Source organism: Aquarana catesbeiana, linkage group LG13 (assembly GCF_042186555.1).
Source record: "Aquarana catesbeiana isolate 2022-GZ linkage group LG13, ASM4218655v1, whole genome shotgun sequence".
In the NCBI taxonomy this organism is placed as follows: Eukaryota; Metazoa; Chordata; class Amphibia; order Anura; family Ranidae; genus Aquarana; species Aquarana catesbeiana.
Window position 1 is genome coordinate 179,290,158 of NC_133336.1, and position 144,179 is coordinate 179,434,336.

A 144,179-nucleotide genomic window follows, 5' to 3' on the forward strand; every position below is an offset into this window, starting at 1 on the left:
TTAGCCCAATGTTTCTGCATAATGTGAAAGATGAAGTTACGCCGAGTAAATAGATACCTAACATGTCACCCTTCAAAATTGCACACGCTCGTGGAATGGCGCCAAACTTCGCTACTTAAAAAATCCCCATAGTCGACATTTTAAAATTTTTTACTGGTTACATGTTTTGAGTTACAGAGGAGGTCTTGGGCCAAAATTATTGCTCTCACTCACTGACGTTCGCAGCGATATCTCACATGTGTGGTTTGAACACCATTTTCATATGTGGGCAGGACTTACATATGCGTTCGCTTCTGCATGCGAGCACATGGGGACAGGGGCGCTTTAAAAAATGTTTTCATTTTTTATTTTCATTTTACTTTATTTATTTTAGTTTGACACTTTTTTCCAAAAAAATAATTTTTTGATCACTTTTATTCCTATTACAAGGAATGTAAACATCCCTTGTATAAAGAATATGGCATGACATGTCCTCTTTACAGTGAGATATGGGGTCAATAAGACTCCACATCTCACCTCTAGGCTGGGAAGCCTGAAATAATAAAAAAGAAAAATGATCCTGGCTTCGATCGTAGCGGTGAGTCGGTAGAAGCACCGGAGGGTGGTGGGAGGGGGGGACATCTCCTCTCGCCTCCCGTAAGAATGATCAAGCAGTGGAACAGCCGCTATGATCATTCTTATGGTGTAGGGAATCGCTGGCTGAAAAAGCTGATATCTGAATGATGCCTGTAGCTGCAGGCATCACTCAGATATTCCCGCACAAAGTCAAGGACGTCATATGACGGCGGGTGGGAAGTGGTTATTTTTTTTTTTAATACAAAGTTGTCCATTTATACAATATTTCTAACACATAGCATGTACATACCAAAAATTACTCCCAAAAATATATTCTCCTACTCCTCCTGAGTACGGGGATATCACGTGTGAGACTTCCACAGCCTGGCCACATACAGAGGCCGAGTACAGCCGAGTATGGCTGAGTATTGCTGAGTATGACTGGGTATGGCTGGGTATGGCAGAGTATGGCTGGGTATGGCAGAGTATTGCGGGTTATTTCAGAGTATTGCATAGTATTGCAGGGTATTGCAGAGTGTTGCAGGGTATTGCAGAGTATTGCAGGGTATTGCAGAGTATTGCAGAGTATTGCGGGGTATTGCAGAGCATTGCAGGGTATTGCAGGCTATTGCAGAGTATTGCAGGGTATTGCACTGCATTGCGGGGTATTGCAGAGCATTGCAGGGTATTGCAGGCTATTGCAGAGTATTGCAGGGTATTGCACAGGGTATTGCAGAGTATTGCACAGGGTATTGCCGAGTATTGCACAGGGTATTACCAAGTATTGCACAGGGTATTGCAGAGTATTGCACAGGGTATTGCACAGGGTATTGCAGAGTATTGCACAGGATATTGCAGAGTATTGCACAGGATATTGCAGAGTATTGCACAGGGTATTGCAGAGTATTACACAGGGTATTGCTAAGTATTGCACAGGGTATTGCAGGGTATTTCTGAGCATGTAGGGATGACTGAACATGGATGGATGGATTGTGGCTCTGTGTCACAGAGCAGCGCTGTGGGCACTACAGATGCAGCCCACAGCGCTGCTGCCATCCGATCCCTCCCCCTCTCCTCTCACACTGTACCGATCGGTACAGAGAGGGGAGGGAGGAACTGGCGTCATGGCATGACGCCGGTTTGTTTACATGTGATCGCTCCGTCATTTGACGGAGCGATCACATGGTAAACGGCCGCGATCAGCGCCTGTTTACCGTGATCCGTCGGGTCCTCTGTACCCGGCAGTCAGGGATGTTCTTGGGTGCGTGCCCCAGGGTGCACACGAGAGTGGAATTCTGGTAGGACGTCATAGTATGCCCTCCCAGAGTTATCCAACCGCCCTGCAGCTGTCATTCGGCTATGGGACGGTTGTTAGGTGGTTAATTTGTTGTTGGGCAGATTAACCACTCAATGACCAGGGCTTTTTCTGACATTAGTTGTTTACAAGTAAAAATCTGTATTTTTTGCTAGAAAATTACTTAGAACCCCCAAACATTATATATATATGTTTTTTAGAAGAGACCCTAGAGAATAAAATGGCAGTTGTTGCAATATTTTATGTCACACTGTATTTGCACAGCGGTCTTTTAATTGCATTTTTGAAAAAAAAAAAAAATTAATGAATAAAAATAAATAAATAAATAAACAATAAAGTTAGCCCAAATTTTTTCTATAATGTTAACCACTTAAGGACCAAGCCTCTTTCTGAATTTGTTGTTTACAAGTTAAAAACAGTTTTTTTGCTAGAAAATTACTTAAAACCCCCAAACATTATGCTTTTTTCTAACACCCTAGGGAATAAAATGGCAGTCGTTGCAATACTTTCTGTCACACCGTATTTGCGCAGCGGTCTTACAAGCGCACTTTTTTTCTTATTTATTTTACCTTTTATTTTTTATTTTTACACTGTTTTTTTAAAAAAAAAAAATTTGTGTCACTTTTATTCCTATTACAAGTAATGTAAACATCCCTTGTAATGGAAATAAGCAGGACAAATCCTCTTTATTGAGAGATCGAGGGTCAAAAAGACCCCCGATCCCTCATTTACCTTTAAAAGCAAAACAAAAACAAAAAAATTACATTTTGCCTTTAACCACTTGCTTACCGGGCACTTAAATCCCCCTCCTGCCCAGATCAATTTTTTGCTTTCAGCGCTGTCACACTTTGAATGACAATTGCGCGGTCATGCAACACTGTACTCAAATTTAATTTTTTTCACACAAATGGAGCTTTTTTTTGGTGGTATTTAATCACCATTTGGGTTTTTATTTTTTGCTAAACAAACAAAAAAATGAAATTTTTGAAAAAAAAAAAAACATGTTTCATAGTTTGCTAATGGTTAATTTTTCTTCTTCATTGATATTTGCTGATGAGGCTGCACTGATGGGCACTAATAGGCTGCATTGATGGGCACTGATGAGCTGCACTGATGGACTTGGATGGGCTGCACTGATAGGCATATATAAGACGGCACTGATGGTTGGCACTGTTGGGTGGCATTGATAGGTGACACTGATGGACACTGGTAGGTGGCACTGATGGGCACTGGTAGGTGGTACTGATAGGCAGCACTGGTGATGAGGCACTGATTGGTGACATCTATAGGTGGCACTGTGGGCACTGATAGGTGACACTGTGGGCACTGGTGGGTGGTACTGTGGGCACTGCTACTTACTCCGATCTGTGATCAGCTGAGTCTCATGGACTCGCTAATCACAGAGCACTCCTCGTGCGCCCTGCAGGGTCGCGGAGGCAGCTCAAGCACGGGAGAACGCCTATGGACGCCCTCCTGGCAAAGTAGGTCCGCGCTGTAGCCTTCTTTCAGCTATAGCATGGACAGGAAGTGGTTAAGAGGGAGAAAAAAAAATCCCTTTAAGGCTGGGAGGCAGAAATTATATCAGACATCGCCATAGTGCCGAGTGGGGGCTATCTTGCCCTCACTCAGCTTCCTGCCTGACGATCGGCCACACCGTATGGTTTACCGGGTTACCGACAGGTCTGGTGAGCTTGGAAACACTGGAAAGCAGCGGGAGGGTGGAGGGTACCTCTCCCAGGACCCTATAAAAGTGATCTTGCAGCGGACTCACTGCTGAGATTACTTTTATCTGAAAGCTGGCTGCCTGCTGTAAATAATGATAGCAGGTTTATGGAAGCTAAGAAAGTAATGACGTACATTTACAGTTAGGCGGTCGGCAAGTGATGAAAGAATGCAAATCGCAGTAAAATTGCATGTGCAAAAACGACTACATGTTTTTCTGCAGCTTCTTCATTGCAATCTATTAAACCAAAAAAGCACCGTTTTGCATTTAAAAATGTCCCTGACCTTTTCCAAAAAGGCAGTGGCTGAAAAAAAGCATACAGTGGATGTGAACATGTCCCATAGGAAACCATGTTAAGTGAACTGTGGTGCATATTTGCAAAAAGCACCATAAAACGCAAAGCAGTTTTCTTTTAATTTGTTTCTGCAGTGCTTTTTGTTGTACGCTTTTACAGCGATTTGCGCTTTGCATTTTTTTAATGCTTTTTTTTTGGGGCCAGTTTGTTGTTGGGCAGATTTAGGCTGGGTTTGCACTGCAGAAATTTCAGACATCGCATGTGATTCGCACCACATTGCTGTGCAGATCACATGCGATGTCTGTGCAATGCAATACAGATTTTTCGGACCAAACTCGTGCAGGACCCTTTTTTTTTGTGTCCGCACCAGAATCGGACTGCATAGATGTTCACACCTGTGCAATCTGATTCTTGATTAAATTGACAGTTTGCACTGCGATATGCGAACTGATCTGGGGGTGTCATTAACTATGTATTGACACTACAAAACTATATGTTACCCTCTACCTAAAGTGTAAAAGTAAATAGTGGCGCTGATATTGAAGTATGACAACCAATACTGTAACATCAACGAACATATATAGTAACACCCTGTGACAAGTGAAAGTCACTGTGAGCTTTAGTGACAAAAGTGACAAAAATTAAAGTCCATAGAATGATCCAAATTTTGACTCCGTGACTTCAAAAATATCTTTCTATAGCAGTTGTAACATTCCAGATTTTCCACCACACCGCATGTGAAAGTGCCTCCGCTCCACTTAAAGTGGTGTTCCGGCCGAAATTATACTTTTTAAATAAAAATACCCCTATAATACACAAGCTTCATGTATTCTAGTAAAGTTAGTCTGTAAACTAAGGTCTGTTTTGTTAGTTTATAGCAGTAGTTTGTTATTTTATAAACTTACAGCGGGCCGTGGCCATCTTAATTGTGGGCATCTGAAGCCAGACTGTAGTCTGTGTAGTCAGTGCAGCACAACCAGTGTAATAGGTTTCAGGTCAGGTTTCCATAGCAACGGCAGTGTCAGATGAAGTTGCCACCCCTTCCCAGAAGGCATTGCAAACAGGAAATGATGCGATGGGCCACGGCCAGGGAGGAGGAAGTAAAAAATGAATACAGCAGATATACAGTAGGTGCTGAGAAATTTCTTTTGAAATATCCAATTCGTTTACAGTGCGCAGTTTAGTGAGGGATGCTGAAGAGTTGTAAAAGTGGGTGGAACTCCACTTTAAGAAACGCACTCTCCGACTTTAGGTACCTTGCACTCTTCATGCTCGGCATATACACTTTTACCCTCAGCGGGTATCATCCACCGATATCCAACCATGCATGTGGTAAAAGATCTCTCCACATGAACACAAAATAAGTGATCCAATAGTGTGATAATGTTTAAAACAATTTAACCACTTGCCGCCCGCCCACCGTCAAATGATGGCTGGGCGGTGTGGCTCCCGTTCTGGATGGACGTCATATGACGGCCCTCCAGAACGACCGCTCTCGTGTGCCCGTGGGAGCGTGCATCGCGGCGATCGGTGGTGCGTTGTGTCAGTCTCACATACCGCTACACCGATCTCGGTAAAGAGCTTCTGACAGGAGCTCTTTACCACATGATCAGCCGTGTCCTGACAGATGCGAGTAGAGGAGAGCCGATCGGCTGCTCTCCTGACAGTGGGGTCTTTGCTGATTGTTTATCAGCGCAGTCCCCCTCGGATGCCCACCCAGGACCAGCAGGATGCCGCCAGGACCACCAGGGATTGGCACCACACTGGACCACCAGGTATGCCACCCTCGACCACCAGGGAAATGCCAATCAGTGCCCAGGCAGCTGCCAATCAGTGCCCATCCCCAATGCCTGCCAGTGCCAGTGCCATCAGTGATGCCTATCAATGCCATCTATCAGTGCCGCATATCAGTGCCCATCAGTGCCACATATCAGTGCCCAGCAATGCTGCCTATCAGTGCCCAGCAGTGCCGCCTATCAGTGCCACCCATAAGTACCCATCAGTGCAGCCTTTCAGTGCCCATCTGTGTCGCCTATCAGTGCCCATCAGTGCCCACCAGTGTCATCAAGCCAATATAAAGGAAGGTAAAAAAGCACATTTAACCAATCATTTTTTTTGTATGGGGCAGGGGTGTGGCAGGGGGTGTGTCCTATGCCTGCATACTTTTGCTAATAGGTGTCCCTCATTTCCATCTCAGAAAGCTGGGAGGTATGGATAGGGGATTTCGGAAATTATATGCATGGGGGTTCAAAGTAATTTTCTAACAAAAAGGTGAATTTTAACGTGTAGAAATTTTTAAAACTGCCCCGGTAGGCAAGAGGTTAAAGCGGGGCAAAAGGGGAGCAAATGATCATTGTCATGAAGTACACGTACCTAGAGTCGCACATGCCTGCCAAAGCCTTTTAACCACTTCAGCTCTAGAAGGTTTACCCCCCTTCATGACCAGGCCATTTTTTTGTGACAGCATTGCATTAACTTAACTGACATTTAGTTATATACTGTATAATATATAAGTTCTGTTATATATAATACCTCTAATGTGAGGGGGTTAAAGAGAACCTATACATGGCGTAAAGCTTAACCACTTGACCTCCGAAAAACTTACCATCCCTTTCTTATGAGCCTGGTATTTTTTGCGATACGGCACTGCATTACTTTAACTGACAATTGTGTGGTCGTACGACACTATAGCCAAATAAAATGTATTCCCATTTTCTCACAAATAGAGCTTTCTTTTGGTGGTATTTTATCACCTCTGCAGATTTTATTTTTTTGCGCTATAAACAAAAAAAACATATAAAACATATCCAATTAAAAAAATGTAAAACTCAAATTTCTTCATTAATTTATGCAAACTTGTATTCTGCTACATCTATCCCAATAAGCGTATATTGATTGGTTTGCACAAAAGTTATCGCATCTACAAACTATGGGGTGAAAGAGGTGGTTGAGAGCCCCCCTAATATATATTTATTGTTTTGGGTTATTACTGCTTTAAATAAATTATTCCTCTGAAGTCAGAAGTGTAGCACTGACCCCCGAAGGAGCTGCTGATTTATTTGGGCCTAGGACTCAGTCCTAAATTCTCTTGAATCTGCTTGTGGGACTATGGATCCCAGCAACTCTGTTTTGTGTAGACGGATGTAATAAAGTGCATCAAGAAACTTGTGAGCAACAGCCCTCTCACCCAACCAGGACAGTGTCGTAAGAAAACTCAGTTCTGGGGCATATGGTTCTGTCTCTGGCCGGCCAGCACTGCTGCGATGCTCCGCTCCACACCATGAGATGCTCCGGAACTCTGGCTCCTCTGGCTCCTTTCCAGTCTTGCCCCGCCATCAGTCCAGCTCTCTGGTGTGTCACAGTACTGCTGCTCGGATCGCTGTTCCGTGGACATAGGCCACGCTGTGCTGGAGACCTCACAAAGATCCTCCCAGGCTGGCCATGCGTGTCCAAGAGCCCTAAGATGGCCGCTCCCAGCCCTTTTATAATCTTCCCACAATGCAGTTCTGTTCCCTGAGGTTTGTGGGAGTTACTGAGCATTGTGGGTAGGTCAAGTTAATGTCCCAATGTAAACAAACAAAATACTTCCATGTCAAACTTCTGAACAATAAAAGAAATAAAGATGCAGTACTTTTATATCTTGGCCGCTAGATGGTGCCAGAGGATAAGATACAACATTACCTTAAGTTATACATATATTATGACCGCTACACACTCCCCCTGCTTGAACTCTTTGGTCCCCAAAGAGATGTAAGATCTTGTTCCTGTAACATGTTTTGGTTTTTATGCGATTATACAAAACTTACAGAGGAGCTTCCTACCAAATTTCACATGATGGGGAGCTGTCCTGTACATTTACAGCTGACATTCCAATGTCGTGTACAGCTGTGTCAGTGGACGAGACTGGGTTTTGGTGTTTTGGGTCAACAGCAGGAGTATCAGGCCTTTCAGGGTTTCTCCTGGCAGTAAAGTTAACTCCTTCAGAACACTCGCCCAATGTTTGATAAGTTAGTCTCTTTGTGGGACGAATTACTCTTTTGTCCTCTACGCTTTTGGCGTTACAGGTAAGTGCGTATGTTCCTCAACTCCATCTTCTTCTGGTGGTTCCAAATCAGCACTTAGATCCCGTAAAGTTATTTCGGGTAAAACAGCATGAGACTCCCCCGGATCTTCTCTTAACCTGTTTTTAGGTATAAATTCAGGAGCTTCCGGTCTAAGAATTCGTTGTGGTAGACCATAATGGACAAAGAACTTCTCTATCAAAACTTTCGCCACTGTAGAGGCCTGTTGGTCTTTAGTAGGGAATGCTTGAGCATAACGAGTAAAGTGATCAGTAACTATTAAAATGTTCCCTTTTCCACTTAAGTCAGACTCTACACACAGGAAATCTATACAGACCAACTCCATCGGTCCTAGGCTCTCTAAATGGCCCATTGGGGCAGCTTTCTGAGGCAAGGTCTTCCTCTGTATACATCGGAGACATGAGTGACAATAGCCCTCCACTTCAGTTCTCATATAGGGCCAGTAGAACCTGTCCTTCACCAGCTTGAAAGTCCTTTCTGCTCCCAAATGGCCGTGGTGGTCATGTAGAGCGATCAGTACCTTCTCTCGGTACTTCTCCGGTAAGAACAGTTGCCACTTTTCTTCGCCATTGTCAGAGGGGCCCCTTCGGTAGACCACCCCTTGTTTAAGCTGTAGCCGATCCCACTCTTTGTGTAGAACTCGAGCTTCCTTTTCAATGTTCTTGAGAAGTAGGTCGGGGTTTTCTCCCTCCAAAGCCTTCAGTGCCAGGCTACAAATTGGGTCTCCCTGTTGATCTAATCAAAGATCCCTCCTGGACAGCTTTGGTAAGCCTTCCTCCCCAATTTGGATGACATCACAGCAACACTTAGGCACTCCGGCAGCAGATACTCCAACTTCTTCTGCTCTAGCCCCACCTTTAGCTTGCTGTTGTGCTCCATCACAAAGGGCCCTCACTCCTTCTGGGGTGAGTTGAGTCCATTCTTCTTCTTTACTTTGGGAACAGTGAGGTCATCTTGATAATGCATCAGCATTTCTATTTCCTATTTCTGGTCTGTATTTTAAGCTGAATGTGAATGCTGAGAGTGCAGCCAACCACCTATGGCCAGTAGCATCCAACTTGGCTGTGGTAAGTAGGTAAATAAAAGGTTTATTGTCTGTCTTAACCACGAACTCTGCACCATACAAGTAATCCTTGAGTTTATCTACCACAGCCCATTTTAAGGCCAGGAATTCCAATTTGTGAGTGGGGTAGTTCCGCTCAGCGGGAACTAGACTTCTGCTCACGTAGGCTATGGGCCTTTGTTGTCCATCATGTTCCTGGTAGAGTACTCCACCTAGCCCGTCTCGGCTGGCATCCACATGTAATTCATAAGACTTAGAAGGGCCTGCATAGGCTAGAACCGGAGAAGTGGTAAGGTTCCATTTTAACTATCTGAAAGCTTCTTCACACTGTGTAGTCCATTCTTCTTGGATGGACTCTTTCTTCTTTCTGGGGCCTTCTTTTGGCTTCCCCAAACCTTCTGAATCTGAGCCAATTCCATCTTGATTCTTCAACAGCTCGGTGAGTGGGTGGGCTATCTTAGCAAACCCTTCCACAAACCGCCTGTAATAAGAACAGAATCTGAGAAAGGATCTAAGTTCAGGTAAGTTAGTTGGTTGAGGCCAGGAGGTAACGGCCTCCAATTTCTGCGGATCTGTTGCCACTCATTCAACTCATTCAACGGATACAATGTGGCCCAAGTAGTTCAACGAGGGTTGGTAGAAATGACATTTCTCCAAGAAGAGCTTCAGGCCTTCATCTTGAAGTCTCTTCAAGACCTTCTCCAGGCGCTCCTGTGCTCCTCCAGTGTTCTGCCAAACACTATGACATCGTCTAAATAGACCAACACCTCGATCAGGTTCATATCACCCACTGTCTTTTCCATTAATCACTGGAAGGTTGCTGGGGCTCCAGACAGACCTTGAGGCATTCGATTTAACTCGAAGAAACCCACAGGGGTGATAAAAGCGGTCTTCTCTCTATCTTCAGGGCACATGGGGATCTGATAGTACCCACTCTTGAGATCTAGCACACTGAACCACTTTGCTCCTGTTAAACTCTGTAGGGCATCCTCTACCCGAGGTGTGGTGTACTGATCTGGGATGGTCCTCTGATTTAGTGTCCTGTAATCAATACATAATCTCAGAGAGCCATTCTTTTTCCTTACGACCACTATGGGAGAGGCATATGGACTCTGGGACTCTCTAATAAGCTCAGCTAGGTCTTCCAGATCTCCCAACGGGATCCGCCTTACCCTCTCTCGGAAGGGTTTGTCTTCTTCTAGGCGGATTTTGTGTTCGCCACTCTTTGCAAGCCCCACATCGAACTCACTTTTTGAGAAGGCAGTCTTCCATCTCAGGAGCTGATTCTTCGCTCTCTCCATCCAGGCAAGGGTGAGAGGTGTGTTCTTTGGTAGAACTCTTCCACAGGAATCACTCCCTCCTGTTCTACCATGATGCCACACGTTGAGACTGGGGTTGCTTGGCTGACTTGCTCCAGCAGCAACCTGGCAGGTACCTTTACAGGTAAGGCTGTTGTGTCGCAAACACTGACCGAGTCTCTTCCTTTACTTCTCTTCAGCGTCTTGGTTGACAACACTTCAGGGATAACTTCCAGGCCCTTGCTTGCTTTCTGCCTGTCCGTCTCAAGGACGATGAAGGGACCGGGCTGTCTCCAACTTAGCTTGATAGATGCTTTTAGGCAAACTACTTCACCCGGTTGTACCAATTTTTCACTCTTGTCCAGACGCCAGACCTTTCCCACTCCTTCTGGGGGGGCCTTCTGTTCCTGTATAAGATCCTGGTACACCTGTGTTAACATGGGGTGTACACCCTTGGCTGGGGTGTTCTTCTCCTGCAATAGTGATATAAGCAGTCTTCGTACCAAATCAGTGTTGGTCCCGATAATAAGGGAACTTCTGTCAGCCCCTGGAGGGCGAGGACACACCACTGCCAAGGTATCAAAGGTTTCGGCCTTCCCTGCCATACTCGGATCGAAGGTGAGTTTGATAGGTAGGTAGCCATCATAGGGAAAGTTCTGGGTCCCTAGGCCCCATATCTCCAGCTCTTCCAGCTTTTGCAATGGGAGATGTTTGAGATATTTCTCGTAAAAGTCCCTGTATAACAGTCACCTGAGCTCCAGTGTCCAACAGGGCTTTCGTGTATATGCCGTCTATCTGGATTGAGACAATCGGAGATGATCCCACTAACTTGGGAGGAAATTCATTTGTTCTAGTACGTTTTCCCTGTTGAGTGGCTTGTACTTTCATGCCTTGCTTACGTGTAGCCTTTTTCCTCTGCTCTGATTTTACTGTGGCCGACTTAGCCTGATGAGTACAATGGAGTTTGGAGTTAACCCTTGTGACAGGGCGCCCAGTTGACTCTTGACCAGTCCAACACCAAAGTGTTCCTCTGAGTCTTCTCCCATCGAAACAGACAACAGGCAGTCCTTCAGCTCAATGGCTCTGAACACAAAGTTCTGAGGAGTCTCCTGACTACTCTGTGTTATATTTGTCAGTTGATGAAACAGTTCAGCAGCATCTTCCTCTTTATAATAACTCTTCAGAATTCTCCTGAGTTGAGTCAAAGTCAATTTTTCATCTCCAGCATTCCCTTAATGCCTAAGCCTGGACTAATGGCATTGATTACAGCCTCTACAATTTCAGACTCCAAGTATCCTCTCTGTAGGCCCAGTTCAATTTGGTGCAGTAGTTTTGTAAAATAGAGCATGTCCTCTCTCTCCTATCTGACCATCAATTTTGAAGTCTTTCCTGATAGTCACCTCTGGCAGACGGTTATGAGGACGCTTCTTCATTATTGACACCGGTCTAGGTATCACGCGATGGTCAACCAGGTCTCGACATGTTACAGTTAGTCCCTTAATGTGTTCTGCAATCTGTGAGGAGGTCTCCTGAAACCTCGCCTGTATTTGGTTGTATTTCTGTTGTAGCTCGGTTAACTGTTGCTCTGCCTTTGACTTCCTTTCAGGAACTCCAACTGTTTTAATAACTGCCCTTTTCTTCTTGAGAAGGGACCCTCTGCCACTTTCCCTTGAGGTAGACTGAAAACTGAACTCTTGCTGAGTGAGCTCTGTCTCCCCCTGCTTGGCAGGATGTGTCAAGGAGAGTTCAGTTCTATCAGACAGTCTCACACTGGTGCCTTGAAAATTATCAGGGACTCCCTTCCTTCATTCCAGTAAGGCATAAGTGTGGGAGGTCCCATGGTCTGGCCTCACAGTTTTACCCAGGCCTTCCTCTCTGAGTTCCTGCACCACTTCTTTCACCTGTTTCTCCTCCCATTCTTCCCCAGGGAGGTCAATCGCCACGCTCGCTTCGCACCAATGTACCACAGTGACGGGGTCCATTCTGGTGTCAAGAGGGTGGCTTTCTCTGCAAAGTAACAGGATCCCGGACGACCCCCGAAGGAGCTGCTGATTTATTTGGGCCTGTACTCTGCTTTGTTTCCCCTCTGAATATCTCAGTCCCCCTGACACAGCTGTGGTGTAATAGTGTGCAGTCAAAACAAAATTATAAAGCCAGTTGACAATACTCAATATAATATACCTGTCTGCAGTTACCTTACCCTCCTCTTGGCTGGTGATGAAGAGACAAACAACACTCACGCAGTTATACTTGAATAATAACCTTATTTACTGTAGTTGTATTAGAAAGGGTTAAACTACAATGATTGTACTGTCAGACTAACATAGTCTGACAGACAACTAAACTTTATATTACGAAGGTACAATACAGGTATAAAATGTCTGAAATAATATATGAGAAGTATAGCAAAGTAAATAGGATAACCGTCAGAGCGAATGTATCTCACTATGAGCACTGTCCTATTTCCTGAGCACTTACTGCTATACTAAAACAAATGTTGACTTAATTAAGTATAATACAACATTAGGGAGCTCCCTCCTTTAGTATCACACTACCCCAATATAGTAAAGGGACACAAGGCCTTCTGTTTTACTAAGCAGTCCTTATTTATCTTCTTTTCTTCTGCTAGCAAACAAAATAGATTTGTAATCCAAAGGGGTAGTGACTCCTGATCAAAGTAGACTGAAAATGTGACAGGGAGGTTCTGGTGCAGCCGCACTATAACTAACTTTGATGCCAGGGACTCAGTTCTAAATTCTCTTGAATCTGCTTGTGGGACTATGGGTCCCAGCAACTCTGTCTTGTGTGGACGGATGTAATAAAGTGCATCAAGAAACTTGTGGGTAACAGCCCTCTCACCCAACCAGGACAGTGTCATCAGAAAACTCAGTTCTGGGGCATATGGTTCTGTCTCCGGCCGGCCGGCACTGCTGCGATGCTCCGCTCCACATCACGAGACGCTCCAGAACTCCCAGATGACTCTGACAAGCTCCTCTGGCTCCTTTCCAGTCTTGCCCCGCCGTCAGTCCAGCTCTCTGGTGTGTCACAGTACTGCTGCTCGGATTGCTGTTCCGTGGAGGTAGGCCGCGCTGTGCTGGAGACCTCACACAGATCCTTCCAGGCTGGCCATGCGTGTCCAAGAGCCCTAAGATAGCCGCTCCCAGCCCTTTTATATTCTTCCCACAATGCAGTTCTGTTCCCTGAGGTTTGTGGGAGTTACTGAGCATTGTGGGTAGGTCAAGTTAATGTCCCAATGTAAACAAACAAAATACTTCCATGTCAAACTTCTGAACAATAAAAGAAATAAAGATGCAGTACTTTTATATTTTGGCCACTAGATGGTGCCAGAGGATAAAATACAACATTACCTTAAGTTATACATATATTATGACCGCTACAGAAGTAAAAGAGAGATGTTTCTATAGAGAAAATGGAAGTCTAGTTTAGGTTTGTGTTAACCACAAAACTAACGCCTGGGTTAAAGTGATGTGATAGCCTGTGTATTGTTATAAAAGCTGTTATAAGAACTGTCTGAACATTGACAGGGGAGAAATGCTATGAATAACTGTATGTACATGGGGGAGGTGTTTGGCATGGCTTGGATCGGTAATTTGGAAAATGAGGAAAAGCAAACTTACTGTTACTCTCTTATCTGTGCAAAATAATATAATTCAACAATTTATATAGGGTTGAACGTGGATTGATTCCTCAAACCACTATCCTTATTTTTTATATATATATATATATATATATATATATATATATATATATATATATATATATATATATATATATATATATATATAAATATATATATATATATATATATATATATATATATATATATTTATATATATATATATAAACTGTGCAGCGCTAATAATGTAAATATACAGATATTGGCAGAGCTATATATGATATAAAAATATCAAAATAAAACTAATAGTACACAGTGATAAACGCAGTGCGAAGAAAAGTCCATAGTCTATTGCAGTAAATTATTAGTGAAAATATCCAGTATAATATTAGGTCCTGCTTGCGGGATGATAAGCTGTGCAGCCTTTCAGTGCCCATCAGTGCCGCCTATCAATGCCCATCAGTGCTGCATATCAGTGCCACCCATCAGTGCCACCTACCAGTGCCGCCTAGCAGTGCCCATCATCAGTGCCCATCAGTGCCACCTCATTGGCGCCACCTCATCAATGCCGCCTTATCAGTGCCCATCAGTGTCATCTATCAGTGCCCATCAGTGCCCACCAGTGTCACCCAGCCGCTATATTTGGGGTGTAGAAAATGATGGGCACACAGCTAAGGCTGGCCATACATGGTCGAATTTCAAAAGAATTTTCTTTTGAAAATCAGAAAATTTGTGCGTTTTGTGATCCGATGGTGCCACCATTGATTTTGAAATTCGGCCAACCAAGCCTTCAATTTCACCTCATGTTGCTACAGAAAATAATTTTCGTGGCTGGGAATCTTCTTTTCTTTCCAGGAATTTTCTTTCTTGCACATGCGCATTTCTTTTTCGATTACATTTCTCACACGATTCTCTTATCGTTGATTGGAAAATCGTTTGTTTTTCAAAAAATTTCCAACATGTCTGATTACTCAAGTTCGATGGCCGCACAAAAATCGGCTGTTGCTGCAGCCCACTAATGGTACGAAATACGAACAAAAATTCTTTGATAAGATTTTCTAAAGAAAGTTCTTTTGAAATTTGACCCATGTATGGCCTGCCTAGGTCATGTTATGGTTTGACAGATCAGACCCACCTGGGACTGCTGATGGTGGCGCATGCCACCTCTGGATAAAGAATGGCAGGGTGGCAACCTGATCTAAGGCTCTTGTGGTTCCCTTATAGGGGGGAGCTGGAGTGTATTGGGGACATTCCAATCTCCCTATAATAGTAGTCAAAATTAAAGAAGACTCCATAGGACTCAAAGAGGGTAAGGGGGAAATGCAAGACAGGGAAATGATGGGGGAGGGGGTGGTTGGGGATGTTAGGAGAGTAAGGGGGAAGTACATTAAGGATGATTGAGGGGGAAGATAGGTATAGCTCCCAACTGTCCCTGATTTTGAGGGACTGTCCCTCATTTGGAGCAAAGTCCCTCTGTCCCTCTTTCCTCCTCATTTGTCCCTCATTTTGGTCTGATCTATATAGTTGTGTATAAAGTGCACTGAAAAGGGAAGACCCCCACTATGCCAACATCCTATTATTCAGAAAAAGGGATTGATTGAGTTGAAACACCTCAAACGAAAAAAACTGTGAATTTTGTGGGCACAACATGAGACCAAAAAATGTCTAAACTATATACAGTCTTTATTACCAAAAATCATTTTTTTTTTTTAAAAACATAAACATACATAGCACCTTACTGACAAACAAAATTAACAGTACCCAATAAGCAAGGGAATATCGATAGCAGTGAAGTCCATATGGACACAAATACTTATATAGATGTATCGTTAAACAGGGTCCATAAATTCCTCCATGTGCTTTTGTCTACGTGTTTCGCAGAGAATGCTTCTTCAGGACATTTACTGGGTAGATGCTGATGATTTCCAAAGTCAGATAGCGGCGGTACCTCATGTGGTGAATCTAGAAACCATAGAATGATTTCCATCCCTCCTTGTGGAGCCAGAAGATATTACAACAATCCTGCCACTTAAGAACAAGCGGCAGAAAAATAGAGAAAGTTCCACCTTGGATCTAATCAAAAATGATTGGTCATTATCAGCAGCTGAATCGTCTTAGTTAGCCATTGATCCCAGCTAACAAATTTAGCAGTCTTGGGTGTGTCAAAGGTAAACAATGTGTCTCCAGTCATCAGCTAAGTATACTGAGACGGCACCTGTATAGGGGCGCAACACAAAGAAACTCCTTCTCATATAAAAAGTGTACCGTTTATCTTTCAAAAAGTGTTCCCCAGTACTAAATCTTTCATCCAAATTCTAAATTGCTGCATTTGTAAATTTCAAAAGCCAATATAAAGGAATAGTAGTGGTAAAAAAAGCACTTGAGGATTTAACCAATCTTTTTTTTTATATGGGGCAGGGGAGTGGCAGGTGGTGTGTCCTATGCCTGCATACTTTTGCTAATAGGTGTCCCTCATTTCCATCTCAGAAAGTTGTGAGGTATGGATAGGGGATTATGCTTTCAGAAATTATATGCATGGGGGTTCAAAGTAATTTTCTAACAAAAAGGTGAATTTTAACGTGTGTGGAAATTTTTTAAACGGTAGGCAAGCGGTTAAAGCGGGGCAAAAGGGGAGCAAATGATCATTGTCATGAAGTTCAGGTACCTAGAGTTGCACATACCTGCCAAAGCCTTTTAACCACTTCAGCTCTAGAAGGTTTACTCCCCTTCACGACTAGGCCATTTTTTTGTGACACAGCATTGCATTAACTTAACTGACAATTAGTTATATACTGTATAATATATAAGTTCTGTTATATATAATACTTCTAATGTGAGGGGTTAAAGAGAACCTATACATGGCATAAAACTTACCATCCCTTTCTTATGACCCCGTTATTTTTTTGCGATAGGGCACTGCGTTACTTTAACTGACAATTGCGCGGTCGTACAACACTGTAGCCAAATAAAATGTATTCCCATTTTCCCACAAAAAGAGCTTTCTTGCCAAAATTTTCATTTACTTTTTCTACTTCGCTAATGTCTCTCTAGGTCCGTAGGTCATTAGTAAATGGAACCCATTCCGCTCTCCAGCACAGTGTGCTCCCATGAAGGGGTGCTGGTGGTGGAATGGGATAATTACCCAAGGCCCACCCATGATGGCCGCAATAACACGGATCCTGTAGGACCTGATATTAGATACTTCACAGCTAGTTGATGGTTTAACACTAGTGTATAAGTTGTTACAATGCAAAACATATTACTGTAGCTATGATATGTAATTCTCCTTTTATTTTAAGATGTGATATGCACCGGAAGCTTGTTCTTATAATTTGTTTTTCTGTCCAAATCCATTAAAAATCATTTAAAATGAACAAAAAGAGCTTTCTTTTGGTGGTATTTTATGACCTCTGCAGTTTTTATTTTTTGCGCTATAAACAAAAAAAAAACAACAATTTTGAAAAAAAACGGGAAAAAAAACTATATTTTTTACTTTGCTATAAAACATATCCAATAAAAAAAATGTAAAACTCAAATTTCTTCATCAATTTATGCAAACTTGTATTCTGTTACATCTATCCGAATAAGCGTACATTGATTGGTTTGCACATAAGTTATCGCATCTACAAACTATGGGGTGAAAGGGGTGGTTGAGAGCCCCCTAATATATATTTATTGTTTTGGGTTATTACTGTTTTAAATATATTGTTGCTCTGAAGTTAGAAGTAAGAGAGAGATGTTTCTATAGAGAAAATGGAAGTCTAGTTTAGGTTTGTGTTAACCACAAAACTAACGCCTGGGTTAAAGTGATGTGGTAGCCTGTGTATTGTTATAAAAGCTGTTATAAGAACTGTCTGAACATTGACAGGGGAGAAATGCTATGAATAACTGTATGTACATGGGGGAGGTGTTTGGTATGGCTTGGATCGGTAATTTGGAAAATGGGAAAAAAGCAAACTTACTGTTACTCTCTTATCTGTGCAAAATAATATAATTCAATGATTTATATAGGGTTGAACGTGGATTGATTCCTTAAACCAATATCCTTATAATATATATATATAAACTGTACAGCGCTAATAATGTAAATATACAGAGATTGTCAGAGCTATATATGATATAAAAATCTCAAAATAAAACTAATAGTACACAGTGATAAAAGCAGTGCGAAGAAAAGTTTATAGTCTATTGCAGTAAATTATTCGTGAAAATATCCAGGATAAGATTAGGTCCTGCTTGCGGGATAATAAGCTGTCACCAACACCACCACTCGTGATAAAGCAGGGGGGTACTCACTTCCCACTTGGTATTAAACTCTTACCAGATCAAAGATAGATATATGCAGAAAAGAAAATATATGTCTCTTTATGTCCAATCTCCTAATTTGAACTGCATCAGAAGGGGTAGGTCTCACTATGGCAGGCTCATTTCAAAACGCATGGAAAATAAAAAGATCCTCCATACCTCCAACCTCCATAGTGTAAACCAGTAAAAACGATTTATTGAAATCCACAATACACCCCCTTTAGGAATTGCACTTACAAATTATCACATATAAATATGCATAAAATCAAATGCAAGCTCCGTTTGCAGATCACAGCATGGATAGCACGGCATCCCCTACCACAGTCAGATGTCTCTCCAGCTGTAGCAGGCTCCATGTCTCCAAGCGGCGTTGCTTCCTGAACGTTGTTAAGCCACGCCCTGACGCGTTTCGTCATCAAGCGACATCATCTGAGAGCGTGGCTTCACGACATAGCTGCCCATCTTTTATACTGATGCTAGACACAGGTGAATTAACTAGTGGTGTCACGCAGCATTGCACAATCTATCCGGACATTGCTCTCCGGAAAGACAAGATGTGGACACAAACAGACTATGCTCAGCGCTACCGCAAACACACTAATGCAGTGTGCACGCCGAGGCAAGCCGAGCGCTGGACACATAGACCGACACAGAGACGGGATTTTTTGCTCTAATAACATTATTGCATACAAAGAGTTACTAACATGTCCATTCCTGTATCAGTGCCAAATTTTAACTAGCATCATCTTCCTATTACAATTAATATATAGTATGACAATATATATATATATATATATATATATATATATATATATATATATATATATATATATATATATATATATATATATATAGCATGTATACAGAATGTATTTTAAAACCAACAAATATAATTGTCAGAAATTAAAGCTGCAATAATAGCACTCTATAAAAACAGTACTAGCACTATATGAGGACAGAATGGTACTAATCTAGCATTGAATTATTGAATTAAAACATTATAAAAAATATTATAATAGGAGAATCACTATATGGAAGTAATCAAACCAAAAAAATGTATTAAATTCTATATATATCTGAATAAAATAAAAAAAGACATATATAGAATTTAATTATATAGAATTGCATTTTTGTATATACAACTCACATTTAAAATAAATAAAAATGCCTTTTAAAGTGCTATAGTGCTAAGGGGGTGTTAGAGTCACCTGTGAACCGGCTCTGCAGCCCCGGTTTTCACGGCGATCCCCCTGCCCTATGTCACCTCTCCTGCACTTCCTGGTATCTCTCTCGTTAACTGATCAAGCTCCTCCTACCGGTTTCGTCACTCTTGTGACTTCCTCTGAGAAACCCTATAAAATCATCAAATAATTTGGTAGAGCAGGACATTAGACTAATTACAACCAAGGTACAGCCCATTGTACACATCCATCCTATTTAGGAGATAGTAAACATCTCATGAATATCTTAAGAGACATCCCAATCAATGACAAAACATTGATTGTTACAATTGACGATGAGTCACTGTACACAAATTTGGGTCAACAGGTTATTATATACACCATTAGAAAGGCTTTAGTTCTTAAGTCTGACCTTAGGAGGGAACAAAAAGATTTTTTGGTGAAAGCTTTAAACCTGGCAATGTCAAATAATTATCTCTGGCACAAGGGCTCTCATTATAACCAGATCAGAGCAGTGGTCATGGAAGCGAAGTATGCTTTCATTGTGGCCAACATACTAATGAGCCAATGGGAGGAACAAAGTATTTTTGGTAAAAACATACCACAAATATCTTCATACAAAAGATATATTGATGACATAATTATATTATGGGATGGTACAGAAGAAAATTTAACAGCATTTCTAGGTAGCATCAACAATAACTGCTATGGTCTCAAGTTTACTGGTAGTTGGGACCTGCAAGAACTTAGCTTCTTGGACCTGGTTTTGATAAAATGTAGAGGGCAAATTACTACTAAAACCTTTTTCAAAGAAACTGACAGGAACAGCTACATCCCCACGGCCAGTTGTCATCCCAATTGGCTGGGGGCAATCCCAAAGGGTCAGCTGATGCACATTCAACGCAATTGTGATAGCCTAGGTGACTACCTACAACAGTCTGATATTGTTGTTAATAAGTTCAAAGAAAAGGGTTACGGTATCATGATCAGAGTTTGATACCTATACAAAAACAGGTCATGGAAATGGATAGAAAGAAATTATTGGAGGATAGACCAAAGAAGAAAAGATCCCAAGAGCACCTGGCTTTTCTAACGATCTTTAACCGAAATTTTAAAACATTGGAACGTATAGTCAACAAACGTTGGCCAATATTACTAAGGGACAAGACATTATCAAATGTATCCCTAGTCATCCCCAATTTATCTATAGCCGAGCGCCTAACCTAAGGAACAGACTAGCCCCCAACATTTATGACCCCCCCCCAAAAAAGAGAGTTACTTTCTTGGATCAAACTGGCTTCAATTATTGCCGAAAATGTAAAGCATGTAAGACCACAAGGAAAAATACAAGGAAAATAGATACATTCAAATCATTCAGTACAGGAAGGGAATTTAGTATTGAGAAGTTTATTACATGTAAATCAACTCATGTAACCTATTTGATCACCTGCTCTTGTGGGTTGCAATATGTCGGACGTACCACAAGGAATTTGGGAACCAGAATCAATGAGTTTCCCAATATTATAAGGAAAGGGTTCCAAAACACAGCCTTTCGAACCACTTTAGGGTACATCACAACAGGGACCCGAGTTTAGCCACTTTCTTTGGAATCAATAGGGTAGAACCCCACTGGAGAGGGAGTAACATGACCTAAAGAATATCAAAAAATGAAACAGAGTGGTTTTTTTAAATAAATACGCTCTATCCTGCAGGTATTAATGTTGACATAGATTTAAATAGTTTTTTTTATCTAACTATTAGGATGTTATTTCATTTATTTTAATTGTCAAATTGAGGTGTTCCAATTGGATTTAATCCATCTAAGGTATTCTAGGTATCATTTGAGTAATACCCTAAACCATCACAAGATGGGGTAATAACATCATTGGGAGTAGGCATTCCATACGCCTCCACTAGAAGCTGTGTCATAATATAGTTTCATTATAATTAATCTAAGACCTATTATCCAATTTCAATTATTTAGAATAATTTTATATTTAGTTAATATAGTATAATATAGTTAGACTTTAACCACTTAAGAGGACCAGGCCTAGTTTTCAGCCTTTGTGTTTACAAGTTGGGCGGCATAGTTGTGTAGTGGGTAGCACTTTCGCCTAGCAGTAAGAAGGGTCACTGGTTCGAATCCCAACCACAACACTACCTGCCTGGAGTTTGTATGTTCTCCCTGTGTCTGCGTGGGTTTCCTCCGTGTACTCCGGTTTCCTCCCACACTCCAAAGACATGCTGGTAGGTTAATTGGATCCTGTCTAAATTGTCCCTATTATGTATGAATGTGAGTTAGGGACCTTAGATTGTAAGCTCCTTGAGGGTAGGGACTGATGTGAATGTACAATGTATATGTAAAGCGCTGCGTAAATTGATGGCGCTATATAAGTACCTGAAATAAATAAATAAAAAAAATAAAAAATCATTTTTTTGCTGGAAAATTACTTAGAATCCCCAAACATTTTATATATATATATATATTTTTTTCCTTTAACACCCTAGAGAATAAAATGGCGGTTGTTGCAATACTTTATGTCACACCATATTTGCGTAGCGCTGTTATAAGCGCTTTTTTTTTGGAAAAAAAACACTTTTTTTTTGGAAAAAAAACACTTTTTTTACTTCAAAAGTAAAACAGTAAAGTTAGCCCATTTTTTTTTTAGATTGTGAAAGATAATGTTATGCTGAGTAAATTGATACCCAACATGCCACGCTTAAAAATTGCGCTAGCTTGTGGATGGGCGACAAACTTTTACCCATAAAAATATCCATAGGTGACTTTTAAAAATTTCTACAGGTTACATGTTTAGAGTTACAGAGGGTCTAGTGCTAGAATTATTGTCCTCGCTCTAACGATCACAGCGATACCTCACATGTGTGGTTTGAAGACCATTTTCATATGCGGGAGTGACTTACGTATGCACTCGCTTCTACATGCGAGCTCGGCGGGACGGGGCGCTTTACATTTTTTTTGTTTCTTATTTAACTTTTTTTTTATTTTTACACTGTCCCTTTAAAAAAAATGTTTGGGTCACTTTTATTCCTATTACAAGGAATGCAAACATCCCTTGTAATAGAAAAAAAGCATGACAGGACCTCTTAAATATGAGATCTGGTGTCAAAAAGACCTCAGATCTCATACTTCCATTAAAATACAATAAAAAAATTTTAAAAATTAAATGTCGTTTGTTTTTACAAAAAAAAAAATTTGTCTTTAAGAGCATTTGGTGGAAGGGACGTTTGACGTTGCTTCCGCCCTCCAATGCTATGGAGCCGAGCGGGGGCCATCTTTCCCTCACTCGGCATCCAGGCAGTGAGGGGAGAGGACTCAGCAGCGGAGACCACCGGAGCACGGCGGGAGGGGTGCCCTCTCCCGCCCCCGATAAAAGTGAATTTGCAGTGAATCCACCACTGAGACCACCTTTATCTGAAAGAGGACCGCTGGCCGTTTTAAAAAATACTCGGGTTAACAGCGGTATTTAACGTCAAAGTAGTGACGTATAACAACGGCGGGCGGTCCGTAATTAGTTAACTGCTTCTATACTGGGCCATAGTCAAATGACGCCTGCAGGAACACTTTCCCATTCTGGGCGGGCATCATATGACGTCCTCCCATTCTTGCTGCTCCTGCGAGCCCCCGGGGGACCGCAGCGCGGCGTTTGGGGATGAGGCGTGTCCCTCGGGGCACAGCCCATCCCAGATCAGTGTAAAGAGCCAATAAAAATGGCTCTTTAAAGAGGGAGTCCACCTAGAAAAAAATATTAAAAGCCAGCAGCTACAAACACTGCAGCTGCTGACTTTTAATAAATGGTCACTTACCTGTCCTGGAGTCCAGCGATGTCGGCAGCCGAGGCCGATCAATCGCTCGGCTCTCCGCTGCTGCCGCCGCCATTCCCTGTGAGGGAATCAGGAAGTGAAGCGTTGCAGCTTCACTTCCCGGTTCCCTACTGTGCATGCCCGAGTCGCACCTCGCTATCTCCTGGGACCTGTGTGTTTCCCAGGAGACAGCGGGGGGTGCTGGAGGGGGCGTGACTCCCACGGGAGTCTGTTCCCGGAAGTGGGTGCAGATACCTGTCTAATACAGGTATCTGCACCCCCCTCCCCCCTGAAAGGTGCCAATTGTGGCACCGGAGGGGGGAGAAATCAGATGAGCAGAAGTTCCACTTTTGGGTGAAACTCCGCTTTAACACGTGACTGGCTGTGTCCAATCCCAGCTGGTCACATGCAATGTCATCGTGCTCGGTGCTCGCGCGTGCCCCTAGGGGCGCAAAGAGCGGGGATCGGGGATAAGGCTTGTCACCCTGACAAAGCCCATCCCCGATCTTGGTAAAGAGCCAAGGAAGTTGTCTCTTTAGCACGTGACCATCTGTGTCCAATTACAGCCGGTCACAGAATGTAAACAAACCACTGTATCGAGCTGTTACCGGGTTCTCCTCTTCACACAACGATCATGCTTGAGAAGGAGATTGCGGTAACAGCTCGTTACCACTTACAGTGCACATCAACACACACTGATTGCCCCCCCCAGCAATAAAGAGGACCTGTCACCAGCCCATCAAAGTACCTGTCACCAGCCCATCTGAGTACCTGTTACCAACCCCTCAGATTACCCGAGTACCTGTCACCAGCCCATCAGAGTACCCGAGTACCTGTCACCAGGCCATCAGATTACCCGAGTACCTGTCACCAGCCCATCAGATTACCCAAGTACCTGTCACCAGCCAATCAGAGTACCCGAGTACCTGTCACCAGCCCATTAGAGTACCCGAGTACCTTTTACCAGCCAATCAGAGTACCCGAGTACCTGTCACCAGCCCATCAGAGTACCCGAGTACCTGTCACAAGCCCATCAGAGTACCCGGGTACCTGTCACTAGCCCATCAGAGTACCCGAGTACCTGTCACCAGTCCACCAGAGTACCCGATTACCTATCTGCATCCCATCAGAGTACCCGAGTACCTATCTGCAGCTCATGTCTCATAGAATATACCTTGGTGTGTATGCTTTCCAAAATCGGGTCATTTTGTGGGTAATTCCACTGTCCTGGTGCTTCAGGACCTTCAAAAGTGTGATAGGTAGGATTGAAATTAGATGTGTAACTGATGCTCCTAAAACGCCTTCAATTTCAATGTTGGACCGCTCTATGTGGCCAGGCTGTGTAAAAGTCTCACACATGTGGTATCGCCATACTCAGGAGGAATAGTAGAATGAATTTTGGGGTGTAAGTTTTGCTATGTCCATGCTGTGTGTTAGAAATATATAAATTGACAACTTTGTGTAAAAAAAAAAAATACGTTTTCATTTTCTATCCATGTTTTTCGAAGACTTGTGGGAAAAAAATTAACCATTCAAAATACTCATTATGCATGTATATATATTATATATTCATAGAATATACTTTAGGGTGTTTGCTTTCCAAAATGGGGTCATTTTGTAGGTAATTCATTTGTCCTGGTGCTGCAGGGCCTTCAAAAGTGTAATAGGTCATTAGGAAATTAGATGAATAATTTATGCTCCTAGAACGCCTGACGCTGCTCCTTGCATGTTGGACCTCTCTATGTGGCCAGGCTGTGTAAAAGTCTCACACATGTGTGTGGCAAGGTCTCGGACCTCCAAAGGCCTAATGGTGACCTCCAGAGTCAAGGACAACTAACATCCATCTTTGTAAATTGGGTTACACGGCATGGTGGGTGATGGGCGCCAGACATTTTTTGAATGCAAAAGAGATTTATTGTCTCTTAACAAAACTGTGGGAGAAAGGGTTGGGGCCAGGACACCCTTAAGTAGATGCAATAATTGGCAGACTCCTGGACATTTCCACTGCTGGTTTTTCAATGAACCCAGAGAAACTTTCAGTAGTCTTACAGTGGCCCTGACCCGTGGGTTTAGGTCCTCTGCAGCGTTTTCTTGGCTTTGCCAACTATTATCAGAAGTTTATTCGTAACTTCCTGTCTCTGGTCAAGCCCCTGACTGATATGACCAGAAAGGACGGTAACCCACAGAGTTGGTCTCCTGAGTCCATTAAGGCCTTTGAGAGTCTCAAGGCTGCCTTTGTTTCTGCTCCTGTGTTGGCACATCCTGATCCTACGTTACCTTTTATCCTTGAGGTTGATGCTTCTGAGACTGGAGTTGGCGCCCCTCTGTCTCAACGTCCTACCTGTGAGAGCGCTATGCATCCTTGTGGCTACTTTTCCAAGAAATTGTCACCTGCGGAGTGCAATTACGAGATTGGTGACAGAGAGATAATCATTTTAGCCCTGAAAGAATGGAGACATCTCCTCGAAGGTACCACTCTGCCAGTTCTCATTCTTACTGACCACAAGAATCTCACATTCTTGCCTGAGGCTAAATGCCCCTCTCCCAGAAGGGCGTGATGGGCTCTTTTCTTGTCTAGTTTTAATTACATTGTCTCATTCTTACCCGGTACTAAGAATGTAAGGGCTGACGCTTTGTCACGGCAATTTTCCTCCACTTCCAAGATGGAGTCGATTCCGGTTCCTGTGATTCCTCCTGATCGTATTCTGGCTACGGTTCGCACCAGTCTCACTTCTCCTTTGGGTGACAAAATTCTTGCCACTCAGGTCTATGCTCCTCTCGAGAAACCTTGTGACCGCTGCTTTGTCCCAGAGGGTCTCCGTACTGCCATGCTCCAGACTTACCATTCTCCCAAGGCTGCTGGCCACCCTGGGAAGAATCAACTCTTTTGGGCCATTTCCCAACAATTCTGGTGGCCTAGTCTACGTGCTATTGTAACCGTCTTCGTAGCTGCCTGTTCCGTGTGTGCTCAGAGTAAGACTCCACGACACCTTCCAGTGGGCCTCCTACAACCCATAACCAATGGAGAGAGGCCCTGGACCCACCTGTCTATGGATTTAATTGTGGAGTTACCCAACTCCCAGAGCAACACAGTTATCCTTATGGTGGTTGATCGGTTCTCCAAAATGTCCCATTGTATTCCACTTAAGAAGTTGTCCACTTCTAAGGAACTGGCTTCCATTTTTGATCAGGAGATCTTACGCTTACATGGGCTACCCAAGATGATTGTCTCGGACAGGGGTAGTCAGTTTGTGTCCCGTTTCTGGCGAGCCTTTTGTGCACAGTTGGGAATTCAGCTTGCTCTCTCCTCTGCGTATCATCCGCAGTCTAATGGGGCCGCAGAACGAGCCAATCAGTCCTTGGAGCAATTCCTACGTTGCTATATTTCTGACCATCATAACAACTGGTCAGACCTCTTACCATGGGCAGAGTTTGCTCACAATAGTGCCTTGAATTATGCTTCCAGATTGTCCCCGTTTATGGCAAACTATGGTTTCCAACCTTCCAGGTTGCCTGACTTTGTTTCGCAGAGTATTCCTGCATTAGAGGAGCATTTCCGTGGTCTTCATTCCACTTGGGCACAAGTCCAGGAGGCCTTGCGACATGCTAATGATAGGTACAGACTCTATGCTGACCACAGACACCTGCCTGCGCCTTCCTACCAGGTTGGGGACAGGGTCTGGCTGTCATCTCGCAACCTCCAACTTCATTTTCCCTCTCTGAAGTTCGCACCTCGGTTTATTGGGCGTTTCCGTATTCTTCGCAGGATTAACCCAGTGGCTTACGCATTAGACCTTCCTTCTAATATGCGTATCTCAAATGTATTTCATGTCTCCTTATTAAAACCTTTGGTCTGCAACCACTTTACCACCTCGGTGCCTCGTCCTCACCCTGTACAGGTTGAGAACTATGAGGAGTATGAAGTACAGTCCATTGTTGACTCCCATAGGTTCCATGGGCGCATACAGTACCTGGTGCATTGGAAAGGGTATCGTCCGCAGGAACGCTCTTGGGTCTCATCCTCAGATGTACATGCCCCTGTCCTCCTCCGTGATTTCCATAGAGGTTTTACCCTCAAGCCTGGTGGTCCTCCGAGGGGGAGGGGTCAATAAGGAGGGGGTACTATCAGGGCTGAGCTCAGCCCTTCCTTCTCAAAGCTGGCCGCTCAGCTGTCAGCTAATTGCCAGCTCCTTTCCCTCCGCAGTGACTCACCTGTTGATGATATCCTGTTTGTCAGTCCTGCCTACTTAAGCCGTCCAGACCAGATGATCTCTGACTTCACCTTGGTCACATCTCTAGAGACGCTCTCCTGTGTTCCTGTTAAAGACTTGCTTGGCTGACATCCCTTCTGGCTCCAGATCCTGCTTGCTGTTCTACTACGCTCATCTCTGGCTCCCTGATGTTTTGGCTTGTCTGACTATCCCTTACGGTTCCTGAACTCTGGCTATGTTTTGACTATGTTTACCATTTTAGTACTATTATTAAATAAGTGTGATTTAACTGTACTTCTGTTTCAGTCTGATTCATGGTTTCTGACACCCACTGATTGTCCGTCTGGTTCTTTAATTAAGAGCCTCTATTTTACTATTTTCAAATTAGTCTGCCAAAGACTATTACTTTAATGTACTTCCCAAAAGCATGGCAGTTTACAATTTTGCACTATACAAGGATGCGGCATTGTCAGAGGCAAGGCAAGAAGAACAGCGTCAACAAAGCAGACACAATTGACGCACCTCAGATGATCATCGCATTCCACACGTTGCCCCCAGTGACTGTAAGGGTTAAACCTGCTTAAACCTGGACAATCAGTGAGAAATTCTGTCAAAGCTCTGGAAGCATTCAATGCACAAGACAAAATAGCCATTTCAATGAATGCTTAGTTTAAAGAGAAAGGGGGGAGGAAGGACAAAGTTCATCACATGACACATAACATCTCAGACACAATTTAAATTATTTAATACTGACATTTTGACTTTGTCTGAAGACATCATTTCAAAACCAGTTCTTACCAGATCTTATCTATCCTGTGGTCATTGTGACAAACAGGACCCTAAAACAAAGATATTCCTCTGTCAGCTATTTTAAAGTTTTAGTCATGTTAACTCTTTGTCACCCTTCAGTCCTGAAATAGGTTCTGACATTGCGATCTACTGGTTTGCTGAGTCCCATTATAGGCAATAAATCTGCTTACTTAGGCTAGGAAATGAAAGCAATCACAGCAGCAATAACCAAAAAGCCAAATCACTGACTATAAAGAAGAATCACAGCATACCTAACAGCATCAACTACTCATACGTCAACATGCTCATCCAGCTTGCCACTACTCCAGTGCTACACATGTGCAAAATCCAGTCTCCCCAGTCACAGCTGTAGCCCTAGTTACTGGTTGTTACTGGTGGTGACAGACTATCAGGACTGGATTTTTCTCCACTTGCCAGCAGCCACTGTGGTTAGATGCACTGCAGTGGCAGTAGCTGATCCTGTGGCCAGCAGAACTTTGGGCATCCTAGAGGCAGTCTGGGACTGCCCTGTCTACCCCCCCTTCCCCTCCCCCTGCATTATAGATAGCAGTGGATGGCACAAAGGGGTCTTTTGTCATATACTTGTTACATGCCTACAATCAAAGGGTAGATCATGATTGAAGGGTTTCTGCCCCCCCTGGTTAAAGTGTATGTCCAGGCATTACCAATATAACCCTAAACCTCCCTCTTCCACAGTAATCATGTCACAGCATTATTTTCTCCTTCTCTTTGTTCCATTAGCAGGAAAAAGCTTTAATTGATTCCTAGGCAATATCACCATGCTTCTAAAATTCTTCAAGAGCAGCTGCTGAAAGCTCAGTTCCTACTGATGTGGGCACATTGGCAGAACTACATCTCCCGAGAGCCCTTTCCCTACACACACTGTGTGGGCAGGCACTTGAGAGTCATCACAATAGTATTGTATTGCTGGGGAAGAAATCAGTTCTATTCAATTCATATTGAGGGACAGAGAGAGCTGGGGAATAGGTGGAGTTCTGTAGTCCAGCTGACAATGCTGTTTGGGATTTTAGCACAGCAGAAGCACGATGCGGTCAGCCCAAATATGAGGTTAGGATTTCACTGGATTTTTGCCTGTTGTACGGACATACACTTCAATTTCCAAACCCTTGACTGATTGATCAGCCTTGTGCTACACTGAGGTTAAAGTTGAGCTCCAGATAATGAAAATATCAAGCTTTTTAGTCCTTACCCCCTTGAGTACAAGCCTGTAATACCCCTTCATTATCAGCCATTTTTCAGTTTTCAGCGCTGTGATAGTTAGTCTGACAATTAGAGCTTTTATTTGGTATTACGTAAAACCCACAGGTTTTTTTTATGTAGAAAAGAAAAAAGTCCAAAAGTTTTGGAATTTTTTCCCCCTTTCTGTTAAAATAAAGATGCCAGGGTAGCGGTACCCCCATAGGGGCTGCTGGTTGTTGTGGTCCATCCGTCACCCTGCCCAGCCAAGCACACAATCCTCAGACATTCAGGAGTCATGAAACAATCCAAGCACTTTGTTTTTTGTTTTATTGGGGGAGTTAAACTTGGCTAGGGATAGGGTAATTATGGGATGCCCAGGTAATTGAAAAGCAGACAATATAGGGACTGAGAACTATATACATCTCCTGTATATATCACTTCCTCTCTTCCTCCAGCACAAAACTTGCTTGCAGCTTATCTTTCCTGGGACCAGCTAGCACTGAATGCAGGCCTGACACTGGCTTAGCCAGGCATAAAGCAGATGCCCTTTGCAGGCAGTGACTGTGGGCCCATTTGGTGTAGCAAATATAAAGTTAGTCCCAATGCTAACTGTCTCACGTGGCTAGTGATCCCAGTACCACCTCTTCAGGCACTGCCAGCCATCCAGCTGCACCTGCCTCTCTCCACTGCCCGTGCCACCACAGTCCACTCCACTGGCTCTGCACTTATCCCAGACTAGAATTTCCCAGTCCTCTCAGGCATGCCTCCCCAGTCCTCCTGCTGTGTCACTCACCAGCCCTCCTGGCTGCAGCCTGTCGTTCCTCCCTGCAGACTTGCCTGGCAGTGCTCTCCTGCTGCCCTCTCCTTGCTCCCATGCATCCTGTCCAGGACACTTCCTTGTGTTGTGAAAAGGTCCTGTCCGGACCCAAGCCCAGGCCCAAGGTCACCCCCCCCCCCCAGACTGGGGAGCTCCCACCAAGGCCACGACAGCCTAGCACTCCATCTCCAGCTTCCACATGAACAACTCCTCCCCAGCTGGGCTGACCCTAAGTATTTAGGGCCTGCCCCCTGCCAATCCAGGCTGGGGATTGGTCAGGCTGCTCCACCTCCCCTCTCCTCCTTCCTTTCCAGAAGATTCCAGCATGTTCTGGAAAGTAGTGGGAGGTCTTAGTGATGCTTGCCTGTGAGTCACCCAGCTCTGCCTGAGACACTCCCAACCCAGATCAAAACAAACAAAGGCTTGGCTGCCAGCCAAACCTGAAATTTACCTACACTGCAGAAACCCTAACCATTGTAGCAACCTAACAACAATACTAGAGGGTGCTACACCAGAATACTATGGAAACCGTCCAAATGGCCCCTTTTTGAAAGTAGACATCTGATCTAATTTTTGGCAAAATTTTTGAGACATTAACCGATTCAATACTGGGCACTTTTACCCCCTTCCTACCCAGCCCAATTTTCAGCGCTGTAACACTTTGAATGACAATTGCGCAGCCATTCAACGCTTTACCCAAATGACATTTTTATAATTTTTTCACACAAATAAAGATTTCTTTTGGCAGTATTTAATCACAGCTGTTTTTTGTTTTGTTTTTTATATTTTGGTAAGGTAAGGCTGAAAATTTTGAAAAAAAAACATTTTTTGTAAATAAGTACTTTTTCTCTGTCACTGATGTGCGCTGATGAGGCTGCACTGATGGGCACTGATAGGCGGAACTTATGGGCGATGATAGGCGGCACTGATAAGCAAGCACTGATGGGCACAAATTGGACTCATTATTGGGTACAGATTGGCATCACTGATGGGCACCATTGGGGCTGCACTGATAATCAGTGCACTGATTATCTGTACAGGTCTCCCCTGTGAGGAGATGCTGCTGATCAGCTCTCCTCTCCTCACACTGTTAGTCTGAGGTGAGGAAAGCCGATAACCGGCATTTCCGTGTTTATATGTTATCAGCTGTGATTGGACACAGCTAATCACGTGGGTAAAGAGCCACGTCATCGGCTTTTTACCGAGATCAGGGTTGCACCATGTCCCAGCAACACAGCGTGCCCCCACGCAAGCGCAATAAGACTGGGGCAGCGTCATATGATGTAAAGTAAACACAAAGGGGTTGATTTACTAAAACTGGTTCACTCAGAATCTGGTGCAGCTCTGCATGGTAGCCAATGAGCTTCTAACTTCAGCTTGTTCAATTAAGCTTTGACAATAAAACCCGGAGGTTGATTGGTTTCTATGCAGATTTGCACCAAATTCTGCACTCTCCCGTTTTAGTAAATCAACCCCACAGAGTCCAGGTTAGGCAATAGCAATACACTGAAGTAAGGTCCAAAAACACAGTTAGACCTGACGGGCAGGCACGACTGTCCAGAGCCACTTACGAACTATAACAGTGCTCTGTAGACTTGAAAGATGCCGGCAACGTCTGCCACAAGAAGCGGAATGCAGCCTGGCCGACCCATACCCAAAGGGGAGGTTTCCTCAAGCAAGGTAGTCGTAGTCCCCTCACTATCTCTACTCCTCCAGAACCAATCCCTACCTTTATGTACTGTCGCTGTTAGATGGGGAACCTGTCCCTACACTAGCCACTCGCATAGAGTGTGACAAATTCAGGAGCTGGAGTCTTAGTAGACTTTTCCTGACCCAAGAAGGCCGCCAGAGTCATATGGGGGGGTCAGCGTCCAATCAGTTAGCTTTCTCCTGTGACTTCAGGAAAATCAAAGAGGAACCAAGTTGCTCACAACTTCCTTCCACAGTGGCGATTCAGTCGAGTGCCACTTGCAGTGGGGGGTACAGACTGCACCTGCCTACACTTAGGTCACATACAGTGGCAAAATGGAGATGAAGGGGTGAATGTTCAGATGTGCAGGTTAGGGAAGGTGAAAGAGTTAGTATACAGGTCACATGAAGATGGATAGTAGGGATGAGCTTCAAGTTCGAGTCGAACCCATGTTCGACTCGAACATCACCTGTTCGACCATTCGTCAAATTGCGAATGTTATGGGCCATTCGCGCCAAATTCGAGTGGTGCATCATGGCCCATAATTCACTGCGGCATTGCAGTGCATTGCTGGCTGATGATTGGCGAAGCATGCACTATGACACGCATGCTTGGCTAATCACAGCGCCGTCTGTACAGAGAGCCGTAACTGGCCAAAGCCACCCTGGCTTTGGCCAATTATGGCTCAGAGGGTTTAGTACACGCCCCACACTATATAATACTGCCTGTGTGGCGGCCTTGTGTAGTGTGTTGCGGCGGCGGAGATAGACAGAGACACAGTGTCATTTGATTTAAGTTAGATAGAGTAGGCAGGTGAGTCAGTTAGCTGCACTTACAGTGTATTGTGTATATATATGCATCCTAGGTGTTGTGTGTATATATATATATATATATATATATATATATATATATATATAAATACACTGTATTCAGTTTAGCTAGATCCGTTCCTGTTATTCTCTTCCTACTGACAGGCAGGCAGGTGTTTTTACAGTATTTACAGTTAGTGTACTGTGTCCTTTGCACAGTGTGCACCTAAAGCTACCTGAAGAAAATTGCTGGTGTTCTTCTGATCCTATTAGTACCACAGGCGGGCAGCTGCAATATTTACAGTTAGTGTACAGTGTCCTCTGCACAGTGTGCACCTAAAGCTACCTGAAGACAATTGCTGGTGTTCTTCTGATCCTATTAGTACCACAGGCAGGAAGCTGCAGTATTTACAGTTAGTGTACTGTGTCCTCTGCACAGTGTGAACCTAAAGCTACCTGAAGACAATTGCTGGTGTTCTGATCCTATTAATACCACAGGCAGGAAGCTGCAGTATTTACAGTTAGTGTACTGTGTCCTCTGCACAATGTGCACCTAAAGCTACCTGAAGACAATTGCTGGTGTTCTTCTGATCCTATTAGTACCACAGGCAGGCAGCTGCAGTATTTACAGTTAGTGTACTGTGTCCTCTGCACAGTGTGAACCTAAAGCTACCTGAAGACAATTGCTGTTGTTCTGATCCTAATAATACCACAGTTAGTGTACTGTGTCCTCTGCACAATGTGCACCTAAAGCTACCTGAAGCTACCTGAAGACAATTGCTGGTGTTCTTTTGATCCTATTAGTACCACAGGCAGGCAGCTGCAGTATTTACAGTTAGAGTACTGTGTCCTCTGCACACTGTGAACCATAAAGCTATCTGAAGACAATTGCTGTTGTTCTGATCGTATTAGTACCACAGGCAGGCAGCTGCAGTATTTACAGTTAGTGTACTGTGTCCTCTGCACAGTGTGCACCTAAAGCTACCTGAAGACAATTGCTGGTGTTCTGATCCTATTAATACCACAGGCAGGCAGCTGCAGTATTTACAGTTAGTGTACTGTGTTCTCTGCACAGTGTGCACCTAAAGCTACCTGAAGACAATTGCTGGTGTTCTGATCCTATTAATACCACAGGCAGGCAGCTGCATTATTTACAGTTAGTGTACTGTGTCCTCTGCACAGTGTGCACCTAAAGCTACCTGAAGAAAATTGCTGTTGTTCTTCTGATCCTATTAGTACCACAGGCGGGCAGCTGCAGTATTTACAGTTAGAGTACTGTGTCCTCTGCAAAGTGTGCATCTAAAGCTACCTGAAGACAATTGCTGGTGTTCTTCTGATCCTATTAGTACCACAGGCAGGCAGCTGCAGTATTTACAGTTAGTGTACTGTGTCATCTGCACAGTGTGAACCTAAAGCTACCTGAAGACAATTGCTGTTGTTCTGATCCTAATAATACCACAGGCAGGCAGCTGCAGTATTTACAGTTAGTGTACTGTGTCCTCTGCACAGTGTGCACCTAAAGCTACCTGAAGACAATTGCTGGTGTTCTGATCATATTAATACCACTGGCAGTCAGCTTCAGTATTTACAGTTAGTGTACTGTGTCCTCTGCACAGTGTGCACCTCAAGCTACCTGGAGACAATTGCTGGTGTTCTTCTGATCCTATTAATACCACAGGCAGGCAGCTGAAGTATTTACAGTGAGTGTACTGTGTCCTATGCACAGTGTGCACCTAAGGCTACCTGAAGACAATTGCTGGTGTTCTTCTGATCCTATTAGTACCACAGGCAAGCAGCTGCAGTATTTACAGTTAGTGTACTGTGTCATCTGCACAGTGTGAACCTAAAGCTACCTGAAGACAATTGCTGTTGTTCTGATCCTAATAATACCACAGGCAGGCAGCTGCAGTATTTACAGTTAGTGTACTGTGTCCTCTGCACAGTGTGCACCTAAAGCTACCTGAAGACAATTGCTAGTGTTCTGATCATATTAATACCACAGGCAGTCAGCTTCAGTATTTACAGTTAGTGTACTGTGTCCTCTGCACAGTGTGCACCTAAAGCTACCTGGAGACAATTGCTGGTGTTCTTCTGATCCTATTAGTACCACAGGCAGGCAGCTGAAGTATTTACAGTGAGTGTACTGTGTCCTATGCACAGTGTGCACCTAAGGCTACCTGAAGACAATTGCTGGTGTTCTTCTGATCCTATTAGTACCACAGGCAGGCAGCTGCAGTATTTACAGTTAGTGTACTGTGTCCTCTGCACAGTGTGCACCTAAAGTTACCTGAAGACAATTGCTGTGGTTCTGATCCTATTAATACCACAGGCAGGCGCTGCAGTAATTACAGTTAGTGTACTGTGTCCTCTGCTTCTGGCCCGCTCTACGCCCATCGCCGCGCACCACACTTGCTGTCTGAGTTGGTGAGTGTGTTTGATCCAACCATTTGAATATATCAAATATTTATTTATTTACATACTTATTTTTTATTCTTATATATGGACAACATAGTTCATTATCTTTATATGTATTTTCTAGAAATTTTGGGTTACATCAGCTCCTGATGAGTGGGGAATGCCCACGAAACGTGTCGAGCTTTGTTTTTGATGCCCCAGCTACATTCTATATGGAATTCTACTCATTTATACCATTGTTTTTTTCAACCACTTTATTCAGTAAATATACATATACCATGCGAATGCACCGATCTGTACCAGGCATGTGTCTGCCAAGAATACTATGCTTCTTTATTCTCAATATTAAACCATGTCCTGTATACGTGCATATATATTTTCTACTATGTTATGTGTATAATTCTTATATTTATATGAAATGAATACATTTGTTACTGTATATGAAACGAATACTCTTTTTATTGTTTGTTATTTATTATAACTAATAAACATTTCATAATGCAATCTAAATATGGTACTATTTATCTCCACTACCTAAGCGCTTCATATAAAGTCCCAAATCCCCTGTTTTATATATGTCCTCTGCACAGTGTGCACCTAAAGCTACCTGAAGACAATTGCTGGTGTTCTGATCCTATTAATATCACAGGCAGGCAGCTGCAGTATTTACAGTTAGTGTACTGTGTCCTCTGCACAGTGTGCACCTAAAGCTACCTGAAGACAATTGCTGGTGTTCTGATCCTATTAGTACCACAGGCAGGCAGCTGCAGTATTTACAGTTAGTGTATTGTGTCCTCTGCACAGTGTGCACCTAAAGCTAGACAATTGCTGGTGTTCTGATCATATTAATACCACAGGCAGGCAGCTGCAGTATTTACAGTTAGTGTACTGTGTCCTCTGCACAGTGTGCACCTAAAGCTACCTGAAGACAATTGCTGGTGTTCTTCTGATCCTATTAGTACCACAGGCAGGCAGCTGCATTATTTACAGTTAGTGTACTGTGTCCTCTGCACAGTGTGCACCTAAAGCTACCTGAAGACAATTGCTGGTGTTCTGATCCTATTAATACCACAGGCAGGCAGCTGCAATATTTACAGTTAGTGTACTGTGTTCTCTGCACAGTGTGCACCTAAAGCTACCTGAAGACAATTGCTGGTGTTCTGATCCTATTAATACCACAGGCAGGCAGCTGCATTATTTACAGTTAGTGTACTGTGTCCTCTGCACAGTGTGCACCTAAAGCTACCTGAAGAAAATTGCTGTTGTTCTTCTGATCCTATTAGTACCACAGGCGGGCAGCTGCAGTATTTACAGTTAGAGTACTGTGTCCTCTGCAAAGTGTGCATCTAAAGCTACCTGAAGACAATTGCTGGTGTTCTTCTGATCCTATTAGTACCACAGGCAGGCAGCTGCAGTATTTACAGTTAGTGTACTGTGTCATCTGCACAGTGTGAACCTAAAGCTACCTGAAGACAATTGCTGTTGTTCTGATCCTAATAATACCACAGGCAGGCAGCTGCAGTATTTACAGTTAGTGTACTGTGTCCTCTGCACAGTGTGCACCTAAAGCTACCTGAAGACAATTGCTGGTGTTCTGATCATATTAATACCACAGGCAGTCAGCTTCAGTATTTACAGTTAGTGTACTGTGTCCTCTGCACAGTGTGCACCTCAAGCTACCTGAAGACAATTGCTGGTGTTCTTCTGATCCTATTAGTACCACAGGCGGGCAGCTGCAGTATTTACAGTTAGAGTACTGTGTCCTCTGCACAGTGTGCACCTAAAGCTACCTGAAGACAATTGCTGGTGTTCTGATCCTATTAGTACCACAGGCAGGCAGCTGCAGTATTTACAGTTAGTGTATTGTGTCCTCTGCACAGTGTGCACCTAAAGCTAGACAATTGCTGGTGTTCTGATCATATTAATACCACAGGCAGGCAGCTGCAGTATTTACAGTTAGTGTACTGTGTCCTCTGCACAGTGTGCACCTAAAGCTACCTGAAGACAATTGCTGGTGTTCTTCTGATCCTATTAGTACCACAGGCAGGCAGCTGCATTATTTACAGTTAGTGTACTGTGTCCTCTGCACAGTGTGCACCTAAAGCTACCTGAAGACAATTGCTGGTGTTCTGATCCTATTAATACCACAGGCAGGCAGCTGCAATATTTACAGTTAGTGTACTGTGTTCTCTGCACAGTGTGCACCTAAAGCTACCTGAAGACAATTGCTGGTGTTCTGATCCTATTAATACCACAGGCAGGCAGCTGCATTATTTACAGTTAGTGTACTGTGTCCTCTGCACAGTGTGCACCTAAAGCTACCTGAAGAAAATTGCTGTTGTTCTTCTGATCCTATTAGTACCACAGGCGGGCAGCTGCAGTATTTACAGTTAGAGTACTGTGTCCTCTGCAAAGTGTGCATCTAAAGCTACCTGAAGACAATTGCTGGTGTTCTTCTGATCCTATTAGTACCACAGGCAGGCAGCTGCAGTATTTACAGTTAGTGTACTGTGTCATCTGCACAGTGTGAACCTAAAGCTACCTGAAGACAATTGCTGTTGTTCTGATCCTAATAATACCACAGGCAGGCAGCTGCAGTATTTACAGTTAGTGTACTGTGTCCTCTGCACAGTGTGCACCTAAAGCTACCTGAAGACAATTGCTGGTGTTCTGATCATATTAATACCACAGGCAGTCAGCTTCAGTATTTACAGTTAGTGTACTGTGTCCTCTGCACAGTGTGCACCTCAAGCTACCTGAAGACAATTGCTGGTGTTCTTCTGATCCTATTAATACCACAGGCAGGCAGCTGAAGTATTTACAGTGAGTGTACTGTGTCCTCTGCACAGTGTGCACCTAAAGCTACCTGAAGACAATTGCTGTGGTTCTGATCCTATTAATACCACAGACAGGCAGCTGCAGTAATTACAGTTAGTGTACTGTGTCCTCTGCTTCTGGCCCGCTCTACGCCCATCGCCGCGCAACGCACTTGCTGTCCAAGTCGGTGAGTGTGTTTGATCCAACCATTTGGATAAATCAAATATTTATTTATTTACATACTTATTTTTTATTCGTATATATGGACAACATGGTTCATTATCTTTATATGTATTTTCTAGAAAATTTGGGTTACATCAGCTCCTGATGGGTCGGGAATGCCCACAAAACGCGTCGAGCTTTGTTTTTGATGTCCCAGCTTCATTCTATATGGAATTCTACTCATTTATACCATTGTTTTTTTCAACCACTTTATTCGGAAAACATACATATACCATGCGAATGCACCGATCGGTACCAGGCATGTGTCTGCCAAGAATACTACGCTTCTTTATTCTCAATATTAAACCATGTGCTGTATACGTGCATATATATGTTATGTGTATAACTCTTATATTTATATGAAATGAATACATTTGTTACTGTATATGAAACGAATACTCTTTTTATTGTTTGTTATTTATTATAACTAATAAACATTTCATAATGCAATCTAAATATGGTACTATTTATCTCCACTACCTAAGCGCTTCATATAAAGTCCCAAATCCCCTGTTTTGTATATGTCCTCTGCACAGTGTGCACCTAAAGCTACCTGAAGACAATTGCTGGTGTTCTGATCCTATTAATACCACAGGCAGGCAGCTGCAGTAGTTACAGTTAGTGTACTGTGCCCTCTGCACAGTGTGCACCTAAAGCTACCTGAAGACAACTGCTGGTGTTCTGATCCTATTAAAACCACAGGCAGGCAGCTGCAGTATTTACAGTTAGTGTACTGTGTCCTCTGCACAGTGTGCACCTAAAGCTACCTGAAGACAATTGCTGGTGTTCTGATCCTATTAATACCACAGGCAGGCAGCTGCAGTATTTACAGTTAGTGTACTGTGTCCTCTGCACAGTGTGCACCTAAAGCTACCTGAAGACAATTGCTGGTGTTCTGATCCTATTAATACCACAGGCAGGCAGCTGCAGTATTTACAGTTAGTGTACTGTGTCCTCTGCACAGTGTGCACCTAAAGCTACCTGAAGACAATTGCTCTTTTTCTCATAGTAATAATACTACAGGCAGGCAGTTGATTCTGCTAACTGCAGTTTAAACAGTCTATATATACACATCCCAGCTTTGTGCAGCTACATCTCACTGCAGGTCATTAGTATGTTTGGAAGGCCAAAAAGGAGAGGCAGACAGTCACAAGCCAATAAAAGAGGGCGAGCAGGCTCTGTGTCTAGAGGCAAAAGTGCTGGTCGTGGACACGGTGCATCCTCATCAGCACGTGTCCGTGGGACACGCTTGTCCTTTTTTTCGCCAGCTGGCCGTGTTGAGCCACAACATGCCGAAGACTTGGTAAAGTGGATGACCAGGCCATCCTCATCCTCCTCATCCTCTCTCACCCAGGTTCAGGGTACTTTGTCTGGCAAAGCAACTGCCAATGCGGCCTCTTCCCTAGGCTCAGTGGCATCAATCACTCCTTCCCTAGCCCCACCATGTCCTCCTGAAGAGTCCTCCGAATTGTTTGACCACAGTGTTGGTTACATGCTCCAGGAGGATTCCCAGCGTTTTGAAGGCTCCGATGATGGTACCCAGCTAGAGGAAGGCAGTAACGTGAGCCCAGAGAGAGGGGGTGCCCAAGAAGGACAGCAATCTGGCAGTCATGTTCCCCCCAGCTGCAGCATACTGCCAGGTTTGCTCCAGTGATGAGGAGGGAGGGGATGATGAGGAAGTCACTGACTCCACGTGGGTGCCTGATAGGAGAGAGGAGGAGAAGGAGGAGGCACATCTCCAACGAGGCAGGATGCCCTCCAGGGGCCAGCTTAAGGGCAGCACACCGACTGTATCACACCGCAGAGCTCCGCATGTGCAGGGCGCTGCTGTCTCTGCGCGTTATTCCAAAAGTTCTTTGTTGTGGGCCTTTTTTAAGACGAGTGCATCAGATCGCACTGCTGCTATTTGCAACATATGTCTCAAGCGTATCTCATGTGGCCAAAACATCACCCGCTTGGGCACCACATGCTTGACCAGACATATATTGACCTGCCAAAGAACCTGGCAGGGATGCATGCACTGTCCTGTCGCCATTTGAGGAGGCCACGAGGATGGTGAGCAGTGACAGTGCATGCATCAGTGACACTGTCCCCCTTGTCCACCTGTTGGAGCACACGCTGCGTTGAATAATGGACAGGGCACTTGAGGCAGAACAGAGAGAGGAAGAGGAGGACTTCCTTACCTCTCAAGGCCCCATTTATCCAGACAGTGTTCCTGCGTGCCCGCCGATCAAACAGAGAGGACGAGGAGGAGGATTGTGGTGGAGCCTGGCACTCGGCATCAGCAGCAGTCTTCAAGGGATCATTTACAGTCCGAAGAAACCAATGGACTTGTACGTGGCTGGGAGGAGATGGCTGTGGATCATGTCGTCCTTAGTGACCCAGAGGACTCTGGACCGAATGCCTCAGCAAACCTACGCTGCATGGCCTCCCTGATCCTGCAAATCCTGCAGAAGGATCCTCGTATTTGTGGTATCAAGGGGAGGGATCATTACTGGCTGGCAACCCTCCTTGATCCACGTTACAAGGGTAAGGTTGTGGACCTTATCTTGCCATCGCAGAGGGAGCAGAGGCTGAAACATCTTCGGGAGGCCTTGCAGAAAGGTTTGTGCAATACGTTTCCAGAGCCTGGGAGGTTACAATTTCCTTGTCCTCCTGGACAATGTGTTGCTGAGGCTTCGGTCAGTCACAGAAGGAGCGTTGGAGAAGGTGGCCGTCCGACCGATGCGTTCAGACAATTTTTTAGTCCGCAGCCCCAAGGTATGATCGGTTCCAGCAACCATCGCCAGCGTCTGATTCACATGGTGCAGTAATACCTAGGGGCAAGATCAGACTTGGACACCTTTCCCACCGAAAATCCTCTGGGTTACTGGGTCTTGAGGATGGATCACTGGCCAGAGCTTGCACAGTACGCAATTGAGCTACTGGCCTGACCTGCATCCAGCGTTCATTCGGAACGCACATTCAGTGCTGCTGGAGGCTTTGTAACTGATCACAGGGTGCGCCTGTCCACCGAATCGGTTGATCGGCCGACCTTCATAAAAATGAATTAGTCTTGGATCACCAGCTACCAAGCACCTGATGCTGATGTAACCGAATAATTTTTTTTTAAATGTGAGATCCCTTCAAGACTGCCTATGCTGATGCTGAGTGACTATCCTGTTATGCTGAGTTACAATCCTCTTCCTCCTCAATTTTCATGCTGATAGCTTGTAAGAACATATTTGGTTCTGGGCACTGCCACCAGTGGATAAGGCCCAATGTTTCTGCCCCTGTTTAACAGGGGCGTATAATTACAATTTTTGATGCAATACTTTGCAGCAGGGCTCATTCCTGTGCTCCAACTATAGTATCTGGGAGGGGTTGCAGTGTTGTGGCAGCAGTGGTTAAGGCCCAATTTTTCTGCCCCTGTTTAACAGGGGCGTGTAATTACAATTTTTGATGCAATACTTTGCAGCAGGGCTCATTCATGCGCTCCAACTAGAGTATCTGTGAGGGGTTGCAGTGTTGTGGCACCAGCACCAGTGCCCAAAGCCCAATTTTTCTGCCCCTGTTTAAACAGGGGCGTATAATTACAATTTTTGATGCAATACTTTGCAGCAGGGCTCATTCCTGCGCTCCAACTATAGTATCTGTGAGGGGTTGCAGTATTGTGGCAGCAGTGGCTAAGGCCCAATTTTTCAGCCCCTGTTTAACAGGGGCGTGTAATTACAATTTTTGATGCAATACTTTGCAGCAGGGTTCATTCCTGCACTCCAACTAGAGTATCCGTGAGTAAGCGCTCTATGGTAGCGTGAAACGCGTCAGCGGTTATGCTGTATCACTTCAACAGAGCAATGTACGCATTTTATACCATGTCATTTTTTTAATAAAGAAGATTTTACCTTTATTATTCCAATCCGGAGTGCGGCAGTCCAGATTTTTCATTGCACCTATACCATTAGAGTATCTGTGAAGGGTTGCAGTGTTGTGGCACGAGCACCAGTGCCCAAGGCCCAATTTTTCAGCCCCTGTTTAACAGGGGCGTATTATTACAATTTGTGATGCAATACTTTGCAGCAGGGCTCATTCCTGCGCTCCAACTATAGCATCTGTGAGGGGTTGCAGTGTTGTGGCACCAGTGCCTAAGGCCCAATTTTTCTGCCCCTGTTCAACAGGTGCATGCAATTACATTTCTTGATATAATAGTTCACAGCAGGGCCCGTTCCAGCGCCCACCAAGAATAACTGTGAGAACTTACAGTGTTGTGGCACCAGCACCACCACCACCAAAGGCCCAATTTTTCTACCACTGTTCAACAATGGCATGTAATTACAATTCTTGATCTAATATTTCACATCAGGGCCCGTTCCTGCGCCCACCAAGAGTAACTGTGAGGGCTTACAGTGTTGTGGCAACACCAACACCTACGGCCCCAATTTCTGCAGAGTATATAGGGCAAGCCCCTACCTTTAAACATCCAACTTACAAATGACTCCTATTTGCAAACGGAAGGAGACAACAGGAAGTGAGATGAAATCTACCCCTAGGAAGGAAAATTCTCTCCTGTAAGAGTTAATATGGGAAAAATGTGTCTCCTCTCCACTGATGCTTTATCACCAATCCTTGTTTCACTAAAAACCCCAAATTTTCAAAAAAAAATTTGTCATTGGGACAGAAAGTGTGGTGAAATCATCTGAAGAGGAGCACGGACAGCAAAACAAATGTTACAGGGGTGATAACCCTTCCCTATGTTTTCCAAAAATAGATTTTTTGGCTGGAGCTACACTTTAAAAATGTACCAGTTCAAAATTACAAACAGATTCTACTTAACAACAAACCTACAGTCCCTGTCTTGTTTGCACCGCCTGTATACTGCTGTTCAGAGTATATAGGGCCTGGGGGCCCCACACCTTTCCTTTTTTTAATATTAAGGTTCCCCTTAATATCCATACAAGACCCAAATGGCCTGGTAAGGGACTGGGGAGGGGAGGTACCCATGCCGTTTGTCTCACTGATTTTCATCCATATTGCTGGGACCCGACATTACATTATAGCCGTAAGCAGTTTTAAATGACTTTTATTCCTTTACAAATGTCATTTTGTGCAGGGACTTTTCTAAGCACGGGAAACACGTGCCACTTTACAGGCATACTATAGACACCCGCCAGGTACGATATTTAAAGGAATATTTCACTTTTTTTTCACTTTAAGCATCATTAAAATCACTGCTCCTGAAAAAACGGCCGTTTTTAAAACTTTTTTTTGCATTGATACATGTCCCCTGGGGCAGGACCCGGGTCCCCAAACCCTTTTTAGGACAATAACTTGCATATTAGCCATTAAAATTAGCACTTTTGATTTCGAACGTTCGAGTCCCATAGACTTTAACGGGGTGCTAAAGTTAGCGCGAACTTTCGGTCCGTTCGCAGGTTCTGGTGCGAACCGGGGGGTGTTCGGCTCATCCCTAATGGATAGTAAGTATAGGAGAGGAGGTGGCATGAAAGGGTTAATAAAGGGTCCCTGTGTTGGCCCTTGGATCAGCTATTTGAGGTGTTTCCTTCTGACAGCTCGGTATGCAGCAATTATTGGGGCAGATCAGCAACTGGATGGCTATTTATCCAGTGATGTCTATGAACGGCACTGGGTAAATAAAGGACCACTTATCCGTCGTTTAAAGACGCGCCGCAAGAGCAAAGGGATTCCTCCCAATCGGTCTCAAGCAATCCCCTGTCCTCAAAATGGGAGAGGAAAGGTCAGCACTCCAATCAGGTTTTGGGTATTTATTTGGGGTGGCGTGGGGAAGGCTATGCTCCTCTATGGATTTTATTACAGTATTAGTGATAGTAGCAGCACTGGGGCACTTTCCCCTCATTCCCTGTCTTGGTGCCAACATTGTCACACAGACAGGAAGTGAAGAGAACTCGTCGATGGGATCAGGGATAACAATACAAGCTGATAGTAGTTTTAGCCTTCCTCTACAAAAAATATTGTCCAAATTAGAGAAATTTACCTTCAGTTTGTGTTCATACTGGGGCAGGAAATGAGGGAAATCTCTCCAATGGAGCCACAGACAGTATTAAATATATGACAACGGTTCTAATACTTTCCCAATCTGTCAAAAAGAATAAAGTTGGTGTGGAGCTCCACTTTCCTCATCTACCAAGATATCAGGGAAGAGACTGATTTCTTTAAATTGAGAGAAGGAAGGAGAGATTGAGGACTCAATGTGAAATTTGGGTGTGATTAAGGACTCTAAAGTGAAAGGGGGTGGGGGGGCAGTGGTGGAGTGAGGATTTTGATGTGAAAGAGGGGTACAAAGACATGGTGTGAATGTGGGGGGTTGAAGTCAGAACACTAATAATACTCCTATGTGAAAGGGGGCAGGGCAGTGCGTTTGAAATGGGAGGTGGGGAAAAGGAGGGCTTTAATGTAAAAAGATGGTGTTTGGGAGGAGGAGGAGTTGGGACTGAGGATTCTAATTTGAATGGAAGGGGGGATTTGAAGACTCGATGTGAAGTGGGAGGAGCATTGTAATATGTAATGTGAAAGAGGGAAGAGGGGGTAATCTAATGTGTGATGGGTGGGGGGAGGGCAATAGTGGAATGAGCACTTTGATGTGAAAATGGTGAGGGGGTTCAATTGAGGACTTTGATGTGAAAGGGGAGAGGGGAGTGAGAATGCTAATATGATAGGGCAGTGGCCTCCAAACTGCGGCCCTTTGCTAGCTTTTATCCAGCCCTTGGGGTACTATTCCATCCACTGACACCAACAAGTTTTACAAGATTGATTGTATCCTGTCGACACTTGAGCCATGGATGTTTGTAAATTGTAATACGCTAATAATTGTACTTTAATAAGTATTGTACTAAAGTACTAAAGTACTGATATGTGAAATGTGTTTGTAGAGTGGATTATGTGCAAAAATAATTAGAGAATAATGCAAAAAAATGTGCAAAAAAATCCCAAGAGAAATGGGATATAAGTGAATAATTGTGCAAAAAAATGGGATATAAGTGAATAATAGGAAATAACCAAATAATTAAGCCACACCCATATAAAAAGTGCTCTGATAACACTACAATGTAAATAAATCTAATAAAGAAATAGTGCGCTACAAATAACTTCCTATTGGAATATGAGAATAAACCATATCATATAGTATGAGAAATGCCGTGAATAAATCCAAAATAATATGTGAAACGCATGCCTTTTAGCAAATACCACAAATATAAATGAAATGTGAATATTCCATAACTGCCTTCATATGGTAAAAAACAAAAAGGTATCAGAAGAATATTAGATGATATATCTGGATCCTTCAAGAGATATAAGCAAGTATTCTATATACGCTCAGAGGAAAAACACACCGCAGATATTATTGCTGGTTGCTTCAGTCAACAGTTACTTTGGAACTTGAGTCTCTCCCCTGCACTTCTGATGCTCTTATCATTGCGCAATGAATCACCTCTATAGTGCTATCTTTGTTTAAGCATATGCATATTAACTCACATGCAGGGCCACAATTTTTTGTTAAATTAAATTAAAGAGAGAGAGGGGTGTGAGAGCGAGAGAGGGTGGGAAGAGGGGGATGAGAGGGAGGGGGAAAGAGAGAGAAAGGGGGTGAATGAGAGAGAGAGAGGGGGGTGAGAGAGAGGGGGAATAGAGAGAGGGTGAAAGAGAGAGAGGGTGGTAGGAAAGAGGGGGTTGAAGGGGGCGAGAGAGAGAATGGGAGATGAAGGGGGTGAGAGAGAGAACAGGGTGAAAGAGAGGGGATAAGAGAGAGGGGGTGAGGGAGTGAAAGAGAGAGAGGGGGGGGGTGAGAGTGAGTGGGTGAGTCTGTGGGGGGCACAGCATAGTACATTACACGGGGGGAAATAGCACAGTACATTACATGGTTGGCACAACACATTACATGGTGGATACATGAATACAGCACATTTAATGGTGGGAAAAGCACAACACATTACATGGCGGGCACAGCATATTACACGGTTGGCACTGCCCAATACAGCACATTACAAGGTTGCCACAGTACATTATATGGTGGGCACAGCACATGACATGGTTGGTACTGCACAACACAGCACATTGCATGCTGGGCACAACACAGCACATGCACACAATGGGCACAGGACCTTATATGGTGGGCACAGCACATGACATGGCTGGCAAGGCTGAGCACATTACATGGTGGGCACTGCACATTACAAGTGCGCACTGCACAGCACATTATATGGTGGGCACAGCATGTTATATGGTGGGTACTGCACATGGCATGGTGGGCACTGCACATGACAAGGTGGGCACTGCATGACACCACATGACATGGTGGGCACTGCACGACACAGCACAGCACATTAAATGGTGGACACCGCACATTACATGGTGTGCCCTGCACACGACATTCCATTGGGCACATTGGTGGGCACTGCACGACACAGAACAGCACATTACATTGTGAGCACAGCACATTAAATGGTGGACACTGCACATGACATGGTGAGCCCTGCACAGCACATTCCATTGTGGGTACGGCATGGCACATGCCATGGTGGACAATGTACAACACATTACATGGTGGGTATAGCACATTACATGGTTGGCGCTGCATGGCGCAGCACATGACATGGTGGGCACAACACAGCACATGACATGGTGGGCACAGCAATTTACATGGTGGGCACTGCACATGACATGATGGGCACTGCACATTACATAGTGAGCACTGCAATGCACAGAAAATGACATACTGGGCACAGCACATTACATGGGGGGCACTGCAATGCACAGCACATGACATAGTTGGCACAGCACATTACATGGGGGCACTGCAATGCACATGACATGACATGGTGGGCACAGCACATGACATGGTGGGCACTGCAAGACACAGCACAACATAGTGGTCAATGCACATTACATAGTGGGCACTGCAATGCACAGCACATGACATGGTGGGCACAGCACATTGCATGGTGGGTACTGCAATGCACAGCACATGACATGGTGGGCACAGCTCATTGCATGGTGGGCACTACAATGCACAGCACATGACATGGTGGGCACAGCACATTGCATGGTGGGCACTGCAAGACACAGCACGACATAGTGGTCACTGCACATTACATAGTGGGCACTGCAATGCACAGCACATGACATGGTGGGCACAGCACATTGCATGGTGGGTACTGCAATGCACAGCACATGACATGGTGGGCACAGCACATTGCATGGTGGGCACTGCAAGACACAGCACGACATAGTGGTCACTGCACATTACATAGTGGGCACTGCAATGCACAGCACATGACATGGTGGGCACAGCACATTGCATGGTGGGCACTGCAAGACACAGCACGACATAGTGGTCACTGCACATTACATAGTGGGCACTGCAATGTACAGCACATGACATGGTGGGCACTGGGCACAAGAGAGCACATTACATGGGGGGAGCAGCAGTCTGTCCCCTAGCACAATAATTACATAACACCTCCCTAACAAATGTACTAACCTTATCTCAACAGCATGGGAGATGTCCTTCCTCCCGGGCTCCTGCTGGTTAAGACAACATCAGCGCCCCTCCCCCAGACACTGAAGATCTGAGTGAGTGTAACAGATCCTGTGATAGGAGTCAGGCATTGGCAGAGACAGGACTCGGCTGCACTGACTCTTGTCTCCTCCATGTATGCAGAGCACAGGGGGCTCCTCTTCCTTCAGGAAGGCACACAGATATTGATAAGCCACTGGCATGGGCCTATATTGAGGGAGGGGCCTGGAGCTTCAGCTCCACTAGCCCCTATGTTAATCCGGACCTGCTCACATGGACTGGCAAGTAACAGCGCTTTTGTATCAATCAGAACTGATCGCGATCAGTTCTGATTGATTCAAAAGCGCTGTTACTTGCCAGTCCATGTGAGTTAATATGCATATCTTTAAACAAAGATAGCACTATAGAGGTGGTTCATTGCGCAATGATCATTTTTTTTCTAGTGGTTACATGAATATAACATACAATGGGAGGAAACTAAAACCACCAGCTGAGAGCATCAGAAGTGCAGGGGAGAGACTCACGTTCCAAAGTAACTGTTGACTGAAGCAACCAGCAATAATATCTGCGGTGTGTTTTTCCTCTGAGCGTATATAGAATAATTGTACTTTGACATCCCTAGAACAATTCAGTTATGAATCGGTTTTATTTCTACCTGGGTCTTTGAGTTCACACTAATAATTAGTGGTGTTCACAAGTGCAACAATTCCTGTGTCTGCAGACTTGGCACAAAGGTTGTTATAGTTCACACTGACGTAAATATGAATTGCTATCATTAATCAGGCGAAGGTCAACAAGTATCTTAAAGACTGCAGTAGCAGAAAACACAAACAGGAATCGAAGTAAGATTACATAGAAGATCAATTGATATATGCCTATTACTTAGAGAAAATGGACTTCTGGAACTAGACGGTGTCGAGGTAGCGAGATCACAGAAGGTGAAGAGGAGACTGAAAATAAGTTGAGGAATCCAAATTAGATCTTTTCACTGCAGTTTGTGGCCTCTATTTTTTGTAACTGTATTCTGAAGGTGAAACAAGCTTTTATTTTGGAAAAAAAAATTCTTACATTGCTAAAAAAATTGCCTTAAAGCTATCGGTTGAGTAGTGTTGGAGTTAACACAGTTAAATATACCCAATGATTCTAAGGAGGCAGTTCTGGGTGGCTGCCAGGATATGACACAGAGAAGGCCAGTTGTATCCTCTGTACAACTTAACTCATGGACACCATAGCAGGTAAGTCGTGAACTGAATGCAGTGGTATCTGTTCTTCCTTCTAGAAAGTTTGTCTCTTTCCTCTTCATTGTTCAAATGGAATAATCATGGGGGCATTAGTAGCTAGAAGATACTTCCATGTTCCCAAATTCTGTGAAAGATTTTGTGTGTGTCATTAGCACTTCTTTGAATGGAAAAAAACATTATTTTAGTGTGTCCATGAAAGTAGTTTTGATTATTATAGTTTGCTTGACATCTTAGATCTTTGTTGCCCCGTGTACACATGGCCAAGTGAGGCTCCTTATTAGGGTGCTATAATGGGTGCAACTGAGCCTCTCCTGCCTCTGGCTCACCTCAGAACATTCCTTCCAACATAAGACAGGATCATGAAACTGATAGGCCAGCCCTGCAGAATACACAGAGGGAGCAGAACTTCCAGGATAATCAATTGAACCTCACTGTCGGTGCAGTTTGAACCCCACTCTTTAACAGGAGTGCCAACAGAGTGCGGGAGGCTGGCTGTTTAAGTTGCAGCCTTCATTTTCTCTCTGCTCCTCCCAGGACCTTCTGCTTTTGAGCTCCCTCAACATCTTCTCCAGAGCTTCTCCCTTCTATTGGAACTCCCTACTCCACTCTGTCCGGCTATCTCCTACTTTGTCTGCCTTTAGGCGATCCCTGAAAACGTATCCCTTTGGGGAAGCCTAGCCAAATCTCCACCTAATGTGTGAGTTTTTTCATTCTTCATCAACTCATCCCTCATAGTTATTACCGTTGGTAACACTTGCCCCTCCCTTTAGATCGCAAGCTCTCATGAGCCCTCCAAACCCTCTTGTATTAAATTATATTTAACAATATGTATTGTATGTAACTTTACTGTTTCCCTATACATTGTAACAGAAACGTAAAGATATACTAGAAGTTTTGACATTAATGGCTGTGTGTTGAGTTATTTTGAGGGGACAGCAAATTTACACCATTATACAAGCTTCAGTATTGTCACATGAAAAGATATAATAAAATATTTACAAAAATGTGAGGGGTGTACTCACTTTTGTGAGACACTGTGTACTGACAGTCAGTAGAGCAGTAGACGGTGTCAGTCGGGTAGAGGTTGGTGTCAGTAGGGCAGTGGATGTGTCAGTAGTTTTTATTTGTATTATTTTATTTTTTATTATTTTTTTACAATTCTATTTATTTTACAATCTTTTAGGAACCCCGTTAGGGGCTTTGGTGAAATATCAGGGGTTTAAACAGGGGGAATCTGTGCCACACAGGGTGATTAGGGTGTGCCCAGGCACACCATGTGCACACGCCTATGTAATCGCCTGTTCCAGCCTCTTGCACAGATTTTTCTTATGCAAGTTAATGTCACACTTACCCCTAACACACGTGCTGTGGCACTATACAGTAGCAAGGTTATGCGTTCTTTACCTATAGCAGCCCCTTTCCCATAAGGCAAGTAGGCCTACCGGTACTCGGTTGCCCCCAGGATTTATACACAATGTTATAGTGCCTAGCCACCACGTTGGGGCGGGGCGAACTGAGCAAAGCAAACAGGTACTTGTGTTTGGCAGATAGGCAGAGTGGTTCAATGACAGTCTAGGTACAAGGAAGCCAAGGTTCAGGATAGTCAAGGTCAAATCCATAGTCAAAAGGCAGGCAAAGTTCAGAGAATAGTCGATCCAATCCGAGGTTGTCAACGAGGGAATTCAAAAAGCAGGGCAGACAAACAGAGAGCTTGGAGAATGTGTTACAAATGCAATACCACAAGCAAGGGACTGCTGGTTTGGCTGGCTTAAATCAGGTTTGGTTTCCAACCAGAGATTGGCTATGTTAATCACCTTGCAGGTGGACAGGCAGACATGGAAAATGCATCATGGCCATAACCAGGATACTGGACCAACAGCTATGTTGGAGCAGGAACACACTTGCTCCTGACAATTAGTAAGCATAAGTGTTGGGGAGGAAGGCAGCTTTAAGAGTAGTTATGGTAAAATTGGAAATCCACTTTAAGACCAGAGGTACTTACAGTATAAATAAAATATGCAAGCTCCTGGCTTGAGCCTTTCACACTTCTAGTGGACTGGTTATTTTTCCTATAGTAAATTTTTTTTTTCTTACAAAGAGTTCTTTGATGGAAGAGCAATTTGGCAAATAAAGTGGCAGTATACTACATGTAGCATCCTCTACCTTAGGTAGGTAGGTGCTAGTATAGGTTTTGTGTTGTCAGCACAGGTAAATTTCAGCAGGCCTATGCTGTGAGCTAGGCTTGTTTGTTTTGATCTATAACCACCTTCCAGTAGTGATGTAAAGTGTACAGTTAGTATGCAAAGATAGGCTGTTGTGCATTTTTGTTCTTTTAGGAACTCCAGAGATGGGATGGCAGTCCATCTCCACCGCTCCGGAGGACAAGAAATGTAGTGAGTATTCTTCCAGCGGGAACAATGCTCAGGCTCCAAAGTGTATGTGTCTAGCTGCAGGGACCTGTAGTTAGGGTTGTATGTTGAAGTGTACAGTGTATATATGTGACAAAAATGTAAATATCTATTTTTGTACATAATTTATTTGTACTGTATTCTGGTGGGGGGTGAGTGTAACACCCTCTACCTTAGGTAGTTAGGTGCTAGTATAGGTTTTTGTGTAAGCTGCCAGCGCAGGTAAACTTAAGCAGGCCTATCCTGTGAGCTAGGCCTGTTTGTTTTGATCTGGGGGCAGGGAAGTGGTTTAGTATAGCAGTAGGTGACTGACATGTACTTCAGCTCTTTGGTGCCTCCTCTGTTTCCAGGGAGAATTTTCTGGAAAAGGGGCAGGTCACAGAGCTGGAGGGACATCAAATAGTTCTCCATAGACTGGGGGATGACCTGGGGGATGACTTGGTGGGGAGATGACGTACATGGTTGGTTTCCTGCAGTCTTAACATTTCTCTGGTTGTGTCTATTATATAGGTGACAAGTGGAAGTTCCGTCAGCAGTTATCTGCATATGAGGATTGGGAGCTTGGTAAGATATATGAATACTTCAGAGATGACCTTAACTTCATTGTGGAATCATTGAACATTACCCAACTCCTTGCTGAACTGCAGTCTCGGACACCCCAAAATTGGGAGGTAGGTGGACACAACAGTTACAGCTGAACTACAGGCAAGTATAAAAGACACAAAGTAATGTAGTTCTGTATGCAATAATACATCATTAAATGTATTTTGGTAAATGCAAGCAGTGGAAGGCCCTGAAATGTACCTGGTATCAGACTCTTGCAGTCCCTGCACAACAGAGTTCAGACTATGGAAGAAAGAAGCAGAAGAAGGGGCCACTTAGTTCTGCTACACTGCTCTTGTGGTAACAAGAAACTTGCTGATTAGAGGACAACATAACATAAGTGCAGAGAGATGAGCTTATCAGTCTGCTACTTCTCCTTTCACTATCCAGTCGCAGGGTGAGGGAGGGGTATGACCTCTAAATGTTAATTAACTGCAGCAGCAAAAAAAATCAGATCTCCTGCTCTGCCAGACAATGCTATGCAATTGCAGCAAGATCACTTGGGAAGAGGAGACTGAGGAACTGCTTTTTCCTGCCTGCAGCAGACTAATGGCATCATCTCAGTCTACGCAAAGTCACTTGACTGGAGCTAAAGAACAATTGTTAGAGAACGGGGGTTAGGGGGGTTAGCTCCCCCTAGTTTAACGCCAAATCGTATTGTGTGCATTACTGCCAGTTTAACGCCATTTATTTCTGTGTGCGTTACTGCCAGTTTATTGCCATTTACTTCTCTGTGCGTTACTGCCAGTTTAACTCCATATAGTTTTGCGTGCATTACTGCCAGTTTAACGCCATATCGTTTTGTGCGTTACTGCCAGTTTAACACCATTTACTTTTCTGTGCGTTAATGCCAGTTTAACGCCATATAGTTCTGTGTGCGTTACTGCCAGTTTAACGCCATATAATTTTGTGTGCGTTACTGCCAGTTTGATGCCCTATAGTTTTGTATGAAAAATTACATAGATCGGCAGCCGACTGTATTGTTGTGCCACATCCAAAATTTAGACTAAACAACAAAAGGGATCCCTTAGTGGTGGACTTTTTAGGCACATACAAAAAAGCATAAAAAAGTATATATAGTACAAATATAATTTATTAAGCAGAAACAGAAAAAACATAGCAATAATATAGCATCTATTGTTTGGAATGCAAATCAGACAGTTTTACATTAGTATGTATACAGTGAAACAGTACTCTTGGACCCGACGCGTTTCGGAGTAAATTAGCCTCCTTCCTCAAGGGTGGGTGTAAATTAGAGACAATTCTATACTAGAAAAAATATATTGAAAAAACAAAAGTGGGCATTTAAGTATAAATATATGTGAGACATTTCATAGTGTACGCTTAATGTCTTTTACACTTACATTTACACTGCATTAGCTGACTTGGCATTCCACAAATCTTAAGTTAAAAACAGGGACAATGACACGGTCTGTCTACCAAGTATGTTCTTGATTCTGAGGGAAAAACATTGATTAAGGTATTTTGGAAAAATTATTATAAATCCATATATGGGTGGAAATGGGATTTCTTTCACGGAAGTATATGTGTAATTTACTCTTCTATTCCAAAGAGGGGAAATGGAGAGGGGAAGGAACCTCTCCTTTGGCCTTACAAAAAAAGGCCCATAGAGGGCGTATAAAAGGAAAACTTGAGGCTCCACAGGGGCCGAAAGGCAAGTCCTGCAAGAGAGTATAATAGTATAAATGTGTAATAAAGGGTCCTATTCATTATTGAAGATAGAAAATATGGGGTTAATTTGATATTAAGAGGACTTTTTAACAAAGTTTAAATCAAACCTGGAGGTAGTTCAACAAATGGTGTTGTGGATGTGTGGTTGATGGCTAAAATGGTAATAAATAAATAAATAATATATTTAATTGATTGAATGACTGAATCTAAATATTCGTTTTTCAAAACAAAAACAAAAAGTTGCATATAAAAGTGGTGAGGTTGCTATAATGCTATGGCATTTGGATGAGATAGTTATGCTTGTTAAAGATTATTTTTGTGTATAAAATGTGAGAAATGAGAGGTAGTAGTAAAAGGCATTTGTATGTAATACACTCAACTTAGTATTGAGTTTATCCATCAGATTTATTAAAAATACCAGAGAAACCCCATGCAAAGCCTTGGCATAGGTGTTAGAAAAGTATACTCAGCATATCTAAGTTGAAGCAGCAGCCACTGGAGAGTAATTGTTTACTTACATAACACAAGGGTAGATCAAAACATAAGACTGTTCAAGCCTGTGTCATCCCGCAAAGTGCACTGGATGTCCGGCAAATGTGTCTGGTATTGTTAAAAAGCCTCTCTCCCCCAATCAGCTGTTGATGTAAATTACAACAGCTGATGATGTGGGAGGCAGAGGAGGCAGGTATGAGCCATGTATGGCCCCCCCGGGAGGAGTTACGCTGCTCCATCCACAACGTGAATGCACGAGCATGTGCGTCAGAGCGTTGCTGTGCCCACTCCACCCGCTGACACAGTATGCTTCCCTGGCGGACTGCACATGTCTGCCGGGGTCGCAAGATGGAGGTCAGTCATAGATGGACTTGACTGTAACCTTACATAGCGCCGCCGCGGGTTGCATGACCTGGATGGCTTAGTGTTCCAGGCGAGCATCAAGTATAGTGTATGTAAAAATAACAAAGTAATATTTAAAGAGACACCTCCTTTTGTGTGGATTATATAAATACAAGTAGATATATGTATATTTACCATTGATGTTGATTGTACTTTTCCGGAAACAAGAAAATACTGGTGGCAGACATTGTCTCACAGGTTTGCATAACATTATGGGATAGGTTAACATAGATACACATGACATTCTGGGGTAAGGTATATAGAGCAAAAAAAGCATAGACAAAAAATCCTCTAATTCAAATGGGAAGGCTGGTTTACATGATATATATAGGAAAAGATAAGTGTTTATGGCAGAATCAACAAAGATGTATTTCATTCAGAAGCGATATAGTGTAATAATCAGAAAAGAAAACAGTATCATACATAATTTCATAGCAATTACTATTAGGTGAGGGAATTCCTAAGGATGTTCAAACATTAGGTCAAAGGCATACATGTAAATATTACAAGTGGCAAACTAAGAATATATACAAAGTCAAGTCGCATAAAATAATACACGCTTAGTGAAACTAACGTAGGGTATCTCATTTACATACACATAGACACATGCATTTGTATATTTGTTTATGTCCAGATATATGTTACTACTTGAACATAAGATGTTTTCTATTTCTATGCCACTAGAGGTGTATCAATAAAGTTAAACATATGTGTCGATAATTTATCATCAACCTATTTGTTCCAACTGTAGAATAAACTAGTTACATCCAAGTCTCAGAGGAAGAGACCGGAACAAGAAGGGGAGGGGGGGCGCCGTATTCAATCATTATTGTTCTCTACCCCCTGAGGAAAAACCCTCAAGAAACGCCTTGAACCAAATTGTTTCATTCAAGCCCGGAGGCTTAGTAGCTTTTAATCTATGGATCCATCGCGATTCCATTTGCAATAGGGTCTTATTCCAGTCTCCTCCTCTGAGACCCGGATGTATGCGGTCCAGAATAAGAAATCTTATTTTTGGGAACTTTCCATTATGCACTAATGTGGTATGTCTCCCAAGAGGGAGATCGGGGTCACAGGTTTTCATACATGTTATGTGTCTATACGCCCTTCTCCAAAATTCCACTTTTGTTTTGCCAACATAAAAACATGTGCATTCACGCAAAAGCATATATATCACCCCATGGGTTTTACAATTGGCAAAATGCTTTGGGTAGAAGGTCTGGCCGTTAGGAAGGGTAGGATTTTTTTGAGTGAGCATGAATTTTACAATAATTAGATGCCCCACATTTAAAGGTTCCCTTGTATTTGCAGTGAGATTTATTTAATTCTCCTTTGTATTCGCTAGTGATGATCCTATCCCTCAAGGATGTGGCCCGTTTAAAAGTAAAAAGAAGATTGGGAGGGACGAATGGTCCCAATGCCGGGTCGCATTGCATGTGCCAGTATTTCTCTATAATGCTTTTAATTTGTTTTTGTTGATTACTGTATTTTGTAATAATTCTAATGGCATTAATGTCATTTTTGTTCTTAGGTTTCTCAGAGTAAAGTAGCTCATTCCTTGATTGTAAGGAGGCTTTTTTAAAAGATCGCTTTAGCGAAGCGTAAGAGTAGCCTCATTGTAGCAACCTCTCACGTAATTTGTTTGCTTCTATTTTAAAGATGTTATCGTTCGAGCAGTTCCGTCTTACCCTGAGATACTGGCTGTAGGGGATAGAGTCCATAAGGGGTTTGGGGTGGAAGCTGGTGGCATGCAGAATTGCATTGCTCGCAGTGGGTTTCCTATAGAGCCTGCTCAAAATGGCTCCCCCCTCTCCTCTATAGGCTTCTACATCCAGGAATGTGACACAGTGTTTGTCAAAGGACATGGTAAAATTTAAATTGAAGACATTACGATTCATTCTCAAAAGACATTGTTGAAGTAGATCTGGTGGTCCGTCCCAGATGATGAATATGTCATCGATGTACCGGTACCACCCAAGAATGTGGTCCGTGTACATTGATAGAGTTTCATCACCCAGGAACATGGCTTTCCACTCCCCCAGGTACAGGTTGGCATACGATGGGGCACAACACATCCCCATCGCAACCCCCTGCACCTGGAGGTAGTGGGAGCCATTCAAAGTAAATACATTATGATTAAGGATGAATTCTAACAATGAGATAATGAACTCTCCGTATACAGGATCTACATTTTCAGCTTTTTGCATGATATGTTTTATGGCCGCTATGCCTTTTTAATGAGGAATTGAGCTGTACAGGGATTCGACGTCCACTGTTACTAATAGTGCACTCTCAGGGATCTTAAGTTTGTCAATAATTTGTAAAAAATGGAGTGTGTCCTTTACAAAGGAGGGCAGGGATAAGACAAATGGTTTTAGAACTTCATTCACTAGTTTACTAACATTTTCACTTATCGCCCCCACACCGGAGATGATTGGTCTTCCGGGTGGGTTATTAGTATCCTTGTAGATTTTTGGTAGTGCATAAAACACAGGGGTTCGAGGGAAGTTGTTCCTAATAAATTCCCAGAGTTGTTTGGTAATTATGGAGTAGGCAGTGTCTATTAGCAGATAGAAGTCATCATTGTATTTTTTGGCAATACTTGCCGGAATCCGGCGGTACCATTCCAGGCTGTTTAGTATTTTATTGCACATGTTGACGTACTTATCATTGTCAAACACAACGATATTTCCGCCTTTATCTGCGGCCTTTATAGTAATTTGGTTGTTACTAGATAATGTTCTTAATGCTGAGGTTTCTCTTTTTGTTAAATTGTTTAGATGTGTTGTATGGGTTTTTAACTTATCTAGTTCTTTATCAACTAATTTGAGAAAAGCCGCTGCATTTAGGTGGGTACTCGGTGCTGGACAGAAATCTGACTTTTTCTTTAATGTGGATTTATTCATCTTAGTGATCCCGCCCGATGTTTCAACTGATTCCAGAACTTGGGAAAGATTGATATTATCAAAAAGACTAGTTTGATTGTTCTCCTCAAGGAGAGAGACCAATTGATCTATTGCCTGGTTTTCCTGTAGGATGAAGTCCATCGACCCTCCTTGTTTGTGATAAAGTTTTTTTAGGATCAATTTCCGGACAAAGAGTTGGAGATCTTTGAATATTTCGAATTTATCTGCATCTTGATTTGGGCAGAAATTTAAGCCCTTCTTAAGGACAGCTATTTCATCTTGGGAAAGTTTGTACGACGATAAATTAATTATGTTGAGCTCAATTGCATTTTGTTCACTGGTAGATGCAATGGCGGCTATAGTGCTATCTGTGTGTATGTATTGAGGTTGGGTTGTGTGGGTTGGGCACCCATGAGGATCCTCTCTAAAAAAGAAGGATCGTTAGAAGTGGTGTCTAGTGAACCAGTGGTTTAAGGGTTAGGTTGAAAAGTGAATTCCCTTGTTTTAATTGGCTGTGCAGAGGGATTTTCACTGGTTAAAGTGTGAGTGTTAACATGTGTATTAGAAGTTTTAGTGATTTGCTCATGTGTTGGTGTGGAGAGATTTGATTTCCTGGGGATGTTCAGGGTTAATTTTTTAGCCTGTTGTTCCTCAGTGAGATCGCCGTGATATATACGTTTAGTTATTTGCCCTGTTTTTGGTTTGTGAGGGATTTGGGAGGGGGGTTGGGGCAGATTTGAGGTTTGTTGTGAAGAGGTAGATTGATGTCCTTGATGATAGTTGTTTTTATTTTGGTTAGATTTATTTTGGGTCCATTTATAGGCTTTGCCATCTTTAAAGGCATTTCTATCCCGGGTGAGTTTTTGTCCTTTCTTCATAAGTATGTCTTTATTAAATGCTTCTAAATGTGTTTTCAATCTGTCTTCCTTGTTTGTGGTGGGTCTCTGGGTTTTAAATTGCTGAAGCTTATTACATAGGTTTACAATGTCTATGTCCAGATTACTGTATCTTTTTCTATACTCGTCTATTAAAATTTCCATTAAACTCTGTGAGCAGCTCCGTGAGCAGCTACGTAGTGCTTTTTTCTATTCATCTTTAAATTCTGAGTCCAGACCATCAAGGGTAGGGAAGATCTGGACTCGCAATCCCATAGGGTTGATGTCCTCTTTGATGTAGTCCTGGAAGGATCTAACATGCCAATATAGCAAGGATTTCTTCTCCAGAATTTTAGAAAGTCTGGAGAATAAAGAGGAAATTTCTGAGTATATGCATTCCTTGTCTCCAAAATCTTCTAAATACCCCTCCATAAGGGTTTCCCAATCATCACCCGTGAACCCTGTCATATTGCTTTATATTAGAAGGACTTAATCCAAAACTTAGTATTTATACATCTAGTTATATTGATTGTTTAAAACATCTGTAATTGTTATACACAGAGAGTTGCCGATCATAAGCAGGAAGCGGTACCTACTACCAAATAATCTATGAAAAATGACATAGATCGGCAGCCAACTGTATTGTTGTGCCACATCCAAAATTTAGACTAAACAACAAAAGGGATCCCCTAGTGGTGGACTTTTTAGGCACATACAAAAAAGCATAAAAAAGTATATATAGTACAAATATAATTTATTAAGCAGAAACAGTAAAAACATAGCAATAATATAGCATCTATTGTTTGGAATGCAAATCAGACAGTTTTACATTAGTATGTATACAGTGTTTGAAACAGTACTCTTGCACTCGATGCGTTTCGGAGTAAATTAGCCTCCTTCCTCAAGGGTGGGTGTAAATTAGAGACAGTTCTATACTAGAAAAAATATATTGAAAAAACAAAAGTGAGCATTTAAGTATAAATATATGTGAGACATTTCATAGTGTACTCCTAATGTTTTTTACACTTACGTTTACACTGCATTAGCTGACTTGGCATTCCACAAATCTTAAGTTAAAAACAATGACACGGTCTGTCTACAAAGTATGTTCTTGATTCAGAGGGAGAAACATTGATTAAGGTATTTTGGAAAAATTATTATAAATCCATATATGGGTGGAAATGGGATTTCTTTCACGGAAGTATATGTGTAATTTACTCTTCTATTCCAAAGAGGGGAAATGGAAAGGGGAAGGAACCTCTCCTTTGGCCTTACAAAAAAAGGCCGTAGAGGGCGTATAAAAGGAAAACTTAGGGCTCCACTGCGGCCGAAAGGCAAGTCCTGCAAGAGAGTATAAGGCCTCATTCACACGAGGCGGACTCCGTTTCCACGGAGCCTGCCTCGGTCCGCCGGCTCAGCGGGAGATCTCTCCGTTGATCTCCGCTGATCCGGCGGATGACAGGTCCCTCTCTGCTCACTGAGCCGGGAGGGGCTTGTCAGGCGCCGCTGCTGCCTATGGAGGGATCGGATGAAAACGGACAGCATGTCCATTTTCATCAGATCTCACCCGATCCACCAGCGACAGATCCGGATGTAGGGCCATCCATCTGCTTTTTGCAGATCGGACGGGGTCGGATGTCAGCGGACATGTCTCCGCTGACATCCATCGCTCCATAGGCTAACATGGAGCACCTGTTCAGGTCTGCCATCAAAACTGACAGGCGGACCTGAACGGTCTGATCGTGTAAAAGGGGCCTAATAGTATAAATGTATAATAAAGGGTCCTATACGGATAGTTCATTATCTCATTGTTAGAATTCATCCTTAATCATAATGTATTTACTTTTAATGGCTCCCACTACCTCCAGGTGCAGGGGGTTGTGATGGGGATGTGTTGTGCCCCATCGTATGCCAACCTGTACCTGGGGGAGTGGGAAGCCATGTTCCTGGGTGATGAAACTCTATCGATGTACACGGACCACATTCTTGGGTGGTACCGATACATCGCTGACATATTCATCATCTGGGACGGACCACCAGATCTACTTCAACAATGTCTTTTGAGGATGAATCGTAATGAAAAAAAAATTAAAATTTACCATGTCCTTTGACAAACACTGTGTCACATTCCTGGATGTAGAAGCCTATAGAGGAGAGGGGGGGGGGGGGCATTTTGAGCAGGCTCTATAGGAAACCCACTGCGAGCAATGCAATTCTGCATGCCACCAGCTTCCACCCCAAACCCCTTATGGACTCTATCCCCTACAGCCAGTATCTCAGGGTAAGACGGAACTGCTCGAACGATAACATCTTTAAAATAGAAGCAAACAAATTACGTGAGAGGTTGCTACAACAAGGCTACTCTCACTCTTTGCTAAAGCGATCTTTTAAAAAAGCCTCCTTACAATCGAGGAATGAGCTACTTTACTCTGAGAAACCTAAGAACAAAAATAACATTAATGCCATTAGAATTATTACAAAATACAGTAATCAACAAAAACAAATTAAAAGCTTTATAGAGAAATACTGGCACATGCAATGCGACCCGGCATTGGGACCGTTCGTCCCTCCCAAGCCTCTTTTCACTTTTAAATGGGCCACATCCTTGAGGGATAGGATCGTCACTAGCGAATACAAAGGAGAATTGAATAAATCTCACTGCAAATACAAGGGAACCTTTAAATGTGGGGCATGTAATTATTGTAAATTCATGCTCACACAAAAAAATCCTACCCTTCCTAACGGCCAGACCTTCTACCCAAAGCATTTTGCCAATTGTAAAATCCATGGGGTGATATATATGCTTTTGCATGAATGCACATTTTTTTATGTTGGCAAAACAAAAGTGGAATTTTGGAGAAGGGCGTATAGACACATAACATGTATGAAAACCTGTGACCCTGATCTCTCTCTTGGGAGACATACCACATTAGTGCATAATGGAAAGTTCCCAAAAATAAGATTTGTTATTCTGGACCGCATACATCCGGGTCTCAGAGGAGGAGACTGGAATAAGACCCTATTGCAAATGGAATCGCGATGGATCCATAGATTAAAAGCTACTCAGCCTCCGGGCTTGAATGAAACAATTTGGTTTAAGCCATTTCTTGAGGGTTTTTCCTCAGGGGGTAGAGAACAATAATGATTGAATACGGCGCCCCCCCCCCCCTTCTTGTTCCGGTCTCTTCCTCTGAGACTTGGATGTAACTAGTTTATTCTACGGTTGGAATTAAATAGGTTGATGATGAATTCTCGACACATATGTTTAATTTTATTGATACACCTCTAGGGGCATAGAAATAGAAAACATCTTATGTTCAAGTAATAATATATATCTGGACATATACAAATATACAAATGCACGTGTCTATGTGTATGTAAATGAGATACTCTACGTTGGTTTCACTAAGAGCACTTTCACACTGGGGCGGGCAGAGGCGGCGGCGGTAAAGCGCCGCTGGGGTTTTACCGTCTGTATGCGGCCGCTAGCGGGGAGGTTTTACCCCCCGCTAGTGGCTGAGAAATGGTTAAAAACCACCGCAAATAGCCGCGCCGGTATAGCCGCGCCATCCCATTGATTTCAATGGGCAGGAGCGGTAAAGGAGCGGTATACACTCCGCTCCTTCACCGCTCCGAAGATGCTGCTAGCAGGACTTTTTTTACCGTCCTGCCAGCGCATCCCTCCAGTGTGAAAGCCCTCGGGGCTTTCACACTGGAATTAAGGCAGCGGCACTTTCGGGTCGGTTTGCAGGCGCTATTATTAGCTCAATAGCGCCTGCAAACCGCCCGAGTGTGAAAGGGCTCTGAGCGTGTATTATTTTATGCAACTTGAATTTGTATATACTCTTAGTTTGCCACTTGTAATATTTACATTTGCAAATTATGTATGCCTTTGACCTCATGTTTGAACATCCTTAGGAATTCCCTCACCTAATAGTAATTGCTTTGAAACTATGTATGATACTGTTGTCTTTCCTGATTATTACACTATATCGCTTCTGAATGAAATACATCTTTGTTGATTCTGCCATAAACACTTATCTTTTCCTATATATCATGTAAACCAGCCATCCCGTTTGAATTAGAGGATTTTTTGTCTATGCTTTTTTTGCTCTATATACCTTACCCCAGAATGTCATGTGTATCTATGTTAACCTATCCTATAAACTTATGCAAACCTGTGAGACAATGTCTGCCACCAGTATTTTCTTGTTCCCGGAAAAGTACAATCAACATCAATGGTAAATATATATCTACTTGTATTTATATAATCCACACAAAAGGAGGTGTCTCTTTAACCACTTGCCTACCAGGCACGAACACCCCCTTCCTGCCCAGGCCATTTTTCAGCTTTCAGCGCTGTCGCATTTTGAATGACAATTGCACGGTCATACTACACTGTACCCAAACAAATTTTTTATCATTTTCTTCACACAAATAGAGCTTTCTTTTGCTGGGATGTAATCACTGCTGGGTTTTTTATTTTTTACAAAAAAAAAAAAGACCAAAGATTTTGAAAAAAAATAGTTTTTTTTCTTTTTTACTGTCAGTAAATTTTGTACCCAAGTAATTTTTCACCTTCACTGATGTGTGCTGATGAGGGGCACTGATGGGCACTGATAGACTGAACAGGTGGGCATTGATGAGGTGGCACTGTAAGGCGGCACTTATGGGCACTGATGAGGTGACACTGATGAGGAGGCACTAATATGCCACACTTATGGGCACTGATAGGTGGCACTGATATGTGGCATTGATGAGCACTGATAGGCAGCACTGATGGGCACTGTTAGGTGGCACTGATGGGCACTAATAGGCGGCACTGGTGGGCACTGATAGGCGGCACTGGCGGGCACTGCGAGGCAGCACTGGTGGGCACGGATAGGCGGCATGGATAGGCGGTACGGATGGGCACTGATAGGCATTGATGGGTGGCACTGATGGGCATTGACGGAAAGCAGTGGTGGGCTCTGATCACTGGCATTGGTGGACACTGTATGCTGGCATTGGTGGGCATGGTATTTTGTTTATTTATGGCAGTTTTTTTATATATTGTAATCAGGGCACTGATGAACAGTGCCCTGATTACCTCCCTAGCTGTCTCCCTGTGAGGTGATGCCTCTGATCGGCTCTCCTCTCCTCGTACTCTGTCAGTGTGAGGCGAGGAGAGCCGATTACCGGCATCTCCGTGTTTAAATCTGACCGGTTGTGATTGGACACAGCCGATCACATGTTTAAAGAGCTGCTCTTTACACAGATCGGTGTCGCACTGTGTGCTAGCAACACGGTGCGGCCACGATCGCCGCGGTGTGCGCCCCCGCGGGCGCGCAAGAGTGGCCGTTCTGTGCTGCCGTCATATGACGGCGGCCCAGAACAAGAGCTGCACAGCCCCTCCGTCATATGACGGTGGGCGGGCAGCAACTGGTTAAATATTGCTCTCTTATTTTTACATACACTATACTTGATGCTTGCCCGGCACACTAAGCCGCCCGGACCATGCAACCCGCGGCGGCGCTATATGAGGTTACAGTCAAGTCCATCTATGACTTGTCTTGCGACCCCGGCGGACATGCGCAGTCCGCCAGGGAAGCATACTGTGTCGGTGGGTGGAGTGGGCGCGGCAACGCCCTGACGCACATGCTCGCACATGCGCGTTGTGGACGGAGCGGCGTACACTTCTCCCGGGGGGCCATACACGGCTCGTACCTGCCTCCTCTCCCTCCCACATCAGCTGTTGTAATTTACATCAACAGATGATTGGAGGCTTTTTAACAATACCAGACATGCGGGATGCCACAGGCTTGAACAGTCATATGTTTTGATCTACCCTCATGTTATGTAAGTAAACAATTACTCTCCAGTGGCTGCTGCTTCAACTTAAATATGCTGAGTATACTTTTCTAACACCTATGCCAAGGCTTTGCCTGGGCTTTCTCTGGTATTTTTAATAAATCTGATGGATAAACTCAGTACTAAGTTGAGTGTATTACATGCAAATGCATTTTACTACTACCTCTCATTTCTCACATTTTATACACAAAAATAATCTTTAACAAGCATAATTATCTCATTCAAATGCCATAGCATTATAGCAACCTCACCACTTTTATATGCAACTTTTTGTTTTTGTTTTGAAAAAGGAATATTTAGATTTAGTCATTCAATCAATTAAATATATTATTTATTTATTTATTACCATTTTAGCCATCAACCACACATCTGCAACACCATTTGTTGAACTACCTCCAGGTATGATTTAAACTTTGTTAAAAAGTCCTCTTAATATCAAATTAACCCAATATTTTCTATCTTCAGTAATGAATAGGACCCTTTATTACACATTTATACTACTATACTCTCTTGCAGGACTTGCCTTTCGGCCCCAGTGGAGCCCCAAGTTTTCCTTTTATACGCCCTCTATGGGCCTTTTTTTTATGGCCAAAGGAGAGGTTCTTTCCCCTCTCCATTTCCCCTCTTTGGAATAGAAGAGTAAATTACACATATACTTCCATGAAAGAAATCCCATTTCCACCCATATATGGATTAATAATAATTTTTCCAAAATACCTTAATCAATGTTTCTCCCTCGGAATCAAGAACATACTTGGTAGACAGACCGTGTCATTGTCGCTGTTTTTAACTTAAGATTTGTGGAATGCCAAGTCAGCTAACGCAGTGTAAACTTAAGTGTAAAAGACATTAAGAGTACACTATAAAATGTTTCACATATATTTATATTTAAATGCTCACTTTTGTTTTTTCAATATATTTTTTCAATATATTTTTTAACGCCATATCTTTTTGTGTGCGTTACTGCCAATTTAACGCCATATAGTTCTGTGTGCATTACTGACAGTTTAACGGCATATTGTTTTGTGTGCGTTACTGTCAGTTTATTGCCATATCGTTTTGTGTGCGTTACTGCCAGTTTAACGCCATATTGTTTTGTGTGCGTTACTGACAGTTTAACGCCATATAGTTCTGTATGCGTTACTCCCAGTTTAATGCCATTTACTTCTCTGTGCGTTACTGCCAGTTTAACGCCATATAGTTTTGCGTGCGTTACTGCCAGTTTAACCCCATATAGTTCTGTGTGCGTTACTGCCAGTTTAGGGACATTTACTTCTGTGTGCGTTACTGCCAGTTTAACGCCATTTACTTCACTGTGCGTTCCTGCCAGTGTAACGCTATTTCGTTTTGTGTGCGTTACTGCAAGTTTAACACCATATAGCTGTGTGCGTTACTGCCAGTTTACCACACAATTTACTTCTGTGTGTGTTACTGTCAGTTTAACGCCATATAGTGTTGTGTGCGTTACTGCCAGTTTAACGCCATATAGTTCTGTGTGCGTTACTGCCAGTTTAGCACCATTTACTTCTGTGTGCCTTACTGCCAGTTTAACACCATTTAGTTCTCTGTGCGTTCCTGCCAGTTTAACGCCATATCGTTTTGTGTGCGTTACTGCCAGTTTAACGCCATGTAGTTCTGTGCATCACTGTACGTTTGGCGCATTATATTGCAGTATATTATATTGTATCCGTGGAGTGTGTCTGTGTAGTGTGAGTACTCAAATTAACATGCACCAAACACCTCTTTACATTGATTAAAGTGCATCTATGTACAGATTTCTTCATTACATTTGCTTATAAGTGCTGCCTCCTCCCTCCCAATAATGTCTGGGAGGAAAACAAGGAGAGACAGACGTTCCCTTGGCACTGTATGGGGGCCAGCAACAAATGTGTCCACAGGCAAAGGTGGACGTGGTGGTCAGTCCTCAGGCAGGGCATCATTTCCTCTCTTTAGTGAGTTTGCCCATGATATCCAGCCACAGCTTGCAGAGGAGGTGGTGGCCTGGCTTACTAAACCTTCCTCATCCTCCTCATCCTCTGTCATGCAAGCAGAGACAAGTGTGCAGTCCCCTGCAGTTGCCAGAGTGGATAAACCTGCCTCCTTGTCCACATCTATTCCTGCCATAGCCCCAACATCAGCCATTTAGGAGTCAGCTGAGTTATTTGACCACAGCATCAGCCACTTGCTTCTTGATGATGCCCAGCCATTACTGGATTCAGATGTTGGTTCTGATGTTGAGGATGACAGGAACATGAGCCTAGAGAGAGGGAGGAACAGTGGTAGACAAATTGGCATTCATGTTCCCCAAGCCACAGCGTATTGCCAAGTTGTCTCCAGTGGTAATGATGAAGATGGTGGAGATGGAGATGATGATGATGATGAGGTCACTGATGCAACGTGGGTGCCAGATAGAGCAGAGGAGGAAACTAAAAATGAGGTGGCACAACCCGAAGGAGGCCAACATCAAGAAAGAGTAGAGAGCAGCTACCCTATTCCATCAAATTCTGCAGCTGTTATCTCCTGGCCCACTCCCCAAAGCTCAGCTGTCTGGGCCTTTTTTAGCACATCTGCAGCAGATCGCACTGTTGCTATCTGCAAACTGTGTCTCAGGCACATCAAATGTGGCAAAAACACCAACAATTTGGGCACCACATGCTTAACAAGGCATTTAACGTCCAACCACTCAGTCCGTTGGCACCTAAAAGGTGCACAAATCTGTCCCTCCTCCTCCTCCTTACCCACTTCAGTCTGCCCCTGCGATACCAAGTCATTACCTCTCAGCAGCCTCCACTGACAGGGATGATGGTATAGTACAGGGTGTCCAAGGTCTTAGCAGCACATTTGCCAGCACCACACCAACAGCTGTAGACTGTAGACAGCAAATTTCTCTGCCCCATCTGCTGCAAAAAAATACAGTCCCTGCCATCCACATGCCCAGCGTCTGAATGCAAGCTTGTCAAAGCTGTTGACTCTCCAACTTCTGCCTTTCAGCCTGGTGGATTCTGTCCCCTTTGCACATTTGCACAATGTGCTGTACCACAATGGCAGGTTCCCAGTCGCTACTACTTTTCACGTAAGGCCGTTCCATCTCTCTACCATCACGTAGAAGGGAATGTTCTGGCATCATTGGGCAAGCCAGTCAGCCATAATATCCAGTTACTGCTGACACGTGGTCCAGCAAGCATGAGCAGGGACGATATATTTAGTTCACAGCACACTGGGTAACACTGCTTGCAACTCGAAAGGATGCAGGACAGGGCTCGGTGCTGCAGCTTGTTGTGCCCCACATCTCCATACAGCTGGTGGTGATGCTGCCAGACCTGTGAGCTCTACCCCCGACTCCTCCTCCATGCCCTCCTCTGCAGAATTGTCCTATAAACATCAGGTACCCCCTAAGCATTCAAAGGGCTATTCCCAGAGTCAGGCTAAAAGGTGCCATGCAGTGCTTCAGCTGGTGTGTTTAGGTGACAGGAACCACACCGGATTAGAGATCCTTGCAGCTCTGCAGGGGCAGGCCCAGAATTGGTTCACACCACGCCAGCTGGAGTCAGGAATTGTGGTGTCCGATAATGGCTCAAACCTCCTGTCCACCCTTAGACAGGGAAAGTTGACACATGTGCCATGCCTGGCACATGTCCTCAATTTGGTGGTGCAGCCTTTCCTAGGTATGTACCCAGGGTTGCAAGATGTACTAAAGCAGGCCAGAAGAGTCTGTAGCCATTTCAGGTGGTCATACACAGCCAGTGCTCAGTTGGCTGAAATTCAGCGGGAATTCTACCTGCCCCTAAACCGCCTAATTTGTGACATGCCCACCAGGTGGAACTCAACTTTGGGAATGCTGCAGCGGCTATAAATGCAGCAGAGGCCCGTCAATGAGTACCTGTGCCAGTACGGCACGACGACAGGCTCAGGCCGCCTCGGCTTTTTTTCCCCACGCCAATGGCTGATCATTAAGGATGCATGCACTGTATTGTCACCATTTGTGGAGGCCGCAGGGATGGTGAGCAGTGACAGTGCATGCATCAGTGACACAATCTCTGTTGTGTTCCTGCTGGAGCATTATGGACAGGGCACTGGAGGCAGAGCAGCAGGAGGAAGAGGAGGACTTCCTTTCCTCTCAAGGCCCAAAGCCTCTGCAAATTTGAGGCGCATGGGCAACCTCATGCTTTAAGGCATGCAAAAGGACCCAAGAATACATGGCATAAAGGAGAAGGATGATTACTGGTTGGCATCCCTCCTTGACCACCGTTATAAGGGGAAGGTCTCAGAACTCATCCTGTCCCCACAGAGAGTGCAGAAGATACAATCTCTTGAGGACAAGTTAAAGAGGATTTTATTGAACATTTTTCCTGACTTCAGTAAGTTACAGTGTCGTGGAAAACGTAGTTTTGAGTCTTTTGTTGGTCAAGAGAGGAGCGTTGGAAAGTGGGGTCTGCCTAAGTGAGGCATTTTGGAATTTTTTTAGTCCTCGCCACCTAGGACTGTCAGCTTCTACATCCCATCGGCAGCATCTGCATCACATGGTGGACGATTACCTCTGGTCCAAAACAGAGATGGAGAGCTTTCCAGCTGACGATTCACTGACTTACTGGGTCATGAGAATAGACCACTGGCCAAAACTTGCCCAGTATGCTACTGAGTTGTTGGGGTGCCCTGCATCCAGTGTGCTTTCAGAACGAGCATTCAGTGCTGCAGGAGGTTTCATTACTGATCATTAGGGATGAGCCGAACACCCCCTGTTCGGTTCGCACCAGAACATGCGAACAGGCAAAAAATTTGTTCGAATGCGCGAACAACGTTAAAGTCTATGGAACTCGAACATAAATAATCAAAAGTGTTAATTTTAAAGGCTTATATGCAAGTTATTGTCATAAAAAGTGTTTGGGGACCTGGGTCCTGCCCCAGGGGACATGGATCAATGGAAAAAAAAGTTTTAAAGATGTCTGTTTTTTGGGAGCAGTGATTTTAATGATGCTTAAAGTGAAACAATAAAAGTGTAATATTCCTTTAAATTTCATACCTGGGGGGTGTCTATAGTATGCCTGTAAAGGGGTGCATGTTTCCCATGTTTAGAACAGCAAAATGACATTTCAAAGGAAAAAAAGTAATTTAAAAGTACTCGCGGCTATATGAATTGTCGGTCCGACAATACACATATAAGTTCATTGATAAAAAAACGGCATGGGATTTCCCCACAGGGGAACGCTGAACCAAAATTTAAAAAAAAAATGGCGTGGGGGTCCCCCTAAATTCTATACCAGGCCCTTCAGGTCTGGCCAGGATCTGGGGGTCCCCTTGTTAAAGGGGGCTTCCAGATTCCGATAAGCCCCACACCCGCAGACCCCCACAACCACCGGGCAAGGGTTGTGGGGATGAGGCCCTTGTCCTCATCAACATGGGGACAAGGTGCTTTGGGGGGGCCCAATACACCCTCCCAATGTTGAGGGCATGTGGCCTGGTACGGTTCAGGAGGGGGGCGCTCTCTCATACCCCCTCTTTTCCTGTGGCCTGCCAGGTTGCGTGCTCAGATAAGGGTCTGGTATGGATTTTTGGGGGGACCCCACGCCATTTTTTTTCAATTTTGACGTGGGGTTTCCCTTAAAATCCATACCAGACCCTTCAGGTCTGGTATGGATTTTGAGGGGGACTCCACGCCTTTTTTTTTTGTAAATTTGGCCCGGGGTTCCCCTTAATATCCATACCAAACCTGAAGGGCCTGGTGTGGAATTTAGGGGGACCCCCACGCCATTTTTTAAAAAATTTCCCTGTGGGGAAATCCCATGCCGTTTTTATCAATGAACTTATATGTGTATTGTCGGACCGACAATTCATATAGCGAGTACTTTTAAATTACTTTTTTTCCTTTGAAATGTCATTTTGCTGTCAGACTGTTCTAAACACGGGAAACATGCGCCCCTTTACCCCCCAGGTTCGAAATTTAAAGGAATATTACACTTTTATTGTTTCACTTTAAGTATTATTAAAATCACTGCTCCCGAAAAAAACTTTTTTTTTGCATTGGTCCATGTCCCCTGGGGCAGGACCCAGGTCCCCAAACAAAATTAGCACTTTTGATTTCTCCCATAGACTTTTAAAGGGTGTTTGAATTTGCCACGAACACCCCAAATTGTTCGCTGTTGAGCGAACTTGCGAACAGCCGATGTTCGAGTCGAACACGAGTTCGACTCGAACTCGAAGCTCATCCCTACTGATCATAGAACGCGTCTGTCCACAGACACCGTGGACCGTCTTTTATAAAAATGAATCAGTCCTGGATTACCAGATATGAAGCCCCTGATGCCGATGTCACTGATTGAGTCTTTTTGGGATGTGGAATCTCTGCAGGACTTCGAGGCTGCCTAGCTTTGAGGGTGTTCAATCATTTCATCTGGAAGAATGTTGTTGGTATAGGTTTCATGGGCACAATTAACACCAAAAGACCAATACCTCTATAGGATTACGGTGGGAAGGCGCCACCGACACCCAAAGGCCAATTTTTCTGCACCTGTTTGACAAGTGCATAACATTGCAATTTTTACAGCAAGGTCAATTCTTGCTTTCATCAAAAGTACCTCTATAGGGCTACGGTGGGAAGGCGCCACCGACACCCAAAGAGTAATTTTTCTGCACCTGTTTGGCAGGTGCATATCATTGCAATTTTTAACTGCAAGGCCAATTCTTGCTTTCATCAATAGTTCCTCTATAGGGTTACAATGGGAAGGTGCCACCGACACCCAAAGACCAATTTTTCTGCACCTGTTTGACAGATGCATATTATTGCAATTTTTTACAGCAAGGCCAATTCTTGCTTTCATCAAGAGTACCTCTACATATAGGGTTACAGTGGGAAGGCGCCGACACCCAAAGACTAATTTTTACGCACCCGTTACTTCTATCCAAAGTTAAAGTGACACCAGAATGTATCCAAAAAATCTCTAATCTTGTTCCCAGTGCACTACATTGTGGCCTCATCATACACACTGGCTCCCCAGCTGTTGCTGAGCAAAATAAAGGCAGCTTGTAGGAAAAATATCATTTTTTTGGCTTTATAAATGCAATTATTGCTTTAGCAGATTCTAGACATGGTACAGATCTGCCACTTTACAAGTAGACTAAGGGGACCCCCAGACACTATATTGGATGGATTTTTTCATGTTAATGCTTTCACTTTAAAAATAAAAAAATCACTGCTCATTTAAAAATGACGTTTTTCACAAACTTTTTTTTTATTGAGACATGGCCCCCAGGGCAGGACGCGGACCCCTATAACCATTGTATGCCCAATTACTTGCATTTAAGCCTTCAAAATGGGCACTTTTGATTTTTGACATTAGAGTCCCATTGACTTTAATGGGGTTCGTTATTCCGGTCTGAACTTTTGCGGTATTCGGAAGTTCTGGTGCTAACCGAACAGGGGTCCATTTGGCCCATCCCTAATTAACACAGAGAAACCCTTGAACTAATTTTCATGTGTCAGGGGAATCCCTGCTAATTGATTACATCTTTAGCTCACGGCACATTAGTGAGGTCAATATGTTGTAAATATACCTTTAAATTATACATAAAATAACAAATAATGTAGTGTATCTAACATATTTGATATCAAGAGCAGATAGTTGTTTTTTTTAACATTATGTTATATTTTTATAAGAAGAAAAATGTTTGTATAACAATCATTAAATGGAACAAATAATAATAATGGCAAAAGAAACACAAATGGTGACAATTGTAGTGCCTCTTACATTGACAGTCGGTATAAAAGTGCCTTCTTATATTGGCAGTTGGTGTAGTGGGCTCATACATTGGGGGCCAATGGGTGAGGGACTTATATAATTGGTCAGTGGGAGAAGAACACACAGCTAAGAAGATAATTGATAATTGACATGAGTGATTACAAGGAGCTAGAAACTCTTCATTGCTCAAGGAACCCCTATCAAGCTCTGGAGGAACCTCAGGGTTCCACAGAACCTTGGTTGAGAAACTCAGTATTTGAGACAAACACACTTGGGTCAGGCATGTCAACCAGTACAAAAACTTCAATGAGCCATTGAGTATTGATTGTGGTGTTCTGTACCGTGATAGACAGGTGTCTCTTAAGCTGGTGTATACCTTTCACCTGAGGACTCCAAGAAGTTTTTGGTTGCACCAAAACTGTTGCATATACCAACTTCCACACAGTGAAAAATAAATTCCTCCATGCCTCTAAAGCTGGTTACGCGTGTTACAACCTGATTGTATAAACTATCCAATCTTTTAGATTTAACCAAACTATGTGACGTGAGGCCCCTCACAAGCAGTCCATGCAATTTATATCCAATCAGTCAGGCCCTTGTATTACAAGATTGTTCAGTGATCTGAAGAAGATTTTACTATCAAGTTGTAACATTTATAAACATTTATGGGCAGCTAAAGTTGACTCTAAAGTACATTAACCTTTTTTACAGCCACTGACATAAGTTCTACGTCATAGCAGTAGCGGCATGTAAACAAACTCCTAATGCAAAGTGCAAATAGCAGCTGTAAGTTTTGTTCCTTTTTAGGACCAGAGTGCAAGATTTATTGTAGCAGCCAACTATAGGCTATACAGCTGCTGGGTTACTTCTGTGGTGCTTTTTTATATCCACAGCCTCTATCTGGGCACTCACGTCCCTGTGCTCACCTGCTCCTCCTGGGAGCCTGGGACTGAAAAAAGACACATCAGGATGGTCAGTGGGGATAGATGGAAGAATGTCAGTTCCTCCATCTTTCCTTTAAAATGTGAACTTCGAAGTGCTCAGCTCTGAGTACTTTTAGGTTCAGAGCCATCAGCTCCCGTCTAGGAGAGCCAGGTAGAACAGCTGACTGAGGATACTGTTTCTTCAAAGTTGCCTGGGTGTAGGGGATGCATCAGGGGTTCCAAAGACCCCTGATGTCTCAATAAAGAGTACCTGTCACTCAAAAAAGTGAGATCACATAGGGGATATTGTGATAGCAATAAAGATAAAGATAAATAAAAAGAAACAAAAAACTTGTACCCTTGCACACACACATAGGGGGTACAGGTGTACAAGTTTGCACAACACATGCTGTGAATCGCCTCTCACGCCAAAATGAAAGCAAAATTCTAGGGCCATCATTTGTGGTTGAAGTGATTCTAAAGCCAAAACATTTTTTACCTTAATGCATTCCTTGCATTAAGGTAAAAACTGTTTAGGCATCAGCACCCCCTCTCACCCCCCCTCCTTACTTACCTGAGCCCTCATTTGATCCAGAGCTGTGCACGTCTGCAGCTCTTCTCTCCCCTCACTTCCAAGTCTCATTGGTTTTGCTGGGGAACTGAGAGCCATTGTCTCCCAGTGCTGTCAATCAAAGCCAGTGACGAGGGAGAGGGGGGCGTCTATGTCAATGGACGCAACAGTGGGGGTTGGGAGCAAGCACGCTTGAGGTCCGTGGGGGAACTGAACAGAGTGGAGGAACCAGAAGGGCTGTTGGGGGACCTGAGAACTCAATTGCACAGAGCAGATAAGTATAGATATGTTTGTTTTTTTGTTTTGTTTTTATTTGACCTTTGCAATCGCTTTAACTCTAAGTAGGTGACCCCTAGGCTTTTAATCATCTTCTATGGACAATTATGGGTTTTTTGAATTTTCACATGTTTGTTACCTATTCATTCAAATCTGTCATTTCTTTTATATTTTACAGAAAAAATCTGAGATTTTGTGCTTGAGTTCACTAAAATTGATTTAAATAATTGTTTTACCAAAAATATATAAATTTGATAAAACAGTTGCACTGATATCATGCACTATAAAAATTGCAACCACCATATTTTTTATATATATTACATTATATATATTATTTACATATACTGTATACATATATGAGGTGTGACAATTTAATTCCCGGAATTGACTGTGAAAATAAGTTTGCTTACCTTTACACTTATGCCGTGTACACACGACCAGACTTTTCGACCAAACTGGTCCGACGGAACAAATCCGTCGGACAATTCGACCATGTGTGGGCTTCTTCAGACCTTTTCTGTCGAAAAATCTGTCGGACTTTAGAAATAGAACATGTTTCAAATCTTTCCGACGGACTCGAGTCCGATCAAAAAATCTGTTCGTCTGTATGCTAGTCCGACGGACAAAAAAGGACGCAAGGGCAACTATTGGCTACTGGCTATGAACTGCCTTATTCTAGTCCGGTCGTACATCATCACGTTCGAAACGATCGGACTCTGGTGTGATCGTGTGTAGGCAAGTCCGTTTCGTTGGAACTCTGTCGGAACTCCGTCGAAAAGTCCTTCGGGGTTCAGTCCAACGAAAAGTCCGGTCACGTGTACACAGCATAATAGCTGTTGTCTCCTTCAAAATAGTACTTGTGAGGCAAAGCACTTTTCTAGATGACTGTGCCATATTTGTGTCGGAATTTGTTTTCCAAAACGCTGCACAGTATCTTTGTTGTGGCATTCTGAATGTCCAGAATGTCATCAAATCTGTGTCCTTTTAAGGCATTTTTTCATTTTGGAAACAGCAAAAAGTAACAGGGTGCTAAGTCAGAGGAATAAGGTGGTTGGTCGAGTTTCGGAATGGATTTTCTGGGCCAGGAACTTGGTAATACTTGATGCATAATGTGCAGTAGCATTGTTGATGTGGAGAATCCAACTGGTCTGTGACCTAAGCGAGTGCAAGTTAGAACATGTTAGAACTCGCTCGAGTGTGAATGGCTGTGTGACTCACCACCATAGTGCTACGCTGTTAGGTATTCCGGGAATTATATTGTCACACTATATTTATATATATATATATATATATATATATATATATATATATATATATATATATATATATATATATATATATATATATATATATATATATGTATATATATATATATATATATATATATATATATGTATATATATATATATGTATATATATGTATATATATGTATATATATATATATATATATATAATATTCTATTTCATGGTCTACTATAACTCTTCTTTAGGATCATGTGAAAATTAAAGAAGATTTGGGAGCTTCTGAATTCTCAGTGAAGTTAATTCAGGACATTCTTCATGCAGGAAGAGAGGCTATACTGGCATTCTGGGAAAGTCTCCATGTACTATGCACTGACTCTCTATCCCCTAATCTATCCTCAGTACTGGATGAGATCATTAAGACAGGTAATGTAGACAGATCTTTGTCTTGGAGCAGCGTACATGTTTACTGTCTTAAAAATTCATGATTTATATAACAGCCTCTCTGACTTGACCAACTCCAACATTATTATTATTATACAGGATTTATATAGCACCAACAGTTAGCGCAGCACTTTACAACATTAGGGCAGACACTAGAATCACAATACAATTCAATCAGAGGGCCTTGCCCATTAGAGCTTACAATCTAAAAGGGAGGGTCAAGTGATACAAAAGGTAATAACTAGGGGAGGGGTGGGCTGATGGAGATAGTGGAAATAAAGTTGTTAGGTGGAGGCCGGACAGGGATCATCTAAAAGCAGAGTATGAGATAGTTGGACAGATTGGGGTAGGGAGTTCCATAGGGTGTGAGAGGCTTGGGAAAAGTCCTGCAGGTGAGCATTGTAGGAGGTGACAAAGGAACTAGAGAGCAGGAGGTCTTGGGAGGACCGAAGAGAGAGGCTTGCTTGGTATTTTGACACTAAGTTAATGATGTATCTGGGGCAGATTTGTGGATGGCTTTGTTAATTATTTTTAGTACTTTGAATTTTATTCGTTGGGTGAGTGGAAGCCAGTGGAGGGATCGGCAGATAGGGGTACTAGACACTGAACGGTTGGTAAGGTAGATGAGTCTGGCGGCAGCATTCATTATGGACTGAAGATGGGATAGTCTATGTAAAGGTAATCCAAAGAGGAGGGAGTTGTAGTAGTTGAGGCGAGAGATGACCAGGGAGTGGATTATGAGCTTTGTGATGTCATTGGTTAGGAAGGGGCTTATTTCGGAGATGTTACGGAGGTTGAGACGGCAAGTTTTGAACAGTGATTGGATGTGGTGACGAAAGGAGAGTTCAGAGTCCAACAAGAAGTATTTTTTTTAAAACAACTTTGGGATTTTTATTGCTGTCCCTAGGGAGATATCTGCTCTAACTTCCTGTTCCAGTCAACAGAGGTCTCAAAAACAGAATGTTGTAAGATATTTCTCTGACACCCAAACACTCATTTTTTGTCCTGGTGTCATCAGGAAGGTAATGGGAATTCTCCCCAATGAGAGCACAGACAACAAGAATACCCTGACAGAAGTTATAATATTTTTACCCACTCAATTAAAAACTGCAAAACAAATGTTTTTGTTGAAGTTAGACTTTATGCTATATGTCTCCAGCCAATCAGCAGTTTGGAAATATTTGCTTGGTATAACTTTGGTATGGTGGGGCAGAGTGAGGTCTGGATGGGTTTGGAGGCTTCTAACAACCTGCACTCATGGTTTAGAGTCAACACAACTTGCATTCCAATACTGAACCTTAGTGATGAACAGGTTTATCCCCATGAGATCAGATTCTGCAAATCGCACTGCGTTTTACAAACTGATTGTGGGGTGTCGTTAACTTAACATACACTCCACAATCGGTTTGCATGTACAGGATGCGATTTAGATGCGGTGCTGAATTAGCAGCGATTAAAACTAAAAAAACACCAATATCCTAAAGTAGTGTGCATGGACACATAGGATAACACTATTTAGGATGCGATTTAGATGCAGTGCTGAATCAGCAGCGATTAAAACTAAAAAAACACCAATATCCTAAAGTAGTGTGCATGGACACATAGGATAACACTATTTAGTTTGTAGAAGCAGAAACAAATGCTAATAACAGCTTCTAGAAGTTTTTTAAAAATGCTAGTGTGCATGTAGTCGAAATGTGGGTTAAAGTCAATATTTGTTCAAAATGTAAAACCATATATTAATTTCCACATTGTATTTTATTAATTTTTTGCCTACTCCTATTACTCTGAATGATCTTGATGTTTGTAAACTTACTTTATAAAGATCATCATACATTTACTTCCTTCAATTGTATGACACATATTCACTATACACTGTGAGTAGGCACTGTTGTGTCACACATTTCACAGAGCCCACCTGATAGGAGGAGTTTCAGGAGGCGGAGTCAGTACAGGAATCACTGTTTGCAGGGACAAGGTACCATGGGACATGTAGTGATGATTAAAAATCAGAGAGGCAACACTCACAACACGAAATGAGATTTATCATGTAAGCTTATATTGGAGTGTCCAATATAACCGATGTTTCTATTGCAATCACAATGCTGATATTAGATTTTATTCTGGAATATGATCAGGACTTTATGTTGTTTTTATAGTGTGTTGGTATGTTAATTATTATTTGGGATAATGTTACAGTAAGGGCTGTATATATTTGCATTCGGTAGATTGACTTTCTGTTATTTTAATTTGTGTTATTTATTCTATGTTGCATTTTAGCTGTATTGTTTTATTTTGGGCGGCACAGTGGTGTAGTGGGTAGCACTCTCGCCTAGCAGAAAGAAGGGTCGCTGGTTCGAATCCCAACCACGACACTACCTGCCTGGAGTTTGCATGTTCTCCCTGTGTCTGCGTGGGTTTCCTCCGGGTACTCTGGTTTCCTCCCACACTCCAAAGACATGCTGGTAGGTTAATTGGATCCTGTCTAAATTGTCCCTAGTATGTATGAATGTGAGTTAGGGACCTTAGATTGTAAGCTCCTTGAGGGTAGGGACTGATGTGAATGTACAATGTATATGTAAAAGTGCTGCGTAAATTGACGGCGCTATATAAGTACCTGAAATAAATAAATAATAATAAATAATTTAGTGCTAATGGTTGTTTTTGGCAATTTTGTTGTGTTTTTGTATCTTGTTCTGTTCATTGTTGTGATCTTGTGTTTGAGTGTGGCTGTGTCGCAACAATTTCCCAATTTCCCTTGGGATTAATAAAGCAGGGTGGATATAAATCAATGATTTTTTTTTAAATCAATAAAATCGGCTTTTTTAATTTAAATTGGATTTTTTTTTTTATTTAAACTGACTTTTTGGATTTTTATCACATTTATTTTAATAAAATGCTTTTGGAGTAAAAAGCTATCTTAAAATAGTTTTTTTATTTAAGATACATTAATCATTTAGTTTATTCAGCATGAAATGGAGCTTAGTTATGTAGCATGAGGCTGTATATTCTGCAATATTTACATTTTTGGTAAACTCATTCAATGAATCCAAGCTCTGCAAGCTGAGATAACATGCACTGCGTTGATGTATTCACACAATTTCACAGTAAACATGAGATAAAACAAAGTTCAGGAATATTCCTTTATCCTTTTGTTTTGCAAATCTATGTACACTACAAACTTCATGATTGAATTGGTTCTGATATCGCTGTTTTACTAACCTGACAGCTTATTATTCTAAATAGGAAACCTTCATTTTGTTTGCAAATATTAAAGATTCTAACTACCAGCAAGAATGAGTTCTTACATTTAAAGAGCACCTGTCATTTCAAATCCATCATAGCAGCACCTGTTAGCGGGCATCCACTCACCTGCTGCCACCACGTCCCTCACCTTGTTGTGTCACTGCCACATCACCAGCCGTCCCATTAAAGTGAATTGGACTGTCGGTGAGTCAACAGCGGGTCAGAGGAGGAGCTGCTGCGGGACAGAGATGACACTTGCTAATTATGATTTAAATCGAGTTGATTTAAATCAAGCTTTTTTACTAGTGATTTAAATCAGGATTTAAATCAGGATTTAAATCAAATCCACCCTTGTAAAAATGCATAGTAATATTTTCCTATCCTTAATATGTTCCTGAAAAAATATATGACATACACGTGAGTGCCACATAAATATATAATGAACTTAGCAACCACTAAAGTTAATGTTTTGCATCATGGATTGACATTTTGTGTTTAGGTGAAAATCTGGTACAGCAAATCTTATTGGATGAGTGTGGCCACTCGTTTATTCCGGAAGTTAGAGGTAAGTAGTTAACTGAATTTGTGCTTAAAGGTGTTGTAAAGGTTTGTTTGGGTTTTTTTTGTAAAATAACAAACATGTTATACTTACCTCCTCTGTGCAAGGGTTTTGCACAGAGTGGCCCTGATTCTCCTCTCCTGGGGTCCACCATCGACGCTCCTGGCTCCTCCCCACATTGAGTGCCTCCTCGGAGACCCACATTCCAAGGGGACACTTGTGCGGACACGCTCCCGAGTCCTGCTGCTGCTTCCATTAACAAAGACAGCAGAACGCTGCCTCGCCCCCACTTCCTGTGTCACTGGATTTGATTGAAAGCAGTGGGAGCCAATGGCAGTACTGCTTTCAATCTATCCAATGAGGACCCGAGACAGCGGCTGGTGCTCGTTCTTAACGCTGGAAAGATCGGGATCAGGTAAGTAAAAGGGGGGCTCTGGTGGGGATTCTGCACTACAGAAGGTTTTTCAACCTAATGCATAGAATGCATTACGGTGAAAAAACTTGAGGGTTTGCAAACCCTTTAATTGATTGCCTTCAATATTACACTAATTCTCTTAAACTGGCAAACAAAAGCACTAAAAAACTGAAAATGGGGGTGCGTATACCCACGCACCAATGGCCAATGAGAGAGTAGGAGACTTCACCTTTCTCAGGTTTTTAAATGAATGATGGGAAACAAGTGTGTGTTAGTGTGTATACTTTTAGGATAGGGGACACGTGCATGAAAGAAACAATAATTGATGAATAATTGTATCTCCGCTACTATAAGGATGGAGGTGGAGATCCAACCCAAAAGGTATCTATATGTTTGTCACAGGATACCAAATAAGAGTGTAATTTTAAACAAGAGAGTTCCTTCTCTGCAAAGTTACACAGTGGAAGTTACTACCACCATCCAACCATATACAATATGACCACCTACTATAAAGTTACAACATTTGATGGATAATGTGCTAGACTTTGACCAGGACATTTTATACAGTAAATAGACAACTCCTATTATCATGTTGATTAGTGGTTCCAAATTAATAATAACTACTGCAGTTTTTATACACATGATTACGTAGGTATCACATTAATATTACAATTGTACGTTTATGGTAACAAGGGGTGTTACATAGGCAGGCTAATTTTAATCAGGACTCAAAAGAATGCAAACATGTACTGAAAACATTATTAGTGCCGTGTGCACAGTGATGGCAGTGTGCAATACATATAAGATAGAATACAATTATATACAGAACTTACAAATTTCCATTACAACTTCTATATTCTTTCATTGATCCAAGTCTACAATGATACTGTAAGAGAGGAGGGGTAATTGAAAGGTAAATACAACATATATCCTAAATCTACCTTCCTACTGCAATTTGTAACTATCCAATTGACTGACCAGTCCCTATAATGTAAAGTTGTCTACCAGGTACCTCTTTTGTCTATGTCTACAAGGGTATGTTGCAGCCACCCTAACAGTATCAGTTTGACTGGCCAATTACTGTAGTATGGTGTCATGCATTTAAGCCACTCGTTGGTCTCATTCAAAAATGTATCAAATTAAACGCCAATATCTCCATTGCAAAATTCACACCGTGTGTTTTATATGTTAGCTAGTTTGATTTGGTGCGCAGATAGTCTTTTGTACTCCTGACAAAGCTCAGATGATAGCTGGACCATTGTTTCTAATTTTTATGAACAATTTACTGACTAGAATGGTACCAGCTGATTGGAGAAAAGACAACATGGTACCAATATTTAAAAAAGGGCAGAGATATATCCCTGGGAACTACAGGCCAGTCAGCCTAACATGAATAGTCTGTAAACTATTGGAGGGGATGATAAGGGACTATATCCAAGATTTTAGTAACGAAAACATTATCATTAGTAGTAATCAGCATGCATTCATGAAGGATCATTCCTGCCAGACCAATCTATTAACATTCTACAAGGAAGTGAGCTGCCATCTAGATAGAGAAAGGCCTGTAGATGTTGTATATATGGATTTCGCATAGGCATTGGATACAATTACCCACAAACGTTTACTTTACAAACTGAAGTCTTTTGGCATGGACCATAGAATATGTACCTGGATTGAAAACTGGCTACGGGGACAGGTCCAAAGGGTTATAATAAATAGCGAGCGCAGGATGTGGAAACCTTACAAGAAGACCTAAATAAAATAATGGGGTGGGCAACTAAATGGCAAATTAGGTTTAATGTTTTTTTTTTTTTTAAGCAAACAACAAATAAGACAAAATAACAGAAAAAGTCAATGTGCATGACTATTCACCCCCCTAAAGTTATTACTTTGTAGAGCCACCTTTTGTGGCTATCATAGCTCCAAGTCGCTTTGGATCTCTCTTTATGATCTTTCCACATCTTACCACTGGGATTTTTGCCCATTTCTCCTTGCAAAACTGCTCCAGCTCCTTCAAGTTGGATGGTTTGTGCTTGTGAACTGCAATCTTTAAGTCTGACCACAGATTTTCTATTGGATTGAGGTCTGGGCTTTGACTAGGCCATTCCAACACATTTACATGTTTCCCCTTTAACCACTCAAGTGTTGCTTTAGTAGTGTGTTTGGGGTCATTGTCCTGCTGGAAGGTGAACCTCCGTCCTAGCCTCAAATCACACACAGAGTGGTACAGGTTTTGCTCAAGAATATCCCTGTATTTAGCACCATTCATCTTTCCCTCAACTCTGACCAGTTTCCCAGTCCCGACTGCTGAAAAACATCCCCACAGCATGATGCTGCCACCACCATGACCAGAGCACCTTCCTCCATACATTTTGGGAGTCTCCCACATGCCTTTTCGCAAACTAAAAACGTGCCATTTTGTTTTTTGCTGAAAGTAATGGCTTTCTTCTAGCCACTCTACCATAAAGCCCAACTCTATGGAGCGTACGGCTTATTGTCCTCCTATGTACAGATACCCCAGTCTCTGCTGTGGAATTCTGCAGCTCCTCCAGGGTTACCTTAGGTCTCTGTGCTGCCTCTCTGTGCTGCCTCTCTGATTAATGCCCTCCTTGCCCGGTCCGTGAGTTTTGGTGTGCGGCCGTCTCTTGGCAGGTTTGCTGTTGTGCCATGTTCTTTCCATTTAGTTATGATAGATTTGATGGTGCTCCTAGGGATCATCAAAGATTTGGATATTTTTTTATAACCTAACCCTGACTTGTACTTCTCAACAACATTGTTCTTTACTTGTTTGGAGAGTTCCTTGGTCTTCATGGCAGTGTTTGGTTAGTGGTGCCTCTTGCTTTGGTGTTGCAGCCTCTGGGGCCTTTCAAAAAGGTGTGTATATGTAATGACAGATCACGTGACACTTAGATTGCACACAGGTGGACATCATTTCACTAATTATGTGACTTCTGAAGGTAATTGGTTGCACCAGAGCTTTTTATGGGCTTCATAAGAAAGGGGGTGAATACATATGCACATGCCAATTATCATTTTTTTATTTCTGAAAAATAGTTTTATGTATATATTTTTCTAATTTTACTTCACCAACTTAGGCTATTGTGTTCTGATCCATCACATATAATTCAGATTAAAAAAAACGTTGAACTAAAGGCTGTAATGTAACAAAATAGGTAAAAAGCCAAGGGGGTGAATACTTTTTCAAGGCACTGTATTATTTACTATTGACATAAACACATATGCAAACACACAACAGGTTGAACTGGATGAACTGGGGTCTTTTTTCAACCTTACCGACTACGTATGTAACAATGTTTTATGAGCGAAGCATGTACAGTTGAGTTAGTTCACTGCACCTTATTTATTTTATTTTCACTTTAATTTTGGGGTGAAGCGTGGTTTTACTAGGATGGGGACCGAGTAGTAGTTACAATGGAGGTATTGGAGTTTGATTTGATCAATTTTTGACAAGAGACTAACGAGTGGCTTGGATGCATGACACCATACCACAGTAATTGATCAGTCAATCGGATAGTTACAAATCGCAGTAGGGAGGTGGATTTAGGATATATTTTGTGTTTACCTTTCAATTCCCCCTCCTCTCTCTTACAGTATCATTGTAGACTTGGATCAATGAAAGGATATAAAAGTCTAGCACATTATTACAGGCCATTGCCAATCCATCCAAAGTTGTTACTTTATAGTAGGTGGTCACATTGTTTATGGTTGGACGTTGCTAGTAACTTCCAGTGTGTTTGTAACATTGTAGAGAGGGAATGCTCTACAATGTTACAAACACAGTGGAAGTTACTAGTTACACCCTTATTCGGTATCCTGTGACAAACATATAGATACCTTTTGGGTTGGATCTCCACCTCCAACCTTACAGTAGTGGAGATAAAATTATTCATCAATTATTGTGTCTTTAATCACATGTCCCCTATCCTAAAATTATACACACTAACACTGTGACAGACCTAGCTGGGAGAGAGACTTTTGGAGGGGACTGAATGCTAGCCTCTTGCCGATCGATCGTGGGCCCTGGCATTTGGGGGAACGGTGCTCTTTGTGAGCTGTATGCCTGGGGACCCTTGAGGTGGTATTACTGTGGATTCGGGTCCTGGGCCCCCAGGACACACAGACTCTGGGGACCCTGGATTTGCCATATTGGAATAGTGACTGATTCATACCGTTGGGACTCCTACTGTTAAATGCTAATGTCATCAATTCCAGCTACCTGTCTGTTGTCTGCTAAAATGTGTATTGTAAATAAGTCTCTAGTATGGGATCTAAGAGTCATTAGATCCCCATTGTTGTTTGTGTTTAATTAACTCTGCTATTGTGATAATGTTGATTGGGGGTTCTAAGGTACAAGACGGCCAGTCTGGCCTAAAGGTCATGTCTGAGTCATCTAGGCTGTCTAAAGGGATTAGTTAATTAGCCCATGCTAATTAGGTTAATTAGGTTACAGGTGTATTGTTAAAGTAATATGAGCAGGAGGTATGCACCTCCACTGTTAGTGTATAAAAGAGCCTGTATTTTTGAATAAAGGAGATTCCTGGTTGAACTTACATACAACCTGCCTGGTGTTTGTTCTGAGCTATCACAACTGGGTTAGAACGGCACATAGTTGTAGTTCTAATCCCGGAGCATTGGATGACTGAGCAATCAGATGGTGCGATCTGCAATCTGATTCTATAGCTGCAGAGTGTCGGGAGAGTGGAACCGAGCGAGCAAGGGGCTCGTTACAAACACACACTAGTTTCCCATCATTTATTTTAAAATAAGTCTTTTACTCCCTTTTTGGCCATTGGTGCATGGGTATACGCACCCCCATTTTCAGTTTTTTAGTGTTAACTGATTTTGGACTATTCCATAATAATCTATTTATATTTTGCCTTCCCTGACCCCCTCAACATGCTAATTAAATTTTTAAATAAAACCTTCCCTCTTTCGTTACATTTTTTTTTTATACCCAATGAACTCATCACTGGATCTCAGAGCCCTTCTTTGCAATGCAGGCAGATTATGGCTGGTGGGAGGGGCTGGCAGGGTGCTTTACATAGCTTCCTGAAAACATCACAGTGTGCTTCAGTACTCCTCTCAACAATCCTCTGTCCTGTCCAGCAGTGGCGGTTGGTGCTCAATATTTGGGGGGGCAGCAAACCAACTCCAACCCCCCTCCCACGGGAGACGGATGGTAAGGCATACATCAGAGGCCTTGGTACCTCAGGAGGCAGATGACAAGGATCCAGGGTAGGGCTGCTGCTCCTCGCTCCAGCTACTCCTCGCACCGGGGCCATTGCTTCTCCTCCCAGCCGAACAGGAAGTGAGTCCTGAGAGTCCTAAGACTCCCTGGTCAATCGGGTCTCAGGACCCACTTCCGGATTGGCCGGGAGGAGAATCAGGAGGACAATAATGAATATTAATAGGCTATTGTCACACAACTGGGTGGGCTCAGGGTGCAGTATTCTGCACCCTGAGCCCACCCTTTTTTGAAGCCAAATAGAGCCTCAGGCTCTAATCATGTGCTTAAAAGTAAAAAACTATTGAAATCCATGCGTTCGGTGCCTTGCATGTAGATTAGGGTCCTGGGCGCATGGATTAGGAAGGCTGCGCCCCGTATGGAACAGGCCACCACTACTGTAGAGCAAGCAACAGGCTGGTTCTTGGGAGGTGCTATGTAAATATCAAAATGCATTTATGGGTGGATATCAGCCTGGAGGGGTGGGCATTCCTGGACAGACTGCATTTGCATGTGGACTGCTCTTGGTAACACCCACATGTAATGCTGGTCCTCCATGATTGAAAGGACTGAAATTTAATGAGTGAAAGGGGTGGGCCAATGACAATCAGGTAGGGGAGGGAAGGGCTAGATGTTGTCGAATGTCCTCAAGCAAGGCTGGGCTCTATTTGACTGCATTTGCATGTGGCCTGCCCTTGGTAACGCCCACATGTAATGCTGGGCCTCCATGACTGAAAGAACTAAAACCTAATGAATGAAAGCGGTGGACCAGGGACAATAAGGTAGGGGAGGCAAGGGTTGTTGTTGTTGTTGTTGTATGTGCTCAAGCCAGGGTGGGCTCTATCTGACTTTGCTTCAGCTTCTAATGCACACTGTGAGAAGGTCACAGTGTACATTATAATCAGAGGATTCAAATTCAGTACAGGAGAGGAGCTTGTACAACTATGCAAGGCTGAAGGTATGGCTGGAGTTCAAATTTAATTATTAATTAAGCTATTAATTCATTTTTAGAGATTCAGGAATATCATAAGAATTGCTTACTGAGGACAAATCAGAACCTTGTGGAAAAGCAACCCCCCAGGTCTACTTTTGAGCAGCAAAGTTTCCAATTTTCAGAACGTTTTGTAAACCTAGTTGTGGTCTCCAGCAAACAGTTCAGACAACATTCCAAGAACGAGCTAATTGAGACAGGGATAAGGCATGAGAGATGTTTGTATACAGCATCAAGTAGATTAGAGCATATTTCTCCAAACAGACTCTTCCGCTGGTGTCATTTGTCAGGATGTGTGCCTCGTATGGTAATGATAAGCGGAGTACCGGGAGTAGGAAAGACCACACTGATGCAGAAATTTGTTTACGACTGGGTAAATGGAAAACACTACCAGAGGTTTTCTTTTGTCTTCTTTTTCAAATTCCGAGAGCTCAACAAAATTACTGAGATCAGCTTGGAGAGGCTGATCCTTTGGGAATATCCATATCTGCAACCACAGCTTGAGAACATCTTACAAAACCCAGAACATGTATTGTTTATCTTTGACGGGTTAGATGAGAGTGTCCACCAAATGGATTTCAGGTCAATTCCACTTTGCTCCAACATGAAACATGCCAGAAGTCTCGGAGTACTTGTGGTCAGCCTGGTAAGGCAGTCACTTCTCAAGGGTTGCTCTGTGTTAATGACTAGTCGGCCAACCAAACTGGCCTCAATAGATCTGGAGGCTTTTCAGCGAGTATCTGAGATCATGGGGTTCTTTTCCAAGGAAAGGCAATTGTACTTTGAACGTTTCTGTGAAGACAAGAATGTAGCCAATAAGATGTTCCAATACGTCAAGGAGAATGACAATCTATACACATTCTGTTACATTCCATCCTACTGCTGGATCATTTGCACAGTATTATCAGCTTGCTTTAAGAGCAATAAGCTGGCTACTAATGACCAGCTCATGTCCTCAATGCCCAGAACAGTGACACAACTCTTTGTAACGTATATTGCCAACATTCTGTTAAATCACAGCCAGGAGTGTAGTGGTGCTCGTCAACTCTTATCATCCATTGGATGGATGGCAGAATACGGTGTTATGAACCACATCGTCATTTTTGATGAAAGACATCTGAAGTCATTTTCTGTGGACATCCACTCAAAACTTTTATCAAGTTTTATGGCAGAAGCTGGTCAACCTCCAGCAGTGACATTTTCCTTCTTACATCTCACAATTCAGGAATTTTTTGCTGCTCTAGTTCATTATATTGACTATTCTCCTGAGAAGTTACAGAAATCCCTTAGAGAGGCCAAATCATTTGAGGACAACCGCGCTGACCTTTTTCTTCGTTTGCTCTGTGGTCTTTCGGACTTCTCCACTAGTAAGCTTTTCAAGTCATATCTGGGGGAACTATCTTCTGCAACTCCAAAGGTGATCATCAGCTGGCTCCAGAATTCCATTCGTGAGGTTTGGATGTTAGATGAGTACAAAGACGATAACCGACAACTTCTCACTGCTTTTGTGTATCTTTCTGAGACCCGGAATAGAGCTCTTGTGTTGGAATCTCTTGGATCAAACAAAAGTTTTGACTTTTCCTATGTCCCTCTTAGTCCTTTGGATTGTAGCCTGTTTCCATTCATTTTGGAATCCTGCAAAGAAACAAAAAGGCTTAATCTAGAGTCAAGTAGTATTCAGAAGGAGGGTTTGGAGAGACTTGTTCCAGGTCTACATACAGTGGAAGACCTCAGGTAAAAGCTATACCACAACCATGTTTTTTCATTATCAAAACTCACCCACCTTTTATGTTATCAACAGGGAACTCCAGGAGTTATATATATCTGGAAAGGACAGCATTGGGTAGGTGTAAATTGTTTATTACACCTAAGTTCCGTCCTTTCTGAGCTAAAGCCAAAACTGTTAGCTCATTGCTTGTGTGCACTCCAGTTTTGGTCCCTGTCAATGTGATTACTTATCTATGGAACTTTCAATGCAACAACTAATTTTATTTAGGTAGTAAACACGGGGTGGAGCTGCCGTTTTTTAAATGAACCTTAATAGTTTGTTGACAGAAAATATTACAAGTCCTAAATTCAACAGGTATTTGACTTTTTGCAAGATGCATGCTGATAGGAGGAGAGAGCAAAGTGACAGAATTATGAGCTTGTCACTGGGCTGGTCCTTTTTACTGCCCTGTCGGAGGGTGAGGGTGGAGAGGAGACCTGAGAGCAAAAGGGAAACTGCATCAGAGAAAAATCAGGTCCACTTTGTTGCTAGACAGGACTGTTCTGTTTGGCAAATCTGTAAACCTCAGAATTGGATGAACAATTATTTTTGGCAGGTAAAGCCAGACCTCATGTATGTATTTCATACCTAAACTTCAGCTTTAGCCCTGGTTCACACCAGTACAATTTGTTATGTGATTTGAAAGTTTAAAATCGCATGACAAGTCTAACCCCACTTGGAACCATTCAAATTGTTGGGACTTTGAAACAGGTTCCTGCACTATTTTTAATGTTCATTTCATTAAGTATCATACTTAAGTATGTTCACTTATGTTAAATTAAGTTGCAAACCGCAATGAAATCTTAGGTCCAAAGAGCATTGGTCCGCGGCTTTGAGATCACTCTGAAGTAGCACAATTTCTAAGCCGCACTAATGTGAATGTGGCTTAAGGTTTTTGAATCATTGTAGATTGCATTAGGGTTACAATAATACTTCCTTTAACATCTTATATTTGCAGCTTACGAGATAATAATTTGAAGGATGAGGGCATTAAGACAGTATGCACTGTTCTAAAACACCCTCGTTGCAGGATCCAGAAGTTATGGTAAGTAGCAGATTACTCAATGGATCTAGTTATTCAACAAAGCTTTTAGTACTGCACAGACTTATATGCAGTGCCTTGAAAAGTATTCATACACCTTGAAAATTTCCACATTTTGTCATGTTACAACCAAAAGCGTAAATGTATTTTATTGGGATTTTATGTGATAGACCAACACAAAGTGGCACATAATTGTGAAGTAAAAGGAAAATGATAAATGGTTTTCACATTTTTTTTACAAATAAATATCTGAAAAGTGTGCATTTGTATTCAACTCCTCTTGCGAATACTTCGTAGAACCACCTTTCACTGCAATTACAGCTGCAAGTCTTTTTGGATATGCCTCTACTGGCTTTGCACATCTAGAGATTCTTCTTTGCAAAATAGCTCAAGTGCTGTCAGATTGGATGGAGAGTGTCTGTGAACAACAATTTTCAAGTCTTGTCACAGATTCTCAATTGGATTTAGGTCTGGACTTTGACTGGGCCATTCTAACACATGAATATGCTTTGATCTAAACCATTCCATTGTAGCTCTGGCTGTATGTTTAGGGTTGTCCTGCTGAAAGGTGAACCTCCGCCCCAGTCTCAAGTCTTTTGCAGACTCTAACAGGTTTTCTTCTAAAGCCTCGAACACACGGTACGATTGTTGGCCAACCGAGCGTTTGATTTTTGTCAAAAGGGCGTGTGCCAGGATCTTGTCGTGCAACAAACACGAACGTAGTGACGTACTACAAGGAATTTCAGCTCTTGAGCACCACCCTTTGGGCCCCTTCTGCTAATTTCGTGTTTGGTGAGCATTGATTCTGGACATGCGTGTTTGTACTTTCGACTTTTGTGTTACGGATTTGTGTACTGACCATAAGAAAATTTAATGTCAAACCATTGTCCACTGAAAATTTACTAGCCTTAGCCTGCCATCCAACATTTGTTGGACAACAATTGTTCATACCAATGGTAAGATTTTAGGACAACAGTCTGTCAACAGACAATCCCCTGCCAACAATCGTACCGTGTGTCTGAGGCGTTAGATTACCCTGTATTTGGCTCCATCCATCTTCCCATCAACTCTGACCAGCTTCCCTGTACTGCTGAAGAAAAGCATATCCACAACATGATGCTCCCACCACCATGTTTCATGGTGGGGATGGTGTGTTTAGGTTGATGTGCAGTGTTAGTTTTTAGCCACACATAGCCTTTTGCATTTAGGCCAAAAAGTTCAATTTTGGTCTTATCTGATCAGAGCACCTTCTTCCACATGTTTGCTGTGTCCCCCACATAGCTTTTCGCAAACTGCAACTGGGGCTTTCTTTCAACAATGACTTTCTTCTTGCCACTCTTCCATAAAGGCCAGATTTGTGGAGTGCGCGACTAATAGTTGTCCTGTGGACAGATTCTCCCACCTGAGCTGTGGATCTCTGCAACTCCTCCAGAATTACCATGGGCCTCTTGGCTGCTTCTCTGATTAATGTTCTCTTTGGTTTAGGTGGACGGCCATGTCTTGGTAGGTTTGCAGTTGTGCCATACTCTTTCCATTTTCAGATAATGGATATTTTGGGATTTTTTTTATAACCTAACCCTGTTTTAAACTTCTCCACAACTTTATCCCTGACCTGTCTGGTGTGTTCCTTGTCCTTCATGATGCTGTTTGTTCACTAAGGTTCTCTAACAAACCTCTGAGTGCTTTACAGAACAGCTGTATTTATACTGAGATTAAATTACACACAGGTGGACTTTATTTACTAATTAGGTGACATCTGAAGGCAATTGGCTGCACTAGATTTTAATTAGGGGTATCACAGTAAAGGGGGCTGAATACAAATGCACGCCACTCTTTTCAGATATTTATTTGTAAAAAAAATGGAAAACCATTTACCATTTTCCTTCATCTTCACAATTATGTGCCACTTTGTGTTGATCTATCACGTAAAATCCCTATAAAATACATTTACGTTTTTTACTGTAACATGATAAAATGTGGAAAATTTCAAGGGGAAGGAATAATTTTCCAAGGCACTATATCTCGAGCCAAGTGTTTTCTAGTATTGGATAGAATAGCGAATACTTAAAACCCCTACTAGATGTTTATTGATATCTGGTGAGATTCACCGTCCTTATTTTTCCTGGAGAAAACTGATATTTTATATTTATTGCGAGCCCATGGTATCGTGCGCAAACAGTGGCGGCTGGTGCTCAAAATTTTTGGGGGGCGCAAACAAACTGAAAAATTCTGAAAAATACTGAAACAAAAACATCATATGCATCCACTGTGCCATCAATTGCAGCCACTGTGCCCATCATATGCAGCCACTCTGCCCAACATATGCAGCCACTGTGCCCCATCAAATGCAGCCACTGTGCCCATGAAATGCGGCCACTGTACCCATCATATGCAGCCTCTGTGCTCATCATATGCAGCCTCTATGCCCATGAAATGCAGCCTCTGTGCCCATCAATTGCAGCCACTGTGCCCATCATTTGCAGCTACTGTGCCCATCATATGCAGGCTGTGTGCCCATGAAATGCAGCCTCTGTGCCCCATCAATTGCAGCCTCTGTGCCCATCATATGCAGCCACTGTACCTCATCAATTTCAGCCTCTGTGCCCATCATATGCAGCTACTGTGTCCCCCCCACCTGCGCGCTCGCTGTCTGACCACCACTTACCCCATTTTGGTGGCAGGTCAGGCAGCCGGTGACAGCGGCAAGCTGTGGGACGGGTAGTGTGGGTCAGGCGATGGCTCCTGTGTCCTCTGTGCTTCTTCGCTTCTGCTAGCTGACCAATGGGATCGCTTGTGCCTTCAGCCAGGTGACCGGTATTAGACCCACGCCTCCTAATTGGCGGAGAGGCGGTTCAGTGTTAGAAAAGCAAATATTCATTTGCTTTTCTAATACGCCTGGGTGGACTGCGAGCGCAATGCTCTGCGCTCCAAGTCCACCTTTTTTGAAGCCTATTAGAGACTATGGCTCTAATCAGGTGCTTAAAAAAAACACCCCCATCCCTGGAATTCAGACGCCCGGTGCCCGAAAAGGGTCCGGACGCCTGAATAGGGGGTAGCAGTGGTGGCCATGGATAGATTCATGCTATGCAATGCAATGCATGAGTCTATCTATTTGTCATATAGGGGACGACGTGACAGAGTAGGCGGCGCCCGTTCACCCTTAATGTACAGGCCGCCCCTGTGCGCTAAAGCCAAACACCAAAAGTGAACAAAAAAGTGCATGTGAACACACAAAAAAGTGCACTCAGAGTATGTTTTTGGTTCCCTACTGAAGAGGAAGGACCCTTCCCTGACCCTCCAGGGCATAAGACTCCTGGGGGGGGGTAAGGCATACTAAGGTTCATCTATCCAAAAAGCCCGGAGGACCCAGCTCCTCATGGTCAGCCGAAGCTGGCCAATGAGTACTAGGTGAGAGGCTCTCCTGGAGAGAGACCCACACAAGGCAGGGAAGGAAGGAACCTGATGACCATACAACCTCCCTCTAAACTTCATGGTATGTTCAAAGACCCACTTTCTCCACCCTGCGTGAAGGAAAACATAAATAACTGCTGGATGACACGTGAAAAAAAAAACTAAATATGCAACGATAAAAAAATTGCCAGTTCAAGTGCATTATCTAGGCCTTGCAGCTTGTTAACAAAAGTAATGGGAAAACCGAAGACATATGGTTAACACCATATGGGAGGAAATCTTCTGATGGCCACAATTGTTCCCTCACACTAGAGACATTTCCTCTCACTTTCTGAAGTGTCTCTGGGCAAGGTAAGTATTTACGCAGAGCTTTCATGGCAAATTAATTTTCCAAATAGGGCTGCTTTAAAACAGGGTGAACATTCCAGACAACTACGAGCATTCTAAAAAAGGAAGCAAAACAGAAGCTGTTTACATTGAGACTCTCTTTGTGAACCTTTATACAGAGACATCTAAACAGGCAGGCACAGAGGGGAATGAACTCTGACTCATTCACCTGTCTATGTAAATTAGAGTTTGAGCTATTGTGTCCCGTTAACAGTATTTTTTTCAGCAAAGCAGTTCAGCCTGGAAAGCACACCAGAAGAATCTAAAGCCATTGATTTGACAGACAGGGAATATTTTCTGAAGGAACATTTTTTTCTTTATCCTGACACTGCTTTATATGTAAATATTGTATAATATTCTTTCTTCCACAGTCTGAGTAGCAATGGCCTAACACAGAATTCTTTTGACCATCTGGCACCTATAATCCATATTAATCAGTCCCTGAGGTCACTTGACCTGTCTTATAACAATATGGATGGACCTAAACTCAGTGACCTGATGACAGCCCTTTCCATCAAATCGTGCAGGATAGAAGAGTTACTGTAAGTATAAGAGGCCTTTCCTTCCATCTCACAATCTAACTGTCTACCCTGGCACAGTGTAAAATTTGCAAAGCGCAGGTGCTAGTTCAACAGTCTCCAGCATCCCACAGTAAACAATGCACATTACAGGTCCCCACTCAGCAATAACCCTGTACAACCGTCAATCCAGATTAGAAAATGGAACCACTGGAGCCGTATGCGCATGCGTGGCCATTTTATAACCTGGAGCAGAGGAATTGCGGATGTGTGCCCCTGCTATGTATAGTTTACTGTGGCTGCCAGGATACAGGGGGACAGACCCCTTTGAAACAGGGACTAACGGGGACAAATGGCATTCATGTGTTTCACTATTGACTGTATATCTATTTAAACCTCCATCGCAGTCTCCTCCTCGCTCTCCGATTAACCACAATAGCTTGGGTGGAGGCATACAGACCATTTCTTTATGCCCCTGTGGCCGATTGTATACCAAGAACCACAGTGCAGATACAACTTTATTTTTATTCAAAATTGTGTGCAGCTGTTTCAGGCTTGTTGGCTATCACCAGTGTAGTGCATGGAAGTGATGGTTTCTATGGAGTTTAGGTTATAAAACGTGTTCTTTGTTACAAATTTGTCGGTATTTCAAATCATTCATCTATATTTTATATAATGGGGGGATTTACTAAAACTGGTGCATGTATAAATGACACCGGCAAGGAAGGGGTTAACACTAAGGAGCGAGCAAAGGGTTAACTGTGTTCCCTGGGTGTGTTCTAACTGTGTGGGGGATGGGCTCACTGGGACAACACAGAGATCGCTGTTCCTGATCATTAGGAACAGATCTCCATGTTGTCTCCTGTCAGAATGGGGATCAGCCTTGTTTACATAGGCAGATCCCCATTCAGCCTCTCTGTGGAGCGAATGCGGGTGGCCGGCTGACATCGTGGCTGCCAGCCACCAGCATTGGCTCCGCTCCGTGCCATGCCCACAGTATCTATTACAGGTATGTCGTTTTGTGTAATAGAGCTGCACTGACGCAGTATATCTGCAGCTAGCGGTCCTTAAGTGGTTAAACAAGCTGAAGTTAGAAGCTGATTGGCTACCATGTACATCTGCACCAGATTCTGAGGCTCCAGTTTTAGTAAATCTCCTCCTATATGGTACATATGATCTAATAATGGCTTTGCTTCTTACAATATTTATCTCAATTGCATAGCACTAGCATTAGCAAATAGTGCACTTGCTATAACAATAAATAAATACCAAGTGAATAAACATAAATAGATAAAATTCATGAAAATTCATAATAAATGTGCTCCACAAAAATCATGTCTAGTAGGTATGAGTCCCAAAGAAATTCATATAAAGTGCTGTAGCACTGCCCTCTTGAGGGTTGAAGATAAATCAGTACCCCCATGGTTGCCCCGACTCTGTGAGTCCTCTGCCACCTCTGACACTCTGGGTTCATACATTTTTTTCCTTTCCTCTAAATGACAGCAAAAAAAGAAGTAAATACACCAGAATTGATTAAATTAGCAAAATTTACTTAATGAGATGGAAGGAAAAGAAACTAGAGAGTCAACTCAAGTTTACACTTTAAAATGTTATTTCCTACAGGAATGTTATCAATAACTAAATAACAATCACCTATCAGATTCAAACACTTAACAGTAAACACTATAATCTCTGTGCCAACCAAGCGCATATAATGCCTATGTGACCAGGCTACAGGAGAGCAGAGGAATGGCTCTTATGAGTGTCAAACCCCTCTCTACTGCTCTTTCACACATAAATGCAGAACCGTAAATAACAAGTACTACTTTTAGCAAAGAAAACTGTATTGCAATTCAACCTGCTCTTACAGAGAATTCTTGGTGAATTATAGCTTTATGGGCTTCAGTAAAACAAATCCCTAAAGTGGGGAGGGAGGTGAAAGTAGTCCTGTGTTGCTGTGTGGCAGTCTGGTTGATCTTCAGCTAGCCCTTTGATGTTTAATTGCATGCAAGGAAACTTTGGATGGTAAAGTAAAGTAACTGACTCAATAAGTTGTGAATGAATAGCAAAAAATCTTCATGTGTAAATTAAACTGTAACTGGATTCACAGTGATCACTGACTTAAAGATTTTACTTTCTGTGGAACTACAAGCAACAGCAGAACAATGGATGGCAAAGATGTCTGTATATAGTGTCTATGATGTTTGGTTTAGATCCTTGGAATTAAAGATGACAAGGAGTGCAGGAGACAATGGTGTCTATATACAGTGTCTATAAGATTGGGCTGCTGCCCGCTCACCACACTGGAACAAGAGATGATGATGATGGTGATGATGATCTCTCAGGAACATGGCTCAAGGGATGACATCTGACCTCTGCCGCACCGCACCACGGCTCACCCAAATCTGATACCACTGCAGGATGGATGGGATATGAACAGCCTCCAGGCTGCCGCCAGACAGCTAAGGGGAACTGTCCACAGGTTTCCCTCCAAATATCTGCTGGATAATTCTGCCGGAGTAGGCAACTGCAGCTCACACTATCACAGATTCCCTGCACACAAATCCACGCCGGGTCCCAAGACAGCGCTCCAGGCCTCAATCCATCCCTCTTATAGTCTCTCCCAGTGGTCTGCTCTTCCCCATCAGCCAAGCTTGTAGTTGTAGATCCACATAATTCAACCAGAGGGCGAATCCGATTCATACGGACTACATATCCCAAGATGCTTTGCTCTGCTTTGTCTCTGATTAAAAAGATAACAGGTCAGCATCACACTCAACACTAGAGGGAAATGGCTACCCCTGAAACAACGCCACACAGTGCCTCCTGATTTTAGGAATAGGTATATATCCAGCTCCTGGCTACAGTGCTATAAACAAAGTCCAAAACCAGGGAAGATAGTGTATGAATATGTCAGAAAGGACAGCCCAGATGGTCCCATAAATGAGCAGACTCTTCACCGCTTGAGAACACCAACAAACAGAAGCTGCTTACCAGATTTTCAGACCTCAAACTGAAGGAGGTTTGACCACACATTTAGGGAATAATACCCAAAATGGATGGATTATGGCTTCTTAGCACATCAGATGCTCATTGAAGGGATAAATAAGCAGATAGACAGTAACCCTCCTATTCAGTGGATAAATAGATAATAAGTGTACTCCCATTGTCTCCACCAATACACTCCACTCATCTCGCCAACAACACCAATCCCCCCCACAAACAAAGCCGCCAGTAATTAAGTCAATATACGACATTCAAGTAGAAGAAGAATGGTACAGTATTATAAAAAAAACACATTTTAATAAAATATGGCAAATACTCATCATTTTAAAGGATTAAAACAGCATCACTAGTATAACACGTTCAACGATCCACTAAATCATTGTTTACACTGCTTATTTATCCTTTCAGTAAGCATCTGATGTGCATCCATCAAACCATTTTGGGCATTATTCCTTAAAAGTGTTCTTAGACCTCCTTCAGTTTGAGATGTGAGAATCTGGTAAGCAGATTTTGGTTTTTGTTTTGTTTGTTGGTGTTCACAAGCAGAGTCTGTTTGTTTTGGGGACCATCTGGGCTATCCTTTCTGACATATTCATACACTATCTTCCCTGGGTTTGGGCATTGTTTTTTTTTTTTTTTGTTGTTAAGTAGAATCTGTTTGTAATTTTTTTTTTTTTTTAAATAGTTTTTATTCAAGTTTTGTCAGTTTACAAAGATATACACCATGCTGACATATAACAGTAGATATCGTACATCAAAATATAAACCATAGAGGCTAACAGTTACTTATATCTTTATAGTCTTAATACAATTCCCTAATATGTGAGGAATTAAACGAGGCAGGAGGGGCTGTATGCCCCCGCCAGCCACCCCATGTGGGAGCTAACTGTGGCTCGACTGGAGCCCAGCCTCCGCATGCCTCTGTGCTAACAGCAGTATTAACCAGTTTATATCCGTTAGCGGTTTTGTAACAAAAGCGTATAGTTAGAAACTAATAAAAGGAGCTAAAGTGTATATAATACAGGATCTTTTCAAAAGCCATATGGAAAGGGATATTCATGGGGTTTTTTTTTTTTTTTTTTTTTAAACAAAATAAAAAGCAATCATTTGTGATAATTATCATACCACTTTATCCAACCTTGCCAGCGTAGGAAAAATGCGTCATATTTTCCATTGATGGATGCTAGCATCTTTTCGTAAGTGTAATGCAAAGACAATGTAGTTATCGCCTCTTCTACGTGTGGAGGGTGTAGCGATCTCCATTTCCTTAGGTTTGGGCATTGTTTATAGCACTTTATATGAATTTCTTTTGGACTCATACCTATTCACATGATTTTTGTGGAGCACATTCATTATAAATTTTCATGAATTTGATCCATTTATGTATATTCACATTTATTTATTGTTATAGCACATGCACTTTTTTGTTAATGGTAGCACAACGCAACAGAGATAAATATTGTACGAAGGAAAGCCATTATTAGATCATATGCCCCACATAGGGGGAGATTTACTAAAACCGGAGCACTCAGAATCTGGTGCAGATGTACATGGTAGTCAATCAGCTTCTAACTTCAGCTTGTTGAAATAAGCTTTGGCAATTTGCATGCTCCAGTTTTCGTAAATCTGCCCCATGTACTTTTTTTTTAATGGTAGCGCCAAGCAACTGAGATAAATACTGTTCATATTTCATATGTGGAGATATAGTGAGTGTGGCTGCCATTTTGATATATATACATATTCACATGTTTTTTGATGACACTTTAGCTCAAAATCCTTGGTTCTAATATTTCCTTCTTACAGACTGAATTGTGCCAACCTAACGCACACTTCATGCTCTCAGCTGGCATCAGCAATAAAAGAAAGCCAATCATTGAGGAAACTTGACCTGACTGATAACAGATTGGAGGGTCCTCATTTCTCAGACCTGATGACAGCGCTGTCCAGTCCCACCTGCAGGATAGAAGATTTAGTGTAAGTATTATAGACATTCATCATGTTCCATTATGGATATACTTGAAGTTTAAGTTTAGATATGGCAATTTTTACACAATTACATTGGTCTATGCAAAGCTACTACTGTTATCTCCACTTGCTTCCAGGTCGCGGACCGAGTGGGCACCTTTCATAGAGCACTTTGCATTTTCTCAATGAATGCAAAGCCTTCTCTGACAGGATGAGGAGGAGAGTGTGACGTTACCACGCTGCCTCTCCACCTTTTCCAAACAGAGAACACTTTGCATTCATTGAGAAAATGCAAAGTGCTCTCTGAATGGCGCCCGGCACGTTATTATTTGTATCAGATTTTTGTTAGTGCCCATGTCCCCTTTTCTCTGACAACTTCCCAATAGAATCAGAAAAGAGCTGTAGAGTTTCAAGTCCCCGCTATGCTCCTCGGTCCTTCACTGCTGTAGGTGCTAGCTTTAAAAGTCCATCCTGCTCAGCATATGTAGCAAAATCAAGAGACAAAGTCACACTCCATAAAAGTCACACCGTAAGGTTTAATCAACTTAGTTGGCTTCCGACACAGTCCTCATCTAAGCCACACCCTGCTGACACATTTCATCCCAATTGGGCTTATAGAGGTATAAGAGCGATAAGTCTAGTAAGGGTGAAATGCGTCAGCGTGCATGGCTTGGGGTGGGGACTGAGTCAGAAGCCAACTATATTGATTAAACTTCATCAACTCTGGTTAAATGGAAAAAAGAATCTTCTGTGGGCTGCTTAAAACTCTAAAATGGCAAGGTGAGTTCATTTTCTTTTGCTGTACTGAATGGAAAGCATTTGTTGGGAAACTCTACTTTTGTTAGTGCTCTATTGAAGTTAGAGAAAGATAACCTGTGAAATAGACATTGATCTAACAACTTCTAACTTTAAAGTCTTATCTCCACTTATAAATATGACTTATAATTATGACTTTGCAGATCATAAAATAATAGACCGAACGTACTCAGTATTCAGCAATCATTAACTGGTCAGACACATCCTCTCTCTTGTATCTGCAGAGAGCAATGGAGTGGTAGTGCAGAAGGCGAAATTTAATATACTTAATGTAGAGTTAAATGCAATTGTTTGCATTTTGAATAGATAGGTCAGCACATTACAATGTACAGTATAGCGTGCAGCGATTATGTGTCATGGTGTCTCTTTTACCGCTGGTTAGCAGAAGGAAAAAATGTTTGGCTTCAGTGATCAGTGGAAGGAAAAATGCGTGGTGTCAGTGGTGAACTGGAGGAAAAAAACCTGTGGGATCAAAACATTTTTATAGTAGAAAGGTCAGCATGGTTTAATGTAAGACTCAATTTACCAGGCAGCACAGTGGCTAAGTTGTTAGTACTTCTGCCTGGTTCAAATCCCAACCACGGCACTATCTGCATAGAGTTTGCATGTTCTCCATGTGCCTGTGTGAGTTTTCTCCCACACTCCAAAGACATGCTGGTAGGTTTGGCTATTGTCTAAATTAGCCATAGTTTGTGCATGTATGAATGTAAGTTAGATACCTTGAGGGCAAGGACTGATGTGATTGTACAATATACTGTATATATATAAAGCACTGGGTAAATTGACGGTGCAATATAAGTACCTAAAGTATAGAGTGCAGCAGTCATAATGTCCCTTATACTGCTTGGTATGGGATGAAAATGCCTGGGATTAGTGGGGTACAAAACTGTTTGGCCTGAGTGGTCAGCAGGAGAAAAAAATACCTGGCTTCAGTGGTCAGCAGGAGGGAAAATGTCTGATGGCTGGGCATTGCAGCTCACTTTTCTCTCCACTGCATATATGCTTTATGCGGTCGGAAAGAGGTTAAAAGAGCCGTTTGCCCCTCCACCCCCCCCCCCCCCCCCAAAAAAAACACGGTGCTTGGTTTAAGATACTGTCAGAGGGGTGGATGACATTGCCGTTCCTCTAAACAGGGCTAGAAACTGAAATAAGCTTCCAGAAGGTGGACCGACTGAGGTATTTATTAAGGCAATGGTCTGTTTACTAGTGGTTTTTTTTCTTCTGTTGGGCAGGTAGGCAAGCAATAAAACAATCCTTATTTTGGCCATGGAAGATCTGCTATAAAGAGTTCAGGTGTTATATCTGGAAAATAATTTTCTGTTCACTGGACTGGTCAGGCAGTGTGCATTCTATTCCATGATATACTGTATAAGTCTAGTCTGGGTGCTGTAGATCAGGGTTTTTTCAACTAAGGTTCATCCAGAGGTTGCTAGGGGTTCCTTGAGCAATGAGTAATTTCTACCACTCAATTAAGTTCCCATTGACACTATTGGACTTTTTAGCTATCTGTAAGAGGGTAATTCTTCCCAATGACCACAAGTGTAAGGAGAATTCTTTCCACTGACTATCACACTAATGTATCATGAGTTGTAGCTATAGTAATTATTTGCAAGGGTTCCCTGAAGCCAGAAAGTTTTTTCAAGGGTTCCTCTGTGTTGAAAGGGTTGAGAAAGGTTGCTGTAGATCATGGTACACAGCTCAGGTATATAACAAACAGATGCAGCAGCTGAGATTTGCCTCTCTCTCCGGAGCTGCCTATACTGAGCCAAACTGGTGGACTCTACAGGACTTACATTGGCTGCATTCTCTGCTGAGAGCTTCTGCCAAGGGCTTCCACGGTAAGGAAAGGGGTAACTGTTTTCTTCCTCCAGGCACTGCTGTGGTCTCTGCAAACACTTCCCTAGGCCTCGCCCTCTTCTGGGTTCCAACATGACTGTCACCAGGTAAGGAAAGCCCCACGGCACCCAATGTCAATGTCAGTGCTAGCTAGATTTGGACCTCTTATTTGAGCCCCAGACTCCACCCAATGCCATGGGTCCTGCTGCTTGTTACTACAGAGAGAGGCAGAAGGATTTTAGGTAAAAATGTGTGACAGTCACGCAATGTTGGGAGGTATGTCTCACGCTGTGATCCTGAGAACTTAGCAAAAATCAGAACTGTCCAGCAAATCCAGGACCAGGAGAGTTAATAAATATGCTGTTACTGTACGTGGTAGAATGTTCTGCCACCTGAGGCAAATCTTTGAGATACTCCCACGCTGTTGAGAGGTATGCCTCACACTGTGTTCCTGGGACATACCTTTTGTGGGACAACGTAGCAAAAATTTGGACTCTCCTGGCAAATCCAGGACAGTAGGTAAATATGCTGTTATGTGGAAAACTTTTCTGATATTATAGACTAACCTGTTCTTAACAACTTGCCAACAATATTCTCCAGGCTACTGCAAAATGGCCACCACAATTTACCACTATGGGATAGCTACTAAAAAGAGAGACACATGTGGCAGCCTGTAGAGTGAGTGACATCCGAGGGAGGAATGTTCTTCAAGGAAGGAGATTGGTGGGAGAACTTTCTGGAAGAATACCACTGAAAGAGACGTCAGAGAGAGAACCTGTTGGAATCTCCAGTACGATTTCTGTTTGTTCGGTGCCTAGAGCCCAGCGCAGAGAAGCTGGAGCTGATTTCACCTGTTTTTCTGTGTGTCTAAGAGGACTCTGAGGAGAGCTGACTGCTGGATTGTAAGCGCTACATGGTTTTCAGAAGTTTCTTTTGCCACAGTGACTGTTTCTCATAATTCTAAAATTATATTATTTTGCTGCAATACAGTTCTGCCATATCTTGGGCTATCTGTTCTCCTTTCCAGGAGCAAGTGTGATAGACTGTATTGCATAGTCAAGGAAAGGTTGTGACCTTATCACAGATGATAAAATCAGACAATTGCTTTACAATGGTGTCTGCGGGATAATAGTGAACTGACAGAGAGATCTTGCTTCAAGCTGAATCATCCTAAAGGAGCCATACAACTGTTATTTGTTGTGTGTAGTATCGTAAAGAGATAGTACATTGGTTACAAGTCAACTTTGGTACCTTGAAAAGAAATCTATTACTGCGCGGTTGATCAGAGCCAGGGGTGGACTGACCATTCGGGCACTCGGGCACTGCCGAGGGCCTGGGGCCAGTGGGGGGCCCCATGAGTGATGCCTGTCCTAGACTTTACTCACTCCTACTTCATACGGAAAGGGTCAAGGTGAGGATGAGCTGGCTGACATGGGATGGGGGTGGTGCATACATAGAGGACACAGTCTGTACAGTCAGGGCCCAGAAATACACTTGTAAGCTCACCAACGGAGTTTGTGATTTATAGTATAGTAAGCTTAGCTAGCTGAAATTATGTATCACATTTTTTGATGACTGTGATCAATACTGTGATTCCTCTTTTAATTATTGAACGTATTGCTCTGTTTGCAGTAACCCTTTCTCCTATTTTCCACATGCTGCTGCATGCTGCTGCTGAATAAAGTTGCATATATTTTATATATTAATGGGTTAAAGTATAAGGAATTTGCATTGCCATTTGGCACTCAGTGAAAGTGCATGTACATTTTGCGTAAATGGAACACAAAAATGAAAAATTCCGCATTCAGCCACTAGAGAGAGACAAGTATTATAGGAATGTCTTAAAATACTTAACACCATCTAGTGGCCAAATGCGGAATTTTACATATAAAATCAATGGTTTACATTGAAACAGCACAGGATATAGCCTATTCACATGTTTTGTTTTTGGGTTTTCTTTGCCCCATTCGCACAAAAATGATTGTACATGTGTTTTCACTGGGTGAATAGCTAAGTAAATTCTTTATAATTCAGCCCCTTAGTGCCTGTTTCACTGTAACCACATACTTATAAAAGCCAACGCTGCGCTCCATGATGTTTGGGTCTTACATCAGTTCTTTATAATGTATAATAATGTTACTTTGCCCTGTGCAGCTAAGTTATGCTGATAAGCTAGGTGACAAAGGTCTGTGTTTGTCTAGTGTAAGACCATATTAGTAAATTATTAATAAAGTGTAAGTCTAGAAATACCACCTTTATAGTAATTTAGGATGGGAAGATTTAGAGTCCTTGTCAGGTTTTTACTGATATTTGGACCTCCATTGAAGAGATTTGCCTTCTCTTCCTTTTTAGGTGATAACAGTTTCACCATACAGGAAGTTTTGAAGAATCTGCAAATGGTAATCAGCAGAGGTTCTAGACTTCATGGACTGCTAAAAAAATTATTTTATTTTATTTTTTGTTGCTGTTGGAGAATTTCCTTCACTTTCTGTTTGGTAATACTATTGTCACTGGATCCTTAAGTGAGGATAATTCTAGATTAAGATTTTAACCCTTTCTTGATTTATCAAAAAACAGTTTTGTCTTAATATACTGTACGCATCAAGGCACTCTTCCTAACCTCACACCTTATAATTATTATGCATTTTTCCACAGTTTGAGCTGTGATAGCAGAAAGCTGGACAGTTCCTGCACCCAACTCGACTCTGCAATATGTTCCAGCCAATCGCTGAGGTCTCTGAACTTGTCAGGAAGCTGTCTGATTGGTCCTATGTTCACTTGCATAATAAAAGCTCTTTCCAGCCCATCATGTAAACTCCAAGAATTAATGTAAGTGCAAATTGCAGAGTTATTTTATATTATATAGGGGAAAAAGTTTGAACCTCAGTGGGTTTTTTTAATGGTGCCTGTGGCCCCACCTAGGGAGATTTCCTTTCACTTCCACTCCTGGTGACCACATTATCACAGCAACAGAAAGCAAGGAGAAATCACCCCCAGGTGATTGTGCATAGCATGATACAGTGTCTCTGGTTGCCACCTTTTCTTCAAGCCAAATCTGAACACTTTAGCGGCACAGGGCAAGACAAATAGATGTGAAACCAGTAAAACCTTTTTAAAAATTGTGCTGCACCAAAATGCATGGTATTTTGTTACCATGGGTTTTTCCACAGGTGAATGAGCGCAAAAGCATGGTGTGTGGTTGTGCCATTAAGACTTAATGGCACCATTGCACACCTGAAAAAGGGACTGTTTGTTTTTTTGTGCAATGCACAGATGCACGCAATTTTGCACAAATTCCTGCAACGCAAAAATATCTACTTAGGGCAGGGGTAATGGATTTAAATTCAAGGAGGTTGCTAAAATTTTCTTCCAGCCGAGGTCTGAAATGCTCTCTAATATAGTAACATAAAAGTAGGCCAATCACATCCATATTAAATATAAGTAAAAGAAAATAAAACCACCTAACATAAGGTGTCCCCATCAGAATCCCCCTATACATCTTCCCCTATACATCTAGTGTTCCCATCAGAATGCCCCCTTACATCTGTTATCCCCATCAGGGTCCCTGCTTACATCGGGTGCCCTCACCAGAGTCCCCTCTTACATATGGTGTCCCCATCAGATTCCCTCTATACTTCTGGTGTCCCCATCAGAGTCCCTCCTTCCATCTGGTGTCCCCAGTAGAGGGCCCCCTTACATCTGGTGTCCCCATCAGAGTACCTCCTTACATCAGGTGCCCCATCAAAGACCCTCTTACATCAGGTGCTCCATCAGAGACCCTCTTACATCATGTGCCCCCATCGGAGACCCTCTTACATCAGATGCCCCCATCAGAGACCCTCTTACATCAGGTACCCCCATCAGAGACCCTCTTACATCAAGTGCCCCCATCAGAGACTCTCTTACATCAAGTGCCCCATCAGAGACTCTCTTACATCAAGTGCCCCCATCAGAGACTCTCTTACATCAAGTGCCCCCATCAGAGACTCTCTTACATCAAGTGCCCCCATCAGAGAACCTCTCACATCAGGTGCCCCCATCAGAGACCCTCTTACATCAGGTTTCACCATCAGAGACCCTCTCACATCAGGTGCCCCCGTCAGAGACCCTCTTACATCATGTGCCCCCATCAGAGACCCTCTTACATCATGTGCCCCCATCAGAGAACCTCTCACATCAGGTGCCCCCATCAGAGACCCTCTCACATCAGGTGCCCCCATCAGAGACCCTCTTACATCAAGTGCCCCCATCAGAGACCCTCTCACATCAGGTGCCCCCTTATAGCTATAGTGTCTACAAAATAGGGAATAGATTTATGGCATTTTTATTATTTATTTATTTTTTACCAGTAATGGCGGCGATCTGCGATTTTTAGCAGGACTGCGACATTGCGGCAGACAGATCGGACACTTTTAACACTTTTTTGGGACCAGTCACATTTATTATACAGCGATCAGAGCTAAAAATAGCCACTGATTACTGTATAAATGTAACTGGCAGGGTAGGGGTTAACACTAGGGGGCAATCAAGGGGTTAAATGTGTTCCCTGGGAGGTGTTTCTAACTATGGGGTGATGGGACTGACTGGAGGAGGAGAGAGATTGTTGTTCCTAATCACTAGGAACAGCAGATCTCTCTCTCCTACCCTGTCAGAATGGGGATCTGTTTAAATTGACAGACCCCCGTTCTGGCTCTCCTTCCCACGATCATGGGTGGCTGGAGTACATCGCGGCCGCCAGCCACGCGCATTGGGTCCCCTGCCATACAGCGGACGATTTGTGGGAAAGAGCCGACCTGCCACAGTATAATGACGGCGGCTGGTCGGCAAGTGGTTAATGAAGGTACAATATTTAGCAACTCCACATGGTTGATGATTAAAACAGGTACATCTAAGTATGCAGGCATCCGGGGTAAGGCTGGCCATACACTATACAATTTTCTTGTTCAGCTTTCCTTTAGATTTACCAAAACCATATAATAGGAGGTCAAACCTAAACACTTTCAATTATGCAATCAGGCAGGCCTTTGCACTACATAGTTGAAGTTAAATCTAAAGGAAATTGAATAAGAAAATTGTATAGTGTATGGCTAGCCTAAAGCTGTCCTCATAGACCAACCTCCACACCACCATTGACGTCATCCCTTCCACGCTGCACTTCACGAGCGCTTCAATCGCTCTACTGCAGGGTAGTCTTCCCGTTTATGATTGCAGACTGACAGCGGTGAAAGTCAGCTGTGCAGGGGATGGTCTATGTGGACAGCTTTACCCTGGAGGCTTGTATACTTAGATCTGTCTGTTTTATTCATCAACCATGTGAGTTTCTAAATGTTGTACATTCATTAAATGTAACCATCTTGCTACACTTAGAGGCGCCTCTCTTTTCTTTTATACTCTGGAGCTCCTGCTGGATTTTGCTTCTAATCCCCTTGTGGAGGCTTCCAATTGTGGATGGACATTTTATATATGAGTGCTTCTTTATTACAAGCATGTTTCTGGAGCGAATTATGTTCGCAATCCAAGGTTTTACTGTATACAATAAGTAGTGTAAGCAGTGCAAGTCTAACTAATCTGTTTCTGCCATCTTGTGGACAGATATGAGTACTGCAGCTCATAACTCCCCTACCAGCACCAGGCTTAGGCCTCTGGTACACAGTACTGATGTTTGAACATCAGCTTATCTGGACATAATTTCAGGCATTTATGTTGGGTGTATTTCCATGCATTTGTACACATTCGTGCATATGGCAATGCAGATTTTTCTTTTTTTTTTTTTAAACTGATCAATACACAGTGCTTGATTACATGCCTGTGTGCACAATGAAAACAACGGGCTGCATTTTAGATTAATGAAAAAATGGTGTATGCCTGAAAACGTTTTCAGGCAGAAGTGCGCAAGACCTAACTCTCTCTCTCTCTCATTGAATCCCTGGGTGCCTCTGGGGTGTCGATAATGAAGTGTGGGGGGGGGGGGATGAGGGGAGCCAAACACGAAGACATGGATGGATGGGGGAGTTTGCTTTAAAAATTAAAAATGAATTACAGGTAAATAGCATTTTCAGTTTGTAGTGCTAAGATGCAGTTAAAGTGATTGTAGACTCAAAAAGGTTCTTTACTTTCTAAAACCCTTGACACCCCCCCCCCCCCCAGCCCCGCCCAAACAATTACCTGAGTAATGTGATCACTTATAAAAAGGGGAAAGGGAAAAAGGTGTGTATAATATATATATATATTTTTATATCATTACACAAATGTTTTGCCTTTCATGTTTATATTTAAATCAGATGTGTTGTTTTACAAGGTGAGGGTTTACTTTTACTTTAAGTTTCGCTTGAATGTAATGATTACAGTAGGTTTGTGATTCTAATTTTTTTTGCTGCCCTCTTGTGTTGAAATAATGGTATTGTCACTAATAACATCACTTCTTTCTTTCTTTCTTTCTTTCTTTCTTTCTTTCTTTCTTTCTTTCTTTCTTTCTTTCTTTCTTTCTTTCTTTCTTTCTTTCTTTCTTTCTTTCTTTCTTTCTTTCTTTCTTTCTTTTTTTCTTTCTCTCTTTTTTTTGTTCTTTCTTTTTCTTTCTCTCTTTTTTTTCTTTCTTTCCCACTTACATGGTCTTTACATTTTTCTTTTGCAGATTGAAGGATAGCAGATTAACAGACGGGTCCTCTTCACAGCTGGCATCCGCATTAAGTCAAAATCAGTCTCTCAGGAAACTTGACCTGTCTTATAACCACCTGGTTGGTCCTCACCTCAGAGACCTAATAACAGCTCTGTCCAGTCCGACATGCAGGATAGAGGAACTACAGTGAGTAATCTCAGAGTCATAGGGGTGATCTGGCTAGTAACACTCCTCCTGTATTAGAGCGCCCCCACTCTGGATGGAGGAGCACAGGGGGCACCTTTGGACAGCAGCATTTTCAGTCTGGGGGAAGGGAAGTATAAGATGTACTAGCAGATTTAAATACACTAACAGTGTGATGCCAGACTCAAGCTAATAAGCAGTTACAGAAAAGTTTTTTTTTCCTTTTGGGATAAAGATTTTACATGAATAAATAAAAGCTGATCATTGTTAGTGGCAAATGGTTTGTCTCATCCCTGTAACTGCAAGAGAGCTTGTTCTTATGAAAAACAACAGACTTACTGGCTGGATCACCAGAAGAAAATATAAGAATAAAAAATAAAACAAAACAAATGCAGCCATCACATCTAAGAATTAGAAAGCTACTATATAATACATGTTTGCTTTTGGGTTTAGTACTGCCTGAAAGACGAGGTAGTATCTGACTTTTGTGAATAAGGATTATTTGTGTTTCTCCGATAGGCTGGAGAAGGTTGGGATGACCAATGAACACGCCCCATTGCTTCTTTCACTGAAGAACAATAAGAGCCTCTCAGTCCTGAACGTAGGACGGAATTCTTTTGGGGACAATGCGCACAACATCACAGACCAGTTACTGGGGAACCTGAAAGAGCTTCGGTAGGTAGACCAACGCTAAAGTGGACCTATCACACCTGTTTAAGTGTACAGTTATAATAAATTACTTCACTTTGGTCTGGTTTTTTTTGGCACTTTTTTTTTGGGGGGGGGGGGGCATTTGGCTGATTTATTTGTAAATTGAAATCATATCCCCTCTCAAGCGTCTCTTCTCCAGAGAGAATAAGTTCAGTGCTCACAACCTTTCTTCATAACTAATATCCTCCAGTCCCTTTATTAGCTTTGTTGCCCTTCTTTGTACTCGCTCCATTTCCAGTACATCCTTCCTGAGGACTGGTGCCCAGAACTGGACAGCATACTCCAGGTGTGGCCGGACCAGAGTCTTATAGAGTGAGAGAATTATCGTTTTATCTCTGGAGTTAATCCCCTTTTTAATGCATGCCAATATTCTGTTTGCTTTGTTAGCAGCAGCTTGGCATTGCATGTCATTGCTGAGCCTATCATCTACTAGGACCCCCAGGTCCTTTTCCATCCTAGATTCCCCCAGAGGTTCTCCCCCCAGTGTATAGATTGCATTCATATTTTTGCCACCCAAATGCATTATTTTACATTTTTCTACAATAAACCTCATTTGCCATGTAGTCGCCCACCCCATTAATTTGTTCAGATCTTTTTGCAAGGTTTCCACATCCTGCGGAGAAGTTATTGCCCGGATACAATTTAGTATCCGTAGCCTTTGATGCTACAGAATGCCAGAAGCCATAATTCTTATTTACTTTGCTTCTAGCAAACCCTTCCATCTTGGTGCCAGGAAATTGGGATAGACCAGCTAAAATCAGGGCTGGAGACACGTATGAAGACATGGATGAACCTCGTTCTCCCAGCAAGTACAAACAATAACAATCTTTTTTTTTCTTTCTGTTTTAGAATTGCTTTCAGTACACTTTATGGAAAGAAAGCTGAGAGGCCACAAACTGGAACAGAAGATCTCATTTAACACTGACAGGCTGCCAGTTTTCTTTATTGCAGTCAATACATTAAAGCAGAACTCCAGCCAAAACTCACAGCAGCTTCAAGACACACGTGCTAAAAGATGGCTTGAGAAAAACACATATTTTTCTACCCTTTTTCGAAAAGAGGCAGTTGCCTGGCAGTGATGCTGACCCTTAAATTGGCTTTGAAGTGGTTCTAAAAGCTAGACATTTTTTTTTTACCTTAATTCCCTGCATTAAGGTAAAATATGTGCCAGTAGTATTATCGCCCTCTCACCCCTCTATAGTTACCTGAGTTCTATCTTGATCCAGTGCTGTGCCCATCTGCTGCCTAATGGCCACTGATTGCTGGCACTTGTGGGCACAGATTGGCACTGATTGCTGGCAGTGGTGGGCACACAGTTCTGACACTGGTGGGCACTTAATTGTAATCAGGGCACTGATGATCAGTGCCCTGATTACATCCCTAGCTGTCCCCTGTGAGGAGATGCCGCTGATCGGCTCTCCTCTCCTCACACTCTGTCAGTGTGAGGCGAGGAGCGCCGATTACCGACATCTCTTGGACACAGCCGATCACATGGTTAAAGAACGAATTTGGAACTAAACGAATTGCACATGTCTAGACCTAATGGAGCTCTGGATAGCAGTAAAAAACCCAACAGGAGTTCTAATCCTTCCCAACATTTTTGGCTTGACATTAAATTGAACTGCCATTTACAGCAAGAAAAGAGGCTTGTGCGTAATGCTTTAGCTACATGGTAGTTATAGTGATTTTCTGTTTTTTATACTGTAACTGACAGCATGCAGATAAGAATTTGTGATATTTCTCTGGCTCTCCTCATCTGCATCCCTGTTTCTAGGTAAGTGACTGGGAAAGAATTAAAGCTGTTGTAAAGGCTGAATTTTTTTGTTTTCAAATAACATATGTTACACTTACCTGTTCTGTGCAACGGTATTACACAAAGTGGCCCCCAAACCTCCTTTTCTGGGGTCCCCCACCCAGGCTCCCACTTCTGTGTCTGCTCCATAGCATACTGCTTGCTATGAGTGCAGATGTGCATGCTCGCTCCCGAGCTGAACTGTGTGAGTCCATAGACACACACAGCACAGCTTGGCCCCGCCCCCCAGGATTTGATTGACAGCAGCAGGAGCCAGTGGCTACATGCCTGTGAGGAGAGCAAGAGAGGAGAGCGCTGCAGCAGATGGCCGCGGCTCTTTACACAGATCGGGGTCACGCCGTGCGCGCGAGAGCGGTCGTTCTGGGAGGCTGTCATATGACGTCCACCCAAAACGAGAGCCGTCATTTGACAGCTGGCGGGCGGGAAGTGGTTAATGTCTGTAATGCAGATTTTCCCTCACTTCCTGTCTGGTGACCAGTGCAGTCCATCCCAGTGCTCTTCAGTTCCAGAAAAAAAGTACACCATGCTGCTTTTTTTCCTACACAGGACTGTACTGAAACGCAGAAAAAAGCATCAAAAAATGCATCAAAAAATGCATCAACTGGACCCCAGTACAGTAAAAAAAGACAGGAAGAAAGCATTTGGAATGCATCCAGAAACGCATCAAAAATACAACAATCATTCACCAGAACGCATCAAAAATGTGTTAAACATGCGCATGCGGAAACGCATCGGGACTGGATCTGGAGGATGTTTTTGTGGTGTGAACGGGCACTATATTATGCTTTCAGAATTGCAAGTGGGAATGCTCATTGCCGCAATGTGATATCTGAATGGGGACCTAATCAGACATGTGCACTGCAGAAAAATTTGTTTTTCATTTTCGTTTCATTTGTTTGTTTGTTTTCCTTTTCGTTTTTGGGTCATTCGTTATGATCTCAATTCGTTAATTCGAAAATTCATGAATTCGAAAAATCTAAAAATAAGAAAAAAAATCCGAAAATTCGAAAGAACGAAAATCTGAAAATTCTAAATAATAACTAACTATTAAATTATAGGTATTGGAATTTCCTTTCAAATTTGGATGTTAGTCAACGTAACGAAGTTACAAATATCCAAAATAACAAATGCCACATCTAAACAAATGGAACGGAATAAATAAATAATAAATAACTGATAATAAAAAGTTTATTATTATTATTGTTATTTATTACTATTAATTTGTTATGTTCCGTTCGTTTAAATGCGGCATTCGTTATTTCGGATAATTCGTAACTTCGGATAAATTCGTATTCGTTACGTTCACTAACAGCCCAATTTGAAAGGAAATTCCAATACCTATAATTTAATAGTTAGTTATTATTTCAGATTTTCTCATTTTCAGATGTTCGAATTTACAATTTACGAATTTACGAATTTTTGAATTTACGAATATTCGTTAAGCGGGTTTTCGTTAAATCGCTTGTTTCCAAATGAAAGAATTTGTCGAAATCCGTTAAAAAAACTAGCAAGATAACAATAACCCATTAAAACCAGCTTTTGTTACGATTTTCAATCCAGAGATTTCCCCTGCAATACTTTTTGTCTGCCACTAGATGTCCTCAGTCTGATGGCCAAAATCATCCAACCTTCTTCCTCTGAGCCAAGGTCATCCTGGATTCGCCTCCACCCTGTGACTGGACAGTGAAAGGAGAAAAAGTGACGAGCTCATCTCTCAATTGAGCACAATTGAGCTCAATTACCCTGCTTCTCCTCCTATCAGCATGCTTTTTGTCAGCACATGAACTGATTGGCTCTTTGTTCTGCATCTTTCTATCACACTCCAGCCTGCAAGAGGTCAAATTCAGATACTTACAATGCATACTGTATATTCACAAATTACATTTAAGATGCCTTAATGTGAACAGCATTAATTTGTGTCTTTTTTTATTTGCCTGAAGTTCAGCTCTAAGTGAAAATGTCATTGGTAAACATAGGGGTTGCCATTGCTGACCTTCCTGTAAATATTCTAGTTGTCTGGCCGCTATGCTGACTCTGTGGTATATTTTATGTACATATTTGCAAATGTTCCAATACCCCATAGCTTACTACATGTAGTATCATTTTTTTCTGAGTGACAGAATCAAAAGCAACAGGAAAGTCTTACAGAAGTCAGAAGAACTTACTGTATCTACATTGTTCTGGGTTAGCAACTTTAACCATTTGCTGACCACCCTATAGCAGTTTTACTGCTACAGGGCAGCAGCTGCGCAGTGGATCACATATGAATACATGATCCATGGCGCATGCAGAAGCCAATCTTCGGGTGCCGGGCACTCAGTGTCCGCTGGCATATGTCTAATCGTCGGGGCAGAGACTCAGAATGGAGCTCTGCCTATGCAACGTCTGAGTTCTGTTCTGACGGGGGGGGGGGATGGATTTTGTGTTCCTGCAAAGCTGAGAATAAAATCCATCTCTTCCCTTAGTAAAAGCAGCACATACAGTAAACAAAAACACTGGCTAGGCACACAGTTAACCCTTTGATCGCCCTAGATGTTTAACCCCTTCCCAGCCAGTGTCGTTAGTAAAGTGACAGTGCATATTTTTAGCACTTATCACTGTATTAGTGTCACTGGTTCCCACAAAGTGTCAAAAGTCTCAGTTAGCGTGCGATTGTCCGCCAAATATGGGAGCCCCGCTATAAGTCACTGATCACTGCCATTACTAGTATAAAAAAATAACTAAATGCAGTATTTTCCTTCTAAAGACTTTTGCACAGGTAGCAGTTACTGTTTTAATTTTATGTTCTACAATAGTTAAGTCCATAGACTTTCAAGTACTTGTGCATTGAGAGTGACACCTCCACTCTCTATAGATAACAGCATCCTAGTCAGAGAACAGATTGGATGTACTGAGATTCTAATTCTGTATAACACTCTCAATGCTTGTTAATGTTCACTTTCTTTTTCCTGTAATTGTCTTTATTACTTCAATAAAAACTTTGTCAAAAAAAACAAACAAAAAAATACTAAATAAATTAAAAAAATTCCAGTATACTGTATATCCCATAGTTTGCAGACGCTATAATGTTTGCGTAAAACAATCAATATATGCTTATTGGGACTTTTTTTTACCAAAGGCATGCAGCAGAATACATATTGGCCCAAATTTATGAAGAAATTAGATGTTTTACATTTTTTATTGGATATGTTTTATAGTAGAAAGTAAAATATATATATATATATTTTTTCAACATTGTTGGTCTTTTTTTAGTTTATAGCGCAAAAAATAAAAAAAAACGCAGAGGTGATCAAATACCCCCAAAAGAAAGCTCTATTTGTTGGAAAAAAATGACATACATTATTTTTGGGTACAGCGCCGCACGACCGCTCAATTGTCATTTAAAGTAACTCAGTGCAGTATCACAAAAAGTGGCCTTATTATAAAGGGTAAATGAAGGGTCAATTTTCCAGAGAGCAAGTGGTTAAAAATGGATACAAGAAGACTAGCGTGACAACCAGGCAACTAGTATACTCAGAAGAAGTTAGTAGTGGTAAGTTCTATGGTTTATTTTCACATCATGTTTCCTTGAATAAACCAAAGTCAGGAATTACTGTGGTATGTGGTGATCACTTTGAGAACTGCAGTTAAACAAATTGTGGTATTTTTTAGTTGACCTGGTGCAGCAATGATGTACAACGTTTATATATATATATATGTGCTTTGTACATGGAGGGCAAAAGCAATAGGTTTACTTTAATTCCTCCTTCCCTGGCAGCACATAGTAACCTTTCCTTAATCCCCTCTACAGTAGGTCCAGCCTATGTTGGCAACTTAAAAAAAAATTGCAGATAAAAGCACAAAAATATTACTTATGGTAAATGCTTACTTGCAGCATTTCTTACTTTCCATAAACAAATGTTATTGCAATATGCCTCTGAACTTTCTAGAGAACTGATATTCCGGGAAGGGTCAATTCCCTAGCACAGCCCCCTCTTTCCTTTGCATGACATAGCCCTCTCCTTTTCTGGGAGTGTCTAATTACTGTGTCAGGACCAGGATCTGAGCCCACAACCTCATCGACGTCTAGAAGTAGCTCTTCTTGCTGAGCCACCTGAGATGCTGGACAGCTCCCTGTCTGATCCCTTAGGACAATATTGCCTTGTCTCTTGTTTCTGGTGATCCTTGAACTTTTTGCTCCCTCCTTGAACTTCCTGATTTAAGCCATGTATCTGCATGTCCTGTTGCCAGATTATTGTGCTTTCTGTAGCTGATATCTTGCTCCCTTTTGTACCTACAGCTGTCTTTATCTCCACCACCATTTATTACTGACCTTTGACTTCTTCCTCGATTATGCTTCCGCTTGATCCCAACCTGCAACCACTTGTTACTGACCTTTGACTTGTATACTGACTATGCTTCTGCTTGATCCCTACCTGCTACTTGACCCCGGCTTGCTCACCTCCTGGTGAGGAGATCCCGAGGACCACAATCTGGTACTAACACACAGGAAAACCCATCCCTGCATGTTCCATCAGGAGCTCTGGTAAATATCAGTTGGCGTTTAGACTCTGCAAATCAGGTGAGCCCGTGTCATCCATAAGGGTGACATGCTTGTGTACTTATCCAGCTGGTCAATGGGAGCCTCTCTACTGCTATAGCTACTGGTCTCCGATCCTGACCCTTGACTGTGACATTCTACCGTGCTGGCCCAGTTTTCTCTGTCATTCTCTTCTACATAAACTTTTATGTAGCTGTTGGTGAAAGCACAAAGTGGAATACAAAGTATTGTCACTTGAGTGAGAGTTCTGAGTGGGGATTTCTTCTGAAAATGCCAATGTCACATCCAAGAAGGCGGCACCCAGCAGCAGTCTCAGGGCTTTTGGATGTCTACACAAGGGAGGCTTTTACAGGTAGGTGTAAATTACATGCATGACATACATAAATGCACATATAATTATATGATAAGACTCTTGTTGAAATGAATGGTCTAGCAATAAGGTCTTTTAAAATTGAAGCCCCATCAGCAGCACATACTCAAAAAAGGAAAAGAAAGGCGCCTCTAAGTGCAGTATGCAAAATTTAATAAAGTGCACAAAGGGTCAAAAGCACTTACAAGATCATTGAGTGTTAAAAGACATGATAAAGTCAGGAGTCATGTGTCCATCCTCAGCATGGTGGTAGAGAGCAGTGTAGAGCCGTCCAGCAGCTGTAAAGGTTCTCATACGTGTTGGAGAGAGGAGGCAGCAGGGAAGCCTATGTTGGTGTCAGTGGAGAGAAGGGGGTGGTAATGTGTTTTGGAGCATATGCAGCTCCTTCATCAGACCTACGCCCATATTCCTCAAGCTGGCTTATGAATGGTGAGTATTGCTACAGGCATAATCTGTACTATTTGCATAAGCATCCACCACCTCCTATTACCCTTCTGTAGTTTATAGACACCCAGCCGCCCCTATAACACTTCTATATACTAATTCACAGTTGAGTAATACCTCTCACCGTGAGATTATTGCTACAGGCATAATCTGCACAATTCGTACAATTTGTATAAGCATCCACTATTTTGCTCTACCTGTCTTTAGTGTATAGACGCCTGGCCGCCCTTGTAACACACCTATACACCTATTCATAGTCAGCATTGTTTTATCATTGTTAAGCCTCATACATACGATCAGACTTTGTACAAACTTTCCTGTGGATTTTTGTACGAAGGGCGTTGGCCGTAAACTAATTAAGCATACACACGGCAGGACTTTTTCGGCAACAAACACAAATGTAATGACGTTTCAACGTACTAACGACACTTCAAAAAGAGGACGTTCAATTCTCTGGCGCCACCCTTTGGTCAACTTCTGTATTGTTGTCTGATCTTTTGCATTGGTTCTGAGTTTGTACAAAAGTCCGATGATTTTGTGTACACACGATCGGACTTTGCTCCATCAGACTTTTGTTGCCGGAAAGATTGTCCGTTCGCACAGCCAACGAAAGTCCGATGAAAACGGAAAAAGTTTGTCCGATGAAGTGCACACACGGTTGGATGTTGCCTTAAAACAGCTAATTTGCATGTTTGTTGTCAAAAAGTCTGATCGTGTGTACGGGCCTTTACAGGCTCAATCAGTACAATTCACACTACATCCACTATATACTATCGCTTATTCCTATTTTTAAAATCCCCTTTCAACAGATTTATTACTTCATTTGCATGTGTATAGACGCCTGGCCGCCCCTGTAACACAGGTGTATAGCTGCCCGGCTGCCCTTGTAACACGGCTGCATATTTATTCATTGTCAATTCAACATTAGACTTACAACCTTTTTTGCATGTGTACAAATGCCCGGCTGCCTTTGTAACACATGCATATAGACGCCTGGCCTCCCCTGTAATACATGTGTATAAACACCTGGCCGCCCTTGCTGTATATTTATTCATTGCCAACTCAACATTAGATTTACGACCCTATTTGCATGTGTGCAAAACACCCGGCCACCTTTGTAACACATGCATATAGACACCCGGCCGACCATGTAACACACCTGTATACTAATTCAATGTCAACCTTATGTTTGTATACTTATTTATTATTGTTAATTTAACCACTGCCATCTGTGCCCTGTACCCCTGTGTCAAATCTGCTTCAGGACTTCATTTTATATAGCACTGATGTTAATGACCCAATTTGCACGTGCACAGTCGTCTTGGCCGTCCTCGTAATACACCTGTCACTTCCCTTATCATTGTGTATTCAAATCTGCCCACACTCTTCCCCTTACTCCTCCCCCTCACCATTCATAAGCCAGCTTGAGGAGTGTGGGCGTAGGTCTGACGAAGGAGCCGCACATGCTCCGAAACCCGTTACCACCCCCTTCTCTACACTGACACCATCGGCCTTGTGTGTCCCGCAGTGAATACAGGCTTCCCTGCTGCCTCCTCTCTCCAACACGTATGAGAACGCTTTACAGCTGCTGGACGGCTCTACACTGCTCTCTACCACCGTGCTGAGGATGGACACTGCCACAGATGAGGGCTCCTGATTTTATCATGTCTTTTAACACTCAACGATCTTCTAAGTGCTTTTAACCCTTTGTGCACTTTATTACATTTTGCATACTGCACTTAGAAGCGCCTTTCTTTTCCTTTTTTCTATCTTCAGAGTTGCTTCTCCTCTAACCCAAGTGCTGCCAGAAGTGCCATCTCATCACTATCATCCCTCTGATCAGCTATCCACTTCCACCAGAGCGCCCTTATCTCCTCTCTGTTTTTTAGCAGCACATACTCACCTTTCCTTCACTCCCCACTGCTCCATTCAGTACAGAAAATACTTTGGGTTATGGACGAGCATGTGACTCACTTTATCTCAAGTGATGGCTCTGGGGCTTGGTGATTGGCCCAGTGCTGTCAACAGAGAGCAGAGAAATATTACTCAGCCTTGTCTAGGTTCTGATTACAATGTCATGGAACTTACAGAAGACTTCCACTCCATTGCTTCTGTTGGCTGAATAGAGCAATGGTGAAATGAAGGAAAGGTGAGTATTCCCTGCTGGGTCAGGGGGGCTTCACACTGAACTTTTTGCTTTGTTTTGCATTGGAATAGCACAGGTTCAGTTGACAACTACTAAAATAAAATATGATGCAGTGGAGGCCTCTTGGGCAAAATGTTGTTATTGCTGATGACTTCTTACAAACAGGCTCCGGTTCACATGGTTGATTAAGGAATTCCATACAGAGAGGCGTACTCGCACTAACATTTCTGAAAATGTTTTCATCAAGTTGTGTTCCTCCCAAATGCAATTGACCCGACATTATAGTTCAAAGTACAACCTTTCATAGGTGTTTCCCCATACTTACTACTAAGATGATATGTTGCTAAATTATGGCAAACGCAAATGGAAGCTAGATATTTTGAGTTATTATTCTAAAGATGACTTGTAAAATTTGGGGTTATTATTGTAAAGATTATATAAGAAAAACATTTTGTGATCTTTATGTATTTGCTGCTCATTATTTTTATGACCTGTAGTGTGATTACAGACACCGAATCCTTGTTGCATAAATGTGAATGAGATGTGTAAAAGATTCAGCTCCTGTTCTCCACCTCTACAATTAAGCCCAGAAAATGGCAAAACATGTCTGAGGAGTTCTCTAGTCCTCTACAGGTGGAGAACAGCTGAGGCCATCTTTATCAAATCTCATTCACATTTATGCAACAGGGAATTGGTATTTGTGTGCAGATGGCCACCATTTTGCTGCAGTCTACTAGAGCGTGACAAGCTGATCCTGTCTGTTTTGCAGTAGTCTTGCTAATCTGACTGAGAGAGGTTTGGGGCCTTCAAGCTGTACTATTTTCATGGTTTTGGGCTACATCTGTATTATGATTAGTTAATGGTCTTCTACTGCATTTACAATATCTCACAAAAGTGAGTACACCCCTCACATTTTTGCAAATATTTTTTAGTGAGTGTACAGCTTGTATAACAGTGTACATTTTAGGTCCCCCCAAAATAACTCAACACACAGCCCTGTGTCTGAACTGCTGGCAACAAAAGTGAGTACACCCCAAAGTGAAAATGTCCAAATTGGGCCCAAAGTGTCAATATTTTGTGTGGCCACCATTATTTTCCAGCACTGCCTTAACCCTCTTGGGCATGGAGTTCACCACATCTTCACAGGTTGCCACTGGAGTCCTCTTCCACTCCTCCATGATGACTTCACGGAGCTGGTGGATGTTAGAGACCTTGCGCTCCTCCATCTTCTGTTTGAGGATGCCCCACAGATGCTAAATAGGGTTTAGGTCTGGAGACTTTGGCCAGTCCATCACTTTTACCCTCAGCTTCTTTAGCAAGGCAGTGGTCGTCTTGGAGGTGTGTTTGGAATACAGCCCTTCGGCACAGTCTCCGAAGGGAGAGGATCATGCTCTGCTTCAGTATGTCACAGTACATGTCGGCATTCATGGTTCCCTCAATGAACTGTAACTCCCAAGTTCCGGCAGCACTCATGCAGCCCCAGACCATGACACTCCCACCACCATGCTTGACTGTAGGCAAGACACACTTGTCTTTGTACTCCTCACCTGGTTGCCGCCATACACGCTTGACACCATCTGAACCAAATAAATTTATCTTGGTCTCATCAGACCACAGGACATGTTTCCAGTAATCCATGTTCTTAGTCTGCTTTTCTCCCACAAACTGTTTGCGGGCTTTCTTGTGCATCATCTTTAGAAGAGGCTTCCTTCTGGGTCGACAGCCATGCAGACCAATTTGATTTAGTATGCGACGTATGGTCTGAGCACTGTTAGGCTGACCCTCCACCCCTTCAACCTCTGCAGCAATGCTGGCAGCACTCATATATCTATTTCCCAAAGACAACCTCTGGATATGACGCTGAGCACGTGCACTCAACTTCTTTGGTCGACCATGGCAAAACCTGTTCTGAGTGGAACCTGTCCTGGTAAACCGCTGTATGGTCTTGGCCACCATGCTGCAGCTCAGTTTCAGGGTCTTGGCAATCTTCTTATAGCCTAGGCCATCTTTATGTAGAGCAACAATTCTTTTTTTCAGACCCTCAGAGAGTTCTTTGCCACGAGGTTCCATGATGAACTTTCAGTGACCAGTATGAGAGATTGAGAGTGATAACACCAAATTTAACACACCTGCTCCCCATTCACACCTTATACCTTGTAACACATTAAACCGGGGAGGTAAAATGGCTAATTGGGCCCAATTTGGACATTTTCACTTAGGGGTGTACTCACTTTTGTTGCCAGCGGTTTAGACATTAATGGCTGTGTGTTGAGTTATTTTAAGGGTACGGAAAATTTACACTGTTATACAAGTTGTACACTCAATACTTTACATTGTAGCAAAGTGTCATTTCCTCAGTGTTGTCACATGAGAAGATATAATAACATTTTTACAAAAATGTAAAGGGTTGTAGTCATTATTGTGAGATACTGTAGCTGTCCATTGGGGCCACTGGCAAGCCTGCCAGATTTACAGAAAGTTCTTCCATCGAGGAAGATTGATCATTCTATAAACGATTACATCTTATTCCTCCTGGGTTTGGATTTTTTCTTTTAGGTATCCTATCCAACCCCCCCCCCCCTCCGCCAAAGAACAGGGACATGGTTAGATTAGTTTTCACCCAAAATAGCACCAGTGTGTTCATGGCTGTATCTGTATGGCAATGGTAGTAAATATAAATTCCAACTGCCATATTTTTAGACCCCATTCCCTCTGTCCTTTTTTCATAGCTGGGCAGAAGTGATGCATAGACCTGTATCAAAAATATACTGCTTACCTCCCTGTATTATTGTTGCTTATTTTCAGTCACTTAGCTTCCTGGACCCAGACTCCCCCAGTGATCATCTAACATGCAGATTTCCCCAGTGATCAGTTCCTGTGTGATAGCACACTTTACCAAATAGGACATGTCCTTAACTCCCAACTGTCTCTGATTTCGAGGGACTGTCCCTGATTTGGAACAACGTCCTCCTGTCCATCTTTCCTCCTTATTTGTCCCTCATGTTGGTCTGATCTATATAATTGTATATAAAATTTGCACTATTTATCTTTCAAAAAGTGTTTCACAGTGCTAAACCTTTCATCCAGTTTCTAAATCGCTGTTTGTAAATTTTAAAAGCCAATATAAAGGCCAATATTAAAAAAAAACACTTAATACTTTTTCTTGTATAATTCTCCTTTAAGGGGGTGTGTCCTATGCCTACATACTTTTGTTAATAGATGTCCCTCATTCTCATCTCAAAAAGTTGGGAGGCATGCATGTCTAGTTCAAGAAACACCATGACCTTGTCCATTCCCTAACTCTAATGGCGTGTACACACGAGCAGACTTTCGACGGACTGAACTCTGAAGGACATTTTGACGGACTTTCGACGGACTTTCGACGGACATTCGACGGACATTCGACGGACATTCGACGCAATGGACTTGCCTACACACGATCACACCAAAGTCTGACTGATTCGAACGTGATGACGTACGACCAGACTAGAATAAGGAAGTTCATAGCCAGTAGCCAATAGCTGCCCTTGCGTCGTTGTTAGTCCATTGGACTAGCATACAGACAAACGGATTTTTCGACTGGACTCAAGTCCGTTGGAAAGATTTGAAACATGTTCTATTTCTAAAGTCCATCTGATTTTTCGACAGCAAAGGTTCGATGAAGCCCACACACGCTCGAATTGTCCGGCGGATTCCTTCCCGTCGGACCTTTGCTGTCGAAAAGTCCGGTCGTGTGTACACGGCATTAGTATTGTCCCTGAAAGACGGGTGTTCTGTCCCTACACTAGCCACTCACAAAAATGCATGCCAAGCCCAGGAGCCAGAGCCTTAAATAGTTTCTGCCCTACTAGAGATGTAAAATTTCCAGGAATTTTGAAGGCATGGAAAAAAAAATTCCATGTTTTTTACTGGAAAAAATAGAATTTTTTGAAAAATGTATAAAAAAATTCAGTGTGGAGTAGCTTTACAAATTGAAAGTCATCTTGTTACGCTGGGAATATCAAATGCAGTGTACTGCATATAAAAGTATTAAGCTTGAAATGAAAGCACAGCTTATTCAGTAAATAAATTAAAGTTGCTTTTTAAAATTTAGTTTTTTATTACAAATGGAATAACAAGAACTGTATATGTTAAGAACATTTCAACCATGCATGAGAACAGGTAACGACCCCCTTCCCCTCTGTGTTGGCAATGTTTATACCATGCAGGAAGCAGGTTTCAAATACACTTGGGGGACACACAGATTGCTAGGGACATTAACATACCTTAGCCTAAGGCAAAGAGCAGAGCTGGAACAGCCAGGCATGGCTGGGCATGTAACTAATTACAATAACAGCAGGGGGGGTTGAAGCAGTCTTAAACACAAGTCTTGTGAGATAACATGTAATAGCCGACCCTTAACAGTTAAATCCATGGAACTACAAGTATCAACGTGGCTAATCAGTGGAGCAAAGAAACTTGTTCATACCAGAGCTTCATTCATGTTAGATCAGAACATACCACACATACCCAAGTTAGTCCAACCATAGCCAAACGGACTGAAACGACAGCACCAACTAAATAATGGTGATGAAAACCTAAAACTCCGACAACCCAGGAAAAAGAAAAACATTGTCTATGGAGGTTGTGAGGCTGTGTTTCCCTTTTGTTCTGAAAGCCAAGAAACCCAATTATCGAATCTGAGGGATAAAACACCAATAAAAATTAGTAATAAACATTCCATTTTCCCCTAGAAACAACAGACCAATGGTTATATACCTGTAGTAACAAGACATTAGCATATGAAACACAAATATACATTACATTAACAGTGCACTTTTTTAAAATACCAAAAATTTTTGAGTTCAACCTATTATTAATATGTATTACTTAATACATATTAATATCACGTGGATTTTTGTTTTATGGTATACCAATAATTCCCCAAAAAAATGTATTCACCATGGTGAGAAAAAAAATTAGCAACTTGTAATAAACCTTTTAACGGTACCATTTCCTCTCGCAGAACTGTCTTCTCTGGAAAACAAACACAATTTAGTAAATGCATCTTTCAATTCATTATTAGATAATTACCTTGGCTCAGTTAATTTGCATGTCAATATAGTTCGCTTTACACTTTCACTGACCTGGTCAGAAAGAAGGGGGGTCATTTGGGTGGGCTGTCGGCAGCTGAGACAACAGACCAGTAGGCTTCAGAGTTAGACAACACAACATATATTCCATATTCCACACACACACTCATACAATTAGCTAGGTTAAAGTGGGGTTCCACCCAAAAAACAAAAATACCTGGAAAAATTCTAAAAAAAAAAACAAAAAAACATTTGGATATTTTTTTTTTTTTCACTCACCTCTAAATGCCTGTTGCTAGGTGGTCCCTCGTAGTCTGCCTGTTCCTTTGCCTGGGCTGGTGACATCACTTCCCCCCCAGGCACAGGAAGGGCTCCGCTCTGCTCCCTCCCTCCTGTCAATCATCTGGGACCCATTACAGGTCCCAGGTGATTGAGCGGCCAATCACGGCGCGCGGCACCGCTCGCGCGTGCGCAGTGGGTGCCAGGCTGTGAAGCCACAGCCCGGCGCCCACAGTTGAAATGCCGACGAGCGGAGGGGGGGACGAGCGGGGCTTCGATCCCCCGCATCGCTGGACCCAGGGACAGGTGAGTGCCCAATTAAAAGTCAGCAGCTACAGTATTTGTAGCTGCTGACTTTTATTTATTTATTTTTTTTTTTTTGACGGCCCCCCTGGGTGGAACTTCTCTTTAAAGACAACCTCACACATCACACATAGCATGTTTTCTATAATAACCTGTGCTTCTTCTTAAACCCACAACATCTGTTTGGTAAGGTTGAAATTCTGTATTCAGAGATCCATCCCATTTCGTTAGCCCCTTCCCAGCCTGTATGGACGCATTCTCAGGATTTTGGAATGGGACCCATGATGTAGGCGGTTCATACGTCGTACTCCTAGCCCACTTTGCAAAGTGCACTTCATAATCACGTCTTGTGGTCCTGTATGGATTATGCTTACCTACTTTTTGACTGGAACTGGATAGACAGAATCTCACGATGTGGTCTAATAAACCACATAAGTGACATTTTATCTTATCTAAAGTGGTACAACATCTCTTAACAAAAGGCTTTGTTTTAGATGACTGAGAATGTGGGATGGCTTTTTCTGGATTAGTAGTTTTAACCTGCGGCTTACAAAATATAGGGGCAATTTTTAAAGAGCTCTTACCTTCCTGGGATTTATTCTTGTTGGTACATACCTTAGGTGTGGAGGACGTCCCCCTGAATTCAGACCTACCCAAACCAGTTACCCTGTTATCTTCTTCATCTGAAAACTGAGCCAATGGCTCCTGGCAGCTGACAGATAATGGTTTCACTTCTCTTTCTGCATCCTCCAGTCTTTCTCCCAACAGATGATCGTCTTCCTGTAATCTTTGGTTTTCTAGTACTAATTGCTGGTGGATAGCCTCAGACTATAACATAGAAGCTTCTAAAGTATGGATGTTACCTTTGGTTATTTCTAGCGCTTCTTTTAGGGATGTGTTTTGCACTTTCAAATGTTCATACTGTTTCGCTAACCACCTGGCCACAAAGATTAGCGGCGTTTTTTCCGTGTGCTTACTACAGCTTCTTTCAGTGAAATGTAATTTCACATCCTCTCCCATCAGCGGGACAGAAAGAGTCCCTTCTGCCTGGAGACCTTCCTCCCTTAATGTCCATGTCCTGCTACTGTGCCTTCCTCTTCCTGTACCTCACAATTCCCCTGTAATCCACATTTTACTGGGGTATCAGACTTGTGTTGTGACTCTCCCTTTTTGTCCACCACTGAAAGGTGACAATTCATGTCAGCCCATGAGCACTCTGCTGACAAGGGCTGGGCAACTGCATAAGGCCCAAGTCCTGACAACTGCTCCTTGTCTCCCTGAAAATCACTGTCATCACTTGTTGGGGGTTGTGATGGTTTCTGCCTGTCCCTACTTTCAAGCATTGTTTTGAATGATTTCTCCTTAAATCCCATAGTAATAACATTAATTTCCTCTGTTTTATTCGCTGACTCCAGCATCCATATAAATAAAGTATCTTTTTCATATGGCCGTGTTATCTTTTTGTGGTGAGCAGTACAGATCTTCCCATATTTTAAGTTTAAATGTACCTTTCTTAGAAAAACTTGTTTTCGTCCACCTATCCCACTGACGCATATATTTTACCACCCAGGGCTCATGTTTATCTATCATCTCTTCCCTTGGGGTCATTTCATAGAGTTTACCCCATTCAGACCCCCTCTTTGAAGCGATTCTATTACCCATCCTTACTGACGCTTGGACCCTGACCTGATTTCCCAACCTTTTATAGGTTTCTCCTCCAGAGGTAGCTACTCTCTGGACCGTGATTGGGTTGACAGGTACCGCCCCTGTCACCGTTGATGCTTTTCACTACTTGTCAGAACATTATTTTCCCTGTTCGTGACGATAGTCCTTCAAGTCAGCCTGGAGATTTTCCCGAACTCTTTAGTTCAATCACCCCTGTGGACTTTTCCGAAATATTCTAAAAGAAATGCTTAACGAAAGGCTATTACTTCTGTTATCTCAAGAATGATTAGCACAAACTTGGATAATCAGGACCCTATGCGTGCTTGTAGTACAGGAGGCAGTTAACTGATGCACACCTAATTGCGATATGATTTGTAGGAGTTACAACATAGCTAGTGCCAGTGCTCATATACATCAAGAACATTCAGTGTGACTTAGGCCCACAGGTGCAATTCAATCTCAAAGATCGGGAAGCGTCTTGACCTAGGCTCGTGCAAGGGTCAACCAGAAGCGCTTGTTGGCAGAAAGGCCCAAATCCTAATTCTTTTCACTGCCTTCAATTAGAGTCCCTTATCATTAACGCTGACACCCTCCTGCAGTTTTAGCCCAACCGAGCAGGATGTCTTCTCATACACTCAGTACAATTTTATTTCACTTATACTGTTCATATCAGTCCCATCAAAGTATTAGTACAGACAAAAGGTTATATATATATATATATATATATATATATATATATATATATATATATATAAACAATGTTCAAAGAAGCTTGCTAGTTTGGGTGTTCAGACAGGGGAGACAGACATACAAACAAGGACATAAAAATGCTTAAAAGGAAGCAAAAGGAAGCAAAAGGAAGACAGGCTGACCAGGCTGAGGGTCCAGAGGATGAGGAGAGGCGGGAGCGAGCACCTCATTATAATACTCTGGATGTGTAAAGGTGAACCATTGGAGGCCACTATTTTCCCCCTTCTGTGTGGGATAAAGCTTTAAAGCCTAACACGAGAGTGTGAGGCAAGGGGAGCTGGTGAGTTTATTTACCTAAGGGGAGTGGATTCACAGTCACAGGGGTGCGGTGGAATATTGATTGCGTGAAGATCTACACTGTATCACATCACGGATTAACATTATTGGATATTGATTTATCACATATCTTTGGACTTTTTTATATTTGTTTATTTAAGTCTTTATTTTTTTAGTTTGCACAGATTTTTTATTCACTTAATTGTTTATGCTCACATTTTTGTGGATTTAGTTCACATTGTTTTGATGCACTGGATTGTGAAATATTATTTTTCAATTTCTAATATTTTCACTAGTTTATTGAGTTAAATTGATTTAGCGCTGCTATTGAATTCACTATTGGTTGGGGCTAGTTTTTGGTGAATCAAATTTTTTTGCACATAAAGTATTAGTACAGACAAAAGATTATATATATATATATATATATATATATATATATATATATAAACAATGTTCAAAGAAGCTTGCTAGTTTGGGTGTTCAGACAGGGGAGACAGACATACAAACAAGGACATAAAAATGCTTACCGTTTTTGGACTTGTCTTTCACACACAAAACCACAAACGTCTAGCTTCCTCACATGGGGCACCATACTGTATGTGTTGGCAATGTTTATACCTCACTTAAATGAAGGGCTCTTTGTAAAACAAAAGTAATTCAATTAACACCTGGGGACATTGTCCCCAGGTGTTAATTGAATTACTTTTATGTGTTGGCAATGTTTATACCTCACTTAAATGAAGGGCTCTTTGTAAAACAAAAGTAATTCAATTAACACCTGGGGACATTCTACAGTTCCCACGAGACAGGAGCAACTGTATTTCTAAAAAGGTGAGCTGGGCCCTTATTCACCATCATGATATTAAAAATATCTACATACATACATACATATATGCCCGCATACCTACATATATATATATATATACATATATCCAACGGGGCATGGCAATTTAATCAGAGTCCTTGCAATGGTTCCCTTGGATCTCCTTGATATAAATATGGCATTCAAAATCTCCATCACACCTCATAATAATGTAAAAGCTTCTTGCCAATATGCAATTTCAATTATTGACAATGTTGATCTAAAAGTATATATTGCTCTTGCAGGAGCTTGATCAATGTTGTCCTGATTTTCACATGTTATTTTCTCTATAAATGAAGACATTGTATATTTTTGGAAGGCAGTGGTTTGTAACACTTCCCTACTTGAAGATTAGGGATGAGCCGAACACCCCCCTGTTCAGTTCGCACCAAAACATGCGAACAGGCAAAAAATTTGTTCGAACACGCGAACACCGTTAAAGTCTATGGGACTCGAACATGAATAATTAAAAGTGCTAATTTTAAAGGCTTATATGCAAGTTATTGTCATAAAAAGTGTTTGGGGACCTGGGTCCTGCCCCAGGGGACATGGATCAATGCAAAAAAAGTTTTAAAAAAGGCCGTTTTTTCAGGAGCAGTGATTTTAATAATGCTTAAAGTGAAATAAAAGTGTAATATTCCTTTAAGTTTCATACCTGGGGGGTGTCTATAGTATGCCTGTAAAGGGGCGCGTGTTTCCCGTGTTTAGAACAGTCTGACAGCAAAATGATATTTCAAAGGTAAAAAAGTCATTTAAAACTACTTGTGGCTATTAATGAATTGTCGGTCCGACAATACACATAAAAGTTCATTGATAAAAACGGCATGGGATTTCCCCACAGGGGAACCCCGAACCAAAATTAAAAAAAAAAAAAAAATGGCGTGGGGGTTCCCCTCAAAATCCATACCAGACCCTTATCCGTGCACGCAACCTGGTAGGCCGCAGGAAAAGAGGGGGGACGAGAGAGCGCCCCCACTCCTGAACCATACCAGGCCACATGCCCTCAACATTGGGAGGGTGCTTTTGGGGTCCCCCCCAAAGCACCTTGTCCCCATGTTGATGGGGACAAGGGCTTCATCCCCACAACCCTTGCCCGGTGGTTGTGGGGGTTTGCGGGCGGGGGGCTTATCGGAATCTGGAAGCCCCCTTTAACAAGGGGATCCCCAGATCCCGGCCCCCCCTGTGTGAAATGGTAAGGGGGTACCCCTACCATTTCACAAAAAAGTGCCAAAAATGTTAAAAATGACAAGAGACAGTTTTTGACAATTCCTTTATTTCAAGTCTTCTTCTTTCTTCTATCTTCTTTCTTCTATCTTCTTTCTTCTATCTTCCTTCGGTTTCCATCTTCTTCTTCCTCTGGTTCTTCCTCCGATCCTCTGCTTCTTGCTCCGGTGTTCTCGTCCAGCATCTTCCTCCGTGGCGTCTTCTTCCCTTCTTTGTTCTTGGGCTGCTCCGCATCCATGATGGGAGGCTCCCGCTGTGTGATGCTTCTTGTCTTCTGACACTTCTTAAATAACGGAAGGCGGGGCCACCCGGTGACCCCGCCCCGTCTGATGCACGGGGACTTGACAGGGACTTCCCTGTGGCATTCCCTGTGACATCAGAGGGGGGCGGGTTCACCCGTTACGTAAGCCATTTATTTTCAATCAACTGTGTTTACTCTTTTTAAATCATAATGACAACAGAAACTACCCAAATGACTCTGATCAAACGTTTACATACTCTGGTGATTTTGGCCTGATAACATGCACACAAGTTGACACAAAGGGGTTTGAATGGCTATTAAAGGTAACCTTTCTCACCTGTGATCTGTTTGCTTGTAATTAGTGTGTGTGTGTGTATAAAAGGTCAGTGAGTTTCTGTACTCCTGACAGACCCATGCATCTTTCATCCAGTGCCACACTGTCATTTCTGGATTCTGAATCATGGGGAAAAGCAAAAGAATTGTCAAAAGATCTGCGGGAAAAGGTAGTTGAACTGTATAAAACAGGAAACGGATATAAAAAGATATCCAAGGAATTGAGAATGCCAATCAGCAGTGTTCAAACTCTAATCAAGAAGTGGAAAATGAGGGGTTCTGTTGAAACCAAACCACGGTCAGGTAGACCAACTAAAATTTCAGCCACAACTGCCAGGAAAATTATTTGGGATGCAAAGAAAAAAACATACAAATAACTTCAGGTGAAATACAGGACTCTCTGAAAAGTTACCAGAAGTAAGCCACTACTACGCAAATGCCACAAAGTATCCCACTTACAATACACCAAACAGCACAGAGACAAGCCTCAAACCTTCTGGCACAAAGTCATTTGGAGTGATGAGACCAAAATTTTGCTTTTTGGCCACAACCATAAACACCAAATTTGGAGAGGAGTCAACAAGGCCTATGATGAAAGGTACAACATTCCTACTGTGAAACACGGAGGTAGATCGCTGATGTTTTGGGGATGTGTGAGCTACAAAGGCACAGGAAATTTGGTCAAAATTAATGGCCAGATGAATGCAGTATGTTATCAAAAAATACTGGAGGAACATTTGCATTCATCAGCCAGGAAGCTGCGCATGGGACAAACTTGGACATTCCAACATGACAATGAGCCAAAACACAAGACCAAATCGACCTGTCATTGGCTACAGCAGAATAAAGTGAAGGTTCTGGAGTGGCCATCTCAGTCTCCTGATGTCAGGTTCCACACTTACCAGACAGGTGAGTCCACTTGGGAAGAGGGTAGGCTCCCTTACGTATCCGACTCGGGAGCCCGCGAGTACGGAGTGGTATGAGGGCCTGGTATATGGATCCTGGAGAAAAGGTGGTCTTTCTTGCAGCAGGTAGAACTCAGGAACACTGGAACTGATGCTGAGCAGGAGCTTACTAGGCTGGTCACACACAGGCAGAGGTCGGCAACGGGCTGGCAGCAGAAGTACAAAAGGAGCAGGCAAAAGCGGGGACAAAACAAGCCGGGGTCGGGTTCAGGCAGCAGTCAGGGAGGTCCAAAAGGCAAGCCGGGTCGTAATAGGTCAGAACTTCAGAGATACGGAACACAGAGAGGATCACGGAACTTTGGCACAGAGCTGTTGATCAGGCAGCACCGATCAGGGATTGAGGCAGACCTAAATAGGCAGATTGGCGGCAAACGCCTCACTCGTGCGCGCGCCGATACGCTGGGCCATCTTCGAGGCATGAGAAGCTTTAAATGACTGTAGGAGCTCCCTGGCGTGCAAGTTGCTTTCTGGTTCCCAAGAGTTGTCTTCGGGCCCATAGCCCTTCCACTTTACGAGGTATTGGACTTGGTTGCGTCTTCTTCTGCAATCTAAAATTGCCTCCACCTCAAACTCCTCTTTGCCGTTAACTAGGATAGACTTGGGTGGACCGATACTGCGGCCAACAAAGGAATTGGGAGTGACCGGCTTCAAAAGGGACACATGGAAGACTGGATGTATCTTCAGGGCGTTAGGTAGGTCAAGTTCATAGGCCACGTTGTTAATTTTCCTTTTAACCAAGAAAGGACCCAAGTATTTAGGGCCTAGTTTTCTGGACGGACAGGCCAACTTTAGGCTAGTGGTGGATAACCAGACTGGGTTGCCAGGTTCCAGGACGAGCTCTCTGCGTCTCTCCCTGTCAAACAATCTCTTGTAATCTTCCTGAGCTTTGGCCATGGTATTCTGCAGTAATTTGTTGTTTGTTGAAAAAAAGTCCAAGGTTTCGGACACTGCAGGGATGGAGCACTCGGGTATTGACCCAGGCAGAAAGGATGGATGGAAGCCGTAATTAGCATAGAATGGTGATTGGTTGGTAGCTGAGTGCAGTGAGTTATTGTAGGAGAACTCTGCGATGGGAAGCAGGGAGGCCCAGTCGTCCTGGGAGAATGCAGAGAAACAGCGGAGGTATTGCTCCAAGGTCTGATTTGTCCTTTCAGTTTGTCCAATTGACTGGGGATGATAGGCCGAAGAGAATGCCAATTCGATCTCCAAGGAGCTGCAGAGGGCTTTCCAAAATCTGGAGGTGAATTGGACACCTCGGTCCGAAACTATGTTGGTTGGTACTCCATGCAATCTGATAATTTCCTTGATAAAGATGTTAGCAGTTTCCATAGCCGAGGGGGTGCCCTTCATGTGGAGGAAGTGGGCCATCTTAGACAGCCTGTCTACTACAACGGAGATGGAAGAGAAACCTTCTGATGGGGGGGAGTTCAACGATGAAGTCCATTGAAATCATGGTACATGGCCTCTCTGGGACCGGCAAAGGTTTTAACAGACCCCATGCCCTTGCCCAGCTATTCTTGCTTCTGGCACAAGTATTACAAGACTCAACATATTCCTTGCAGTCCTTAACAAGGTGAGGCCACCAGAAGGTACGTTGTACTAGATCGATTGTGTTTCGTGCGCCAAAGTGACCGGTCAATTTGTGGTCATGGCACAAGTTTAACACTCGTAATTTTAGCTCCTCAGGGACCACAATTTTGTTTTTGTACCAGAACAGCTCGTCTTTGGTACAAGCTTCAGCAGGTAATGTCATTCCCATAGAGGCCCGTCTAATCTGAGAGACCAGATCTTCTTGTAACAGCAGGAAATTCCCAGAAGGGAATATGGTGTCTGGAGGTAGGGTTTTTTCTGAATCAAGGAACATGCGGGAGAGAGCATCAGATTTGACATTCTTGGATCCGGGTCTGTAGGTAATGTGGAATAGGCATCGGGGAAAAAAAAGTGCCCATCTGGCTTGCCGGGGTTTTAGTCTCTTAGCCGCTCTCAGATATTCTAAATTTTTATGGTCTGTGTAGACCAAAATGGGGTGAGCAGCACCCTCCAAAAGATAGCGCCATTCTTGCAAAGCTGTTTTAATGGCTAGAAGTTCCCGATCTCCCACATCATAGTTTCTTTCAGAAGACGAAAGTTTACGTGAAAAGAACCCCACAGGGTACAGGAGCGCCTTGGCGCCTTGTCTTTGTGAGAGCACGGCTCCTACCGCAACTTCGGAAGCATCGACTTCTAATACGAAGGGTAAGGCTGGATTGGGATGCTTAAGAATGGTGGCTGAAGTAAACAAAGCCTTGAGTTTGTCAAAGGGAAAATCCTTTAATGAACTTCCGATAAAAATTGGCGAAGCCAATAAAGCGCTGTGCTCCTTTTTTGTCTACAGGTGCAGGCCAATCCAAGATAGCAGATACTTTTTGTGGGTACATCTTGATACCCTTGGGAGAGATAACCAGGCCTAGGAACTGAATAGATTGGAGCTCGAACTTACATTTTTCGAGTTTAGCATAAAGCCCATGTTGTCTGAGTCGGGTAAGTATATTTCGCACATGTCTGCGGTGGTCAATCAGGGAAGCAGAGAAAACCAGGATATCGTCCAGATAGACGATTATGTACAGGTCCAGGAAGTCACGGAAGACATCGTTGACGAAGTGCTGGAAGGTGGCTGGCGCATTACACAGGCCAAAGGGCATAACGAGGTACTTGTAGTGCCCAAATCGAACACGAAAGGCCATCTTCCATTCGCCCCCCTCTCTTATGCGGATCAAATTGTAGGCTCCACGGACATCCAGCTTGGTGAAGATGGTAGCGGATCCTAATCTTTGAAATAGTTCAGGTACTAGAGGTAACGGATATCTGTTTTTTATAGTAATCTTATTTCATTCCCGGTAATCGATGCAGGGACGTAAGGAGTGATCCTTTTTTTCAACGAAGAAGATGCCCGAACCTGCTGGAGATGTGGAGGGACGAAGGAATCCTTTCGTCGATATAGGTTTTCAAGGTGCCCAGCTCCTGCTCAGTTAGGGGAAAAATCCTCCCGAAGGGAACTTCAGTTCCGGGTAAAAGCTTTATTGGGCAGTCGTAGGGTCTGTGTACCGGGAGAGTCTCTGCCCCCTTCTTGCTGAACACATCCAGGAAATCCCGGTAGGGTTCGGGAAGAGTTTGATAAGACTTGGCATCCGAGTCTAAGCAAAGGCACTGAGATGGTATCATGGGTGTTCCCAACAAGCAGTGTTGTTTGCAATAATTGGACAGAAACTGGATCTTGCCTGTGGACCAGTTGATACTGGGATTGTGAGCTTGTAGCCAAGGCATTCCCAAGATGATTGGAAAGAAAGGAGAGGAGATGACATCCAGGCATAAGAGTTCCTGATGTTCCAGGCCAAGAGTAGCCAGTAAAGGAACGGTCTCCTGGGTAACTGGTCGGGAGCTGAGGGTGGAGCCGTCTGCTAAGAACACTGCCAGTCCCTGGGCCTTGGGTTGGATAGGAATATTATGGTTTTCAACGAAGGTCCGGTCAATGAAACCGCTGCATGCTCCAGAATCAATAATTACTGGTACTGGGATGTTCCTTCCAGGTAGCTGTAACATAACAGAAAGTGTTAAATGGTTACCGGATCTGGGTGAGAGGTGCACACAAAGAAGACTGAGTGTGCGTCTGCGCGTCTTCTCTTGTGGGGTCAGAGAGGGACGGAGCAGCCCTAGCTGCATGGGTTCTGGAGCTTCCTGGGCCGGAACAGATGAGAGGGGAGAAGCTTGATTCGGGGCACTAGGAACCCTGGGCAACATCCAAGTGGGACGTGGGTGGCCAACGGACCTCTCAGAACGTCTCTCTCTAAGACGGCGGTCAATCTGGATTGACAGGTTTATGAGCTCATCCAGCGTCTGAGGTATCCCCACACGTGCCAATTCATCTTTAAGGGGGTCGGATAACCCCAACCGATATTGGTGACGCAAGGCAGCGTCATTCCACTCCGTATCAGAGCTCCAATGTCTGAAGTCTACAGCATAGTCTTCGGTCGCTCTGCGACCTTGCTGCAGAGAGTGCAAGGCGGCTTCTGCAGTAGCCGTTAGTTGGGGGTCCTCGTATAGCTGAGACATCGCTAAGAAGAGGTCATCCAAGGAATCCAGAGATCTGGATTTTTGCTCCAGTAGACGGTGGGCCCAGGTCTGAGGCTCGCCGATCAGAAGTGATATAACGAACCCCACCTTAGTGGCTTCCAGAGAAAACATATGGGGTTGTAAGGCAAATTAAAGCTCACATGCGTTGCGGAATGCCCGGAACTTGCAACGTTCTCCAGAGAACATTTCGGGTGTAGTCACCCTGGGCTCCGGGGGAGCATTACTACAGAGGGTGCTGCGGAAGGGCCGGCAGGTGCTGCTCCCTGAGGAGATGCTGAGAGGGCCTGGACCTGTCCTTCCAGTATTGTATAGCCTTCTTGTAGGCTTTTAACCGCCTGGGTGAGGCCCGCTAGGTGCCTGCAAAGTTCATCCATGGGGGAGGCCCCCTGCCCGGACTCAGTCATGGCTGCCTGATACGGTCAGGTTCCACACTTCCCAGACAGGTGAGTCCGCTTGGGCAGAGGGTTGGCTCCCTTACGTATCCGACTCAGGGCCCCTGATAGAGCAGACAGGAAGCCCGCGAGTACGGAGTGGTATGATGGCCTGGTATATGGATCCTGGAGAAAGGTGGTCTTTCTTGCAGCAGGTAGAACTCAGGAACACTGGAACTGATGCTGAGAAGGAGCTTACTAGGCTGGTCACACACAGGCAGAGGTTGGCAACGGGCTGGCAGCAGAAGTACAAAAGGAGCAGGCAAAAGCGGGGTCAAACAAGCCGGGGTTGGGTTCAGGCAGCAGTCAGGGAGGTCCAAAAGGTAAGCCGGGTCATAATAGGTCAGAACTTCAGAGATACGGAACACAGAGAGGATCACAGAACTTTGGCACAGAGCTGTTGATCAGGCAGCACCGATCAGGGATTGAGGCAGACCTAAATAGGCAGATTGGCGCCAAACGCCACGCTCGTGCGCGCGCCGATACGCCCAGACGCCCGCGCACCCGCACACGCCCGAGCGCCCCCGAACACCGGCGTGCAAGCCAGCACCACCAGGCACGCCTGCAGTAACGCCCATAGGCAGCCACCCTGCACACCATGGCCGGCCAGACTAGACACACCGGTGCCCCTAGGAACACGCGCCCAGCACGCACAGGAACATGTGCACCAACGCGCCCCGGCGTGCACCGGCGCCCAACCAGGTAACCTCTCTGACACCTGACCTCAATATCATTGAGCCACTCTGGGAAGATCTCAAACGTGCAGTTCATGCAAGACAGCCCAAGAGTTTACAGGAACTGGGGGCTTTTTGCCAATGTAAGAAAAGTCTGGCTAACAGATGCGCACCTGCACACAAGCACAGGCACACAGTGTGTGTAAAAAGGACTTGTATGGGCGCATGCCCAGGGGCGCGCACACAGATGCACGCCAATGCGTGTACACAGATGCGCGTGCGCACACACGCACGTCTGCGCGCCAAGTAACTTATTTAAATCGAACACTGACACATGAGCCTTGCTGAGTGGTCCTTCAGCTAGTACCTGTTACCTGAATCTGATCTGTTCCAGTATTCCTGCATTTGACCCGGCTTGTACCTGAACCTCCTCTTGGACTTCTGCCTGCCTTCCTCTGATACCGGCTTGTGTTTTGACCCTGTTCCTGCTTCATGCTCCTGTACTGCGTTGCCCGACTGTGTACCGAACCTGGCCTGTATCCTGTCTTTTATCCTGTCTCACGTTCCAGTACCTGCTCTGCTCAGCTGTTGATGACCTTCTTGCTTATGTTCCGACCACGACTCTGCCTGCTGATCCAGCAACACGGAGTTCCAGTCCTCGGTGCCAATCTGGTGATCTGCAGCTATCAGGTTCCTGCAAAGACCCATCTTGAGCCATCTGCTATAACGGCCCTTGTGCCACTCTGTGTCTTTCATTCCCTGTCATCTCTATCAGGGGTGCTAGACAGGAGGTGCAAGAGAAGTCCTCTCTACAGCTCAGTCTCCACCAGGTACGTTACAGCCAAGAGGAATGGGCAGCTTTACCATCTGAGAAGATAAAGAGCCTCATCCACAAATACCACAAAAGACTTCAAGCTGTCATTGATGTTAAAGGGGGCAATACACGGTATTAAGAACTGGGGTATGTAAACTTTTGATCAGGGTCATTTGGGCAGTTTCTGCTTTAAAAAGAGTAAACACAGCTGATTGATAATAAATGGCTTCAGCCAATCACTAACCATGAGTGAAAGAAAAGTTATTGTGTTATCATTCATATTCTCTGAAAAATGGCCAAGAAATCATAAATTCTGCCAGGGTATGTTAATCTATGAGCACAACTGTATATAGTTTTAATACCATGTCATAGATATATTACGTATCATTGTAAAAGAGCATATTCCACACACTTTCTGGAAAAGAACAAAAAAAAGGCTTTAAAAAAACAGAAAAACATGTTTTTTTCCCAATTTTTCCATTTTTTTTTCTATTCCTTCCCATTTGTATGCCCTACTCAAGATGGCCTGCTGAAGTCACATGGGGAGTCAGCATCCAATCGGATAGCTGTTTCCCTGTGAACAAGGAAATCATAGAGGAACCAAGTTCCTCAGAACTTCCTCCCCCATCTGTTTTGCCTCTACGGTTGAGTACCACCTGCAGTGGAGAACATAGCTGGTACTTCTGCATATGGGAGAGCATGTGACCTCCTCCCATATGACAGTGCTCAAGTCTAACAATGAATTGCTAGGTTTCAGCACTATCACACAATTGAGGGAGTGATATCACCACTCTCCTTAGCATCTGACACCAGCAACCACCTTGGATTCTGATAATGGCTGTGGTGGAGAACCACTGGCAAGGCAAGCTAGAGTGGGTCAGGTGGCTCATTTACAGGGACGCTGAATGGACGAAGTGACAAGACCTCTTCAATATTGCCGGAATGGGCAGTAGTGCATTATGAATCACTCAGAGGCCAAAATCTATTCAATCTAAATTAACCTGTTCATAAGTAGGCAAGCATTTGCTTTTATGAATAAAAGCAATCAAATTGCTTGTAGCCACCTGTCTAATATTTGCAATTATTTTCTAAGTAATGGTTGACATGGGCAGCAAAACTATTCCAAATGTGTTGTAATAATTAATGTTTTTAGAAGAATTCTAATTTTGTTTGTTTGTAAATACATAAATCATGTGCCCCATTCACGATTTGGTAGTCTATTTTTATTAGAAATGACCAGAGGATTAAAGTTGTATGTCTATGAGTGGGTGTGTAGTAAGCTCTTCAGGGGCTGGGCCTGCTGTAATTGGCTCTATGTCCTCCTTTGGCCTGTTATAAATTCAGGAAGTCATAATGTACACACAGAAAGTAACCATTGTTATATTCCTGAAATAAACAGCTTCCACATGGTACTGATGTTTGAGCTTCTGCTTTTTTGGATGTAATTTCAGGAGTTTGTTTTGCACGTATTTATGTGCACATATGCGTGTTTGCACATTCGTGTGCACAATACCTTTCTAGGGAAAATTCATTCATATTTATGCTCATATGAGCGCATCTGCATAATGCGCATATTTGCACACACCGTCGCAAAATACTGACCAGGAACGCAGATTTTCCTATATATTTTTATTACTAAGAAATACTTAGCGCTTGTTAACGCTCCTGTGTGCATAGGCACATTATAAATAATGGGCTACATTTTAGCTCCGTAAAAAAAAAAAAAAAAAAAAGCTGTACTGAGCTAGTGAGCTTTTTCAAGCTGCAGTGTGCAAGAGGCCATATAAGTGGAACCCACATTACACATTCAAAGTTGAAACATTTTTTGTTTGATTTTTATTCCTGATTCTACCCTTGCAAACATTCTACCATTACCTTTGTCAAAACATCCTGTCTTAATAAAATTGAATTCTAAATATAGAAAGTACAATTTTGAAATATGTATTGCATGTTAAACTATAGTTGAACTTTTTTTTTTTGGCTCGCTGCTTTGTTATTGGAAGTTCTTTAGATATGCCTCTAACACCTCAACCACAGGGTAATCTTACTGATATCTTGTTCCAGGAATTGTACTTCAATCCTGCATGATCTTGGTGGTTGCTATACCAGCTGTTGCTTCTGTTTTAGTAATTTCCTCCAAGAGCTTTCACAGCGATGGTGTGCTCTCAGTACCATCTTTGCAATTGTCTGGTTGCATGCGGTTTCTTACCCAGGGCAGGAAAACTTGGACCCCTAAGCAACTGTATACTGGTAAAAGAATGTTTTCATAAATATTATCACTATATTGAAGCTATTAGACATAGATTAGACATTATTACATTTTGCTAGTGCCAAGTTCACTGAGTGATTGGGTGCTTTTTAATGCTTGATAGTTAGGGATGTATCAATAGAGAGTATGGGAGTGTATAAGAGATGTTGAAAAGAGTAAAGCATCATTGTCGCCCTTTTAAAAAAAATAAAGCCCCCAATAAAACACATAGTGTGCCACAGTAATTTCTTCTGCCCCACTTCAATTTGCCCCCCACAATAGTATCCTCTGCCCTCCCCCCCACAGTGGTGTCCTCCGCCCCCATTCACATCATACCCCCCCCCCAGTAAAATACTATGCACTTCCCACTGTAGTGTCCTCTGCCCCCCCCACACACACACACAGTACTGTCTTCTGCCCCCCCCCCACACACACACACACACAGTAGTGTCCTCTACCCCCACTCACAGTAGTGTCTTGTGCCAACCCAAAGCAGTGGCCTTTGCCCCCCCCTCCCCCCAATGTAGTGTCATCTGCCCCCCCCCCATAGCAGTGTCCTCTCCCCCCCCCCCCCCCGCATAGCACGGTCCTCTGCACCCCCTCACACACAGTAGTGTCCTCTGCACTGCCCTTTGCAGTGTCCTCTGCACCACACAGTAGTGTCCTCTGCCCCATCTGCTTAGCAGTGTCTTCTGCACCCCCCCCACACACACACACAGTAGTGTGCTCTGTCCCCTCTCTGTAGTGCCCTCTGCCCCCCCCCCCCCCCCATAGCAGTGTCCTCTGCCATCCTCCTGCCATAAAATAATGTCCTCTGCCTCCCTTTCTGTGATGATTTCTCCCTCCCCATAGCAGTGTCCTCTGCACGCCCCCCCCCCTCTACCCTAATAGGTTTACTTCCTCTTTGTTTCCCTGCAAAGGTAAAGCATAATGGGCTACTATGCATCGCAGGTCCGGCGCTGTGATTGGCTGGAGCCCCGATGACGTCACTCCCGCGCATGCGCGCGGGAGCCACCACTAACGGCATATCGCCGTTAGCAGCGGCATGCTCAGTGCGCCTGCGCGCCACTGTCTACGGCGCATGCGCCGTAGACAGCGGTGCCTGTCTTTTAGCAAATATCTCCTAAACCGTGTAGGTTCAGGAAATATTTCTTGGGCCTACAGGTAAGCCTAGATTAATCTAGGCTTACCTGTAGGTCAAAGTGGTCTGTAAGGGTTTACAACCACTTTAATTTTTTATTTCCTGCTGTGAACTGATTTTAATGCCTTGTAAGGGGGTTGACTCGGCAGCGTGTGTGTGTGACTCCCTGGATGGGTTCACTACACAACAATTAGGCACAGCAAACAACAGTTAAGTGAAAAAAAAAGAGACTTGCCACACAGGTGTTGTCTCACCGCACAGACAGGTATCACACTCCCCAGTCCACACAGGCACAAAACAGATTCCAGGATGGAGCAACTCCCTTTGCATGCTGGGAGTTTTTGTAGAGACCTTAAAGTGAAGGGCCACCCTAAAAAAAAAATTACATCAAAATGTTCCTAAAAATATGAAAAAAAATTTTTTTCTTAACTTACCAGAAATGGCTGTTGCTAGGCAGATCGTCCTAATCTGCCACTTCCTACACAGCGGTGATCTTCAGTCTTCTCCTCCTTGCGTTGTCTTCTGGGGAATGGGGCGTGCTGTGTTCTGGGAACTGTGTGTGTCCCAGAACACAGCCGGCCATTCACAAAGCGCTGCGCGACTCGCGCATGCGCAGTAGGAAATGGGCAGTGAAGCCGCAAGGCTCCACTGCCTGTATCCCTTAGTTCGAATGGCGGCGCCGGGACCCGAGAGCTGAGGGATGGATGGGCCTCGGGCGGCCGACATCGCGGTCACCCTGGACAGGTAAGTGTGCTTATTAAAAGTCAGCAGCTACAGTGTTTGTAGCTGCTGACTTTTAAATTTTTTTTTTTCAGCTGGCCCACCACTTTAACCACTTTCCGCCCGCCATATAGCAAAATGACGTCGGCAAAGTGGTTGCGATATCCTGACCGGACATCATATGACGTCGTCAGGATATCAAGCTGCTGCGCGCCCCCGGCGGCGCACATACGGCAAGCATTGATGCGGTGTGTCAATCTGACACACCGCAACTCCGATCTAGGTCAAGAGTCTCTGAAAGAGACTCTTTACCACGTGATCAGCCGTGTCCAATCACGGCTGATCACGATGTAAACAGGAAAATGCGTTGATTAGCTTTTTCTCACTCGCATCTGACATACACGTGTAGAGGAGAGCCGATCGGCTGCTCTCCTGATGGGGGATCTGTGCTGATTGTTTATCAGCGCAGCCCACCCTCGGATGCTCGCCCAGGACCACCAGGATGCCACCATCCCCAATGCATGCCAGTGCCAGTAGTGATGCCTATCAGTGAAATTCAGTGCCAGTGATCAGTACCCATCAGTGCCGCTTTTTAGTGCCCATCTGTGCTGCTTTTCAGTGCCCAGCAGTGCCGTCTATCAGTGCCACCCATAAGCACCCATCAGTGCAGCCTTTCAGTGCCCATCAGTGTTGCCTATCAGTGCCCATCAGTGCCCACCAGTGCCACCTATGAGTGCCCATCAGTGCCACCTATCAATGCCCATCAGTGCTGCATATCAGTGCCACCTATCAGTGGTGCCCATCAGTGCTGCCTATCAGTGCCCATCAGTGCCATCTCATTGGTGCCACCTCATGGGTGTCACCTTATCAGTGCAGCTTATCAGTGCCCATCAGTGAAGGAGAACTTACTTATTTACAAAATTTTATAACAAAAACAAAGAAAAACTTTTTTTTCAAATTCTCTGGTCTTTTTTTATTTGTTTAGCAAAAAATAAAAACCGCAGAGGTAATCAAATACCACCAAAAGAAAACGGAAAATTTATATCAAATACTTATCATTATTCTCCTTTCCTGATAGGCTTCATGGCAGCATACGTGTGGTTTGACCCCGCCTCCATAACTACCCAATAGGACCCCTCCTTATAAATTTCAGCTGTGAGCTCCTAGCTACGGTAAGTATTTGATATAAATTTTCCGTTTTCCTGACAGGCTCCATGGCAGCATACGTGTAGGAAATAACTCGCCAAACACACCCGGGTGGGCACAATGCTGAGCAAAGAAAATACATTTATTTAACACTGTCAACTGACAGCACTTTCAAACCAAAAATAACGTATGACAAGGCGGCTGGTTCAACACAATAGTGGGAAACAAAAGTATTAATAGATGACCAAGAAGCCGCTCTACATATAACTTCAGGCGCAACATGACGAGAAGCCGCCCAAGAGGTTGAGATACCCTGAGTTGAGTGTGCAGTCACTGCCTCTGGAGGAGCCAAGCCCTTCGCTTTATAAGCCTTTTGAATGGTCTGTACTATCCAAGCAGAAATGGATCTAATTGAAGCCCGTTTTCCTTTATTTTTTCCATGTAGAAGGATAAAAAGAAAGTCCGTTTATCAAAAAGATTCTGTAACTTCCAAATATTGACTCAAAGTATGTCCCACATCAAGGGGATGGACATCTTGACCCTCTGTTGTCCCAAAGACAGGCAACACAATTTCTTGATTTTCGTGGAAAAAAGATGTTGCTTTAGGGTTTGAGCCCAGCATGGGAATTAACACTGCTCTGATCTGGAAAAAAGGTCAGGAAAGGCTCTTTTGAACCTAAGTTTCTGATTTCAGACACACTTTTGGCTGAGGTTACTGCCACCAGGAAGATGGTCTTGAGTGTAAGGTCTTTGACTGATGGGGTTTGCCAGGATCTGTTCCAAGCCTGGAAAGAAAATCTAGAACAAGGGGAAGATCCCATTTAGGAAACCTTGGTTTTCTTTGAGGTCTTAGCCTGATAGCACCCTTGAAGAACTGACGAACCAGGGAGTGGTTAGCTCAAGAAATTCCTGTAAATGCCGAGTTGGCTGTTATTTGTACACGAAGGGAACTTACTGCTAGAGGCAAATCCAACCCTGTTTGAAGAAAGCTAAGGGTATCCTCGACTTCTGGAGAACCACAAGGATTAGGTCTAGAGGACATGTGTTTTGTGAACTTGGACCAGATACGCTCGTAAACTCTATTAGTGCTCTTCCGCCTGGCATTAAGAAGAGTCGGAATGGCTTCTTCTGGACAACCTAAGGCTTCGAGCCTTACCCTCTCATAAACCAGACCCTGAGATGTAGATGAGCAGGGCATGGATGCAGGATTGTGCCTTGAGACAGAAGATCCGGCCTGAGAGGCAGAGGGATAGAATCCCGATAACTGAGGAGTGTTAAGAGGGGAAACCATGGTCTGTTGGGCCAAAACAATATTATTGCTATGACTTCCACCTCCTCTGATCTGAGCCTGCGGAGAAACTGGAGTATAACAGGTATCAGAGGGAAGGCATACGCCTTGCTGAACCTCCAACGGTCCGTGGGGGCATCTATCCCATAGGCTTGGGGATCCCGGAACCTCGAATAATACTTGGTCAGCTTGTAATTGCATGGGGATGCAAAGAGATCCACTTCTGGAGATACTCCCAGTGTTAGGAGCCATTTGAACACCTCTTTGTGTAGGGACTACTCGTTGTTGTCCATTTGAACATGAGATAGAAAGTCCGCTTGTACATTCTGAACCCCTGGAATGTAGACTGCCGAAATGTTGGACAAATTCTTCTGAGCCCAGTTCATGATTGGCTCTACCTCTCGTAGGAGAGACCAGCTGCGAGTTCCACCTTGCTTCATTATGTAAGCCACCACGGTTGTATTGTCCAACCGGAACATCACTGGGGAGTTTTCTATCAGAGGGTGGAAGGCACACATGGGAGTAAGTCACACATGTGCAAGTCACAAGCCTTAACCTTCAAGTCACAAGCAAGTCCCAAGTTACTGTGGCGAAAAGCAAGCAAGTCAAGTCGAGTCCCTGCTAGAAGTCAAGCAAGTCAAGTCATTTATTTTGGTCAAGTCACAAATTAAGTCAAAATACTGATCTACCCCATTTCCACCTTTAAATGAGGTAAAAGTCAGTTTTCAGGAAAGGTTTTGTTTTAACAAAACTGCTTAGTGCTTTTTTCTTGGCATATTAAAGAAACACTTTGAATGCCCAAACAGCAGACAAGGAGCAGAACACTCAGCAATTAAATGGCCAACAAGCCTGAAAAAATGTAGTCCTTGCTGAGGGGGAAAATAACTAAGCTCAAAGTTTGAACGTGACACAATGCCAACATCTGGACACTTGAATGGTGATGAGAATAGCCACGTAAAATGCATTGCATTTGCAAAAAATTAAATTGGAAAGTACTTTCTCGCTCAGTTGTGAGGGATCGGGTCCCATTATCACCTCACCATGGCTGAAGGATCTGAGTGCCTGAAAGGCTGCCCGCAGTTCCAGTATATTGGATACAGTTCTTTGAGATGGTGAGTTCCATCTGCCCTGAGCCACTTCCGATAGGCAATGAGCGCCTCAGCCCCGATTGCTGGCATCTGATGTTATTGTAACCCATGTGATGGGAAGAATCGAGTGGCAGTTGCGGAGATTTTTCCCTTGGAGCCACCAAAGGAGAGACTCTCTCATGGATGGAGTGAGGAGGATGCGCTGACTCTTGCTGGGGGAATCCCATTGTTGGAGAAACCTTTCTGGAATGGGCGAGTGTGCCATTGCGCCCACTTCACCATGGGAGTGGTGGCTGCCATTGTGCCAATCACCTTCAGGCATTGAAGAGCAGACAGGTGAGATGAAGCGAGTGTTGAGCGGATCCTGTCCCGGATCACCACAATCTTCTCGGGTAGCGAGATGGTGCCTTCCAGCGTGTTGAAATGGGCACCTAGAAATACAAGAGACTGAGTTGGATTCAGGTGACTTTTCTCCAAATTCAGGAGCCACCCAAACTCTTGGAGAGTGGAAATTACTAGACTCCTGTGCTCTAGAAGTTGACCCTTGTCTTGGGCTAGAAGGAGGAGGTCGTTTAGATAGTGGTAAAGACGAACTCCTTTGACCCGGAGCAGAGCGACAACAGCTAACAGAACCTTGGAGAACACCCGAGGTGATGTCGTAAGACCAAGTAGAAGGCAGGTAAGATGTAAGTTTTGATCGCCCACTGCAAAGTGAAGGAAGTTTTGGAAATCTGCCGCTAATGGAACGTGAAAGTAGGCATCTTTCAAGTCTATTGACACCAACCAGTCCCCTAGATGAACCGACTGTTGAATCGTTAATAGTGATTCCATCTTGAATTCTTCCTTTTGGATAAACCGGTTGAGATGAGTCAATTCTATGACTGGCCTCCATGTGCCGTTCTTTTTCTGCACCAAGAATAGAGGGAAATACATGCCTTCGCCTCGTTCGCCATCTGGAACAGAAATGGCTGCGCCTTGAGCCAATAAAGAGCTTACGTAAGCTAAACAAACTTGTTTCCTCTCCTCTGAACTTAGAAGATTTGTTGGCATAAATCTTAGTCTG

At 43.1% G+C, this 144,179-nt stretch overlaps 1 protein-coding gene across 1 annotated transcript; it reads left to right on the top strand.

Moving 5' to 3' along the window:
- Positions 1–49,018: 49,018 nt before the first annotated feature.
- On the top strand, positions 49,019–110,955 carry LOC141116613 (NACHT, LRR and PYD domains-containing protein 12-like). Its single transcript, XM_073609006.1, has 13 exons — positions 49,019–49,034; positions 51,377–51,475; positions 51,959–52,119; positions 75,263–75,440; positions 79,204–79,269; positions 85,935–87,648; positions 88,641–88,727; positions 92,894–93,064; positions 97,850–98,020; positions 103,319–103,492; positions 107,295–107,465; positions 107,982–108,137; positions 109,023–110,955. Exons 1-13 carry the CDS (start codon positions 49,019–49,021, stop codon positions 109,090–109,092), a joined length of 3,234 nt encoding a protein of 1,077 aa, XP_073465107.1. The 3' UTR covers positions 109,093–110,955.
- Positions 110,956–144,179: the final 33,224 nt, after the last annotated feature.

What these genes read in the sequence shown, in the direction of transcription:
- LOC141116613 (XM_073609006.1), top strand. An exon ending in CATACAGTGGAAGACCTCAG is followed by an intron (nt 87,649 to 88,640) that starts GTAAAAGCTATA and finishes TTATATTTGCAG; the next exon opens with CTTACGAGATAATAATTTGA. An exon ending in GGGAACCTGAAAGAGCTTCG is followed by an intron (nt 108,138 to 109,022) that starts GTAGGTAGACCA and finishes TTTCTGTTTTAG; the next exon opens with AATTGCTTTCAGTACACTTT.